Source organism: Sycon ciliatum, chromosome 1 (genome assembly GCF_964019385.1).
Source record: "Sycon ciliatum chromosome 1, ocSycCili1.1, whole genome shotgun sequence".
NCBI classification, from domain to species: domain Eukaryota; kingdom Metazoa; phylum Porifera; class Calcarea; order Leucosolenida; family Sycettidae; genus Sycon; species Sycon ciliatum.
Window position 1 is genome coordinate 75,086,081 of NC_088643.1, and position 143,254 is coordinate 75,229,334.

Consider the following 143,254-nt stretch of genomic DNA (forward strand, 5'->3'; position numbering starts at 1 on the left):
TATGGAAGAACACTCTTCGGCAGGGATGTTACATGTTAGAAATCATGCGTACAAGATGCCTATTTAAGTCTGCTCTTCTTTTATGACAAGCTTTGGCATGCATACAGCTCTTAATAAATCCCAAAGGTGGAGTGCAATGACATGTTTAATAAGTCCCAAAGGTGGAGTGCAATGACATGCATTTGGAACCGTGATCACTAAAATCCTGCGCTTACCGGTAATTCTAAGATTTAGAACTATAAGTGATGTTGCACACCAAAGAACGTCATTCCGAGGGCCTAGGCCGGGGGCGTTCTTGGAAGAACATCATGCTGGATTGTAGATAAACTATATAACCCGCATGTGTGTGATAACAAAAGCTGTGTTACAGTGCGGAGAAACTAGTATAACATACTAATATCACCAGTAGGTTTTCTAAACTTCTTGTTCTATACTGGAGAATATTCCAGCGAGTGAATCCAGAGCAAGTGCTATGGAAATGGACTAGCGAGAGCTCACAATAGCCAGACAGACCCACGAGTCCTTTCTTGAACCGAACAATAATCATCTATGGCATTCAACATGCAGTTTGGGAAGCCATGCAGTCCTGGGACAAATATCCAAATGCATTCTTGTCTCCAGACCAAACAATGATTGTTATCATATTTGACAATTTCCAACTCTACGACCACCATGCCAGCTCAAGCAAAAAGAAGCAAAGGAAGACGGAGATTTCTACTTGTGCAGCCATTCAGGGAGGAGCACGAAGGCTGTTTCAACATTACATGATTCGACCCTGCCACGCACTTTCCAAAAGTGTACTTATCACACACCACGTGAACTCTTAGGCTGTTTGCAGTGCGATATACTTACATGTGCATGCCCTTGCCACACATTCACACTCCAGTACAGAACATAATTATGCAAATATGTAATGCACATAATGTAACATTCTACGCTTGAAAGCAGATCAGCATTCGAACTTTTTCATTGCCTTCAGGCTGCAACAGCATATTGCAAGAGGGCACAATGGTCCAACCCAACATCTTCCAGTGAACACCATCGGCCATGGCAGTACAGACCATCTGACATTCACTCACACCACCCACATAGAAGAGAAGCAATGTTGATATTTCATAGTTAACACGTTGCAAATACTACTGAGGGTGCATATAGGCAGTACACCAGGTTCAGGATGCATTGATCCATTCTTCTGATTCAACTACCTTAGCTGCTCATTTGATCTATGGCTATGCATGCTGTCGTCAGTGAGCCACATCATTGCGAAAGACTGATGACGGAGAGATCATTGCGCGTGTGTAGTCACAATACTAGCAGAGAAATACGTTTGGCAAATATAGGAATACTGTGGATAAAATTGTACACAATAACCTGCCTTGAAGCAAATCTCAGAAAGAAAGCGCTGTGCAGATGCATGTCAGCCGCTTCAAATTCAGTCACTTCGTGAGATCCAATATTCTTCCAACTGTACTGTTCAGCCTTCGGTGATCCACAGAGACAGACAAACAATCTGTTCTGTCCTTCCACATGAGAAACAGAGAGTGAACATGTTCCAGTTCATTCCAGTATGAAGGTGGCGGATACAGGCAATGAAAGTCATCGTTGGGCCAACATGACCAGCCTTCAGACATGAGTTCTCAGAGACCTTCGCTCATGATAATGGTATTCACCCTTGGCTACAATCCTGCAAAACACGTGAAAAGATTGCAGCAAAACAAACTGGATGTTATAAAGAAGCAATTTAGGAAAACTGAGCCTATCGTATTTGTAGTACAGTGAAGCTAAGATACAACACCCAGCAGGCAGGCAAACTTGCTAATATCCGATGAATTAGCATGCCTAGTCATGGCACACCGGGTACAAAATAGGCAACCAGCATAACGTTTCCACCAGTATTGATAATCTATCGTAACGTTATTATCAAACTACATAACTGCTAAGAATGTGCAACTACTAACATAAGGTGCGATCGGCTTCGAAATCCAATGATTATGAGCAAGCGCGCATATATTTCTACATGTGCCATGTAGATAGAGTGTTTCATCAGGTTCAGTAGGCATGGATCCACAGTTCATTGTTCTGCTTCAACTACCGTAGCTGTGATGTACAAGTTTTGATCTCTGGCTACGCATGATGGTATTAATAAGCCCAATGGCCCACAAAAACCGAAGTGATGAAACTTTCTGCCATGGGCAGAGGGATCATCGAGTTGCCCACTCTTGGTTATGTACTCATGCCATTACCAACTATCAGTGCACAAGTACTGCTACGCCCTCACTATGATCAAGAGTACATAACCAAGAGTGTGCAACTGCCTGCACAACCTCTATGCTGTGCTGCGACGGCAGAACTTCACATCACGTGACATGGTTCAAAAGGTTATGCTGGCAAACAGTGCAAAGTGACCACAAGAGAGTTGTACCCAAAGCTGGGCTGCGTACAACCCAGTATCTATCATGCACTAGAGTGCACGGGTTCATCACGTGATGTGAAGTTCTGCCGTCGCAGACCCCATAGCTGGAGTTGCACACTCTTGGGTTATGTACTCTTGCTATGATCCATTGCAACAATATCACCAGGCACATGCATGCTACTGCACCCATTAAACCAAGAGTCGCAAATAGGAAAATCTTTGCTGTGAACCACAGCTAGCTATAAGGTGCTTTGAGTCCATTTTTGCGGGAAAGTTGCACTGCATGATGCACAATACCACATTGAGCGAAATTCTTTTTTTCACATAGCATGAAGTGTCTCTCGAGAAATGCAATGCACAATGCATAGCACATCGCAGAAAAATCTTGTATTGCACCTGTAGTCTAAAACTGCTTGCCAGCCAGAGCTCTTGAGTCACATGCACCAGCATGCAGGAAGTGATGCCCATCACGTGTCACCCAACCTAGAAGTGAAGCTGGACTCAATTTCCCGTGATACGACCTGTGATGGAGCTGCAACAACCAGCGATGCAAGTTTGCAGTCCAATTATTTGAAACTGGCCCGCTATGTTGCTGAGAATGTACTCAAGGCAACATTTGAGAAATTACCTTTCGAAAAAATGTTCGGTACAAACATGGCCGGATATTGTTTAAACTTTACGGTACTGTGTGAAGAAAACAACTATTTTATTGCATAGACTATTAAAAGGAGCTATCCAGCATTATCCATAATTTTCACGAAATGAAAGAAGGACCCTCCTCCACCCCCCCCCCCCCCGATTGATGTCTGTAATATCAATATTTTTTCGAAACGAAACTCCCCTTGACCCACCCACAAACGAAACTTTTTCTCTTCGTGTAAAAGATCGACAATTATGGACCCGGCATTATCGATAATTTTCACGAAATGAAAAGTTTAGTTATGACTAACTTGTGACCGTCCCCCACCCCCACCTACTCACCCCTCAACAAAAAATAGCTGGAATGGACTAATGTTTCAGCTATCAATATTTTTCATTACGAAAGCCTTCTTGACCCACCCGCCCATGAACGATTTTTTTTCTCGTTTCAAAGATACTCAATCTGTTAAAGATAATTATGGACGGCCCCTAACGTACCAGATTAAAAATGAATGGACCGTAGAAGATTGTTTGTGATATCACACGATCAGAACAGGTGACAACCAACACTATACATGGCTGTATACTTGATGTGCTGCATTTACTGGGTGCAACGCAGGGAGTTGTAGCATCTAGGTAGACGGCACAGGCGACTGTAAAGCTAAATGACATGGAGTTCGACCCAGGGGTTCCTGTTTCAGCCACCCTTGGGGCACCATTGGGCAGATCTATACACGCTCGTACATGGTATTGCTAACCTGGGCCGTTCTCAGGGTCAGTAGGTCAAGGCCGTGATCGCGGGTTGCACAGATCACGGAGAACCTCCAAATCCTGACCCAAAGTTCTATAAAGTATTGTGTAGTCTCCCTACAGTGTAGGTGCTATGACTCCCTGGTGCGATGTACCTGCTGGTAAATAGACAAATTGCAACCAGGCCATAATTCGGATAGAGCAGACGATCCTGTCCTGGACTCTGTTCCACATTCAAAGTATCTAGACTCATATAGTGAGGGAGGAATATTGTGGTACTGACTCCGATTTTCATGCGCTAAGAAATTATCAAGTACATTGTATATGTAACTGTAAGTGATAATCACTCAAAGTACGAAGCTAACAGTAATATTCACTGGTTAGAGGGAAAGGCACAAACGGGAAAGGTCTGAAGAAAGAATTGACTGTCACCACCAGGATTCGAACCAGGGACCTTCGCTTGAGGCCAGCGATGCTCTAATCACTGAGCTAAGGTGTAGCCGTCATCCCAGCCGAGATCGTTCAACATTTTCTTCAGACTTCGTAACGCACACTAACAACATCAGCTAATGGTATATGTACTCTTTTTCGATAGTACATGCAAGCTCTACCTTGTGATGTTGAGCTCTCTTCGTTTGGTGGGGGTACTCCGATCGTCTAATGTGAACCACAGTCCACCTACAATTCTACATTTGCAACGTTGTCCAATGTGCATCGGCACGCATTGTACATAACTGTTACAGCAGAGTGTAGATTGTCCGCACCCCTCGGGCGCACGCTTTCTCCAGGGGGTTCGGATGGGGAAAAATTCGGATAACGGAGCAGTCACACATCCATCTAAGACTTGCATATTCCTTCATGTTTCCATCAGTTCTCACATTCTCTTCACAGGAACTAGACACACTCTAGCTCCTCAATCTGAAAACTGGCATTTCGAATAAGTGATTGTTCGGAATATCGGCATTCTACTGTACCGTAAAGTCGCGGATAAAAGCCGGGCTTATAATATACGCACATAAGCCGCTTTCTCCATCAGGTTTTAATGTAAACCATGCTTATTATGCACCACTGATATTTTTGCCAGACTTGTATGCCAGACTTCTACGTGCGACACGCGTAGATCTACCACTGACTACCGGTATGGCGGCAGTTTTACTATGCACCATACATAGCGCATGCACTCTTGACCCACCTGATCCGCGCTTGCATAGAGCAAGGCTTCTACGCGCGACGGGCTTATATGCATTCGACCCGTTTGATTTTCAGGCTTCTATCTGCGATGTGCTTGTATGCAAACCCGGCTTTTATCCGCGACTTTACGGTATTCATATTCACGCTCTGGAACAGGAGATCCTAGTTCGACTCAGACTGCCCTTTCCATAATACGTTTCCCATGTACTCGCAGTTCTTTTATCGGAACATCTTTTCTTCCCAACCTCAAATCCTGTGCAACACCGGTTGGCTTTCCTCAGTTTCCTGAATGGTGTTACCTCTCAATAGAAGCATGAGTGGCCATTTAATATACCGGTATAATAAAACATGTCCATAATTATCGGAGAAAGGATCGGATGTGGCTAAATAATTTGAAACTGTCCACCTCTCCTCAATGCGCTCTTGGCCCACATTTACCACACCATAGCGAGGAAGTTTGTTCTTGGATAGATGCTCTACATCCTCCAGACATCTATCCAAGAACAAACTTCCTCGCTATGGTGTGGTGAATGTGAGCCAAGAGTGCAGTGGTGGACAGTTGCAAATAATTTTACTACAATGTGCTAAGCAGAACAGAGGCACTAGCACCTGGGTGGAAACTATTCTGAATTTTGAATGCCAGGGAAGGCTGAAGGATACCCATGAAACCACTGCCAAAGCAAACACAAATTTGAAAAGCAGTGCATGCATGGTGGCGGTGGGAAAAAGGAGCCAAGGAAAGTGTGTACATATTTTTGTTGAAAGGATGAGAATTCAAAGAAAGCTGGCTGCTTCCTCTATTTCCATGATCGGCCAGTGCCTGCAGCACGAACAGTACATTGTATTACATGTATGTGCATAGACAGACAAATAAACACTAACCTGAGCATGGGTACCGCTTATATTCGTGGTCAGGAAAGTGAAAGTACGAACGAAGGAGAAGAAGATTGTTGACCATGGCGAACAACTGCATATCCAGAGGGCACACGGCTTGCCAGAATGGGTCGGCTACATCTTCGCTAATTTTCTGTCCTAACAACATTCAGCTTCGAGGTCAAGGACGACGGCATTTTTGGAAAGAAATTTCGAATTTTGGAGAAGAAGCTTGCTTTCGGAAAAATGTTCCTTTCACGCAAGGCAGCATGCCAGGTCAGGCGTGTGAACCAGGTGAACTGTGTCGGCAGATCCACGTTTACGTTCCAGGCCGACAGTTTTTTGACCAAGCCGTGAATCGCCCTCGCTCTGACTCTCCCGGCTACGAAGGAGTAATTTTACAACTCTTCAGGCCAGCTACAGGTCTCTGATGCACAGCTGCAAGTGACGGATATCGGTCATTTGCAGCCACTACTAAGGGCATGTTCGATTGGTAGGATCGGGATCCCGATCCACCGGATCCACTGGACTCGCACCCTTTCGATTGGTCGAATCCGGATCCGGATCCTTCGGATTTGGATCCGGTCAACCCACCTCGGGGAGCAGGGTTGACCGGATCCAACGGATCCAAATGTGACCTTTGTGCGTATATGGCGGGTAAAAATCATTTTTGTACACATTGTGGTACGCACACGTGGATGGAGATAGAGCTTGTTGACTTTTTGTAAGACGCACGCGATGAGTACGACGTTCACCCTTTTGGGTGCCTTGTGAGCGCCATTTTCAACATGGCAACAGTCAAGGTCCAAGATAAAGTGTTCAGTTGAATCTGAAGGATCCGAGGGATCTGAGATCTGGATCCCGATCCCGATCCTTACCAATCGAACATGCCCTAAGAGCCTCCTGGTCGTTGCAATCTGATACATAATATACCTCGAGAGCAAGGACCTTGGCTTGGGTCCCTGGTGGACAACCCTGGTCCCTGGCCCATGCAAACCACCTACATGTACCGTAAAGTCCGGAGCAAACGCCCACCCCATTTTTGCAAGATCTGCTGGCCTGTACACACTGACCCCATGCACTGTCACCCCTACTGTACGAAAGTGCATCTCACACCGTAGCGGGAAGAGCACTTTGCTACGGTAAACTATGTCCACTTTCCTGGTTTCAAAACCTCTTTGGGCACTAGCCACGAGCTAGCTCGTAGTGATTTTATAATGATGGTTGTTTTATTTCGCAAATCCGAACGGGTTTTCTTCCGAATAACAAGGTAGCGAAGAACAGAGTATTGAAGGAACCAAATACACTTCTGACGGTGTTTCAAGCCATCATTAGATATCCTTAGCTAAAAAAACGCTAACGTAAACGCAAACCTTTCCGTACTTCAGATCGTTCAAGCTGACTTTTCCCTTAGCACAAAGTACGTTATAGTTGAGACGAAGTAGTCGTGACAACCATGGCGATATGAATTTTCGTGAAGACAGGTGCGGGAAATTCAAAATTTCGAACCAGGGATTAGTTTGCTGTCGTTCCGAAAGAATACCTTGGCGAGGTCTTTTACTCTGGAATAGCAAAAGCACGGGGAAAATGAGTTTTCGCTGTTCCCAAGTCCTTGGAAACCCTTTCCTAAACGCAGCACCGAAGACTGTAAGGGTTCACCAGCTCCAGCACGTCTGGGAGAGGCCGATGAATTTCTTCCTCAGGAGTGCCGTGGAACTGGTCCTTTGTTTTCCAGATGGGATAGAGGGAGAAAGGCACGAAGCAGAAAACGCAGAAATTGTCAACTGAAAGGCAAAACTCGCCAAAAAAGCTAAATGTCACAAGAGGAAGCAATCTCGACTCTCGATCTCATCTCGATCTGCACGACGTGCTTTTTATCTCCCGCCAGTTACAAAACAATGCGAGTTTTTGCACTTTTTGCAGAATTTCCATAACGAACGTCGGCCCGTTATTTTGAGCTCTGTAACGTTTTTCCGTTATCCGATAACGTCTTTTTTTTTTGTCACGGCTGGGAGTGAGTACCATAAAAATTAGCGTTATCGTACTTTTGCTAAGGATGTCTATTTAGAGATCACACAACGCCCAAAGGCAAGTGTTTTTCTTGGGCACTTCGGAGTTTTCAACAAGTTAGCAGCGACTTTGTAGGTGTAGGTTCTGTGACATACCCTGTTCGACTTGCAACTGCCATATTGGGACCAGTCAAGTCGTTGACTGACGCTTCATCAGAACAATTACTGTTCCTGACAGCGCGACATCGTGGCACTGCACAAATTTCTACGGCATTACTCGTACCACATGGAGAACGAACTACCACAAAGAGGACACCTTTATCGAATGAAAGGAAATCTCGACAGAAGTTATTTCTTTGCAAGAAGATGATGACAATCGCTTTTGCACAGAGTCCTGGTAGGACATAGGCAGTTTGTAGGCATTACAGTCGTTCTCGTACGCATTCGACCTTCATGCCAGTTGTTTACAACTATATTGACCTGAAAAAGACGAAAATAGTATGGACCCGCTGGGGTGGGCGTTTGCTGCGAAGTGGGCGTTTGCTCCGGACTTTACGGTAGTACCGGTACATGTATCAAGAGTATTATAACCCCCCCCCCCAGGTTATACTCTTGCATGTATGTAATAAAATAACACGCACACAAGGCTACTCCGGCGAAAAGCATGACCATGTAGTCTACTCAAGACGCAGTGCCCTACCGCGGTACCGGTATACCAACGGTTGAACCAGTCTCTGGCCTGTAGACTAGAAAAGCGTGAGCTCCCACGTAGGGAGCAACATCCCAAGTATCGCCGAAGTCGCACCAACCTCTTCCTCACATGTACAGTGTACATATATATCCTGGGGAGTACAATGATGTACCGGTAGAAGTTGCGAAGCGAAGGTACAGCGTTCATGCACGGGTAGATCTATATGATTGGTCCTTTGTCGCCCGGACAGTGCCAAATACGGCTGACCTGCTGGCATCCGGCCCGTACCCTGGAGGAAACAATCCGTAGCAAATTCATCCTTGCTACCACCAACGGCGTCCCACCAGGAGACTTCGAGCGTACCGGTGTAAACGCGAAAACGGTTCCTCCGCGAAAATGGTTCCAGGCATATACCGGTAACCCCCTGGAACCGTTTTCGCTAGCGAAAACGGTTCCACCCTCGCCGCGAAAACAGTTCCTCCGCGAAAACGGTTCTTCCACACATTTCCTGCATCTATGGCCCTCTTGGAACCGTTTTCGCGGATGGGGCCTCGCCGCGAAAACGGTTCCCCCGCGAAAACGGTTCTTCCATACATTTCCTGCATCTATGGAACCATTTTCGCGGATCGACATGCATCTGCGAAATCAGTTCCCAATCATGAGTTGTGCTTTCGGGGTTTATTTTTTCAAAACGTCCTGAAGATGTCTTCTCTTGGTGGTAATTGGGCGTGTTACAACGAAGTCTTGCAAGCGTTGCTTGCAAACGCCTGCCTCGTTTCCTGCGGACGCTTTGCACTCAACTTCGTCTTGGATCGTGGGGTCCTTTTTCGCCAAACAGATGAAGGCCTACCACAATGGATCACTGACGACGGCCAACAAAAGGAGATCTTGCATCCATGCCACTCGCATGATGTGTCTGGTCACCTTGGCCGTGATAAGAGAGGAGGAAGGTCTGTGAGAGGTGAGTAACTGATATTACTTGGATTTATTTATTTTCAGTCTCAAATCAGTGAAAGTCGAGAGGATGGTAGTGTGTGGTGTTAGTAAGGGAGTTAGTGCACCACATTTATTATTATTACTTTCACCAAGAGTACATAACCCCCCAGTGTGTGCAACGCCTGATCCAGGTCTGCATAGGGTCTTGGTCGAGCGTAATCGGATCTTTGCGTCATAATACCGTACACATCTGAGGCGAACCCGGGGAGTCGCGGGTACTCCAGGATCAAAAACAATGGTGCCCTGCCTCGAGACCGGCCTGGTGCTGGTGTACGTGTGGAGTGTACGCATGACATCAGAAGATCCGATTACGCTCGACCAAGACCCTATGATAATTATAATACCGGTATGCAGAGTTGGATCAGGCGTTGCACACTCTGGGGGGTTATGTACTCTTGCTTTCACCCGTCTTCATGAAGGCCCACACACAAAACTGACTACAACTGACAAGGCTTCTTTGTAGGGCTGTGTTTACATGGGGCGTTTAAACCCGGGTCGACTTTCCACCCGCGATGAATACAGACTGACTGGTAAAATGTACTTCTGTTGGCATATCAGTACAGTAATTGACCAGGATTAACTCACTTCATATAAGCACGCACCTAATTTTCCACCATACATGACTGTACAGACTTTGAACCCGGGTTGAAAACTCTCATGAGCCTAAGGCCCGGGTTCCACTGCGGCTCCGCGGCACTTGGCTGCATGCAGCGGAGCAGCGGTTACTCACCTCTCACAGACCTTCCTCCTCTCTTATCACGGCCAAGGTGACCAGACACATCATGCGAGTGGCATGGATGCAAGATCTCCTTTTGTTGGCCGTCGTCAGTGATCCATTGTGGTAGGCCTTCATCTGTTTGGCGAAAAAGGACCCCACGATCCAAGACGAAGTTGAGTGCAAAGCGTCCGCAGGAAACGAGGCAGGCGTTTGCAAGCAACGCTTGCAAGACTTCGTTGTAACACGCCACACGGCACTTGGCTGCATGCAGCGGAGCAGCGCGGTTCCACTGACACTCGCCATTCGCGGTACCGCGGTCGTGCTCCACACTTTTTGATGATGTTTCACTTGCCTGCGCGCGCGTGCCAAATTAAAAAAATCCTCGTATTCTGGCCTGCACAACGAATTAAAATTTGAATTTTAAATTTCTGGCGTACAAAACAATGCAAAGTACGGGAAACAGGTCGAGCCGCGACCACGGTTCGCAGTTTTTGGTCAAGCCGTATTTCGCCGATTATAAGTCGCAACCCATGTTCAGGTCTGAGCCCATAACACCTTTTTTGCAAAGCTATGGGTGAGCTTTCAACCTAGTCTTTGTAGCATGCCTAAAAGTAGTTTGTTGTTTGTGTTTTCCTTTAGCCAACTTGTCCTTCCTCCGATGTGGATGGCGTGGTAGTTTCGGCAGACTCCGTTCAGCAAGGTGCGGAAGAAGCTGATGTAAGTTGACCTTGCCCAGTGCGTATTTTATGCACTTTTCATGAGTGTTTAAGTAATAGGGGGTACTCATTTATGGATGACTTGCACGTCGTGAGCTTTCAACCTAATCTTTGTAGCATGCCCGAAAAGTAGTTTGTTTGTGTTTTCCTTTAGCCTACTTGTCCTTCCTCCGATGTGGATTGCATGGTAGTTTCGGCGGACTCCGTTCAGCAAGGAGCGGAAGAAGCTGATGTAAGGCGGGTAACTGGCGCCAAAAAATTGGGTACAATTGGTGGGTACCTCCTCGTGGTTGTACCTGGTAACCATTGTAGCACGCCATAGATGTCTTGAATGCATCTATCGTGTGTTACATTGGGCTAAATCCCACCACTTTCTTAGGCTTTCACTTTCAGACAGTGATGTGTATTTAGGACCTAGCATTTGCTTTGTTCATATTGTAGTTATATGATTCTTAGGTATGTGTATGATGTACTTCTGTGTCTTCTGACTGTAACATTATTTTAACTCTGAAAGAACAGATTTGATCCTTTAGGACTCCTTCATTTTCGACACATTCTCTGTACTGGATACATTGATGCAATCATTCTATGTAAAATAGAAGAAAAACGCTAGGGAACGAGTTGTGAAGCAATTATCCACGACTGTAACAAGATAATAGGCAGAAAGTGCGATAACAGGGCACACAACTGACAGGCTACTGAGACATTCAGTGTTGTGCCCTGTTAGCGCACTTTCTGACTGCTTGTTATCTTGTTACAGCCATGGATAGTTGCTTCATCACTCGTTCCGTAGTGTTTTTCTTCTATTTAACATTTGTATCCGAGCAATTATTGTACAATTCCTTTATATTTAAACTCGGATACTGGGCCAGTAATAAATGTAAAAAAGAGAAGAAATACATGAGAACGAGTTTGAATGGCGTTGTGACATGCATAGTCATGTATATCTGGTGTGGATGCATGTACATTTTACAGAAGGGTGTATGCATGTACCGTAATGTCGTGTATTGTATATCAGGCTTATACTTCAACCAGGTATTTATTTGTATGTCAACATGAAAACCAGGCTTCTATTGACTATACAAGACAGGCTTTTTAAATACTAGACACTAAAGTATGCACGTTGTATAGGTGTAATGTGTATATAACCCAGTGGGTGTGAACATCCCCGGTTGGGTGTTCATTGGGTGGTATACATGTACGTTCACATTTGACCAATTTGGCCAATAATCAATAGATGCCTTTCCAGATTCATCACATTGTATAGAGCTAATAACAACTACTACATGTAGTAGCTTTTATTTCTTTCGAAAATTATTTGTCGCATGGTATGCCATAGGAGAGATCAATGTTCTTCTCAATGATTCGGCTTACAAATGATTTCAGGAAGATCGTGCACTCTCAGACACACACGCCTCACATCTTTGGAAAGCCACAGCCCAGTGCGTGTGAACATCCCCGGTTGGGTGGTATGCATGTACGTTCACATTTGACCAATTTAGTCCAATAAATTATAATCAATGGAAGACAATCGCCTTTCCAGATTCATCACATTGTATAGAACTAATGACAACTACTAGTAGCAAGCTGCTATTAGGCGAGGCAGTAATTCTCGCTAATGTGCGCAAGCTCCCACTGCAGCCACTGAAAACCTTACACACACCATCTTCAATCCAAGTGGTCTCTTTGCTGCAAATCACAATAATTCTCAATCAAATTTTCGGCCAGGAGCCATCATCAGAATTGAGGAGAAAAACAAGTGAGGTGGACCTATAACAGGCAACACAAAGTGGAACGAAACTACACCATACGTGATAAAATTGCACCATCCTTTCGGCACAGGTACACACATACCCATGCACATGCCAAAACACTGAGACACACACTAATACTCACACTCGCACCAACACTCGCAATCACACCCACACAAAAATACCATTGTGCCTGAAAACAAGAAATGAATAGTGGTGGAACTATGACAAAAAAAGAAAGGAGATGAGATTCCGTCGCCAAACTGCACTTACGCTACATTGTGCTGAACTACCGGTATAATTATAACAATGGCGTGAACAAGCATACATGACAACAGGACAGGACAGTGGCAACAGAAACAATGATCATCATCCAAATTTTCACATTGTCAATTGTCAAGCAACACCCAACCACGATCATGATTCACCTTAGGATGGCGTCTGGAGATGTGGATTGCCTCCCTTATCCGGCGGTTCACGCATAACACTTCCGTTGCGAGTATGGATGGTGATGTGAAGGGAATGAATGGCGCTGTGGATGGATGTTGTAGTGGTTGGTGCAATGCGCAGTGCTCTCCCCTGGGCTTCTGCGGTGCACAGACTCTCGCTTCTCGGTAATGTTCCTGGACTCGCTCCCTGACACACTCCGTCTCTCCCACATACTTCTCTCCACACAGTAATTCTTGTGTCGGGATAAGTCATACGGACAGCGAAAGTCACAGCCGCAGACACACACCCTCACCCACACACAAAGCAGGTAGCGTGATTACAAAGCTATGCATGTGTGGCCGACAAAGTTACGGAGGTATAACTTGTTCTCATGACGACACTTGGACACCAGCTCTGACCTCTTGTAGAGGGAGCGGGTCCCGGGCAATCTCTAGCTTCCTGGCCAGACACAGACAAGATGTTACAGTATGGTGCAGCTCCACTAAGTTCTTCATGTAGGCGTACAACATGCATGACTTGAGGAGTTCTTCACGTAGGTGTACTGCATGGATGGCTTGATAAGTGCTGACGGTGATTTACACCCAGAAATCAAATCCAGATCTCCATAATCTCCATACTTCAGCTAGCCATGTACTGAAGTACTAGCTGTACAGCACAAATTATGCTAAATGGCTCGGCCATCCGTATTGACTCTCTATTGTATAAGCGATACGAACGCTGTCGATGATTTGCATCTACAAATCAAATCGAGATGTCCATCAATGTTCAAGTAGCCATGTACTGAAGTACCAGCTGTACAGGTTCTCACAAATCCTGCTAAATGTCTCCAAGCCAAGTACCAGCAGTACAGCTATTGAAAAATTGTAAGATCTGAGAGGAAAGCCATAAAATAAGAATTCTCACAAACTCTCATAAACATCTCGGCCATCGCGAGTGATTCTCTACAAAGGCAATGGAAAGCAACAGTCACAAACTCTCATAAATACCTCGGCCATCGCGAGTGATTCTCTACAAAGGCAATGGAAAGCAACAGTCACAAAAGTCTTCGAAAAGTTTCTAAATTCTACTCATGCTACTGGAGCAGTACAGACTGGACTGGAACCGTTTTCGCGGATGATCCCATCAATGCATGGCCCAGTTGCTGCAGTCCGCGAAAACGGTTCCACAGCAGACAGTGGTCGCAGTTGCCTGGAACCGTTTTCGCGGATGGTCCTACACCAGAAAATTAATCCCTGAAACCGTTTTCGCGGCTAGCCCGGCTAGCCATACATCAGAAATTAGTGGGCTGTGGATTCCAGGGGGTTACCGGTGTATGCCTGGAACCATTTTCGCGGAGGAACCATTTTCGCGTTTACACCGGCATGCTGGCCCAGGGATGGAGGGCCGGGAATTGTCAACCCACCCTCCCTTGCCTCGCAGTTCCAGGACTCCATGCACATTGCCAAGTCTCTCAGGCAGAAGATTCTTCACCAAGATCCGTCCGCCGTGAGAAGGCATTCCGGCTGCCACCATCCCAACCAAGGCTGCAGAGATTGTGTCCCAGTCACGGCGTCTGGCGAAGGAAGCTGCTGCCTTGGTCATTGCCGCCGGCCTCCACCAGCACCGCAGAGCGTGTCGCTGCCGAAAAGGGTGCCTCCAGCCGGACCTGTTGGCCCCCTCACCAGTATAGTTTCAAACAGGGAGTAGTATAATCATGACTATCGAGTCCCTGGTTGGCAATCTACACAAACAGGAATTCTGGGACGCTCTAGAGTCTAGTGCTTACGTTATGGTTGGACCCAAGTTGAGCATCTATCCGCTTTTGTTTCGCTCTGTAAAGAGCACTTAGGGCTCCCTGTAACAAGACGACAACGTCTGTAGGGCCTTCCCTATCAAAATAATAAATTCTACTGCCCCTCCAGTCCAGGCCTGGCCGGCAACCGGGAATGATTATGTGTGTGTGGCAAAGTGTTCTCACCCGGAACGCACGCTCACGGTCTTCTGCAACTGGAGGCTACCCCGCCATGCGGCATAACGATCTAAGGTAAGGGACCTCACCGCATCTCTCCTGCATGAAGAAGTGGCCCATGACGTCCAGATCGAGCTGCATCTCCAACCGCCGCCATACTTGAACCGATGCCAGAGACCCGTTCCATCACTAGCTAAGGCTGCTCGGATCGGGGCAGCTCCACCATCTCAGAGGACGGTGCCCGCCTGCATGTGGCTGCATCGGGTGTCGGTCTGGGGTCGACGTTTCGAATCCGGGCACTCCTGGACACCAGGGTCAACCCTCACGCCCGCCGGTTCCAATCGGCAGCAGTCCATAACCGGGTTACCTACAGGAAGCCTTGCATCACGAAGCAAGGCGTGCCTACAAAACTGGACGCATCTGCGAATTGAGCTCATGAGTTGAACATGCTTCATTTTCCCCCATCGTGTTCAGCGCCGCAGTTCCGGTGGCTACGGTAACGGTCCGCCCCGCTTTCTTCAAGCCAAAAGTATTGCCTCCATGCTCCGCGATCCCACAAGCGAAAGAGTCGAGCCCTTCTTTCTGAGTCCGACTCAGACTTCAAGTGCCTTTATAAGGTTTGAAGGTCAAGCGGGGTATGTCTCTTGTTCGTGCCCAGACGGTCCTATGCCAGCTGCTCCGAGGTCACTGTGACAACTAATCACTTGATCATCCCGCCAGAGCTCTCTAGACCGTTTTTTATCGAGAGATAATGGGGTTATGTACTCTTGTTTGTATGAGTAGACGACCGAGTAGAGAGATCATGTGGTCCTCGTTTTCTTATGTGCGTTTTTAGCGCTTTACTTTTTTTTAGCTACTATACATTACATCAAGACAAGAGTACATAACCCACTCTTGATTACATCAAGAGTAGAGGCGACGGTTTCAAATAGGAAATAGGTTGCAAACCGGAACGGACTCAATATTCACTTTCTCTCTTGGTATTTTGATTAGAAAACATATGTCACAGTGAGACTACGATGTGTTATACTCCGAGCCAAAATTTCATGGCTCTGCGATGACCAGAAGCGCCATATCAAGCAGGTGAGTTTTTGACGTGTTGCTTCGCACTGCGACTTGAGTTTTACGACTTTCGAAAAATCAACTTCTTGTCGCAGGTAAACAGCGGCTCGCCTCTCGACAATAAAGCACCGCATACCAATCAAAACTAATGGAAGCACACACAAGGCTTATTGTTACTCTGTACTGGCCGTCGTGGAGCGATAGCAATTACCTAATTTCAGACCCAGAGTGAATTTGACGGGCACTCTAAAACGTGTCCGGTTTGGAGCCACCTCTGATTTGAACTTTTTTGAAGCGAAAAATTGGGCAACTTGGAGGCAATGGGTCAACACAAAGGAGTGGCTCAGTTCGATTGACTCTGGCCCCAGAGCAAACTTCAACATGCCAGTTTCCTTCCACAAACATATTTCGAGTGAAAAATCAACGTTGATGATCGTTTTGGGTCTATACAAATTTGGCTGTCAAAACGTTCCGGTATCGAGCCGTCTCCTCTACATAACCCCCCAGAGTGTGCAACTCCCTCATACCCTGCTGTACCCTGCAGGCTGCTGTCCCGCGACAGAATTTCAAGTTGACGTCATTATTTACGACGCAATGCTCCTTGCACCAGTGATTTAGAACATGTGAACGGGTGTCAACGCATCACACGTTATTCTTTGCAATAATTTGTACAGGATCGATCAGCTTCGGTCAACTACAGCAGGTTCCGGATTCGTCTGATAATCCGTGTACAGTGCGCATTGCATCATCAAAATGACGTCAACTTGAAATTCTGTCGGGACAGCAGTACGTGCACGTCACAGCAGTCACAGCACCCTTACATGCATAGTTGAGTTGCACACTCTGGGTATATAGAGGACTTTCTGATGAGTCATACCAAGAGTAGATAAACAAGAGTGTGCAACTCCGGATCTCTCCTGCACAATCTGCAGATACCCCGCGCCCACGGCGGAATTTTTTGTTTACGTCACCTTTTTTCAGAGAAACGCGGCTTTGCCGCAGCAGAGCAGTGTGAGAGCACGTGCTGGGCACCGACCTTGCAGTGTAAAGCCCAGCCAAGTGCACGAGGGAAAACTCTCCAAAAGGCTCGCAGCGCGTGCGTCGTCGAAAAGATTACGTCAACAAAAAATTCCGCCGTGGGCCAACCCATGCGGAGTTGCACACTCTTGTTTATCTACTCTTGGTCATACCGTGCGGCCTATGAGGATTCGGGCCAAAGATCATCGAGTTCACCACCGATCACCGGACTTGAAACGGCCGCGTACGGAGCTTGGGTGGCAAAAAAAGAAGACTGCACTGGAAAGAAACAGTGTTTTTCGAAAGAAGTTCCATTTTGCATACTGTAGTTTGAGAATACCAAAGGGCTGCTCGCGATCGGATGTTCCCACACCTGGATCGTCTTTGAGTTGTTATCGTTTTCTCTACGATGGAGAACGACGGAACCAGTGGATGACGGACACACGACTCGAGAACTTCGCTCCTTATGCAAATACTTCGAAGTACACGAATATTGTTCCATCACTTCGTTGGCGAAGAGAAAAGTCATGATCATCCCTGTCACCCCAGTACGTATCGAATTAACTAACTAACTTGTTCAGCTCATTTGTGGCAGCACCAGTAAAGGCGGAAACACGAAGATGATTCCGAACACTATCAACTTACTTAGTTTGTTGGGGTCCAAGGTATAGCTGGAGTTTGATGATTGATAGTGCTGATGCTGATGGTAATGACTAATGTACCCAGCTCTATTATGCACGTGCCTCTACATGACTGGTGGTGCTAGCTATAGTCTAGTACTGGCCCTGGGTGCAACTCCGGCATTATCTCTTCCATGCGAGTGTGTATGCTTCATGTTCTGCACAATGTGTATTTCCTTTGTCATGGATAAAATAATACCGGTACTCTGATCGACCTACTTGCGCAATCTTCTTCTGCTTCCCACTTGGTTGCTGCGCTGTGCAGTTCTTCATCTGCTGCGGCACATACTAGTATACCTCATCTTCTGTCTTTCTGGACAATTAGGTACATGTATTCAGCTTCTTGATCTTCTTGTGGTGAGGATCATCTTGATCTTACTTCTTGTGTAACTCTTGCAAAGGCAGTAATGGAGGACACTCTACCGGTAATCAGCAACTGCTTATGGAGAATGCCAGGTCGAGGGACGACCAGGAAAAAACAATTGCTGTATTGGATGTGCATTCAGCAGCGTGTTTTAGGATCAGGAGAACTAAGTTCGCCACTACACCAACTTTTTGGCTACATAGGACCAATGATGATGATGGCCGTGTTTGACTTTGTCAGCTTTCGTGCTACCAGCCACCGCATGTCAACATTGTCATACTCGTACTGATAAGGAAGAAAAACCCACACACGCACGCACACACACGCACACACACACACACATGGATACACTGACAGGCATGCAAAGCAAGAGAGACAGAGAGTCAGGCAGCGAAAGAGAAGTGAGACTACTTGTAGGTTATGGGCACGGTGCTCCAATTTCTGCCCAGCTGAAGTAAAATCCATGTACACTATTTTCGTGTAGTGTTCATTGACGGTGCCAGCCACTGGTGAGTGACCCAGTGGTGTAGGTGTTGACATTCAGCACACATCACATTTCAGTCTCCAACGTAAATTCAGTCAAAACAACACTGCACTGCAGCAACATGGGAGCATGCTTCTCCCAGGCCCACCATGCAAGTGCAGTGTGCGCCAAAAAACAATTCCAGGTAATTCAGCAGCTACCCAAGGATGGACAGGTTCGGCAAAAACACTCTGCGAGTGCCTGACGTTTGCAAACGAATTTTGTTGACAGTTGTTGTTTCTTCCTTCGATTGGGCAAGACACGATAATGTGCCAACCCAGTCAGCAATGAGACACATACATTTGTATCCATCAGGGCTATTGTAAGACTTTAGAGAGTCCTTTGCATATGTGCTGGGGACATTCACTAAATATTTAGAGAGGCCTGGATACCCAACGCAGGGGGATTGGCTGAAAGGTCCTCGTCCATAGGTAAATATGGATCAATGTACTGGGCCCACGGATTCTGTCAATCTTCTCGCGGCAACGCCTCTTCAAGGCTGGAATAAACAGTAGAGTAACTGCGGCTAGTAATCCTCGCGACTTACCGAAACTATTCACCACATCAAAGAAAAGCAAAAGTGCTTCACCACTGCGACGGCCTGCAACATCATTTTCAACCGTACACCGAACAACACATTTGATTCTCTTTTTAATTTTGCCACCCAAGCACATTTTACCGTAGGACACGGACTTGTCTTATGGGTGATCTTTGGGTGGACACCGGGAAGGCGCCAAAAAGGTGATGTAATGGAAAGTCCTCTATAATGTATGCCTAGCTGGGGGGTTATGTACTCTTGTCTTGATTACATCAAGAGTGCATAGCATGCATGCAGGGAGTCGTCAAATACCGTATTTGACGACTCCCGGCCTGGTGCATAGACTCTTGATTACATGCAAATTTTGCGTTTTCAGGTTTTCAGTAAAAAATCAAAAGGACGGTCACGTGAGCTAAAAGTCAGGGCTGTTCAGTTTGAACTGCAGTGCATGCTGTGTGTGAAAAGTGCAGGCAGTGCATGCAGCAGTTGGTGAAGGTTTTATTTGCTGGAGTGAAGGCGTTTTGACAACTTTTGTTGGTGGGTGGCAGGCTGGCAGCTAGCAGGTGACTCGATCAACCCGACCACCACTCTTCCCTCCCTAGCCCTAGTACCTCAATAATTATTTTCCATTTTTGTTTCCTGAGCTGAGTGAATCCTGCAGGCCTGCCTGATAACCAGACTGCTAACGTACTGACTTTGTAGCCATTGATCGGTTTCTCCTAATTTATAGTAATAATATTATTGTGAGGAAGCTTGCCTCCGCGATCCGGAGCTCCAGACTCGTACTCGTACGTCGCGTCCGTTTGTTGATGGGTGCCACGTGGAAGCTCAAGTGCTACAGTGAAGTGCATTTTGCATTTCAAATCTAAAATCTAAGAATGCCATTGGAAGGCAGTGGCGTTAGTGAGAGAAGTGGCCTACTAGACTCCAAAGTCCGTACGCCTGACGCTCTTGAAGATGTTCTAAACAGCAATGACCTGAGTCACAGTGTTACTGTCAATGGGAGCAGCGCCAGCAATGGAAATGATCACACCACCACCACCACCTCCACCGAGTCCTCACAGTACTATCGCACGTACAAATCACGATTTCTGGTGCTATTCATTTTCTCACTGACCGCCATTCAGCAAGATCAGATCTGGATCACGTTCGGAATCATAGCAAAACAAACGGAGGACTACTATGATGTATCTTCTTCTGAAGTGGACTTGTTGGCAGGTAATTTTTGCACTGAACTCATGAAGTAAAGTTTAAGCCTGATATAATGATATCCTATAGTGCTGTTTCGGCTACCAATGAAGCCATTGCAATGAATGGGATAGGGTAGACTCCCGAGTAGCAACGTTTTTGATCAGGAGTAGCGGTATGTTGAACTCCGTTTACAAGTGTGTTATACCCTTCTCAGTGCCGCTGCTTTGTTGCTGTTTTTTTTGTGTCTGATATCAACCCAGCTTGGGGTCCAATCATGTTCATACCCAGCATGTTCTTCTGCTCATGGCTGCTGGAGCGGCGCGGCATACGCGACACCATATTCGTGGCCGTGCTGCTGGAGCTGATCGGCGCGGGCGTGCGCGTCTTTGCACCGCCCGGTCGTCGCATGTTCGGTCTGATTCACCTCGGCCAGATCCTGAACGGCATTGCCGGACCGCTGATCATGGCACCACCGGCCAAGCTCAGCGCTGTCTGGTTTCCACCGCACCAACGCACAACTGCCACGGCCATAGGAACCATGGCACCGTATGTTGGCTCGGCAGTTGCCTTCCTCTTCATCCCGTTTCTTGCAAAGTAAGGCCATAGCCCTGGCTAACCTGGAGCAGTGTCTTTCTGCTTGACGTGTTGCTTTTCTGATGCTGGTCTCAAGGGCGCGCAACACTCTGAATTGAATTGTGTGTGTGTGTGTGGTGTGTGTGTGTGTGTTATCCTGTCCATACAGTACCTATGGCATGCAGACCATGCTGTTGTGGCAGTTCATTCTTACCGGTGTCATTGCATTGTGCGTGGCGGTGTACTTTCCCGAGGCACCACCAACTCCACCGAGTGCATCATCCGAGGTGCAAAGAGTCAGCCTGAAGAAGTGCTGGTCCAAGGTGAAAGGCAACCCCACATTCTGGATCCTGTCTATTTGCGGTGGAGTAACATCGGGCGTGTTCAAGTAAGTTGGAGCCAGAACTGCTTTCCCCTCACATACCTACATGTGCATCAGTAATATTTTCAGCGTACAAATTAATGTGTGACTCAATGGTGTACGAGACTTTGGGAAAAATCTGTGTAAAGTAAATCCGTGCATTTTAACGCGCATACTGCAGCATACACGTAGGTACAGTTGAAGTATCAGATGGAACTTTCTCTACTCCAAATCATCAGGATACTGTAAAAGCAGAAGTTTTCGGTGGTGTTTTATTTTCAGTAACTTCGGTGCAGACAATTTTTACCGAAAATAAAACGCACCGAAAATTTCGGTACTGTATACATGTACATGTAGTACAAGTACGCTTACCTGGAAAACGGGTTTTACCGAAAATCTCCCTCCACCGAACCGCCGATTTTGGAGAATACCGAAAATATTTCACCACCGGAAAATTCTGCTTTTACAATACTCTGCTTGACTGGAGTGTGTACTCAATTTTGTGGACTGCTTTTTTATGCTCTGTGTCAACTGCACATTTTAAAGTAGGTGCTCTCTTTCCTGATCTGTGATTGTTCTTGCAGTGCCTGGGCGTCAATTCTGTCAATCATTCTCAATTCTTCAGACGGCTTTACAGACTCCTCCAGCATTCACGTGTTCTTTCGCAGTACATCATGGATTGGCTTTGCCAGCTCTCTTCTGGGAATCATTGTCGCATGCGTGGCTGGACCGGTGGCCGATTTGTAAGGTTTTCTCACAACTGTTTGTAGCTGTCTTCCTGCCTTTACGTACTGTACTGTATCGTGCATTCTTTGCAGTAGCTACTTAGACACGACCCATGTCTCCACCTTCCAACCCGGCAAATATTTAGATTTTGATAGAAACGATTCAAAGCCTCTCAATTATTTTGTAATACTTCTAAATATTCACTAGTTTGAGGGAAAGAGACAAACGGGACTTCTAAATATAAGAATAATAATAATATAATATACTTTCACACAAAACAAGCTCGGTGCAGCACTAATCACGGGAGGGGAACCCGACCCTCCACCATCGCCAACTCACGAAGCATGTGAACTGGGCGGTGACGGGCCGACCAAGCACCCCGGACGCACAATACAGCGGAACGTAGCGGCGCGAAAGACACCCGACAGCGATGTCTGCTTTCTTTAGACATTTGCTCAAGTTGCAGGACACTTGAAAATTGAATTATTTCTTCAAAACCTCTCCTTGCCAGCATTATTGTGGATTTGTTGTTTGTGTATTATTTGTGCTTACTGCTACATGTATAGCTTCCCTGGTCGTCTCAAGCGTATAATCCTGTTCCTGTTTGGATCGGCTGGCGTGCTATACATCTGGTTCTCGATGGCTGTGGAAGGCTGGCTACACTTTGCCCCAGCCCTGCAGAGCACCAAGACCGTCTTTGTCACAGCAGTTCTTGGCAGTACTTTTCTCAACGCTGCAAACCCCCTTTTCTATGAAGCCTGTGTTGAAGCAACATATCCCGTACCTGAAGGTAAGCTGCGTGCATATCATTATGTGACTAAACACTTTCTTCTTGGAAACGAAACAGCTGAAGTTAGTTAGTCAATTCCACATGAACTCGTTGTGGCATTCCATTCTCCCAACCAAGATATCTGTTCTTTTCCCATCAGGAAAGATCCATGAGATAACCATCTGTGGGATACAATTACTGAAGTACATGTATCACTGTGTGTTTGTGGGTTTACCCATGTATGATCTGATGTATTTAGGTAATGACACGTAGTACTTAGCTGATGGAACCAAATAGTGTACCCCCCCCCCCCCCCCCCAACACACACATGCAGTACACACGCACCACACTTGTGACAATGTTTGATGTAGAACTGTACTTCAAAGTACATGTGCTGAGTATAGCCAGGCACGGGCTAAAAGTATAACTGCTATATGCAAAACACGAGGCTGGCTTCCTTCTGCGCAGTTGGGTTCCTATGACCGATACCGCCGCTTTGTGGGAACCATGGCTGTCTGAGCTCAACGATTTGTGAAAACCTGGTACTCGTGTGTCTGTGTGTCTGTGTGGTGCTGGTAACTGTGTGGTGCTGGTAACCGGAACACATGGTGAGATAAACAATTTTCAGTTGTACACTCCTGTTCCAATGTCTTTCCCCCTTAGTTACTTATGTTTGGCTATGCTTGTGCAGTGTAAGAAGGGACCAGTACTGTGTAAGAAGGGACCAGTACTGTGACCACCTTTGTACCGGATTCAGTGTTTGTGACTCCTTCCTCTGTCCCGTGCTGTTTATGGGAATGTTTGTACAGGTATCAGTGTAATGGTGCTGATCGGCTTGAACAACTTCTCCTGTCTGGTGTTTCAGGTGAGTGGTATCACTCCTCTCTTGAGGGGCCACGTTGTGTACAGCTGTTATCAATGTCACTGCCACAGCTTGCTGATATAGGCAGGTTTTGTTAGGCTGTGTTTACACGGAGACGTAACGAAACGGAACGAAAACGTGCTGGCCAGTGGCGGCCATTACGAAGGCCATCTTCAAAGACCAGTAGCAGCGGGGTTACGTCCTGAAATTGGGGGTAGACCACCACCATAGTCTGCTACAACATGTCCCCAAGCGCCAACAAGTGGTCTTGAATAAAGTTATCCACTAAAAATCATTTGGGGAAATATTCTAATTTCCAACTCTCCAACGGCCATGCACTAGCCGAATCACACAAGACTGTCAACAACAGTCAGAAGTTGAAAGAAACAACGAGCGCGTTGCACACAGAAAATTGCACGCTGCTATTGCCACAGAGAAGATATGCACTGTGATAAGCGCACATAGACAAGAGAGTAAAGAAAATTAAAGTAACCTTCGCACCATGGATCTGTGCATAATGCAACCAATACAGTCATGCAGCTTTACTGTCAATAACAATCTCACGGTACTAGCGGTGAAGTGAGACACATAAGATCTATGACAGAACACTGGAGATGAATGTTATCAAGAGTACATAACATAATGTACTCTTGATGTTATATAGAAGTGACTAGTGACTGAAGTTGTGGAAAATCTTGATTCCTGCATACAATGTACTGCAGAGTTTGTTTAGGAGGAAAGGTCAAAACCACTTTGAAGCAATCATGTTATTTATACTAAAAACTGTTGCATGAAATACGCCACAAAAAAATAACAGGTTCGTAAAGGTTGTGCACGACAGACAGAGAGAGGGAGAGAGAGAGAGAGAGAGAGAGAGAGACCGTCCCCCGTGAATTCCGCGATTCCACGGATTGCAGAATTCCGCAGAATCCCGCAGTGTCCGCGGAATTCAGAAAATCCCGCGGAATATTGCAGAAAAGAACGAAAAACTGCTTTTTCTGGAGACTAGTGATGTATTTTCACAGCCAAAACAACCTGCTCGTGACTTTCAAAATCAACTAAAAAATAAATAAACGAGAGAGCTTGGAAGCTCAGGGCCCTGCGCTATGCTTTGTTGCCTAGCTCATCGTGCATGTTGGTAGAACTGATGGAAATGCTTTTTCCTTTGATTAGCTACATCATTGTATTGCAAAAACGTTTCAATGAGATACTGAAGTAACGTCTTCTGCATAGCTATGGAACCGGCGCTGACTCTGCCGATCACGGGCGTTCTGGAGTCGACGGGATGTCTGTCCTGACGTTTCCTGGGACCGGCGCTGACTCTGCCGATCACGGGCGTTCTTCTTCTTATTATTATTATACTGACGGCAACTAACATCCATTCTGATTGCATTTACTCGTCTCCCTACTTCGTATTAGGCCTTGGCGGATAATGCTCGAAAAGGTGGCAGATTCTGCTCGAAAAGCAGTGAAATTGGCAGAACCATACAAACCTTATGGCGTGCAATTCCTCGAATTCTGCTCCATTTCTTTATCCACATACCAAACATGCATGAAACCTACCAGAAAAAGTACCGAATTCTGCCAATTTTTCTGCCGGCATTATCCGCCAAGGCCTACTTCGTATTTCTTTCCAGAAAATCTCCCCATACAGCAGGGAGTCGTTTACATAATATGACTCCCTGCTATACATCTACATGACTGTATATACGTTATAATTATGATGCTATTGGCCTACATGCGATTTCCGGGCTGGTCGACAGGCGGCCCAGCCAGCCTGCTAGTGGGATCTCGGCCTCGCACACAAATCCACACAAAATGTTACTGCACTGAATGCATTCCCCCATACACTTCGCATATATATTCGTTCTCTTGATGGTACCGTACTCTTGATGGTACAGGACAGGTACGGGATAGCGCCAGGCATGTCGATGGCACAAACAAACAAAAGTATTGTGGCCAGCTGTCTTTGCTGGTACGGTACAGTACGGGACAGATACGGGATAGCGCCAGGCGTGACACAAACAAACAAACAAACAAACAAACAAACACCAAATTAAAGCTGTGTGGACCCTGGCTAGCGCCAGACGTTACTGAAGTAACGTCTTCTGCATAGCTACGGGAATAAAGTAAATTATCGCGTCCGTTCCCAAAGGGAACTCACGACGGCCGCTAACACCCGGTAAACCCTAGCGGCAGATGCAGCGCCTAACGGTCAAATCAACTAACTTGCAGTATATTTTGGAGCTTTCAATTTTTGGACCAGGAATTTGCATAATTTTGGTTCAGAATTTATGGGGACAAGAAATTTCGGTAGGGTTGCGGAAATTCGATCTGTTTTGCGCTCATTTTCCTTGCAGAATTGCCGCAGAATATAGATTAGAAGGATTTGCAGAATTAGCGCAGAATTTACCATTTTCAGCCGCAGAATTCTGCACGGAATTTCTGACATTCTGCCGCGGAATTCACGGGGACAGGCGAGAGAGAGAGAGAGAGAGAGAGAGTGGAAATCAGGGGTCAAAGTACTGGACTAGCACCCGCCTAACCCGTTTTCATCAGAATAGTAGTATGTGTCGGGCGGGTTCTGGAGTAGGCACATGCCCCAGCCCAAAAAGATGGGTTATTATTGATCGTACCCCATTTTGGGGTAAAAACGGGCGCCCGGTTTTTTTGCGTAAAAAATGATTTTTCAGGTGTTGGAGGGGCATGCCCTAATTGATTCTAGAGGATGATGGATTATTGAAAAACACTGAATGAAAACTCATAGATTTGCGTGATTTTGAACGCTATATTCAAATTTTCGACTCACTTTTTTCGTGATATATATACACACGCGCACACACACACACACACACACACACACACACACACACACACACACACACACGCACACACACATATGCACACATACCATCACTTGAGAGACTACATTGTTCACTCTTCAAATACATGCGAGGATGGATTAATCCACGACCTCTTCCGCGACACGCAGTGCGATGAGGAGTTATCAGACACTCTGATATGCACCAACGGTTCCACCCAGTCATCCATCGTATTGTCAGTCGACGACCTCCTTCGCACCTCCATTGTATCGCATGTTGACTCGGGCAATTTTTAGTAGTGCTGAAACGAGTACGCCGAGTACTCGAGTACCCGCTCGTTGAGTACTCGACTCGATATCAAAAAAGGACTCGATACTCGATAAATAAATAAATAAAATAAAAAACTAAAAAAACTTGATAGCGACGTACACGTCCGTCGTCCATGTGGCTTTGCAATGAAAATTTGTGTTTATTGAAGGATATTGAATTGCGTAAATGGTGTGCAAAAAATGGGTATGTGGTACTGACATAATTATATGCGCATGTGTGCTTATAGAGTACTCGATACTCGACTCGATAGTGACAGTACTCGCTCGATAGCTTATAGAGTACTCGTTTCAGCACTAATTTTTAGATGAAGCCATCCTCGCTGATATCAATTGTGCCGACTTGCACACGAATCCGCGTGACTCGTGTGGCTACGGCACGGAGTTGAATGGCCTTGGTACTATGTCGTACACTCATGTTGTCCACCCGATACACTTCATTGTGATTCACCTCCTTGATCAATTGCATGATGTCACTCGAATCCAAATATGACGCATCTGCGAAGATGTCGACTTCATCTTGTGAACATGCTTCATCATGCAATTCATTGAGCTTGTAGAAGGAGTGTCTCCCATCGACCCATCTTCGGAGTATGACGCCATCATCTCCGTCGCTGACAGTGCCGAAGTCCTCGACACCACCGATGATGATTCCCCCCCCCCCCCCCATACTACTCCCCATACTACTCAGAATCATTGGACGTGGTTTGAGCAGACGATGCACAGTGAGGTTGAACGTTGCAACCTTGGCTTATAGCAGCTTGGACATTCTCTTCTGAAAGAGATTCTCCCTTGAGTTCGCAATAGTTGTGTAGAACAAGGCACGCATAGATGACGTTCGCCAAATCCTCCGTGTTAATGTCCATAGCATGCCGCAGTGCACCAAATCTGGCTTTCAGTCTACTGACAGAACACTGGATCACCATCCTAGCTCGGGGGGGGGGGGGGGGGGGGGAGGGGGCTCCCCTGCGAACTCTTTCATAAGGTACGGCATCAGGGATGGGCAGGATCACCCAAAATGAATATGGGAATCGGATCTTCATCCTCCTGTAGTACACTCTCACAAGGAGAGATTTTGCCAGACTTCAGCATGGCGTTCAGCCGCGAATTGGCAAATACGCGGGCGTCATGCACACTCCCAGGCCATTTGACTACGACGTCCATGAAGCAATACTTGTAGTCACCGCAGGCTTGAACATTTAAAGGGAATGTCTAGCCTTTCTGTTGATATAATCTGTTGAATTCTGTTGAGGTTGGCGTATGTCAATGTGTGTGCCGTCAACAGCTCCAATGCACTGGGGCATGCGATGGGCACCCTCAAACTTTCTCGCTGAATCGCACACATCCTCCTCAGTGGTTGGGAGCTTGATGTACTGTGGGCCGAGATGCTCTGTGATGGCATGGCAGACACGGCGAGTTGAAGCGGTACTTCTGGCGAGGCCAAATGCATTGGCGGTCTTCCGAAGTCACCCTTCATCTGACCGATAGTAAAGGGTAACTGCTAATTGCATCTCCACATCCACGCACTTTCTCATGACAGTTCTTTGACGAACTAGGTATGGCCTCAGCTCATCGCACAAACTCATGAAATTCTCCTTGTTGAGCCTGAAGTTGTCTGTCCTTCCATTCACGATCCACGACTTTGTTGTTTGGAAGTTCTCCCACCAAACTGCTGTTCTGCCTGGTCAAACCCAGTATTTGCGTTCTGCAGTCCTTGCACGTTGTCGTTTCCATCGTGCGCCCGAATCACTAATCCTATCCGTGTCCTTCTGGAGAAGACGATCACGGATAATCTCCAACTCCGTAATTGCTAAATTCAGTTGCGCAGCTGCAATAATGCCAGCCAGAAGAGAAATCAGCAGTATCGTCGCCTGCTGTTTGACATGAGCAGCAGCATCCTGAACTACTTCACCAGCGACAACAATGCTACTGTCCAACTACAAGCAACCTCTCAAACAATTTCTTCATTCTCACAATTCTTCGTCCTGACAAGCTCGTTCTCGGGTAGCTTAGCGGTACGTTTAGCTCATGAACGCTGCAGCGCTGTGTCAGTGTTTGTGCACGTGGTTTGAATATTGTTTGAATATTGAACATTTCCCCGCGAAATATTGTCCCGCGCGGAATGGTTTCCATGACTGCGCTCCGTTTCCGATCGTTTTTCACTGTTTTCACCGTTTTCACGAGAACGAAAACGTTTTGAAAACGTTTCAAAACACTTTGAAGTGCGTTTCCATTTCGTTCCGTTTCGGTAGCGTTGTCGTGTAAACGAAAGTAGTGAACGCAACAATTTCGTTCCGTTTCGGTCGTACTTTGTCGCCGTGTAAACGCAGCCTTAGTGTACATGTACTAGGTGCGGTGATGTTGGTATTTGCGGTACTTGCACAACTACAAATTGTGCTCCATTGTGGCTGTGCAGAGAGACACAGGCAGAACTGCCATACTGAAGAATTCCATGTTGCCCTTTGCTGCATTTTGTGTTGGATACTGCTGTTCTTCAGGCGGCCGGCATGGCAGGTTTCTTTGACAAGTCTCACCCTGGCCGTGCCAAGGCGATGAACTGGCTGATGACAGGCATGGTGGTTGGTTGCTGGTAAGGCTGTGTGGATGTGGGTGGGTGTGTAGTGTGTAGTAGCAGCTACTCCGTGATGTGCTCATTGCTGTCTAGGAATGAGGATCAGGGCGCTGCTGGAATTGGGCACTGCACCAGCATGTCACACAGCGGTTGAATTCTGTAAACCGCAGTTTCAATTACATGTACCCCGGTTCTTGTATCTGTCTGTAATAACTATTGAAGTATTGGAAGTCAACTTGTCATGCTGCTGCTCATGCTGCTGCTCATGCTGCTGCCAACAGTCATAAGTACTGATGGGTAGTCAGACGTGGAAGATACTACATGTAGTACCCTATGGATGTCTCATACAAAGACGTGCGCACTTGCATACACACACGCTTACACAAGTACCGCTCTCATGCCAGCAGGTGTGTTATGATCATCCTCCTGCTGTCTCTCCTTTCTTTCTCCCTTCCTCAATTGTGAATCAATTGCACACTTTTGAAGGAATGGCCCTATCCTTATCATCAGTTCTAAGCCTTCCTTTGTACATAAGCGGTGACACACGGATATGCTCATAGTAATAATAATTTTTCAATTGTTCTCCACTTTGTCCCACCAGGTTTCTGTCTCTGTTCTACAAAGAAGAGTATCGTAGGATGAAGGTGGATGATGCCAACGATGACCCTTCAACTTGCAGCTTTTCAGAAATCGACACCGATGGCGGCGATAGTGAACATGCCATTACCTCCTCCTCTTCTCCCTCCATACAGTGATATGTTTTCAATTGTGCTAACCCACGGGCCTGCACGTTCTACTCACTAAATAACTCCATGATCCCTCTTGGCCATGCACTCCATGATCCCTCTTGGTCATGCAGCCCTTGCTATAAGATAGGTAGTGTTCTGTTTCTACACACGATTCCTCGTGGTTGTCCAAGCTCACTTGCTAGTTTTTTTTCAATTGAATTATATTACCGTCTGTATCCTGGATAACGACACGACTGGCCTGTAGGCGATCTTGTGCATTGACTCTATTCAATGACCTTTCTGTGACGTCAAACTCCCGGGACCTGCTGGCAGACCCGGCGGTGTTGTATTGTGTACTGGAAGTACTTTGGTTTGAATCATCGAAATAATATGTTTCTATTTTTAGAGAATCTTCTTCATGGTTTTTTTAATTTATTCCTATTTTGAACTGGTTTTGCTCTGCTCAACGTTGCAACCTGAGTTTTCTCCTTTCGAGGTGCTTGAATCTTCTTCGTGCTCCCGCATTATCTCATCCGAGTACTGGTAAACTAGACATTGACGAATTTGATGAAGTTGGATGGTGTGCTGTCTGCTACAAGTACACTTGTGTGTCAATTATCCAAACTTCACTCATCCAATGAACCAGGCCCGGTTCAGATTGTTTGGATATTCAACACACAACTATACATGAACAATTAAGGCTCCCGTGCAAAGCAAGCAACCTGCATTCTGTGTCGCTGGGCTAGAGCCAGAGCAAGGTCGTAGCAGTAGCACCGGGATTCCACGTGCTCCGGCCAAGGGGGATACTAGTACTTGACCGGAAATGAACATCATTGGCAAAAGCCCGTTTTGCACGAATTGGATGGGTCAGCTTTTTCGAAAATTATTTAAGTCCGGCAATGATCGAACAGGGTCAGGGTACTAGTACTACAGCCCCACAGATTCCGAAGTTCTTACTAACGGGCCTTCCGGGGGCTTGTACTCGTAGTGAGAGTAGATTTTCTCCCTTGCCTTGGCCCAGTCATGACCCTACTTGAAGTCTTGTAACCATTAGCAACTTACTGGCCCTACATCACTCGCTAGCACTGCTTGTACTCTAGTAAGGCCTGTAGGGATGCAGCAAACGGCCAACAATAACATGGCACTTGAAGACAGCTGCAACTACTTGTCTTCAGCAAGACTCGTCCATGGGGGGGGGGGGGGGGGGGGGAGTAGCCTACTCTCTGCTATGAATGGCATGAGTTTCACTGTCATGTCCAGCCTTCCTCCCAAACCTCCAAGCAAGGCAGACGCCAGTTCATCTGGGCTCAGCCGGCTGGCTAACGGATCTCCTGGCCTGGCACCCCCTCATCCCCAATCAGGCCCCAGCACAACTTACTGACGCCGGTGACAATGATTGTCATGTTCACAGCCTCAAGCCGGCAACTGAAGTAGCAGCAGAACTGATCACGGTTCTTGCGTTTCATTGAGCTCCACCTACTCCTCCTCGCTCGTCATCTGGTCAATGGGGGGGGGGGGGGGGGGGGGGGAGCTGGGGCGCACTGTCACGGTACTTGTGCCAGTTGTGGACATGTTGATGTTGTTTGTCCAGTCGACGTGATCATGATATGATCACGATAATTGTGTTAGAACCAGTCCGCCGCAGATTGAGTAGGAGGCAGTCCATTGAGAAGTGAAAGCAGCTACAGTGGCTGTTGTAGTGTCTACCATTCCATCCGTCTGCTGCCACCTGGTCGGGGTCAGGCAGTTTGGCCATTCGCTCCTCGTCGCTGCTGGAGCTGATTCTCACTGATTTAGCGGCTGTAGCAGGGCGAAGAAGCATAAAACTAACTTGCTTTCCGGATCGACATAACTCGATAAGTCATTGACCTGCCGGAGCTACACCTGACCAGCTGCTGATGCATTCAGCATCTATGAGTACTGACGCATAGAATACAATCATAGTGATTTGCAAATCCTTGGAAGCCATCATAATTATGTCACTGGAAGACAGCAGTGTAACTGTGAACGAGAGAAGTAGTTTACTGGACTCGAATGCCCGGCATAGATCTACCTCCCCTGATGGCGATGCGCTGCAGGATGTCCTAAGGAGCAATGATCTAGAGCACAGTGCCAGTGACAGTGTGGGTACTGTGAAGGCTGGGAACACTGGCCTCAACCACAGTGTTACAGTCGATGGGAGCAGCACCAGCAATGATCACACTACCACCTCCACCGAGTCCTCACAGCACTATCGCACGTACAAATCACGATTTCTGGTGCTATTCATTTTCTCACTGGCCGTTATGCAACAAGTGCAGATCTGGGTCACGTTCGGAATCATAGCAAAACAAACCGAGGCCTACTATGATACATCGTCTTCTGAAGTGGATTTGCTGGCAGGTGAGTCGGGTGATGTTTGGATATACATTGCATTCCTGATAGGGCTCAAACGGTAAAGGTGCTACGCTATAACGGTCGGTATATCGGTTAAGTGGCATATGAACTGTGCAGGCCAGTGGTAGCTGGTGCCTGGACCCATTCAAGTTTAGACTTACAGACTACTAGTAATTCTTGTAAACAGCAGGATCTCTTTATGCCACAAGCCGCTTGAAACCGATCTCTGATCTCTGATGTTGATAACGTTATCGAACAACGACACATACCACAGAATCATGCTAGGCTTGGCAAGACCACCGCATAAATGTGGTAACTGTCTCACCAAGGTTTGGTGCGGAACTCTGTTTCCACCGAGTGACCTGTAACGGCCTGGTGCGTTTTCATGAACGGCTTCGGTGAGACTTGGCGGCACTCTCAGACACTCACTGTCTCGCTCAGTGTCAGCGCTTCAGTGCTTCAGCTCCGTGAAAGGCCTTTCCCCAACCTTTGTTGAGGCGACACGGAGTCCGGGCAGTCAAAAGCCTGAAAAGGGCGTCCGACTGAGTCGCTAACTTAATCACCGGCTGCCGTCAGAAACATGGCTTTCTGCCTACGCACAGAAGTATTTTCGTTTTGTGTGAATTGTGCGAGTGCATGTGGTGCCCTGTAGAAATAGTCCCATTACGGTGTTTTATGTGCGCTGAAGTACTGCCACCGTCACCCGGTCCGAATGGCCTAACCAAAGGTATGACCTGCCTGGCTGGTATAGTGGCACTGCGCCAGCGTGTGTAGTACATGTACGGTGATGTCTGGGGTAGTTACCGTAATGGGCATGGGCACACAGTAGATCTACCTGGGCATTAGGGAGGTTTAGTCCCACGTAATCCGTGGGTACTTTACGTGTGTGTACCACGTGATACTCAGTGACCCATGTACAGACGTTTTCTGATTCACGACATACCGTGTATGGAGGTTCACCCACGTTCCGCCAAAACGTGGGTGAAAATCAGAATGGAGCGCATTGTGCGAGCTGTGAGGTAGCTCAGTTGAAGAAGTTTCCGAAGCACGAAATCAAAATATTGGATGAGCTTCTTAGGCCCGGGTAGCTTCGTCTTTGACAGGGAGTTGTAAAATAGGCATTTTACGACTCCCTGGTCTTTGACCAGGTTTGGGCTTTTCGCTTCATGCTTTTGTTTGTTCCGTGTGACTAAACACAACATTGCAACGTGGGTGCCCTTCATCCACTTTACGTGGATCACCCACGTACGCGTTTCCGTTACGTGGGAACTAAACCTCCCTATTATTGACTGATAATGCCCGGGTCACGATGCTGCTCTGATTGGCCAAATGCTAGCAACGGCCTGACGGCAGGCATGTGACATGTATGAACAGGGAACCGCCTGTTGACATGACAGATTCCAACTGATTCCAACCGACTCCAACCAGTGAGTAGTAAAATGATACTGTTTTCCCACTCCCTGGTCCCAACCCTGAGACGGTGAGAGCCTTTCGGTTTCTCTCGTGTTGGACCTTCCACAGTCTGCGACGAACGCCGCTGCTGGTTGCATATCAATTTTGCGTTCTCCATTATAGAGCTCTGGGTTCGGATCGGCAGACTTCAAGCAAGGCAACCGACTAATGACTTTCCCCTTTTGACTGTTTAATAATAATATTAATAATCAGTTATCACACGAAACAATCATGGTTATGCCACTACCATTATGTACTCTTGGCACAACCAAGAGGCAAGAGTACATAACCCCATTATTTGTACTCTTGCCTTCTTGGCAACTAACTACATGACTGTACTTCAATCTTGGTACAGTGCTGGCAACTGAAATCTGACCCCCTGGGCGGCGCGCTGCGCCGCCCAGGGGGTCGGATTTCAGTTGCCAGCACTGTAGACTACAAAGTAGTAGTGTAGTACTAGTAGGCACTTCAGGCGGTTTTTTCAAAACCAGAAATACTCGTATTTCTTTCTTGTATCCGATTCAGATAGGTTTAGGAAGACTCCACAGAAAATTTGAAGCAAAAAGAATAACTTGGCACAGAGATATAGCCATCCAAAGTCGGAGAATTGAATAACGGCAATTTCAGTATTTCGACGGCACCAGCAGCATATCAGAATTGGCAGGACTTGCTTCAGTGTCTATAGTGGCAAAATACCAGGCTTGCCGGAAGCAGGTCAAAATAACCAGATGAATGCAGAAACAGCATGGTTTGGAAAAACTTCGCATTTTTCATCCGTCCGGCAGCTCAGACGAAGATATCGGGTGTGGTCACCATGGCAACTCCATAGCAACAGCATAGCAACTCCATCGCAACAGCATGAAAACAGTGCAGAGAAGCCTTTGGAAAAGCATAATGAGACTTTGAGGTAAGATAAAGTAACTACAATAATTCAGTGCCAGAACACATTGTTGCTACATGTACAGTACTGACTTGGTGACGAGTACGGAAGAACAATGAGCGGCAGACTGAATTTTACTGGGTGTTTGACGGAAAGAAATGACAAACTATCACATGTAGAACATCGTCTGCAAATTTTTGGGACTACTGAAACTTCAGCAACTCCAGCATGAGAGATTTTGTGCATAGAGTGTGTGCTGGATTCATGTTATAATTATTATCACCGTCAATGCTTTTCTTGGTCGCTGGAAGCCACCTGCTGATCAGCTGACGATTTGTTCCAAGCAGGCCGTTTTGATGTCAGCTCTCTTGGTCCAGTCGCCGAAGTATATACTGTCCTACTCGTCGCCTGCAGGAGAGGACGACTGCTCCGATGCGACTCCAATAACACCTGGCAATATTTCTTCTTGCGCAGCCATGCGCATGGGCTCCGACGAACAAGGACTACTGCCGGGAGGACGCCTGCCGCGGCTCGCTTTCAATATCAACTCGCATTATTTCTTCTTGCGCAGCAATGCGCAAAGTGTCGGACGAACGAGGACAACTGATTCCGAAAGGAAATACGACGCTGAAGACGATGAGCTACATGGCAAATGCGTGCAATCAAGTGAAATGCCCAAAAAATCCTTGCCGATTTTACTCGAACTGTACGTGAGTTCAAAAAATTGCCGCATCGTGACGTATGTGGGCTCAAACGAAAGCTGAGAGCCTCAGCTACACGCTGCGCCACACGAGAAGGCCCTGCGCAGCTTCCGTGCAGCTACAGATCGATCTATGCATGCGCCTTTCCGTGGTGCCACGCATGTACGCGATTCAGCGTTAGCACTTTTTGACAGGTTATGTCACGTGACTGAAGTGCCTAGTACTAGTCCCTGCTTGACAGCATCAAGCATCTCTTGACCACTGTCATGCAGATCGCAGAGCATAGCAGGCAACATTTTGCATGTGGTGAAGCACCCGACCCAAGTCAGTGACAACTATTTCCTTTTCCAGATTTCCCCAGGGGTAGCCCACCCACTGCTGTCTCCAGTTTACTGACAGTAGCCTTGCCTCCACTCCAACTAGACTCGACTGCCGTAGCCAGATTCAAAGTGCTCGTATTATGTACTCGGCCTTCCGGGGAATTCCACCTGTTGATAGATACCACGTGGACAGCAGATCTACGGTATTGTTTGCATTTTGAACCAATTTTTCGAAGAATGCCGTTGGAAGGTAGTGGTGCAAATGAGAGAAGCAGTTTACTGGACTCGAAGGCCCGTAGATCTACGCCTCTTGAGGATGTTCGAAGGAGCGATGACCTGAGCCACAGTGTTACTGTCGATGGGAGCAGCGCCAGCAATGGAAATGATGACACCACCACCTCCACCGACTCCTCACAGCACTATCGCACGTACAAATCACGATTTCTGGTGCTCTTCATTTTCTTACTGACGGGTATTCAGCAAGAGCAGATCTGGGTCACGTTCGGGACCATAGCAAAGCAAACTGAGGACTACTATGATGTATCATCTTCTGAAGTGGATATGCTGGCAGGTGACTTTGCACTGGTTGATGTTTGGATATATTCCTGATGCATACCGTAGTGACGTGCATTTAAGCACAGTCATGTGCCTATACCCGGGCATAAGCGCACCCTCACAAATATGCGCATGGGCTTACAAGTGAACCTAAATGCAGTCCATCCGCGACCCACGGACACCACGAAAACACCATGTTCACATAGTTCAATGTGCATTGCGGTATCACACTATTTGCATAATTATGCGAGGTACCGGTACACTAGCAGCTCAAGCGCATGCGCCTATGTGTGACACGAAACGACCCGCAAATAACGCAATAACTCACTCATAAGCGCATGGGCCTTTATGTGCGTCACTATGATAAAATATTATTAATGTAATCCCCACGAAGAGTGAGTCCATAACCCCAAGAGTGTACACCTCTGATCTCCGAGCTATGGGTGCTATGCGCGGCGCGCTGCCTTTATTACGTAGTGAAATGACGAACAAGCTGCCTGAATTTGAATTTCCCTAAGGTCTAGCCACAACGATTTCATGAGTATACGGTAGGTTCAAAGGCACTGCCTAGCCTGTGCGCGACACATCACGTACAAAACCATCCAAAGTCCCCGAGAAAAGCGCACTTTGGTGCAGCAGGAAACCGTACCAGATCAATAATGACCCAATGGCCCAGCTACATGTAGTTGCAAAGTCCGTGGCTACTAGTACATTATGCGGGCGGCGCCGCGCAGAGCACCCGTAACTCAGAGATCAGACCCCCATGTGCAGAGTTGCATGTACTCTATGAATTCTTGGTAATCCGGATGTAGTTCTGGACACGACTAATCGAATAACGTTATATACTGTGAACCCCAAAACTTTGCGAGGAGTAATTTCGAGGCATCTTGCAGCTTCATTTGTAGAAAGTAGTTAGGTGGACACACCCAACTACTTTCCCTAAACTTTGGCGACCAATATACATGTATTTAGCGATTTTATGTTGTAGACGTTTTAACAACCATTTACTAGTATTTTAGCGATAGAAGGATTCAGGTGGCAGCCACTTTTTGGGTAATGCGAGCAAACGGAGTAGATACTCTAGTGTATGGTATCAGAAGATACGCTCTTACCCCTCAAGGAAAACACATTGCATGAAAATTTGTAGGGGTCAAACGGGTGTACCTTTAACTAACGAACGGGTAATTTTCTTAAAGGGCGGGTTAACGGGTACCCTTTAGCAGCCATGTATAATTTTTTGTGCAATTTTCACATAAATCGAGAGTTTAATTCATCTGTTCTCGGGTTGCATTTTGATATCACATTGTGATTCGCGAATCGATTGGGGTCTGATAGTCGCAGGAGTAGATCTACTAGGTGCGAAAATGCAACAACAATGCAGACATCAAGCATGGAGTTGTAAATAATTGACTCCCGCCTGGAATACACGAACCCAGCAGTGCTGCTCCGTACTGACTGGTTCATGAAAATCCAAACGGGTACCGTTTTACTAACGGTACCTGAGATTAACGGTCGGGTACCCGGTACACCCCTTTGACCCCTAAAAATTTGCCATTCCATGGCATGTAAGGAAGCAGGTTCTGAGTGCTGTTTTTTTTGTTGCATTTGTTCTACGATGTGCACGCATGCCAGCATGGGGCCCGATCACGTTCATCGTCGGCATGCTCTTCTGTCCGTACCTACTGGAGCGGCGTGGCATACGTGACACCATGTTCATTGCCGTGCTGCTGGAGGTGGTTGGCGCGGGTGTGCGTGTCTTTGCACCGCCGGGCCGTAGCATGTTCGCCCTGGTCCACCTCGGCCAGATCCTGAACGGCCTCGCTGGCCCGCTGATTGCGGCACCCCCTGCCAAGCTTAGTGCCGTCTGGTTTCCGCCACATCAACGCACCACCGCCACCACGATCGGGGCCATGGCGCCGTTTGCCGGCCTGGCAGTTGCGTTCCTCTTCATCCCGTTCCTTGCAAAGTAAGAGCGCTGGTTTGGGGACGAGGCAGGTGAAACTGCCTGTTGTTGCTTGTGCACTGCATGTGTGTGTCACTGTGTGAGTGTGTGTGTCACTGTGTGTGTGTGTGTGTGTTCATACATGTATGTATTACTGCACGCGTGTGTGTGTATGTATGTGTGGGTGTGTGTGTGTGTGTGTGTATGTATGTGTGGGTGGGTGGGTGGATGCGTGCGTGCGTGTGTGTGCACATGTTTGTCTAACGCACTCGTGTGAAGTTTGCATGTCTGCAAAAGCGTGTGGAAGTTGTCAGTGTGGCTTCCATGGCTGAGGTTGTCGATATTTTCTATTTGCTCTAATGTTCACATTGCCATTGCTCCTTTCTATTATAAGCCAGTCTGTGCCTTCTTGACATCAATGAATCAGTCTGTGCCTTCTTGACATCAATGAATCATTCTTTCTGAAGAACACCAGTGTTGTTGAACGATTTAAAATATAAAATCGTGATTAGTTCTGTCTCCCTGTGGACTGACCTAATCACTCTTCTCTATGCATGTGTGTGTGTGTGTGTGTGTGTGTGTGTGTGTGTGTGTGTGTGTGTGTGCGCGTGCGTGCGTGTGTGTTGGTGTTGGTGTGCGCCGCGCGCGTGTGTGTGTGTGTGTGTGTGTGTGTGTACGTGTGTATGTGTGTGTTCTCCTGTTCATGCAGTAACTATGGCATGCAGACGATGCTGTTGTGGCAGTTCATTCTTACCGGTATCATAACGTTGGCCGTGGCAGTGTACTTTCCCGAGGCACCACCAACTCCACCGAGTGCATCATCCGAGGTACAAAGAGTCAGCCTGAAGAATTGCTGGTCAAAGGTGAAGGGCAACCGCACGTTCTGGATCCTGTCTATTTGCGGTGGTGTGACATCGGGCGTGTTCAGGTAAGGCTAGTCAGGGGCCAGCGCTGTCACCCGTTTGTCTCACGGATACTGAGATGAGCTTTTCCAGGCACTCGCAGAATCCACTGTTGCCATTTACACATTAGAGGGTATCTCAACTCAAACACTGAAAATACGGCCTCTTTGCTGCACACGTCATTTGAACTGTTCATGCAGCAAAGAGACCGTAGTTTGAGCGTTTGAGTTGAGATACTGAGATATGCCAAATTGATTCTCTCTGCACCCGTTTTTTAAATTTTTTAAATTTTTTTTACTGCATTACAATGTACCATTTTCGGGCAATTCTGATTTCTGTATTCCGGGCCAACTGCCTGTTTTGACGATGAAGGAACTCTGACTAAGAGTTAATTTGACAAGCAAGGTAGATTGTGTTTCCAATGTGTTGCTCTCTCTCTCTCTCTCTCTCAAGGTAGATTGTGTAGATTGTGTTTCCAATGTGTTGCTCTCTCTCTCTCTCTCTCTCAAGGTAGATTGTGTTTCCATTGTGTTGCTCTCTCTCTCTCTCTCAAGGTAGATTGTGTTTCCAATGTGTTGCTCTCTCTCTCTCCTGTTTTCTCACAGTGCCTGGGCGTCGATTCTGTCAATCATTCTCAATTCTTCGGACAACTTTACAGACTCTGCTAACATTCACATGTTCTTCCGCAGCACGTCCTGGATTGGCTTTGCCAGCACTATTCTGGGAGTCATTGTCGCATGTGTGGCTGGACCGTTTGCCGATTTGTAAGCCACTCAAATTCAATGTCATGTTCCCAATGTCTGACTGTCGTTGTGCCCTTCTGCTGTTCCACAAGTTGTGGCTTATGAAATCCAGACCGATGTACACGTCCAGCACTGTAAACTGGTTTTGACGACTTTAGAGAGGTTCTGCTATGTGGACCATAGAGAAATCACATGCATGTAGTGAACAGGTGTCTGGGTGAGTAGAGAGTCTACGGCTTCGCGCGTTTGGAGTCCAGATTTCCATGCGAATACGAGTATCTCTACGCTGTGGCACACGCAAAGAAAATATTCGTACGGATCTGCTGCGTGTCAAATTAGGGAGCAGGTCATCAGAAAACTGCCAAATTTGGGCCGGGTAATTTCCAATTCACATTCCGCGTGGTTTTCTGCATGAACGTAGAGCAGAACATCTTCTTTGCGATACGTGAAGACTAAGAACACGAAATGTCTGGGGGTGCCGGGTTGCCGTATGTGAAAATCCGTGTGGATTTTACTTGCCACAACTGAACATGTGCATGTGTATGTGCATGTCAATCGTGAATAGTTGTAAACCAATGGCATATCTTTGGTGCGATCTAGAACCACTACACGCTTGGTATTATTCATGATCTACCTTCATTGTTGTGACTTCATTGTTTGTGTATTGTTTGTGCTTACTACTATAGCTTCCCTGGTCATCTCAAGCGTATAATCCTGATAATGTTTGGGTCGGCTGGTGTGCTGTACATCTGGTTCTCGATGGCTTTGGAAGGCTGGCTACACTTTGCCCCAGCCCTGCAGAGCACCAGGGCCATCTTTGTCACAGCGGTTCTTGGCAGTACCTTTCTCAACGCGTCTGCTCCTCTTTTCTACGAGGCCTGCGTGGAAGCAACCTATCCCGTACCGGAGAGTAAGCTACAGTGTGTATTACACGATTGCTTAGTGCATGTTGCATGTGTACTGTATTTGATATTAGGCAGGTTTCACGCCATCAAGTACCCATTCGTCGGATGTCTATTTTGGAGAGGTATGTGTGCGGGGAATTCCCAATCAGCTTGAAAACATCCCATGGTACTGTACGTTGTGATAGGTTCATTGGCCCTAGTTGTAGCCTGATGTTGTTCTCCTTCCCCAATTTCCCCTCTAGGCAGTTGCGTTTGACGACGGACCTGTTGCGAAATGTGGAAAAGGAGACAAACTATGTAGAAAGAAACGCCTCGAGTAGTTCATGAACGAGCTTTGTAGTGTGAAAACTCCCCGATCGGTTCATGCATGTACTTGTACATGTACTTGGCAGTGTTAACGCTCCCTACTGCTACACAGCAGTGTTGGGATCAGGATCTGTAGAACAGGGACCGTAGTGTGGAGAGGGCGCTTGTCACCAATGCTACCTTTGTACCGGATTCAGTGTTTGTGACTCCTTCCTCTGTCCCGTGCTGTTTATGGGAATGTTTGTACAGGTATCAGTGTAATGGTGCTGATCGGCTTGAACAACTTCTCCTGTCTGGTGTTTCAGGTGAGTGGTTTCATTCCTCCCTTGAGCGGTGGTCAAGTGATGTACAGCTGTTTTAACGTGCTCCTTACGTGTTGTGGACGGTATTCGTGAGTCAGTGAGGTGTCAGTCAAGTCGGCAGGAAGTGTGAGCTCCACGTTTGGAGCAACCAACTTCTCTAGTGTCCTGTTGTTGTTTTTACGATCTAAGGAAAACTGTGCATGTACACTGGGTATCATAGTTGATATAATAATAATTATGTACGTGTATATTGATAATCATCCTGAATGCTGTTGTGCTTGTTCATGCTGCAGGCGGCCGGCATGGCAGGTTTCTTTGACAAGTCTCACCCCGGCCGTGCCAAGGCAATGAACTGGCTGATGACGGGCATGGTGGTTATTTGCTGGTAAGACTCTGCGTTTGCGTTCTTCGAGGCACACTAGTGGTGGTGGTGGTGGTGGTGGTGGTGGTGGTGGTGGTGGTGGTGGCGACGGTGGCATGGTGTATGTAGGTGTGAGAGGAATGAATTACTAGTTGAGGCACTGTTCAGATGGCAACCTACAAGACTTAGCATGTTGCCACCGTATTAGCTGAAAGAACTGGTGAGCGGCAATATACCATGATGTTGGCATGGGTTCTATGTCGCCTTAACAAAGTCTCATCACTTGTCTCTCTCTCAGTTGCAGGCGCAGCCACCACTCCATCACTGCCACATATCCGTACCTAATTCTTTTTTTCTGGCAGAGGTGACTTCCTTGGAACGTGCTTAAAAAATATTTTCTTTCTTGTGCATCATATGCTGGCTAGTACTGGCTGCATACGTGTATATGCGGAGGTGACTTTAGTTCCCTCTGCGTATTGAATTGTCATCATGCTGTCTTCGACCTGCCCAGCACCTTACCTGTCCTTATCAATGGCTCAGTCTTTCTCTATAAATTATGTACATGCACTGTGTCCCACCAGGTTTCTCTCTCTGTTCTACAAAGAAGAGTACCGAAGGATGAAAGTAGACGCTAAGCATGATGATGATGACGCAACACCTCGCAGCAGACTGTCAGAGAACGACGGTACTGATAACGACACAGAACACCGTGCTGTTGCTGCCTCCTCCTCTGATCACTCTATACAGTGACGTTTTGCCATTTCAGGCCCTAATCTTAGGGACTTCCCCGCTTTGCATGGCATGGTGATGTATATGATTATAGCGAGGTACTCATTATAATTATTATGTTGATGTTGAGAATCCAGGACCTGCAGGCGGGCCTGGTTCTGGTCATTTATTTTGATTCTACCAATTATTTACTTGCCGCTCGCGAGTTTATCTTATGTTTCCTTCATTGATTCTTCATCTGGAGTGCTGGCACGTGTTGACGGTTTCTGAAGCGTACACACACACACCGTTTGATGAGAGAATGACACTGGTCACTGGTGTGGTGCTGCCGTTCACTGATGTCTTGTGTAATTGCGTCAGTACCGGTATACGGGTGCCAGGGTCGCTTCTGCTACTGCACTACAGCCATGCACATCCAGCGTGTCTGCATTCAAGACACCACTCTGTGAACACCCCCATGACGTCCATGAAGGGCATGCGCAGTAGATCAGTACAATAAATGTGGGATGTCATGAAAACGTCGTTGCCGAGCAGTCATGTGCGTATTCCAACATATTCTCCTTCACGTGTCAAGGGACATGCCTGCACTCCGCAAGAAGCAGCTTTTTTTGGCCAGAAATTAGTAAAATCACCAAGTACATGTATGCAGAAAGGGGTTTTGCTATCTATTTGAGAACCTTGCTGTAGCCAGTGTAGATGAGTGCTGCTGCAGGTAATGCTGCCCAGTTTGTGGTGGCAAAGAATAGTGTGAAATGTACTCCAACAGGCGTTCCTACTTGGCTGTCGCCTCAATGACCAATATTACCACAATGCGTATACGACACAGTGGTGTTAACCTCACACTAGAGGGGGGGGGGGGGGGGCATGCATGTTTTGTAGTATGACTGCAAGCCCAGACGCAAGGACAATACCAAGAGCAAGCTGTATGCAGACGATAATTATCGAGTTGAGAGCAGATCTGCGTAGTGGCAGCGAGCATACCAAGAGAACACGGCAATTCGTTAGAAGCACTGGTCTTTATCGTACTGTACGGGTGCATGGAGATAGAGCACACTCGGATACATGGACAGGTGAGAAGGAAAGAAGATAAGTACCAGAAAGTGATGGACTGCAAGTGAGAGATGGCTTATCACAAAAAGCTGAAGGGTTGAAATAAAAAGGCTGGATTTTGACGGAGACTTGGCATCACCAGAAGCAGGAGCAGTGGATCTACAGTGTATAATGCATTTAATAAAAACAGACTACAGCAGCAGGTGTGCATGCCAGAAGTAGCTAGTCCTCCAAACCCGGACAACTGGTGGAATAATGGAATATGATGATCATTAATAAAACGGAATCACGGAAACGAATATGCTGCACGCCGAGTATTCTCTAAAAGCAACAGAAAAGAGTTTCGTACCTCAAATAAAAACAGAAAAGGGACCAAGCACGCCAAGGGAAGACATGAAAACAAGCAAATATGCAAGACATATCATGCACTGGAGTTAGAATCAGCAGAAGCCTAGCCTGAACGACTCCTTGCCTGCTTGTGCTGCCAAGGCAAACATGTATTTTCAACTGCGCAGAGGACATGTCATGTTCAGTAAAACAAAAGAGTGGCGGTGGGGCATCGGTAGCAGAGCATGATGAAAACCATGGCAAAGGAAAGAAAACATAATAATTATGTACATTAGTTTTTTTGGAGATTATGTATGCACGCCTGCAACTAGCTGGCTAGATACGGCATAGGAGAGGACATCTAGTCCTGCACATGAAACAAAGGGACCATCTATGACAACCACCGAGCCTAAAACGTGATTTATTTGGTGCGACTAAGTATGAGCGGAACTGGTTATGACACCAGGGGATTATTCTACAGTAAAACGCGAAACAAAGTAAAGAACCTACTGACACAAGTTGGGAGATCTAAGAGTCAAGATGATGCTGAATGCAAGTAAATCCAAGAGCACATGTACCGATGTTGACTGATGACTGGCAAGTCACAGTCTAAAGTCTACATCATCTGCAATGAGATAGTGCAGTGCCTCGTCCACAGTCGTTCCCGCTACTAAACAAAGAGAAGGCACTGGCCTTGCTATCAGCTCTATTTCTTGGGCGCTACAGGAAACGAGCCATTGGGTGCGCTGGCAATGGTGAGGCGACCCTCGCCTTTGCCAAGTGCTTCCAAGCACTTCACGGCAACAGCATCATTGACTGAGGCTGACGGCAGTGCAAACTGCGGTCCGTTCTCGCTATGATACAGCCAGCCACTGACGTGACCATGCTGAGTAGTGAGTAGTGCCGGAACAACACTGGGCGCCGTGATCAGCCCCGCTGTCGCCGGTGCTGTAGCTGCTGGTGCCGGTGATGGGTGTGTTGTGGCGGCTGCAGGTGATGGTGCACTGCGAGCAGGTACACGTGGAGCTGCTACACCACCGGGCTGCAATGCACCGCTGTACAGCTGCCCAACGGTCATCTGCGAATGGCCTGTGACAGAGGCGGCGAGGGACGCAGCAGCCGCAAGAGCAGACTCATTGCTGGAGCGAATGGCGATGGCCTGTGACAGAGCAGATATACTTGAGTGCTGTGTACCTACAGGCAGGGAAGACGACGACGCACTGGCAGCAACTTTGCTCGCGGCACTTGTTGCAGCTGTGTGAGAAGAATGTATTCGCGATGTACTGACTGAGCCTGAAGCCAATCCACCGCTGGCTACAGGTGCTGCTTGACTTCTACTTCCCGTTGACACTGAAGAAGTGCTCGAGGACACTGAGCTACGGTGATTGCTAACATTAGCAGACAGTGAGCGAGGCGTAGCTGCACTAGCAGACAGTGAGCGAGGTGTAGCTGCATTAGCAGGCAGTGAGCTACGGTGGTTGCTAACACTAGCAGGCAGTGAGCGAGGTGTAGCTGCATTAGCGGCTGTACTGCGAGCAGGCGTAGCGACACCATTCGATGCTTTCTGACCGACCACAGTAGAGGCAGCTGTGCTGCTGGTTGCTGGGGTAGCAGCCTTCGTAGCTGACCGCGTTGCTATACTGGATCTGGCTGCAGCAGTGGACGATGCGATGGAAGATGAGGCTGCAGACACCAGGGAAGCTGACGCTGTTGTTTTCTTTGCAGTGGGTGTAGATTTGGCCATTGCTGCTGCTGCTGCCGCTGCTATAGACCTACGTGCTGCAGCAGGTGTGGTTGGTGTACTACAGTCAACCCAACGCATGGTCCGGCTTGATGGCTTCGTCTTCGCCACGGCAGTGGGTGTCTTCTTAGCAGCTGGTGTGAGAACGGCAGTGGCAACACTTGCCTTCTTGTTTGCGCTACTAACGGGAGTAGAAGCAGCAGCAGCAGCCACCATTGGCTTCTTGCTCACATTTTCAAGAGGTGTGGTCGCAGGTCGCTTGTAATTCGCAGTAGCAGTGGACGGCTTGGAGCCAGTAAGTGGCACAGAGCTGATGCGTGCCTGTGTTGCCGAGCAAGCACCACCAGCCTTCGGTGTAGCGCTTAGTGTCCTAGCAGTTGTAGGTGTGCTGCTGTTGCTGGTGGCAGGGACGGCGGCCCTAGATTGCTTGAGCGGTGACGCGCTACTGGCACTAGTATCCATGGGGCACGGGGTACTCGCTGCCGTTAATGCCGCTTCTGCTTCCTTCTCTAATCTGCACTGCACAGCAGAAGGGGCAGAATATTGGTTAAGAGGCCGCCGGGGCAGCCGACTGTCGAGGAGCAGCAGGATCGGCACCTGAGGTGAACTTTTCTGGAGAAAATGCACGTGCTCTGTACTTGTCCTATCCAAGGACAGCTTCTCCACAATAGCCTTCTGGTTTTTCGACTGTGCTTTCGAATAGGAAGCTGCTGCCGCCGTTGTTGTTGGTTGTTGGGCAACGCTTGGCTTCTTTAGGACTTCCTTCAACAAGGCACACGATGCAACAGGTTTTGGAAGGTCAGCACTGACGTCCTTGGAACGATTGACCTCTCTGCCACCACAAAAAGGAAAAGAAACCATCACGACCAGTGAACAAGTAAGCGACATCGAGAACACACGCAATCAGACAAAACACACATGCACGTGTCCACTGTACACTGTGCACTATACAGGTAATGCATGCAATGCATATGCCAGGGCTACACTATACAGGTAACGCATGCAATGCATATGCCACGGCTACACTGTACAGTACTCGTAGCAGGATGGGTTTGTTCAGCCTTTCACTGACACAACGCACACCCATACTACAGATCTGTGCGACAGTTGCGCACGCACACGCACACACACGCGCGCGCACACACACACACACACACACATACACACACACAGTGACAACATAGCCCCCCCGTGTGCCTCCTCTCCACAAGGCATAACATTCTCCCCCACGGCACGGGTCAAGGTAAAAGTAGCCAATAGTCAATTCTAAGCATAGGGGCAGGAGGTGTTAGACACCTTGTTTCATGGAGCTGCACATAGTGATGGCGGTGCCCATCTCCTCTTTTGCCCCCCACCCCCCCCCCCCCCACCCCCTCCCCGCAACCAAAGCCACATACTGTAAACTGCCTAATGTTTGCGACGTACTTTAATGTTTGCTAAGTTTGCGAGAAGAGCATAACACGAATATTAACCATCGTGAAATCAAACGTCAACAGTGGGTGTACGTGTGCGGCCACAGCCCACAGTGCTCCGCAAACATTTGCCATCATAACCTCGCTGGTTCTGAGAGATCGCAACAGTTTAGTGACGCGAATATTGGGTGGTTTACAGGACCCAATCCCAGAAGGTCTCCAGGAGTGGTACCGTAACTTACTGGTTATAAGTCGTCTTTTCATACAATGTATGTAAAATGGAACCAAAAATGGGGGGGGGGGGGGGGGGAGGGCTACAGCCTGGATTTGACTTTCATCCAGGATTTTGTACGAAAAGCCTAGAAGTACATGAGTTCGCATGCACGCATCTCGTACCATAACCATGTTTCCGCCCACGCACCCACAGAACAAACACTTACTGAATTAGCTGGATCTTCTTGCGCAGCCTGCTGCGGAGAAGCTCCTGCAGGCGATGAGCAAAGAAGCCCAGATGGCCAGCAGAGTCGAAAACGACTCGGACGTACGCTAGAACGATCGCGAAGAACTTGCGCTCGTTCTCATTCACCCGGTCTTCATAGTACAACTTCCAACGACAAGGCAAACACACACACACACACACACACACACACACACACAAACACACACACACACACACACACAATACAGGATTCATATGTATGGAGGAGCATCTTTTAGAGATAGAGGTTCACATGCCGTAGTCATGTTACTCATGCAGGACCAGAGGAAGCAGTTTTTGTTTGGTCCATACAATTTTGCCACCATGCGCATGTGTGTCATATGAAACCATCCAACGTGTTGGAAGAAAAGTATCTCAATCCTTCTCAGGCTACTTCTGGTCTACTTGAGCGATATTGACACAAGCAACACAAGGAAGAAAGGAAAGAATGAAATGTTCAACTGTACGTCTACACAAAATCAGATGCTAGCGGGGGAGGGAGGGAGAGAGAGAGAGAGGGAGAGAGAGAGAGAGAGAGAGAGAGAGAGAGAGAGAGAGAGAGAGAGAGAGAGGGAGAGAGAGACCACTAACCGTCTCCAATTCAGACAGCTTCTTATCAGCAGCTTGCACAAGCAAGGCCGGATTGATTGGCGTTAAGAGTTTTAGCACATCGACGATCACCAGTTTTGGTTTCTGCATGTAGAAAGCAGCAGCACCAACAACACATTCATGTGGACATTGGGATTATGTGGAACTACAGCAAGCAAGCAACAAGGGTGCATGTGCGGAAGGGGGGCAGCACACTACGGAGTCAGTAACAAAACAAGAGACATGCCGCGGAATAACACAACCGCGCTATTCCAGCAACGGTGGTAACGGGTAGTAGTAGTAGTAGTACTAGTAGCAAGAGTACATAAACCAGAGTGTGCAACTGTGCATATCAGATCTGAAACAGCGCAGTTCGTGCACTACGTCACCCTGATGAGGTCAGCCAAGCCGCGACGGCGTACAGCTCAAATTTTCATGTTTCATAGTCCGGAAATCAGCCAAGTTTGCTTGATTTTATACGTCCAGTTTCAGGATTTCGGAGTTTTGTGTAACTGTGTACGCTGCGTACATCCACCGACAAGTAAAGTCACCAGGCTATCCGCATCAAAAAACCGAAATCAGGACAAACTCAGTGACCTGCACCACCGCGACTGGTTACGCAACTTTTCACCGTACCTGTGGCTTACCATGCCGTCAGAAATGACGTACTGCATGAATTACGCTCCCACAGGAACCATCCCGAGTTGCACACTCTGGTTTATGTACTCTTGGTAGTAGTAGTAGTAGTAGTAGTTGCAGTAGTATTTATTATTTTAATAGGGGAACCCTACAGACGGTGTCGTCTTATTACAGGGAACCCTATGAGTACGAGAGGGTGCATATGGCATGAGAGTACTAGTAGTCACTCGACACAGCCAGGGCACCACAGTAGTCACTCGACATAGCCAGGGCACCAGAGTAGTCACTCGACACAGTCAGGGCATCAGAGTAGTCACTCGACACAGTCAGGGCACCAGAGTAGTCACTCGACACAGTCAGGGCACCAGAGTAGTCACTCGACACAGTCAGGGCACCAGAGTAGTCACTCGACACAGTCAGGGCACCAGAGTAGTCACTCGACACAGTCAGGGCATCAGAGTAGTCACTCGACACAGTCAGGGCACCAGAGTAGTCACTCGACACAGTCAGGGCATCAGAGTAGTCACTCGACACAGTCAGGGCACCAGAGTAGTCACTCGACACAGTCAGGGCATCAGAGTAGTCACTCGACACAGTCAGGGCACCAGAGTAGTCACTCGACACAGTCAGGGCATCAGAGTAGTCACTCGACACAGCCAGGGCATCAGAGTAGTCACTCGACACAGCCAGGGCATCAGAGTAGTCACTCCACACAGTCAGGGCATCAGAGTAGTCACTCGACACAGCCAGGGCATCAGAGTAGTCACTCGACACAGTCAGGGCATCAGAGTAGTCACTCGACACAGCCAGGGCATCAGAGTAGTCACTCCACACAGTCAGGGCATCAGAGTAGTCACTCGACACAGTCGGAGCATCAGAGTAGTCACTCGACACAGCCAGGGCATCAGAGTAGTCACTCGACACAGCCAGGGCATCAGAGTAGTCACTCGACACAGCCAGGGCATCAGAGTAGTCACTCGACACAGCCAGGGCATCAGAGTAGTCACTCGACACAGTCAGGGCATCAGAGTAGTCACTCGACACAGTCAGGGCACCAGAGTAGTCACTCGACACAGCCGGGGCATGACACTCGGCACAGCTAGGCTTGACAGCTTGGCGAGTATCCGATAGCATTTCGGCACATGCAGCATATCGTAGTCTCAGACGGTACACTCGGCACACAAGCGTGGTGAGAAATCAAGGTATCACGTGGACTAGACTACATGTTATGTATATGTATAAAGCTATAAGCAACCTATGCTAACTGATAGTACACGTCCGGATAGGTCTTTGACCAAGCAATTATGAGAAGGAGATGAAGATGACGCGCCACCATTGGTAACAATGAAGGGTAACTGCTGAGCAACAGCTATTGTAGGCCACACTGATATGGCTGTGAGCCAACAACACACCATGGCCACCAGTATTGGCAAGCAGTAGCAGTAACGAAATCCAGAGGTTGGCACCGGGTTAGACCGGTCGAGGAATTCTGCGACGTGTTTGGAGAAAATACCGGGTTCTCGCGACCCGTTTGAGTGATGCAGTCTGTTGTACAGTCACCACTGCACAATGTATCATTCTGGGCATGCGGGCGTGCGTTTGCATGTGTGTGTGTGTGTGTGTGTGTGTGTGTGTGTGTGTGTGTGTGTGTGTGTGTGTGTGTGTGTGTGTGTGTGTGTGTGTGTGTGTGCACTGTACTGCATGGAGGATACATCTTTAGTCCCATTTGCGCTGAGCAAGCATGGCCCACACTGTGACAACATGAGTGACGCGTAGGTTAACCTCTGGCAAGTCAATAACCTAGGATGCATTTTTTTGGCTTTTCATTCATTCATTCATTCATTCATTCATTCATTCATTCTCTCTCTCTCTCTCTCTCTCTCTCTCTCTCTCTCTCTCTCTCTCTCTCTCTCTCTCTCTCTCTCTCTCTCTCTCTCTCTCTCTCTCTCCCCCCTCTCCCCCTCTTCCTTACTGCGTCATAGACGTGCCGTGTAGCGAAACTGTTCCGTGTTACCATCTTGGTGGAAGGAGCCTTCTCATCAAAGCGAGAGCCAAACACTTGCATACACAGCCAGTCACGAACCGCCCAAACCATGGCCTTAGCCTGGGAGGGATTGTCGGTAACGAGCGCCTTCAGCCCCTCCGTTATCTGTATTGCAGTAGCAGAGCGCACAAAGGAGAGGATAGCAACACAAAGGACACATCGAGCCAACCAGACAACAGAGGAACACATCCCCAGCATCTGCGCAGGCAACTGACATAAACACAACAGCAGATCATATCTTATAGTAACAGCACACCAGTGTCTTCCGGCAGCCACATACCGGTAAGAAACAAAATCACAGTACAGTAAAGCCTGTGACTACCGACCACCCCTTGGTGCCAGCAAAAGCTGTCTTTAGTAGCAGGTGGTCTTTAGTTAGAGGTTTGCACCGTGCGACCATATATGGATCCCATCATATGATTATGTATATCAAAATGCAGCTAATACAATTCCCCAGGACTTGCGCAATGCCATTCTTATTTCAAGTCAAACAACACTTGGAGAGAAAGACGGAGAGATGGAGAGAGACAAAGAGAGAGAGAGAAGATTAATTTTTCTGCTGACATAAAATTCAGCTGCTACTTCTGCAGCCAGGAGTCAAATGTTCCCTGTGGAAGTTTCGTTTTGCGCTGGGCTTCAAATTTGTTCATGCGATCAATCGTACCGACTATCCTTGTTGTGACTTCTCGATTGTTTGAACGCGATCCTTCAGCATCAGGACCTTGCGGTGCTGCTTTGTTTCTGGATTCCTTGACGCCATCGTCGATTCATTTGTATGATTGGGGTGACAGAGCCGCTCAGTCTTCGTTTCTCCTCCGAGTAGTAACATCGAGCAGAGAGCGCTTTCGATGCGCTCTCCAAGACGTTCCTATCATGTTTATTATTGACAGCGCTTTAAATTCTGACAGGTGTAGTGCAGTCCACACCGACTCCACAGTCAAAATGGCCTGCGTTCATTTGTTCAGCTGTAGTACCGAAAGATTCCTTTCAGGACCATGGAAAATCAGCAAAATTTCAAGAAGGAGCTTCGAGCACCATTTGGTTTCCTACATCGCGGTCGCTAGTTACGGGTCAAAAATCGTCTTTGGGACAAGAAAAGGCGGTCGCTGGTCGCGTTCAGCAAGTAGTCGCTAGTCACAGTGCATTTCGAATGTGAGACCGTCCGTGCCTGGCCAAGTGGTCGGTAGTACCAGGCTGGTCGCTAGTCACGGTGGTCGGTAGTACCAGGCTGGTCGCTAGTCACGGTGGTCGGTAGTACCAGGCTGGTCGCTAGTCACGGTGGTCTGTAGTACCAGGCTGGTCGCTAGTCACGGTGGTCTGTAGTACCAGGCTGGTCGCTAGTCACGGTGGTCTTTACTTACAGGTTTTGCACTGTTCATTGGTTTGAGGGAGAGATGCAAACGGGAAAAGTCTGAAGAAAAATTGACTGTCACCGCCAGGTCTCGAACTAGGGTCCGAGTACTAGGGACCTCCACTTGAGGCCCGCGATGCTCTAACCACTGAGCTATGGTGTAGCTGTCATCCCAGCAGGGACCATTCAACATTTTCTTTACTGTACAACTACTATATATGCACACATCCCCTTCACACTCGCTCCTCCACTCCACCGTCAATAGCCTGCTCCACCACTCCACACACCAATCTTCCATCTCCACCACGCCACTGCTACCTTTGAGCTGCACGTAATCACTAGTAAAATAGCAAATCGTGTCTTTCCCTCAAACCAGTGAAAATAGTAAATACTTCAAAGTATAGCACTCGAGGGACAGCTAGCCGAGTGCGAGTGGTGGACCACAGCTGACGAGTGCGAGTGGTGGACCACAGCTGACGAGTGCGAGTGGTGGACCACAGCTGACGAGTGCGAGTGGTGGACCACAGCTGACGCAACAGTGACAACATCAAAGTACAGTGTTGCCAACCGCCCGTATTTGTCCGTATTTTTACGGAAAAAAGAAGTTTTGTCCGCAGTACGGATTTCAATCGGATATCCCGCAAACGATCATTTATATGATCAATTGCTAAAACCTTCGTAACTCCATCGTTTCTTGTGCCAATTCAACAATCGAAGGATCTACGTGGCAGCCAAAACTCCAAGCTGTCCAACGCAACACTCACGGAAGCGTTACGATATCGGATTCCAGAAATATAGACCAAAGTTATGACCTGGTGAAGTTGAAAATTGTACTGAATTCGTAGGCTTCGCAAGTGAACTCTGTGGCTGGAAAAGTTGTACAGTATCGTTTTTTCTTCCAAATTACACTAAATCAGTCAAATTGTTGACCTGAAAAACGAGTACGGAAAACTCTGAAAAATTCTGCAAAATGGCACTGGGCAGTACGCATGGGGGTAGAGGGCACTTGGTAACACTGAAAGTATAATTCGTCCTGGAAGGAACATCGCAATCCTGCATTCCAATGGATCACTGCTGGCTAGGCAGTGTACAAAGATGCTCCAGGTCTACTCTGCCAATGCCAGGGTCGCCCATGACAAGCAGAGAACTTTATACAAGGCCAGAAAACGGAGCTCAGAGAATGAAACTACTCCCAAGGAGCACAAGAGAAGAACACAAACAGACACAAACACACAGACACACAGACACACACACAGACACACACAGACAAATACACAGATCAGTACTCACCGAGCTGATACTGCCATCTGCGCTGATGCTCTTCTTGTGCAGAATGGTCTCCACCTGTGCCGGAGAGGAGAGATAGATAGCCAGGCCGACTTGACCAAACATTGTATCTCCTCCACTAGCAAGGGATCTGAAGCACACACACACACACATACATAAACATACATACATACATAAACACACACACACACACACACACACACACACACGCACACACACACACACACACACACACACACACACACACACACACACACACACACACACCACCACCACCACCACCACCAACAACAACAACAACAACATCTCTTATTGGCCACTGGCTATCGTGAGAATAAAGATTTGAAACAACAACAAAAAACGGGAAAACCAAGATCAAAAGCCTATTTGAAAATAAACTACCGCGGATACTATACCGTAAAAGGCCGTATTAACGCCCAACCAGTATGCCCAACCAGTATAACGCCCGCTGCCCGTGTATTGTAAAAGCCATATACATATAACGAAATGCTAACTCTAACGAGTTAACGAGGAGAAGTCTGTCGTTAAAATAGAAATCGTTATACAGAATACTGTACTATTGAGCGTTGAGAATGAGTGAGAATCGTTACCTTTGGTACACGTAAACTAGTCAATTTTGGGAAATGGTTATATATGCGCCAGAGTTAGAATAATGGCTTTTACAGTACATGTCCAGGTGCCCAGCAGCCGGGTGTCAAAACTCTTGTCCCATTTTCTAGCCCACCTCCGTGTAAACGCCCGCCGGCGACATCACAGGCCCAGCACACACAGTGCAGTGCATGCACAGCTCCACGTGTATGTACGGTACCGCAGTAAAACTTAGTGTACAGTACACCGTGCTAACCGTATAACTGTTATGTACATACGGCAGTACGGCATGATGTGAAAATAATCTTACTTCACTTACTGTAGTGTCTTGTATAAAAGCCTGTCTCGTATAGAAGCCTGTTTTGAATACAAGCCTGTATCGTATACAAGCCTGATTTTTAAGATACATGTACACTGTCAGCACATAATCCTGGCTTTAGTATTGACACACATAGAGATATGTGCTTGATTAGAACCCTAGCACTGACACCGGCTTCTACCGGAATAAGAACGGCTTTTTATACGCGGCATTACGGTATCCGAAATGATACTCTGGGCCCAAATTGACGGCCACGTTCTGGACCTTCACTAACGTTTCTGCCCAGGGCCTTGTTACGGGCTTTTACGGTATCTGCGAGAGAGTACTTGCTACGCATGCTAGGCTCTAGGAGACTATTCACTAGATTCCACATCAAAACTAAACCAGGGACCAGCGGACCTGTTGTTGCTGGCCATACCTGTCTTCACTAGCAGTTGGCAGCCGAGAAAAGACTTACCCATAATGATTCCGCACGGAGGAAACAAACTCAGCGGCTGTGCCCGGGCTGCACAGAAAACAAAGACAGCGATACCACCAAGACAGTGTTTTTTAAATACAGTTTCACATCCTGGAAGGAGTTGAACTCAGTTCTGCCACATGTGTACAAAGTGACTACAAACATTTACCTAATGTACACAAGGGTTTTCATTCTGCACCAGGCTGGACACTCAACTCGGTCTGCGAGGTCGAGTTGAAACTCATCCCCAGCTGGAAGTGCATACCATTGTAAACTCTTCACCATGTAAACCCGGGAAGGGTGCTGACCCCATATAAACTCTACGGCAGATTCGTGCCGGGATGAAAGTCGTTGACGTTTGTCAGCAGGAAATCAACTCATCACTGCATGAAATCATCTTGTGAATGTTTCACAGTTCCATTCCGGATTGAAAATTCCATGCAAACTTTAGGGTCATTGAATGCTTTCCTTATAATTTTTTTTGTATACACATCACGCCACACACTAGCTGTTCATCACCACCCAGGAGACCGGGACGGTGAAGATGCGTGTGACCATAATCATCGACAAGCAAACCCGCCATCTCTCGTTTGGAAATTGACTACACCATATGGGCTACACACATACACACGTGTACACATTCGCACCTACACCCATACCCGGTACCCACACACATATCCCCCACCCCCACCTGCCAGGGGCTGGCAGCATGGAGTTCAGCATACAACAGGAGTCTCTCGGCAACACCACTTCTGGGTATTCTCTGTTCCTGACAAGAAAATTTCGCAACCAAAGAGTGGACATTCCAAGTTCCAGTGCTGAATAGTCCATGCTGTTGTATTTCTTTCTGCGGTGAATAACACCACGCGCGGACACACGCACACATTTTTTGTAGTGGCGTGCACGGGTAGTCGGGTACCCGTGCTACCCGTGAGGACCTCGGGTAGACGGGTACAGGATAGTACCAGAAAAACCCGAAGTCGCAGATGACATCTTGTGCAGTGCACGTGTACAAATTCATGTAATACTCCGCGTGTCTACCCAGAGTGTAAGGGAAGGGGTGAATTGTGGTGTTACCATGGAAACATTACCCGATAGGGTACCCGTGCTGCCCGTGGAAAACTACCCAACCCGATACCCGGAGAAAATGCTACCCGACTCAGCACTAACTATTTGTTTGTAAATCCCCAAGTTTAGCTCCAAGTACGAATCTATGACGGTTGAGAGATGTTCAAGTACATGTAATGGTATGATTCTAATGAAGGAGAAAGGCTAGTTAGCAGTGTCCTCAAGAGAAATGTGAGCTTGCATTAAATCCTGACACCACTGGTTATGTAGCCAACAGGTAGTTATTACAAGCAGTTGCTGTACCGTCTACAATAAAATTTTGTACACCATTGACAGGTCATACAAAATATGCTTGAGAGACGGAGGCCATCGTAACAGAACATTCGTAGTGCGTGCATCCATTACCATGAGAATCTTACTTAACTGCTTCGGGCTCAGTCGCAAACACGTCAGCACACACACACACACACACACACACACACACACACACACACACACACACACACACACACACACACACACACACACACACACCACTGCATGTACAAACCTGCAAGCCTTTAGAGTTTCAGTCAGCTTCAGATAGGATTGGAGATCCAAACAAGATGACTTGAGGCAAGTGAAAATCCAGTGCTTCACCCACGCTGTTTGCTTCAAGTGACAGGCAAGAGTCAAAACCTGGAAAGTGGCAGTCAAATACACCACACACATCCACACATGTAGCATCCAGTGCTTCTCCTTCCGCAACCTCCTCTTACACACACATCCACACATGTAGCATCCAGTGCTTCCCCTTCCGCAACCTCCTCTTACACACACATCCACACATGTAGCATCCAGTGCTTCCCCTTCCGCAACCTCCTCTTCGTCCTACCTGTTAGATGCCACAATGAATTTCTTCTTGGAAACATCACGTATTCAGGAACAAAATCACAGTCATAAGATTATCGTATGATTATACAGGAGGCCGAGGGGGTAAGGAAGCCCTGTGTAACATTTTGTAAATGTCAAGCGGATTTTTAGGAGGCTTCTCCTACTTGTAGAGGCCATTTCAGAAATGCAAGCAAACAAGTTTGTCAAGAAAAAAGGCATAAAGATACAGCACATTCAAAATCAAAATATTATTACGTAGAAGGGCTTGTTTGGGCACTGAAAAATGTTCCGTGAAGGTCTCAGAACAATTAGCACAGATATAACAAAGACTCCAGGTTCGATCAGGTTTTAGGCCCTTTCCTATTATTTTACCCAGGAAACCAGTTGCGATTTTTAACAAAATCCGCAATTTCACGGTGACCTTTCTAGCTGGCCAGCAGTACTTCTGCACAACAACTCTACTGAGCTGGGTCAGCTTGATCAGCAGTGTGATTCCTGAGCTATCCAGGCAATGGTTAGGAGGAGCGTGACATGCTGACACACTCAATCACCTGAAACCTACAGAATTAGTAGTCTACACAGTGTGAGAGAAGGCAGAGTAAAAGTCAGCGTAGACCTACGGCCACATGCTCAGTACACAAAGCGATTGATCAACTTGCTGCTGAAAATTCGACCATTATTTTCATGATCGCTAATATATTCGAATTTTGGAGACATCATCTCCTACCAGCTTTCAAGAGCGTCTTTCTCTCTCAAAAAGTTGTCGAAACCACACAGACGGCTTTGCCAATTCATGGCCGCAAGAATGAGCTTGTGGCCACGCCGTTTTCGTCACACCGTGAGAGTACATTAGCACACTGTCCTCTGCGACTCCACAGGCAACGAGGGAGATATTAAATTTTGCTCATTGTACGCTAGACATGAACAGAGTAGGACGCAGGCGTATTCAAACATTTTCATACTATACTTTCGTGCAGAATAGTTCCGCGAGTTGACAAGAGTTTTTCAAAGCAGTCCACAAGATAACAACTGTAAGGCGTGATGTGCAATCTGCGGGATTACTTCTTCTTCTTTGCTGTTGTTGTTTCGAATTCTTTATTCTCACGATGGCACCATCGCCAATAAGAGTTGTTGTTGTTGTTGTAAAATGGACTATAGTAAAAGAAGATTCACGTTTTCCCATTCAAGCAGTTGGAGCAAACTCCAAAGGTAAAAATTTAAATTTAAAATAAACCCGGTAGTGATCCATATGATTGTAACAAGCCAGTGCAGTAATTTACCTTGGCAACACGATTGACTACGAACAAGCGGCTATCAGTGGTGCAGTAGCGAGAATGTCTATAAATGTAAAACACAGGTGCATGTCCGTACACACACACACACACACACACACACACACGCACACACACACACACACACACACACACACACACACACACACACACACACACACCACCACCACCACCACCACCACCAATCAAAATCATCATCACATGATTACTGTAAATAGAACAAAGCCGAACAAAGCCGTCGCCGGGCAACTCATCTAGCAACCATGCCACTCGCAGGCATGTTAGATGGCAGCACTTAATCAAATTCAACAATCGAAGGGTCTATGTGGTCGCGGAAACTCCAAGCTTTCCAATGCTACAATCGCCGAAGAGCTACGACGTCCGAATCCAGAGATATCGCGCGTCGTATTCTTATCTCGGCAAATTCAAATTTTTGATCGATCTATTCGCCATTCTAGGGGAAAATCCCTTTTCGTGTGCTCTTTGACCAACTGAGCACATGATAATGACGTAGTTGGCTGAAGTTTGAATCGCCTCGAAAAGATTTGAGCGTTCTGCGATAGAGGAGAGTGGAATGGCGTAGATGGGGGAATTTGCTCGCATATCGGGCTTGGAGACGACTTTGCTGTGCTCCCGCGCCTGATTTGTGGCAGCTAGTTGATAGAGCCTGGTATCATGGGGTTGCTCTTGCCAAGAGCTCTCCAACGAGCCCAAGATTGTGGAAATGGAGCGAAGGAGGCTAAAGTTATAGCCTGTTGAGTGTGAAAATTGTGCTGAAAATTTAAATTCTGTGCTTCATTCTGTGCTGGAAATCAGTACATAAAGGGTTAAAATGCCAATTGTTGTGACTGTAGATGGGTGAGAAAGGTGACCGGTAGATGGACGTGCCCGGATGACTAGGGACGTCCGGATCTGGGGAGTTTTGCTTCATGTCTCGTGGCTACCTGCCCGACAGGTATTTGCTTCATGCCTCGTGGCTACATGCCTGATAGGTATTTGCTTCATGCCTCATGGCTACCTGCCCGACAGGTATTTGCTTCATGCCTTGTGGCTACATGCCCGACAGGTATTTGCTTCATGCCTCGTGGCTACATGCCCGACAGGTATTTGCTTCATGCCTCTTGGCTACATGCCCGACAGGTATTTGCTTCATGCCTCGTGGCTACATGCCCGACAGGTATTTGCTTCATGCCGCATGGCTACCTGCCCGACAGGTATTTGCGTCATGCCTCGTGGCTACATGCCTGATAGGTATTTGCTTCATGCCTCATGGCTACCTGCCCGACAGGTATTTGCTTCATGCCTCGTGGCTACATGCCCGACAGGTATTTGCTTCATGCCTCGTGGCTACATGCCCGACAGGTATTTGCTTCATGCCGCATGGCTACCTGCCCGACAGGTATTTGCGTCATGCCTCGTGGCTACATGCCTGATAGGTATTTGCTTCATCACGTGAAACCGGACAGCTTCTCAAGCAAAGGCCAGAGTGTGAAAACTACAGTATACATGTGACAGCAGTAATAGAGGGAATCATTCTGATCAGATCTGAAAGGACTGATTCGAGTTTCGTCATACATAGATGTCAGAAATGAGCCCCCCCCCCAACCACCACACACACACGCGCAAAAAGACATGCTCGAGCGAAGAGGGAATGGATTTACCGTATTCCATCCAAGGTATTGATAGTCATCCGGTGGAACCAAGCCAGAACAAGTAACTGCTGGGCACGGCCACGGTCAGTCGTAGAAAGTTCAATTTTGTCTGCACAGATATAACGACAACAACAACAACAACAACAACAACAACAATCTAAAACAAATTCTCTTATTGGCCACTGGCTATCATGAGAATAAAGATTGGAAACAACGTGAGAATAAAGATTTAAAACCACAACAATGTAATACATATGTCAACGGGCGCACTTTCTGGCAGCTGGCAGCAAATGATTAGATCTTGCCTGACTGGCAGTCGTACTTTCACGATTTCTGTAAATTGAGTGCGACCTCTACGTTTCCAGCGCTTGTGAGTCAACTCTCCTCAGCCACACATGCACCACTAAACCCAAGACAGAAGTGGATACTGCTAGATCTTCTTCCAACGCTGCCATTTGTTTCCCCTGGGGTCATCAACAATGACGGCCAGTGCATGAACATCCGGTGAAAACATGAAATAAAATCACACGTTCCTCATTGGGAACGCTGCATTGAAGGCCATGAACATTACCGTGAAGAGCTACAGCCTTTAAATAGGGATGTCAGCGCGGACACTGCGCAGGGCTTTGCGCATTCAATGATGTAATCGATTTTTCAACGCGGCGATGGCAGACTGAAAAAAATGGCGATCGCCAAAAACCGGCTCAGTGAGTCGGTATTTGACGACTCCCCGATGCAGCTCGACCTAGATTTTGAAGTTTGGAACATTTTTAGAGAGAAAGAGAGGGACAGAGAGAGAGAGAGAGAAAGAGAGGGCTAGAAAGAAAGATTACTCAAGCTAATGCTTTAGTAGAGTCACTAGAAGTTCTGGGCACACTGATAGGCTAATATCATCTGACGATTTCCACAGCTTGTGCCGCTTGTTGCAGAGCATAAGTGAAAATGCGCCGCCACAAGATCGGCGATCGTGAAGTCGGCTTTGGGTAGATTTGGCTTTCGCCATCCCGAGGAGCCGCTCCTGTTGCCTGTGAGAACCAAACCACGTCTCCACACGACTACTCGAACAAAACCCTGTCCACACCTGACAATCGATGTCTCTGGAACAACGGCCCATATGCACGGCGATATGTCAGAAATGCAGAAATTCACAAGAACGAACACCGTCACGTGGAGCATGAACGCTTCGGTCAAATTTCCTGCAAGCTCTCAACATCCAACATCAAGTATTTCTGCCGGGTTTACCATTGAATCCAGAGCTTTTCCCCGGTTAAATCCAGAGATTTTCAACTCGGAGATCGTGGCAACGATCGGCATGGTCGCCATTTTACGCTCTGAAAGAACCCTGTCGTTTGGAACGAAAACGGCTTCACGCCTTCCAACGAAAGCTACAAATCGATTCCAGAACACATGGGCGGCCAACATACCAAACAAGATCCCATTCTGGTAAGCAGGTAGCCTGTAACCACCATCTCCTTGCAAGGAAATTTCAGCCATTTCTCCTTCGTTCAAGATCTCAATTTTCTGCAAAAAATAGCCAGTGTTTGGCAAAACTTCTGCATGCCACTTCTGATGCGCGTTAGGCTGCATGCGCGAACTGCATGCGCGAACTGCATGCGCGAACTGCATGCGCAGTGCACGCGCTGAGATCCCTACTTTAAAGCAGCTCGGCGAATACGGCTACTACAGTCCATTCAGAAAAAGATGGACTTCTAGCTTTTGGCCATAAATGGGTCAAACTTTGAGTTTTTTTAGAATTTTTTTCTGCAATCCCCTATGGAATCCTCTTCCAATTATGTTTCTGAAGTTTTTTTGTCCAGAAAGCAAGCCATAACAAGAATAGAATTTCGGCCAGGTTTTGCCCCAACAGCACTGAATTGGGAAAAACCATAAAAATCCAGGCCGTTTGACCCCGCCTGCAAACGTGCATTGTGCGGTTCGAACCCCAGTTCAGGTACCCTTTTTGGACCCTTTTTCAAATTTCAAATTTCGCAGCACTGCACTGTGTACGATGAAATCACGAAAAATCGCCAAATACGGGAGCTCGCCAGAGCCAGAGCCCATCTTTTTATGAATGGACTGTAGTAACATATCCTGAACGCTCAAAAGTGCTCACCCTGACACTCTTGTGGGAGCACATACACATGGAACAGCATCACATGATTTCCATGATCATCCGATACACCAAACCAGCACTTACCAGGCATCACAGCGGATTTATAGCCGCTTCCAACGAAGCCGTGCGGGGTTGTGATCTTTTGCTCTGCCAGCAGCAAGAGTTGAATGAGAAGCCAGCGGATACGGTCCAGTCTTATAGCGAGCAGCAACCTACAGCCGGCCACACGTATACCACACACGCGCAGACATAGTGCACACACATGCACACAACCCGCAAATGCATGCACACACACACACACATACACACACACACACACACACATACACACACATACACTCACCACACACATACATTCACCACACACATACACGCATACAGACACATACACACATACTTGTATACACACATATACACACATATACACACATATACACACACACACACACACACACACACACATTATTAATTTTGTTTGTGAATCCCCAAGTTTAGCTCCAAGTATGAATCTATGACGGTTGAGAGATGTTCAAGTACATGTAATGGTATGATTCTAATGAAGGAGAAAGGCTGGTTAGCAGTGTCCTCAAGAGAAATGTGAGCTTGCATTAAATCCTGACACCACTGGTTATGTAGCCAACAGGTAGTTATTACAAGCAGTTGCTGTACCGTCTACAATAAAATTTTGTACACCATTGACAGGTCATACAAAATATGCTTGAGAGACGGAGGCCATCGTAACAGAGCATTCGTAGTGCGTGAATCCAATACCATGAGAATCTTCCCTAACTGCTTCGGGCTCAGTCGCAAACACGTCAGCACACCCACCCACACCCCACACACAGGCTTGTTTGCAGGGCGACACCTTCTTACATTGGAAGCCATTGACGCAGTAAAGCGCGGGTACAAAGAACCACTTTATCCGAGATAGTACAACCCCAAGGATCTGCCAGAACCGGACACTAAGGGGGTTGTTATACGTGCAACTCCACCCCGGGCTGGAACGAGCAGGAAAACCGCCCAGAGTGTTAACATGTGCACAGCTTGGCTGGTCGTCAGCCCGTTGTGACTTTATACGTGCTCGGGCTGAAAAGCTTGGTTCTCTTTCTCAAGCACTTCTTTTTATTTTCATTTCAAGTTAACGACCTCCAACATCAGTGGCCTACTTTCCTACTTCTCTAAATATGGTCTGTTTGTTATGTGCGTTTTCTGGCCCGCCCACCTGGGATTCGGGCGAGGCGGGCCAGCCCGCTTGACATGTAAACGCACAACACGATTTTCATTGATTCATGTACAAGCCCGAGCTCCTGGCTGGAGTTGCGCATACATGTATAATCAATCACATATTGATTATTGTACTAACTCCATCACTGCATTACAGCCACGAGTAACTGTATGTACGCTGCACTACGACTTACGAGCCCCAGCTAGCGATGGACATCAGTGACAACGGGCTGCCAGTCTTGAACGTTTCTACGGCAGCCACGACGAGGTTATGGAACGCGTCACTAGTGTCCTTCTTGATGTCCTCAACAAAGTTAGGCAGCGGTGACTTCTTGGTGCTGGAGCTGGCAACGGTTCCAGTCGCACGTCTGCAGTCCATGTAAAAGCCAAGCCGCTCAATGAAACAGTGAGATACCCAAGGATTGTCCTGCATCGAAGCAGCCACCATAAGAAAGAAAAGGACATGCATTTTCATGAGTGGTGACAGGTCAGTCTGCATGAGGGCCAGGTCAACATTTCAACTGTTAAAAAGGAGACAAAACCCAAGTAGTAAAGAATAGGGCTTGAAAGTGCTATGTCACAGCATAGCAACAATTTCAAAAATTCAAAAACTGGATCCACTTGGATCCAGTTTTTGTATGGATCCAAGCACATTTCAAGCGGTCTTACCCACAGCATGGTGATGTAGCCAGTGAAACTGACTGATTTGGCTACTGGGGGCGGGGTTACAACTGGTGGCGAAATAAAAGTCACACCTGCATGCGACATGAGTGGGTTGCTATGCACCCACATACTTAGGCAATAGCAAAGTCACACCTTAGTGGATCCAAAAATAGAAATCTGATGCCAAATTACTACTCCCTGGCCGTTTTGACGTCATCACTTTCAAGCCCTATTAGAAAGTCGAATTTATGGCAGGTCACGTGAGCCCAGATAGTCAAATCTCATCAGAAAGCGGTTGGAAAAAACGTCCGTCTGTTTGGATGGCTCATCATTCACGTTCAGTTTCTGCGCATGTACTGTAACCAGCGACTACTACAACCGTGAATCTTCTGCTCTGTGGTGCTGTAGTGTGCATTTCCTCACGCTCTTCACGCGCCGTAACAAGATTTCCAGTGCACATGTACAATTTCTCTCCCGCTTCACCTCGCTGAAAAGGAAACCGTTGATGCCAGTCCTGATCAAGATGACGACGCACGGTGGTCCGATCGGCAATGTCCCGGGGCAGCCTCCACTTGTGTCAATCTCTACATTGATGAGAAGAAGCAACAATGCCGTCCTGTGCGGGTGTCCTGCAGTCACGAGTGACCTCAGTCCGCTACATGACAACATCGTAACTGATACTCGCTCCACAAGAAACACCTAAAAATTATCGTACTTCAGAAGTAGTACATGCATGTCACTTTCACCGGATGATGCACCCAGTGTGCGGACAGTGCTCAACACCGTGCGGAGGCAGAGTGTAATACACAGAACAACAAGGACAATCAAGGCTTGTTTGTTGCTACTTAAAGTTTCATGCTTTCGCAATCATCAGGCAACATGAGGATGGTACTGGCCATGCCGGCATATATGCCAGGAGAGGGTGGGTCTTGTAGCGCTGTGTGGAAAGCTGTGGGTGAATGTGGGGACTGTATAGGTTTCAGGGCTAGCGGTGTTATTTTAGGCAGGAGGCTGTGACCAGTACTATCCTCATGTTGCCTGATGATTGCGAAAGCATGAAACTCTGAGTGAGTAGCGACTAACAAGCCATGATCGCCCTTGGGGTGGTCGTTTAAACCCGGTTTTACTGTACATCACTTTCATAATTATCATACCCGTATCTGTACTGCACAATATCACTAATCAGCCGAAAATTTCTGAAAGCAGAAATAACAGCTAGCTAAACCTCCTTTTCATTCGAAGATTCGGGTGCATTTCGCGGCTAGTCACGCGTGCACTAGAAAACCGAAAAATTGAATTTGCTAACGCGCTCTAGTATCACAACGCAAACACGAGGGAAACGTGAAATTAAGCAATAGTACAGAGTGCGGACGTGCCAGTCTAGCACCAGAATGCCATTGGCCAGTACTGCAATACAATGCAGCAGCAGCAGCACGTTTCTTCACAATCCGCTGAACTCTCAAACTCCATTGCAGCGTAGTCTGTGCACTTGAAAGTACATGCACCTCAAGCTCACGCTCCAGCAGACGTCTCAAGTACGAGATGTACTCGTACGCTGCAGCAGCAAATTACCAATGCGTACCTTGAGGTGATCCGGCGAAATGAGACATCTCGAGCCTATCATTCTCACGGACAGCTCAATGTACAGATAAATCATGAACAGCTGAAGTGAACACGCAAACAGAAAGCGACACGTACACACAGAACAACCCAGTGATTAGCAGTACAACACACACAACGTACACGTATGCGGGGACAAGGTGTACTGTGGTATTCAACTTATCTCCAACAACCACTACACGGAATCTGGATAATTCAAATATGGCTTAATTCGAACATACCGCTTATAGTTAGATGTTTCTTCCAGGACCGATATCCATCAATACGACTCCCACATAACAATGTCTGATAATTCGAACCTCGGACTGGGGATATCCGGTTAATTCGAAGTTCCACGGAATCCACTTACATAGAAAATGTGTGGGATTTGTGCTGATAAAAGTTGGCAAAGCATAATTCGAAGTTCACTGTATATTATCCAAGTCAGCTCAGCGTGCATGAGCAGGCTGTACTGGCCAGTTCAGCGTGTATGAGCAGGCTGTACTGGCCAGTTCAGCGTGCATGAGCAGGCTGTACTGGCCAGTTCAGCGTGCATAAGCAGGCTGTACTGGTCAGTGCAGTTTGCATGAGCAGGCTGTACTGGCCAGTTCAGCGTGCATGAGCAGGCTGTACTGGCCAGTTCAGCGGGCATGAGCAGGCTGTACTGGCCAGTTCAGCGTCCACGAAATCTGTGTCTCTGGTGCACAGCGAAACACTGCGTGACAATGCGAGTTTTTTTTACATACATAATGTGTTGTGGGTTCATGTTTGGATAATTGGAACGTCCGGATAATTAGAAGTTTTTCCCTGGCATTTGGGGGGGGGGGGGGGTGCAAATTATCAGGATTCCACCTGTATTGTCTGAGATTCAACTGGCAAACATACCTTGTACGACTGCCAGGGTAGCAACGTAGGGAAGTCCAGCAGCTGGCTTTGAGACGCCTTGACAAACTCACTGGCCTGATCCATGTAAATCTACACACGGATATGAAAGATCAACGCCCCACAATTAAGCACCTAGGGAGATGCCCACAAACTGCCAGGTTTAAGTGCATCTAGGGAGATGCCCACAAACTGCCAGGTTTAAGTACATCTAGGGAGATGCCCGCAAACTGCCAGGTTTAAGCACAGTATCTAGGGAGATGCCCACAAACTGCCAGGTTTAAGTGCATCTAGGGAGATGCCCGCAAACTGCCAGGTTCAAGCACAGTATCTAGGGAGATGACATAAGATCATAGCACAGTGAAATCTGTCCAAGACGACCACTAGCACTCAAGGGACCTTCAAAGTGTGATCTCTGTCACCAGGTGGGCTCCTTATCCAGGGTCATTTGACTGTCAATAGCACCCCTTCGTCCTGATCGCAGTGTGGTCTTCAGGGACAGGTGGTCGCCTTATCCAAGTGGTCGCCATGACAGGTTTTACTGTACCCGACAGGATGTCTGTTTCGACCCCGGATTCGGAAGTTGTACGTGACCTGTGGTCTACATTAGTCACACACCAATGATACAACTAAGTCTCTATTGGATGTACCTCCAAGTTTCGTATTGAACAGCCCTCATCAGACAGCATTGTTTCACATTCCAGTCACCGCTGTCGTATCCCTAGACGCAACGACTCTCTGGCCTACACAAATGACCACCACAATGTGCTACCGTAAGCAATGTTCCACAAGGTGGTCATTGAGCAACCACTACAGGTTTTCTCTGCAAGCATGTTTCTCAAGCATGAGCACCAACTGTAGCTAAACGAGCATTGCTTGTGCACACATACACAAGTTTTCCGCTCTATCTTCCTGAACGAATGGTTAACCCACAAATTGCAGGGCTTGAACATCTCGCCACAGTTGACGTCACACAGCCAGCAGCAGCAACAGCAGCTGCAGCAACAACAAATAACTCTGGAAAGGGCAGGTTACGTTTTCCGTGATGTCATCCGGTCGCTCAATTGCACCACGGACAAAATACTTCATCTGGTGTGTAAAGAATGGGCCCTGCAGAAACACACACAGATGCACATAATCATGACAAACTTGAAGTCATATCCCGGCCACCAGACCACACTTCTTCCGCAACAAACACAAACACACACACACACACACACACACACACACACATGCAGTGTGCTGTGCACAATTTGGAGAAAGGCACTCACAATAGCATCAAAGGTAGACGAGGTGCGAGCGAACAGCGGCACAAAGAAGCTGATCAGGCACGCAGTGATAGAACGAGACTTCATGCGCTTCAAACGCTCTGGTGACAAACTCTGCACATGAAGAAAACATGCACACAAAGCTCAGCACCAGCCTTTACACTTCAACCACATCATGAACACACCATTGACCATTGGACGCCCATCGCCAGAGGCGATGATAGCGATGCTACAGCAGAAGCCATAGCAACTTGTGCTGGGATTGCACCATTCAACAGCTTGCAAGGCTGAAGAATTGACCACCACTATTCAGCCTGGTCTACACCACACAGCTTTGAAGTGGCTTTTTTCTGGCCAGTGAATCCCTACTTTTTGGTCTTTTTTTCTTCTTTTTTCCCGCACACACATCACACCACATACTCCGGCATGCACTGGCTGTTGGTAACCACCCAGGAGAATGAAAGAAAAGTCAGGAAGAGTCTGAGAAAGAGAAGAAAGACGTGTGTGACCATAATCGTCGGGAATCGAACCCGCAACCTATCGATTGGAAATCGCTGCACATACCACTGCACCATATGGGACACACACACACACACATACACACACACACACACACACACACACACACACACACACACACACACACACACACACACACACACACACACACACACACACACACACATGCAGTCACAAGACTGTTTCGACGGATGTACGGTGTCTCCTTCGCTAAAGGAATCAGGCAGAAGCAAGTCCAAGGCAACCCAATCACAATGACTGCGAGCATGAACACACACACACACACATACACACACATACACATACACATACACAGACACACACACACAGACACACACAAACACACACACATACATACACAAACACACACACACACACACACACACAGACACACACACCAGGCGCGTACGCAGGGTCACCTCTAGGGGGGTTTCCCACCGAATCGCAAACAGTGACTCGTGTTATCCCTTTCTAAAGAGCCCTAGGAAATTTTCAAAATTATGTATTTTTTCGTGTTCTTTGGATCATAACGTCAGTTCTACTCACTTAATCTTCATTATCTTAGGCTTCCTGGAAGTGGAAAGGTACCAGGGCCAGGGAGAGAATGAGGTCGACCATGATAGCCAGGACACAGTACAGTCATGTACATATCAAGCGCTATATGCTATAGCGGTAGAGTGCAGCGACAGTGCGAAAAAATGGTCTAAACTGGGCCAAAGGCTCAAACGCGTCCTGCTCCAGCGATTCCGTTTTTCTTGATCGCAGAGTTTCGATTTTTTGCTGTGTACTCTTGAAAATATCACAAGTGAAGCCCCTGCAAATTTGAGCAAGTCAGCGTGATTGAAAGTCTCAAATTCTCGATACTCGAGTCGCGCTGTGTGCTTTTGAGATCGCGGCTCAACTTATGAACGATTTATCTCAAGATACATTGCTCGCAGCGCGTCGCAAATTGTTTCAACCGACAGCTGAGAATTTTCTATTCGACCTGGATATTTGGATTGTTGGATTTGAGCAAGATTTGACTGAGTTACGATCTGCTGAAGTTTTGCATTCTTCCCAGATCGATCGTGCGCCATACCAAAATATGCCCAAAAACGTTGCTCGTTCGGAACATTTGGGGGGGGGGGGGGTTCCGGGCAACGGGAAACCCCCCTGCGTACGCGCCTGCACACACACACACACACACACACACACACACACACACACACACACACACACACACACACACACACACACACACACTTGCACAGACAGACACGCACACAGACTGCATATCACACAATGCAAGTCCTCTCTCTTCCCTATCTTGAATTTAACTTCGGCGAGCAGTTAGATGCAGCGGTAAGCATGGAGATGCAGCTATTTCTATTTAAAATCTTCTGACTGCAAAATTATGAGACACAACTTACTGCAAACCAGTCTGCACCAGCCAACGCAGTGGAGGTGGCCGCAGGCTGCAACACAGGTGCTGATGTTGAGCCCATACGCACTGCGAGGCTATTGGAGCGTGTGCGGCGATGATTGCCAGAAGGCGACTGACTCGTTGAGCTGGAGTTGGCAGTGGACTGATTCTTCTTGTTCTTGTCGTTCTTTCCGTAGTCTTCCTCATCACTGTCACAATACTTGGTTTTGTTCCAGTGCGAGTATGAATGCATATAGTAACTTGTGCTTGATGCGGACTCGGATTTGCATTCTGAAGCGATACACTGTAGCTTCTCAAACACGAGCAGAACCGTTGACAATGGCGCAGTCTCTATCAACAAGCACGTCTCCTTGTTCCTAGTTGGGTCGTCACGGAAACACATTATCCGCGGACGGTCCTTCATGCGCTTGCGGAACTGCTCCATCACGCCGTCAACACCGTACTCGCACAGCAAGTACTCACACAGCAAGTCCCGGATTTGCCTGCCAGAACAACAAGGGAACAAGGGAACAATGCACACGGACCAGTCAGTATGGACTTTAGTGTGTGCTGCTGCTGCTGCTGCTTTACCTAGCACTGTTCCTGTCCTCTTGCCCTGATCATAATTAAGTCATTTAAAATGCTACAGCACTTCTCATCTTACACAAAACAACTTGACTAGCTACGAGCATGAGGCAGAGCAATAGCTCAATGCTGTACCAGGATCATTTTAAAAGTACCACCAGTTTTACTTCGTTTCCCACAACTGTTACAAAGCACTTGTACAGTCAACTAAAATCCAGACCTAACTATTCCACAACACACGACCTAAACTAGATGTGTACTAAATACTAAAGCTACAGCCTGTCAACACTACCTGTCAACACTACCTGTCAACACTACCTGTCAACACGACCTGTCAACACGACCTGTCAACACTACATGGCATCCTTGGCCGTACGTGTAACACTACCTGTCAACACTACATGGCATCCTTGGCCGTATGTGGCATAACACTATACTTGAGGAGGCGTGATCTGTTTGGCCGAGGCGGCTCTGGCAAGATATTTCAGGCAAGACCAGGGGAAATTTTCATCAGCCACCACACCACAATCGCGCTCTCCAGCCGACCTCGACACCTGTACAGGGCCAACTGCTGCTGCTTACTCCTTATTTAAAAGACCAGGGAAAGAAACAGGAAATTCCTGCACACTGGACCTGTACAGTACTGCCAGGCACCGGAGAACGGCCAGGCTAGAATTTCACCAATTTTTAAGAACGGTCCAGGCTGGATTTTTTTGCAGATAAGAACGGAAACTGTAACGTACACTATAGTGTCAACTTAGAAGCATAACTCTGCATAAATACAGGTGGGTTTGGATGACACATTTCCGTAGTTTCACGGTACAATGTAAGTCAAAACGTGTGAGCTGGCAGGTGTGAATATACGTCACCATGCAACAGTCATGTACATGGCTGTACTGGTACAGTAAAACCTGTAACTAAAGACCAGCACCGTGACTAGCGACCAGCCTGGTACTACCGACCACTTGGCCAGGCACGGACAGTCTCATATTCAAAATGCACTGTGACTAGCGACTACCTGCTGAACGCGACCAGCGACCGCCTTTTCTTGTCCCAAAGACGATTTTTGACCCGTAACTAGCGACCGCGATGTAGGAAATCAAATGTTGCTAAAAGCTCCTTCTTGAAATTTTGCTGATTTTCCAGGGTCCTGAAAGGAATCGTTCAGTACTACAGCTCAACAAATGAACGCAGGCCATTTTGACTGTGGAGTCGGTTGGACTCCACTACACTTGTCAGAATTTCAAGCACTGTCAAGATTAAACATGATAGGAAACGTTTAGGAGAGCGCATCGAAAGCGCTCTCTGCTCGATGTTACTACTCTGAGGAGAAACGAAGACTGAGCGGCTCTGTCACCCCAGTCATACAAACGGATCGACGATGGCGTCAAGGAATCCAGAAACAAAGCAGCACCGCATGGTCCTGATGCTGAAGGATCGTGTTCAAACAATCGCGAAGTCACAACAAGGATAGTCGGTACGATTGATCGCATGAACAAATTTGAAGCCCAGCGCAAAACGAAACTTCCACAGGGAATGTTTGACTCCTGGCTTCAGAAGTAGCAGCTGAATTTGATGTCTTCAAAAAAATTGATCTTATTTCTCTCTTTTTGTCTCTCTCCATCTCTCCATCTTTCTCTCCAAGTGTTGTTTGACCTGAAATAAGAATGGTATTGCGCAAGTCCTCGGGAATTGTATTAGCTGCATTTTGATATACATATCATATAATGGGATTCATATATGGTCGCACGGTGCAAACCTCTAACTAAAGACCACCTGCTACTAAAGACCGCTTTTGCTGGCACCAAGGGGTGGTCGGTAGTCACAGGTTTTACTGTATTTGCATGTACGGTCCACATGTGTTCCAACAGTTGCGCTCACTGAAATCAGACCCAATGTGCAAAGCTGGCGCCCTCAACTTGCACGGCCCTTGACGCCCTGGAAGTGGAACGAATGCAGCTGGACGTACACATGTACACATACAATGTCAATGGTGTAATCGGAACTTGTCCAGGGTGCCGGCTTTGCACTTCGGGTCGGATTTCAGTGAGCGCAACTGTACATACCATGACATGTACATGTGTGGCTGTACCATTGAATAAGAACGAAACGCCTGTGTTCGCGAAAAGTAAGAACGGGCTAGGCTAGAAACCTGCCCCGTTCCTCGGCACCCGGCAGTACTGCAGTTGTAAACATGCATTCATGTATAGTTGCCTACGCACGTGTACCGAACATTCTACCAGTGTGGTCCCAGCCTATGGACGCTCAAATCCCATTGCTCTCATAGCTCTCTTACGAATCAGACGACTGGCTTCCCTTGACCTCGACATAGCGAGCATACCGCACGCATGCATCATACCTGCAGAGAGAAACATTACAACAACAAAATACAAAAACAGAACAGAATTTACAAATCAGCTGCGGCAGAGAATCAGCACAAATGTACAAGGGTAATAATATACAGCATTGCACTAGATCTGTAGACCTACTGAACACCATGCATCCATACCCCAAGCAAATTGTAGTGGTGAAATGAACGCCTAAACTACTATTTGAATGTCCCACTTGTTATCGAACAAAAAACCAAACAAAGGCTCAATACAACATACAATATGGCTGAAAACAGGGTTTGAAGCCATTGCAGGAGTCGTCAGATCAAACAAAAACAGAACTGTGCTGCTACGGAAGCAGTTGAAAAGTATTTCTTTTACAAAACAGAATGCTCGACACCATCACTGAAAAAAAACTGGAACTCAAACTCCACATGGTCTGCAACAGGTGGATATTCATTCCAAAGATCACATTTGATATATTACGCACGCATGAAATTCACGGTCACCCCACCACCCAGTATTCATCCTATCGTTCTTATTGAATGAACGAACAAATGTTTTGATACAATGTCATGTGCATGTTTCAAAGGATCAGTCGGGGAAGTGACATGTACCGGCAAATAGACACAACATTTCTCAAACTCAATCTGACCTCTTCTCCCCTTTGAACTTCTCTATCCGCGCCTTTGCAAGGGAGTAAGACTCGGACATAAAGTTCTGCTTCAGGCGCTTCTCCGGCAAAGTCAGAAGTGACTTGAGTGGCTCGTCATTCTCTCCGACTAAAGAGAACAAGCTAGAGTTAGTGGAAGAAATGAACAACAAAAAGAATAGGAAGGTTTAGAGCAGTTGGCATGCCATACAGACGCAGGTTTGCAATGCAACAGACCACCTAACCCCAGTACTACAAACACTGGGCTGCGCACTTGAAAGAAGCGCTGGCCACAATCCAGAGCCCGTTTTCTTACAGCCCTGCTGAGGTTACATAATAACAGGTCAGCCTAGGCTTAGGGCATAACTATAGCACAATACAATGCACAAGAACACAGGAGATATCCATTGACTGGCGATGGACAATACACAGCTCACAGACAACAGGAGAGGGTAGCACATGGTCCAAAACACCTGAAACACGGCGCCGGTATCAGACTCAAACCTACTCATTCAGCAGTTGCTTGTGCGTGCAATTCGCAGGGCTTTTCTCCGTCGCAGCATCGCTCGACTTCTTTAACCGCTGCCACAGGTCCTTGTAGCGACCAGTCCTGGGCGGTAATGCCATTGCCATGCTATAGCCCAGTTTGGCATGAAGCCTAGATAAAGACAAGTGGAGAAAAAGAGCACGCCCAGCAATGAGATCAGTCAGACTACACACTACAGACTACACGACACAGCACGGCTTGTATTCTGTGGGCCACAAGTAACGCTATGACAATGGCAGGAACCCAAACTGCAAGGTGTGCCACGCACAGAACAGAATGCAAGCAGCCACGCAACGGTTACTGCTTCCAAATAGAATGAAAGAACAGGCTAGCTTAGTGGGAAATCAGCTGAAAATCAGCCATAGTAACGCCATCAGCAAACATGCTTAACTGTACACCAGTCCGGAGGGCCATTTGTACACATCGGGATGAAAGCAGACAAAAGCATTGCCGGCCAAGAAATTATATTGCTGTACATACAAAGACAAAGGTAATCCCAAAAAAATGGATGCCACTCTGCTTGGATGGGGAAGCAGTAGAGAATCCTCAACAAGCACCATTACAAACCTAACCTGGACAAAAGGCTTGGCAGCACTGATCGAGGAGGATCCCAAAACTCATTCCTACAGGACACGGGAGCAGAAAGAGGCGATGAGTAAAGAAACACAGGCGTAAACGACATTACGCGTTCTACCTTGTAGTACTATGTACGGGTGTCTTCAGATCAGCGCAGAGTCCCTTTAGACGCATGCATAACAGAAAGTGCTAACTACAATTGTAAGTCCCTCTACCCATCCCAGTGCAGCATCAATGTGTCTAATAGTAGCAGCAGGGCATACACAGACAGGCACAGCACTCTCTATTGACACATCAAGGTTGTATACTGCGGAGCAGGATCATCAGGAATGTTGTAGCACGGCACAACATCATATAGCAACTACATGGTATAGCATAGCAGACAGTTGCATTCCCAGCAGAAACATGGACACACTGGCACCCAATCAAACTCTGCACAACGTACTTGTCTCTTTCAAGGCTCCACAGGGACGGATGGAAGAAACAGGCCATAAAGACGGTCAGCAGATACAGTGCCTTCTTGAACTGCTTGGTCTCCAGAGCTACGACAATAGTGCTGTTGGTGTCTTGGGCAACCTTCATCACGTACTTCAAGCTTCAGAACAGAGAGAATGGACAAAACCAACACATGCATTGGGCCGGCCATTGGCCCAGTGACACATACACAAGCGAAGGCAGCGGGGCAAGAACCACAAGCACAGGTCAGCGGCCGAGCATTTGAGTGACACTAGGGAGGTTTAGTCCCACGTAACAAATACGGGAACGTGGATGATACACGTAAAGTTCATGCAATGAACCCACGTTCGCAATGTTGTCTTTAGTCACACGGAACAAACAAAAGCATGAAGCAAAAGGCCCAAACTTGGTCAAAGATGAAGCTTCGAAGCTCATCGAATATTTTGATTTCGTGCTTCGAAAACTTCTTCAGCTGAGCACCCTCACAGCTTGCACAATGCGCTGAATTCTGATTTTCACCCCCGTTCCGGCGGAACGTGGGGGAGCCTCCATACACGGTATGTCGTGAATCAAAAAACGTCTGTACGTGGGTCACTGAATATCACGTGGTACACACACGTAAAGTACACACGGATTACATGGGACTAAACCTCCCTACTACCGCCAACGAATAGAATACACGGAGTAGCAACGTAATCATCACCTACCTATGATGTGGTCGACAGAGATGGTCGTCGCGGCAGTCCTCACATCCGTCCGGCGCGTGCTCATCTTCAAACTCGCACTCGCCGGGCCAGTAGTTGTAGCGACAGAACTCGCACGAGTCGTGGCAATCGCAGCAGCATTTTTGGCGGTTGCCAGTACCATAGTCGGCAAACATGTCCCATGGCTCGACCCCGTGAATATAATGACGAGATCGACTGCGGCGGACCTCATCCGACGACCTGTAGTACTTCTGCACGCCGCTTCTGATTTTCTCAACAAGTTCCTTAGCGGCATTGACTGAAAAAGACAACATTGGACAAGGCACAATAAACAGACACATACCAACAAGCAGACAAGTATCAACGTGTGGTACTTTGTTGAGTCAGAATGTAAGCATGCATCACCAGTGGTCACAATTCAACCATGAAAACCATATACACAGGGCGTTTGATCGTTTAGAAACGCTAGCTGTGCACACTGAGAACTGAGTTAACGATGCTAGGCCACTATCAATACATTGCACAGGCAGCAAAGAACGAGACACACAAGGCACCAGAGCAGCACGGAAACAACGATAGAGGCGAGGCCATGCATGCGTATGCGAGGGAGGTACCAGAACACACATATAGCATACCCACAGCACACCCACAGCACACCCACAGCACAGCACACCCACAGCACAGCATACCCACAGCACAGCACACCCACAGCACAGCACGCCCACAGCACAGCACACCCACAGCACAGCACACCCACAGCACAGCACACCCACAGCACAGCATACCCACAGCACACCCACAGCACAGCACACCCACAGCACAGCACACCCACAGCACACCCACAGCACACCCACAGCACAGCATACCCACAGCACAGCACACCCACAGCACAGCACACCCACAGCACAGCACACCCACAGCACAGCACACCCACAGCACAGCACACCCACAGCACAGCACACCCACAGCACAGCACACCCACAGCACATCCACAGCACAGCACACCCACAGCACAGCACAGCACACCCACAGCACAGCACACCCACAGCACAGCATACCCACAGCACATCCACAGCACGCCCACTACACAGCACAGCACACCCACAGCACAGCACACCCACAGCACAGCACACCCACAGCACAGCACACCCACAGCACATCCACAGCACGCCCACTACACAGCACAGCCCAGCCCAGCACACATACAGGTGTCACGCAAAGCCGGGTGGTCGTCTTTGGGCAGGAGGGCGTTGATTTCGTCCAGGTCGATTGGTGTCTTGATTACCACTGATGCCAGCTCGTCCAGGCCAGCTCTCCGGCGTGTTTTCTTCCACTCTTGTGACTGGCTGTGCGCGTTGCAGTGAGCTGACGATGCAGCCTTCCACCATGCACACTGTTGTGCAAACACACACAAAGAAAAACACATTTTAAATACAAAAAAGTTTTCCCGTTTGCATCTTTCCCTGAAACCAATGAATATTTTAAACACAAAGAGGAAGGCAAATAGTACTGACACCGTCCGATCCCCCCCCCCTATATTTGCTATATCACGAGATTCGCTGTAAGCGAGTTCGTTATTATAGTAGTGGAGTCGACTGTATAAGGACTTCGAAGTAAATCCTGGCGTTCTAGGAAGGCATTAGTACCCGTACTTCTGTGCTGAGGTGATGATGGTGCAATATTGTTGTGAGTATGAGTGTGCTAATGTTGGCATCGCAATAGGTGAATAATCTCAAGCCAGACACCGCCATCCATTTGCTAAAGTCCCAAGCCAACAATTCCATGCAACAATCTCAAGCTGGTAATGGCAAACCAGAGCTAATAGGCAATACCATGGCTGGCTACAATCGTCCACATCGCGTGCTTATTGCCATATGCCTTCGTGATTTCGTCATCTCCCTCCAACTAGGATTGCACTCTTTGGACATTGGAATAGGAAGACTACGAAATTCCAAAGAAATATTTTAACTACATGTAGGAACATTCACTGGTTTGAGGGAAAGACACAAACATGTAGGAACATGTGTATTATGTAGAACCAGAGACAAACTTCATTTTTCTGAAGGTGTGAGTACGCTGCACCGGCATTTGGTGCAGCCAGCACACACGCATAGATGATAAACTGATCATCTGAGAGCACAAAAAGCTGTCCATGTCACACACACGCAGCATAACAATACAGTGCACAGTGGACTCAGCAACAACCTACTGGGGGGGGTATACAGTATTCCTACCTGTGCAGCTGGCTTGCCACAAGCATAGCACTCGCAGTACGCACAGTGGTTAGCATTGCTCGATACTGGTCCCAGAGAACTGCTTTGCATCTTCCTGTCAGCAAGAAAAGATAAGAATACGCGTGACTCAGCATTCGTGGCATTCACCTGCATCTTTCGCAAGCCCAGATATTGCTCTGGTCCCTGCCATAAATGACATGTATGTGACTGTATACAGTGTATAATAGTGGACAATACACAGCAATTCTCCTCTTCAAATTTAGCTCCTGGTCTTGGGGATGATTTCTTTACTGTATACTGCAGTGCGGTACTCGGGTTGTGGGTAATCTAATCTAGCATGACCAATGATTTGACACCGGGTAAGTATTGACAGGACTACCGTAGGCCAACCTCAGACAATAGAGAGTTTCTGCCACACGGTAAAACGTACCGAAGTACGCATGGAAACCTCGTCGCGGTACGGAATCAAGTTTCACACGGACTGGTCTCCGTGTGAAAACTGAGCGCGCAGATCTGCAGAGTACATGTGGCGGGAAGTTTGAGCATGCTACAAGCATGTTACGTACAGCAGAACCGGTGCAACGTACGAAAAATCCGTGTCAAACTTCACTGCAGTTGACACGAAGTTTGGTACGTAGGTCCGTGTAGCAGAAACTCACTAATACCTTGACGTTTACAAGAGAAGTTAGGAACAAATCTCTGCAGCGATTTCCATCTATGGTTGCCACTGCAATAGATTCGAAGCTTGAACGTTTACACATTTGCTGTGCCCATAACAGCAGCAGCAGCAGCAGCTACAGCTGGATACAGACTACAGCAGTAACGCAGGTCAAAACCTCACCTAAAATGGTACGTGGAACACTTCTCACGAGGATGGGGTGCAGGCGAAGGCGGAGCTGCTGCAACTGCTGCAACGCTGACTGGGGGACTGTCATCATCGCACACAATCACAACATCACTATCTGTGCTACTTCTTGCAGACGTTACTGCTGCTGCTGAGACTGGTGGAGCCTTCTCGATGATCATCAAATCATCGTCGATGACAATAACCTTGTCGGCTGGCTGAGTGGCTACACTATGACGACGGTTAGCTGCGGTGGCGGCAGTGGTGGTAGACGCACTGCCAGCCGCTGTTGATGAAGCGCTAGATGCTGGTGCTGGCGCCAGCGCCTGCTGTGCGGCCACATCCTTACCCTCGCGCATCAACACAAGCGACTGGCATTGCTCAGAGCTCAGCAGCAGCTTGGCCTGGTTGACCTGGAATGCTAGCTTGTTGCGGGAGCTAGACAGGCTACGGTACTAGATATCACAACATGATACAAGCAGACCAAGGCAGAAAAAAGAGGGGCGAACAATAAGAAGAAAGGAACACAATACATACAAGGTTTTCTTAGAGACAAAAATGCAAGCATACTTAGAGAAAAAATCAAACTGTAGCCTCCTCAGAAGCAACATTTTCAAGACGAAAGCGCCTCACTGCCTTGTAATTTCACATGGCCTGTAGTTTTCGACGCTGAAGACGATGGAATAGTCCGTGACGCTGCGACCCGACCAGCACAAGTTGATATTCATACCCTGAAAAAGCGCTGAGCGCAGAGCTCCTAAATATTGTCGTATGAAAACAAACTGGACTTCGGGTCTCAAGGGCACATCTCCTCTCTCAGATAAAGCAATACACTCGATGTGATACAGTCCGTATCGCCTATAAGGTTGGCGGCTATAGTAATATACCGGATATAGTGATCAATTTCTCAAATTCATTTTCATTTGCCATAACTAAGTATACACAGTTATCGCGTATAGTAATAATCGTCTATAGTGATCAAATTCATATTTCAAAAGACGTCTATTACACTATTTTTGCATCGGTTATAGTGATTGATGTAAAATGAAGCGATGTCAGAGGAGAACAGGGTGTTACTTCTTCGTGAAGAACTTGTCCAGTGAGTGTTGTTTGGTGAGTTTTGCTTGTACAGGTTGCCAAAATATGCCTCCATCATGAGGAAATCCTGATTTTGTGTGTCAGGCGCTACAGCCAGCTACATGACATTGTACATGTATGTAGTGAGTATGTGCACGGCGCGCTGAGTCATTTGACACCCCACTCGCATACAGTGCATGCAGTATCGGTCATAGTAATATATCGCTTATAGTGATAAAATGCTCAAAATCAAACACCAACGCTATAGGCGATACTGACTGTATTCTACAAGTTGACCTGGCCACGCTGAAAAGCAGTGCGATGTCGGATACTCCCATTGGAAGTATAGAAACTTGTTTCCAAGAAATCAGCGTCTTGATGCGAGGGAGAAAAGTCACTAATGTAACCCAACCTATCAACCCAATAGGCAGGGCCGGCGCCACTGGTACGGCCGGCATGGCCATGGCCGTACCAACTTCCCAAAAAGTCGGTCCACGTGGAACGTCCAAAACCGGGGAGAAAAAGTTTCGATGTATGATTTTGTACAGGGAGTCGCCCAGAGTGCAGGATTCGCCGTCTAAATTCCAAAAATTTCTGGAGGACCCCCAGACCCCCTTAAAGATGGCCCTTCGGCCGCACCGCTCCGCGGAAGCCGCCTCCGGCCCTGATAGGTACAAATCATTCAAGATATCAGATACGTGTCATCAAGAGTTCATAACCCCCAAGAGTGTGCAACGGGCATAGACCTAGCGCTCGGCGAAATTCCTACATTACGTCATGCGCAGCTTGTCATCCGAGGTAAATTTGGGTTCTTTGCGATTTCTGGAAACTATACCCTGAACCGCTCCTAACTCAAGGCTGTAGCCTCGACTTTTCGAAGCTTTTTTCAAGACAGTTCGGACGTACAAGTCGTACTTTCTCAAAAACAAACTCTTTCTCCAAGAATCCATGGACATCGCGACAGGAAGAAGTGAGGACGCTGTTAAAGGGGAAGTTAAGGCAAAAATTAAAATTTCACCAGTTGTAGTCTTCGGGGTGCTGAGTCGAATGGTCTTGGTCCGAGGAAGCTGAGACGCTCCCTTCCTACTTGAATCCCAATCGAACTCGCGCACTTCCACCGAAACTGGGTGACTGCGCCCTACTAGATGGGGATTTGTATGCAAAATGTCACTAAAAGTGCCTTAACTTCCCCTTTAAAAATATTGCATTGCCGTCGAGGACAATCATTCTGATAGCTGTGCAACTCAGCCGAAAAATGCTCCTTCGAAGACGATTTCAAATGGTTGACTCCCGGGAACTTGAGAGAATACGTCGAGGAAAGACCCGGAAATATTATGCCGATGGCCTGGGGAAGAAATTGTTCTTGAAGAGACTGCCTGCACTGGTGAAAGAAGAAGGCGATGAAGAGTCACCATTGCATCGAAAAAATAAATAGTTTTGTCTTTAGGATCGTGTGCTTCGTTTCACTTTTGCTTCTTGAGGCTCAGACTCAGACTAGAATCGCAGATTAGGCAGTTTACCCTGGGGAAGCATCCTGGTTTGACTGTAAATTTTAGAAGAATTCATCGGTGTGACTCATCGCACTGCACCAAAAATGACGCAATGAAGGAATTCCGCCGAGCGGGCTTCCACACAGGGACTGATCAGGAGTTGCACACTCTTGGGGGTTATGAACTCTTGGTGTCATCCCCATTACCGGTATTTAGTTAATTTAGTTATTTTTCATCAAAAATCATTAAAAAAATGCTTACCCTATTCATCAATTGCTTTAGTTCATCCTGTCCAGCACGCTCCTCATCGTTACTACCACCACAGTCAGAGCTCTTGCTGTCGCAAGACGCATGACTGACAGACCCTACTGACTTTTCCAGAGAGGAATTCGACATAGACTCATTGGCTGGCTCAGCCAGACCACCAGGGAGACAGATGCGCTTAGCGGGAGGCTCACTCTTCATGCACAAACAAGAGAGACCGAGAACATAAACATCACCATTCGCCATACGGGTGTACAGCTAAGCTAGTGTAGTAGGATAGACTAACCTCCTTTTCTTCAGCTGGCAGCGATCCAGCCATGTTCTGGAGTCAATTGGCACCTCCCAAAAACAGGAATCAGTAAAATCAGTATTCAACTAAGAACGTGAGCCTGAACATTTCGGAATGATTATTGTAAAGAGCCAATTGCAGAAACGGAGTGTAGTCTAGACTGTCAGTGAAAAAAAAACAAGTACTTCAGGAACCTTGAGAAGGAGTCTCTACTTTCCTGCTGTCGTGTTTCTCCTGCTCCATCAGTCCATGCATCGACGGTCATGAAGGCAAAATCATTTCATTGCTTCTCGATCTTGCTCAGCGAAAGCAAAGCTCCTGCCTGCATGCTACATCCACATGATCAGATGACCCGATTTGCATGCGGCGGGAAAATTCGTCTTGTGGGGAATCCCCTAGCCAACAAAGGGAGTCGGTATTTGACGACTCCCTCCCTGCGCCGGCCTGGTTTGGTTTGTGAAGCTCAGGGATCCCGGGAGTCGAATCCCGGTCCTGCCTGCCTGGTACAAACCCGGGCAGTACAGTAGATCTACGGGTACCGGGTACACAGTACAATCACATCAGTCATGTACGTGAGTAGCGTACGAAATAATCATGTCCAGTTTGTCTTGAGTTGAGATTGAATACAGCTCCTACAGACTAGATCTTGAGAAGATGAGATGAGATTTTGGGCCTATAGTTTGCTATAGCCTCCCATCCTATTAGTTATCGTCACTTGGTAGATTGCTTCATCATGGCTGAGGGTGAAGAGCCACCGAAGCGGAAGCGCCGCAACCTGCTGAAATTGTATTATGGCGTTTCTGAAAACCAATCAGAAGCCAACATTGATCCAACTGACATCAACAGTCCACATTTTCAGTCGGCAGCGTACATGGAGCAGCTGTTGCAGAGCAAGTCCTTGGCTGAACTAATGGACAAAGAGGATGAGATGCATCAGCGTAAGAGCAGTGCCAGCATGATGAACTTACCTCTGTTCTGGATGTGTCATTTCTGTATGAAAAACACCACCATGTACTCCCAGATGAAGCCTCAACATCAAACTATTTGACAAAGAAAAGAGTTTAATTATTATAGTGACGCACCGTCTGAGACTGTGGTGGTAGTGGTGACGGTATTTCAATGTCGGAGATGATTGTGAATTAGTTGCGCATATGCCTCTATACCAGTACACCTTCGAGTTTCGCCACGAAAAGATCTCAGTGTTTAGGGTTGGTTCACATATCGCCGGTACGCGCCAGGAGTCACCGGCAGTGGGCCTCTTGCAACCACTCCCGGCGCATTGCAATTTTGTGAACCAGTGCAGTCGTAACAAAATCATACGGTAAATAATTGCAAGGGACCGCCGGCAAAGTTGGGCGGTGCCCTACTCTTGCGATCTGCCCCGGCACAGATCCCGTAGAATTTTGACCAAAAGTGGTTTTGTGAACCGTTCGTGCCGGTGATCACCGGTGACGGGAGCCAGACTTTGTCAAACCAAGACTCGGCCTAAATTTTCCTAAGTTGAAGCTAGAGATGAGGTCCGTTCGCCATTCTTGTAGTCGCTTCAAGGTGGCAAATTAAGTCAGCATACCAACCCGTCCTTCTCGGATGATCTGCTTGACTGTTGCGCAACTTATGAGACAAATACAATTGAAACAAATAAAAATACGATGGATACATTGGCAAGTTCTTGTGACTTCATCAACGTTTGCATGCTAAATTTCGACACCATCGCTTGCTAGACTGCAATAAAATGTGTAGAAGTAGTTTCATGATCTCCAGTAAAAGGTAGCACTGAGTGGCCATCACCGAAAAACCTTGAACTACTGAAGAAACTAAGAATTCAAGCTTCAATTGGCAAACCTGTCGTAGCATTTGGGCACATTCTGTACTACGTTGTAGATTTGGTACTCGAACCTTATGCGGGACGGATCGGGAGCTGGACCTCACATTCAAGCTACAGCATGACGCAAAAGCGCGATGAACATACACGTTTTCAAAATGCCAAGGACATATTTATTCAATAATATGTTTGTTTTCCAAGTCAAGCTCAGTGAATTTTGCAGGCATTGAGCATTGTTTGAAATGAGCTCAGTGAAATAGATGATGTACCATAATTCCCTGAAATTAAAGCCACGCTAAAAAGGAATGCTGCCCATTGAGTAATGAACTCCAGGGTTGACATCTGTTCGAGATGTTCAATCCTGGTTCGAAAATAACTCCCACGAGTATTTTGACACATGCATTGGTGCGATGGTTAACATGCCAACTACTATCATGTCCTGTGCATTATACAGTACGTCGCTCCAATGGTGAAACAAAACAACCTACTGGTAATGCTAGCTAACAATGATATCATGATGAAAAGAACTGGATGGCCTTTAAAAATCCCGCTGAATAAAAAGTTAAAAACATCTCTCAAGCACTTTAGTTTTTGGAAGATGCCGTTCGTTTCACTGTGATAGCTGGCATCACCATCAAGCATCAGCAGTGTTTATTTCAAGAAATACGACAGAACAGCACTCTGCAACTAAAATGTCATGCCACATGATCCATACCGCTTGCATTCCGGCTCTGTGCGACGGAAAATAGGTTTTGCATCCTTGCGACTCCATGGCCATAATCGTGCTACCCCACTGCAGGCAGTGACCACGATTGAGAGCATTGTCCGGTCACGTGCAAAGTGTTGCCATGTAACTTGCTCACTTGAGCTCGCAGCGTGAGCGCACGCGGACTGGCCCTCTACACACACAGAGTAACGCGTGCAATGTTGATTGCACCATTGTTAATTATTTGACCTGAACTGCCACGCCATGCCTGTGAATGCATTAGAACCCGTCTTCGTTGAGATCTCATGTCAGTACCCTGTTGTTGTTGTGATATAGGCTAGTTTTTAAAATAGTGACTACTGCTCTGGCGGTGACTGAACACCCAACTAGTGCTCAAGCAAATAATCAATAGATAGATACTATAACAGATTTACTAGTCTACTGTAGGGTGTGTTGCAGAATTAGGGACGTGTGCTCACACCCCAATCTATCCCATGATGGGTGCATGCAGTCTTGTACCTGTACTGGCTGACAGTGGGGGGGGGGGGGGTATAGTCGCAGTACACTGCAGCGCTAGGAATGCATATAAATGAACAGTAGCGGATTTAATCAGCTTAACGCTATTTGATCTATTGAAGTGAGGCTGAGGTTTCATTTCTGCTGTTTTGCTAAAGACTGTCACTGCCACTATTGTATGCGTGTGTGGGGGGTGGGGGTATGTGTGTGTGCATTATCTGTTTCCGCTTGCAGGTGCAAGCATGATGCATCTCTGTATATACAGTAGCTGTTATTATAACTGTTGTTAACATGCCTTGGCCCTTGCTGGCTTCTTCATGGTTTTCTTTTCTGATGCAGAAATCAAGGTTCTCGACCGTGACATGCAGACCCTCGTGTACGACAATTACAACAAGTTTATTAGTGCAACAGACATGATACGAAAGGTATGCTGTGGTGTTACATCACCTAGCTATGGACCATGTGTCTCTCATTCTCTTTCTCACTTTCTCCTCCGTCTTTCATCAGTGCAAAAGTGGAAATCTCTTTCAAGTTGGCCACCGTATGACTTTGTTTCCTGTAGGTGTGTGCACTTTTTACGTAAGTTGTTGCGTGTAGCCATAGCTTGGATAGACATTGTATGTATGTATGTATGTATGTATGTATGTATGTATGTATGTATGTATGACTATGTATGTATGGAGGAGGTGTGTGTGTGTGTGGGGGGGGGGGGGGGGGGGGTGCTGGCCAGAAATGGTATTTCTACATGCGTTGTGATTCCATTGCAGAGCAGAACAAGTCGTGGCCCATTAGATAGCCTTGTAAGCTTTTGAGTGATGCGATTCCACCACAAGTATGTGCCTTTGCATGGCATAGGTTGCGATCTCTGCCTCCAATGATGGACTGTTTAGGAGAAGTGTCTATCGTGTGTAAATGTATGTTTGTATGTATGTCTGCTTCAGATGAAAAGCGATTTTAAGAAGATGGAAGATGAGATGGACAGATTGTCCTCCAACATGCAGCAAATCCAGGTGGTTAGCGACACCATCAACAAGTCGCTGGATGGCCAGCGTCAGGAACTTGGCAAGTTGGCGGGTGTGCATAGCTTGTTAAAGAAGGTGAGTACGGAGGGATCCACCCAGCAGCGCGCGCGTGTGTGTGTGTGTGTGTGTGTGTGTGTGTGTGTGTGTGTGTGTGGATACCAGGCTAAAAATAGTGGCGGTCAATTCATCAGCCTTGCAAGCTGTTGAATGGTGTAATCCCAGCACAAGTTACTATGTCTAACATAGCTGTTCGCTATCATCGCTCCCGCGATGGGCATGTCTGAGGTGTCTGAGAGGTGAGGTGTGTGTGTGCACAAGTTGCTATGTCTAACATAGCTGTTCGCTATCATCTCTTCCGCGATGGGCATGTGTGTGTGTGTGTGTGTGTGTGTGTGTGTGTGTGTGTGTGTGTGTGTGTGTGTGTGTGTGTGTGTGTGTGTGTGTGTGTGTGTGTGTGTGTATGTGCGTATGTGTGTGTGTGTGTGTTTGTGTGTGTGTACACAGTCCTTCCATGCTGCCTGTGGGCATGATCATTGCATTGACTGACTTCCATGCACAAGATTTCTGTCTTAGCTGGAATGCCATCAAATGAACGGGGAGCTGAAGAACGAACAGGCTAGGATTTCACCAAGCGCACCATTCCAATGTACACCGTATTCGCGCGATTAGTGCCCCTGGGGCACTATTGTTTCATTGTTCACCACAGATGGGACAGTATTCAAGAGAGGGCACTATTTTTTCAATGCTGGTACATTTGGATAATCCAGCATAAAAACAAAGAAAAACGGAGCCAAAGTTTACCTTAAACTATCACGACTCAACAGAAACGGCAACAAGAACTGCGATTTTGATCCTGAAACCATCAGTGCAATGGCATGGACAAGACTCTTACTAGCAAAACAACACCAAACTTGCACACGCGCTTGGTTACAAGCGGGGGGGGGGGGGGCACTATTCAAGAGAGGGTTTTAATTTTTGTACTGGCTCTTAGAGACTGGAGCACTATTCGAGATAGGGCACTATTCAAGAGAGGGCTCTAATCGCGCGAGTACGATACACGGTGACTCAACTCTGCATAGAGTCATATCAAGAGTACATAACCCCCCAGAGTGTGCAACTCCGATCCAGCTCTGCATAGGGTCTTGGTCGAGCGGAATCGGATCTTCTGATGTCATGCGTACACTCCACACCAGCGCAAGGCCGGTCTCGAGGCAGGGCACCATTGTTTTTGATCCGAGAGTACACGCAACTCCCCGGGTTCCCCTCAGATGTGTACGGTATTATGACGCAAAGATCCGATTCCGCTCGACCAAGACCCTATGCAGAGCTGGATCACACTCTGGGGGGGGGGGGGGGGATATGTACTCTTGGTCATATATATTAGACTGTAGTCCATGAAAACAAGAACGGCCTGGGCTAGGAGGCTGACCCCCCAGTTCTTCGGCGCCTGACAGTATTGTACTATTGGTTTGTTACTAAGTAACATTAAGTCTTAATGACATTATGTTGGTGATGCAGTGCATTTGGTACAATGCCTTGTCTAGCAGTAGCATCCACATCTGCATTGCACTCAGCCACTTGGAATGTTGCTTCCTATCTGAGGGGTTGACATGTCTGTGGAGTGTGCACCGTCCAGGAGTGTTCTATGCTAGTGCTGTGTTGTCTGAAGTGAACCTTTGATCCAGTTGTCTGCAGTGTGTTTTGTGAGTGGGCCATTGGTGTCCTACTTTGTGAAGCTGTTGAAAACTTGCCTTTTATTACCGCAGTGTACAATGTGGCTCCTGGGTATTGCTAATAGTTCAGTGCTCAGGGCAATGCCACAACCTGCCATGTCACTTACGTTCACTACATCTTTTCCTTGCTGCAGCTACAATTCCTGTTTGAGCTTCCATCTCGCCTGAAGAAGTGCATGACAATGGATGCTGATGGGCAGGCAGTCCGGTGAGTCGTTAACCCATGAAGTTGTCTCTGCAAGTGAACAACACTGCTGGAAATAGATGGACGCCACAGTCATCGTACATATGTATGCGCTGGGAGAGGGGTAAGGGGAGAATGGAGAGTAAACGTGGCCAGCTCTCTGTCTAGCTCGCTTTTCCGGATTCTAGACTGTATCACTTCGGGCTCAACTCGCACTGCAAACATCCTTGTGTTTCCAACTTACTTACGAAAAGAAGCCTCGATCGAAAGGAAAAGCACCATGTTATGTAACACGGCAGGGCAACATAAAAGCGCGTGTGAAACCAGAGACCCGGACCTATGCGAATGAGGGCCGATGTATCGCCTGACATGAATGCGTACAAAGAGAGCGTAAGCGGCAGACAGCTTTGTCGTGCACCAAGATGCCAACGCGCGTGACCACACAGCATGACAATGAACATGACAGCTAGACTACTCCAAGCATGAATGCAGGAAACCAGTACACATGCACATGCGTGCACATCTCCCCCTTCACTCACGAAATGGCATCTGAGTAGGTACATGAGCAAGGCAGTGCAGCAGCAAGAATGAACGCACCGGAAGGCAGCACATGGAAAATGCAGGCAGACAGCCACAAGAGAAAACAAACAACCGGAATAAACTAGAGACAGTACACCAGTGTCAGAGTACCGGCGCTCTCACTAACTGAACAGTGCAGCTAATTGTCCGGCTCGACGGGACGCCTTGTCAACTTGGTGAACTCTGGTCGCTTGAAATGGAAGCTGAAGACGTCTTTACCCGCTGACTGTTATGTTCACAGCCACCCGAAGACAGGTCGAGCAGGAGAACAATATTATTACATTATACTATCAGAGATGGAAAGGGAAAGTTCGACTGACCAGGAAAACAGCATGGTCAAAACCACGGCTACTCCCAGCCCTGGCAAGTGAAGAGGTCAGCACTGACATGCTCAAACGGAAGAGCAGGAGGCGGGTCACGCATCAGCGTCTCCTTGGGCTGTGAGCTCTGCATCTCACGACAGGACGGGCGGTTATGGACGACATTGGCAATGTCATTGTTAATGTGAGGCCAGTACACAATTTGGCGAGCTCTGCGTTTCGTGCGTTCCAAACCTTGATGTGATGCGTGGAGGTCAATCAGCAAACGACGTCGCAAACTCTGGGGAATGACGAGGCGTGGACCACTGTACATCTCATCGTTGATTGATCGCCCGTCCCACTTGGAACGGAACTCCGATGTTGAGCCGTCAGCTGTGTCAACCGCGATGGTGACGTGTTCATACGCACCGGTCACTTGCGCTGCCCAAGACTGACGATGTTAGCTGCTTGCGTGGGCCACCCACGCCAATGGCAGAGGCGGTCTGCTGCCAGAGGTAACTGGTCGACGACGTAGGATCCAACAGCGCTGTGCCTTGTACCCTCCTGCCGTTGTGACTGAGGACGACAGGCACCGTCATGAATGATAGCGGCAATGCTTCGGGTGACTTGTCCTCCTCACGCTGCTCAGCTGGTGCCATGGCGGTGCCGAGGGTGGACATCACGTGAGTGGTATGTGTTTCAGTGTACAACTCGGCTGAAGCGTCAACTGTGACGTGAGCCGTGTGACCACCGTGTCTCTCCGCTGACACTGGCTTGGTCGGCTTGGTGCCACCGGACGCATCTCGCTTTGGTGTGTCGGAGTGCAGCAGTACGTGGTGTCGCCGTTGACAGGCACCACAGCTCATCTTGCACGTAGTGGACCAACGGCCACCCGGCAGGCAGCAACTGCAGATGACCTTGCAGGCGCGCACAAACTCCCATCGTTGCTGAATCGTGAGAGATTTGAACTTCGGGCACACGCTCAGGTGATGTGTGCCCTTGCAGCTCGCGCACTGGTCTGGACTGACCGCAAAGGTGAAGTTTCCTGATCGTGACGGACACTTGGGCGCGACGCTGGGTGGACATGGCTTCTGGGACTGCCAGACTACTCCAAACATGAATGCATGAACCAGTACACGTGCACATGCATGCACAGATCGGCTACATGTGCCTTTCATTGCGGCCAGGACCTTCTTTTGAAAATGAAAAGCCCAGCCTTTTATTACCACTATTAGGCCACACCGTTTTTATCTATGTTCCGCGTCCCCCGCGTGCTTGTATTTCACAGCCGGATTTATAGATTTTTTTGTTTTTGAAAATACAATACAAAATTTAATGCAAACCCAGAAAACCAGAAAAGGAAAATATGTAACCCAAAAGAAGAAGAAAAACGGAACGTGATTGTTACATGGTAACTATTATGTTTGCATCATTTGTTCCACACATGTACATGTCATGTACATGTGTGTGTAATAAGCTGGGCCGCTAGTCACACAATCATCATGCCGCCTGTGTTTGGACCACAAGCATGGCAGAGGCGTGGCTTCCCATCCAGCTGATAATGCTGACACAATTTGGCCAGTTGTTACCAATCAGTAGCGTTAGCATGTGCTATAAACTTACTTGGCGACATTCATTGTATTGAAATGAATACATAACCCAATGCTGTACACAGCAAACTGTTTCGGGGGATACACTCATGTATTCATGTATATGTATGCATGTGTGAATTAATAATGTTCAATGTACATGAACAGTGCCAGGTCTAAGCTTCACTGTACACAAATGCAATGCACGTACACTGGGTTTTTTTTGGTGGTTTTTTCCCGCCCTCCCTCATTGATTTCATCGAATAAGGTGACACGAAACATAGAAAAAACGGCGTGGCCTTATAAAGTATTATTAAACTCAATGAGAAATTTGAGGATGGCAATAAACAGAATCAGCTGAAGCGTAATGAGAAATTTGAGCAGATATGCTTCTCTCAGCACTGCAAATTCACCACTCAGTATCAGTGGAAGCTTGAAAGTTTACTTGAAACTGATACTGAGTTGTGAGTTTGAAAGTGCTGAGGGAAGGAGCATGTCTGCTCGAAGGTTCTCATTGCGTTATGAAGCTGCAGGACACCTCACTCCTATTCCATGTACATGTACATACAAACTATTGTGCTACTGTAGTGTGCTACTGTTGTTTGCACTGAGCAAACATGAAGTTATTTACACCTGTCTGCCACACTGCTTGCTATCATTCTGGCTTCCTGGCCACTTTTCTTGTGTTGCTATAGGTATTATGTAAAGGCGAGGCACGTTCTCAAGGAGTATGAGCACATGCCATCCTTTCAGATCATCCAGCGCGACTGCCTGCAGATCGTCGACCAGCTGCGGGAAAAGCTGAGAGGAATGCTGCGGAGCACTTCGGTAGGTCCTTCGACTGCACGTACGCCAGTGGTAGTCTGCTGTGGACAGTGTGCGGCACATGTGTGTGTGGGGGGGGGGGGGGGGGTGAGTGTGTGGGTGTGGGTGCCTGTGCCTGTGCGTGTGTGGGTGTGGTGCATTGGACTTGTAAACTGTGTAGATACTGATCCCGTTATATATATAAGTTGGAAAGACGAGCTTGCTTTCTTGCTAATTTGACTGGCACTCATGCATTGTTACATGACTGTGTTGTTAAAAGTTGAAACAATCACCCAGGGGCGGACACCGCTTGAGGCGTGATGTGTATCGCATTTGCCCATAGTCTGCCCCTGCTATAAAACTGTGTAGATGTTGTGCTCATGATCATTCCATTCTCATTCCTGACCTGTACCGCGCTTTGCCCGTGTGCTACCACCCCTTTACTGACAGTCACAACCGCAGAAGCTGGCCGAGTGCGTTGAGTTGCTGCTGGAGCTGGACGAGCCGGCCGAGGAACTGTGCGACGAGTACATCAAGCAAGCCAGCCACCAGATCAGCCTGGACCTGAAGAAGCTGTCGCAGCTCGGAGGCGACGGCGACTCTGGTGCGGGGGAAGCGGAGGAACGTGTACGCCTGGCCTCTGACGTCCTAGAGTTCGCCGACCTGGGCTGCAACAGTGTGCTGAGCGACGTAGCTCTGCTTATTGCCAACTTTACCGATCTCTTCTTGCGGCGATCTACTGATGAACAGTAAGTGCTTTTCACAATCATCCAAACCTAGGAATATAACCCCATTCCCCCCCCCCCCCCCCCCCCAGCATGTGACACGAACGCTTGCCTGATTTCCCAGTGACTGTGTGTGTGTGTGTTAGGAAGGTACGCGTTGGGTCGACTCAGGTTGCTTCACTCACCAGTCGCTGATTTCACGATCTTGAGCTGTGTAGAAACTAGAAAGCTGATATTCTCCTTTTTCGATCCAAAGTGTCCAGAGCGAAACAATCACATGACCCTAGCACCATGTATTCTGATACATGTATTCCTGTGCTTTCCAATGTGTGCCCACTCCTACCTCCAGCTTAGCGCCATGTATTCTGATATTCATGTACTTTCCGATGTGTGTCCACCCGTACCTCCAGCTTCAGCTACGCCTCATTTTTTTTTTTATACAGGTTTTTAAAAACTTGTTATTGCCTATAAAAACTCAGCCTTGGCATTTATTGTATGTTGTAATACCATCATCATGCTAGTGCATGTACTGCTGTGTTTTACACACTTAGGAATTCTGCTGGTGGATTGGAGGGGGAAAGAGATCGAATTTGTTTCATTTGCATCTTTCCCTCAAACCAATGAATTTGTTTCATGTTCCTCTTGTATTTCAGGGGAGTTGCCCACAGAATCAAGCGCGTTGCGCAGCCAAGACTGATTGGCTTCATCAAGGCCACCCTGAAGGAGTTCTTTCAGATTGTCAAACGTCGGTTTGAAAGTGAGGTAAGTCTCATTGCAAGCTGCCCCATGTGTTAAAGGATGATTCACAATACCACTTTCTGCGATGCAATGCGATGCACTGATTACGATGTGTACGAACCCTGGAGTGACTTTTCGACCGTCATTTTTCTACCTCAACAAGGTCACGGTAGTGGTGCAAACAAAATGTGATCGATTGATTCTGAAGTACCCTGTGGATCTGGGATATGGATCTGGATTCGGATCCGATGAAACAATCACCTAAATACCTAAATTTCGGCACAAAAAAATACAACAAAACTCTAGCAGCAGCCTACTTTTCTGACTAGTCGTCTTACTTCACAGAGCTAAGCAAGATGTGCGTCATCACCTGTGGTCGCTATTGAAACGAAAATCAGAAAATTGCGGATTTGGAAAGTTTGGTGTAGCGTATGCAAGTGAGAGATATCTCCTTCGAACCAATATCAAAATTTGTTTTCCTTTTGGACCCTACTTTTTGATGGGGTTTCTATATGTCTGAGTATTACATGCAATAGCACATGCCTTTGAATTCTCTGCTCGTTCTCTTGTTACTACTGCAGGTGCCCGAGGGCAGTGACCAGTTTCTTGTGAGAGCGCTGGACCGCTTTCATCGCAAGTTGCTGAGCGTACACAAGCTGATGCCTGTTGCACAGATTGACGAGTATGTACCTTGTACACGTAGTGCATGCTAGCGTTGCTGTACCACCTTGCTGCTCTGTTTTGTGGACTCTTTACTTAGTAATGGAGGACAGTACACTCAAACGCCTCTTATCCGGACGCCTCAGATACGGGCACGTCTCTCTACCGGGCACCTTCACCTTGAGTTCCTATGGCAAAAATGTGTTGAATTTGGGGGGGGTTGAACTTTTTTCATATGTGCAAGTGCTTCTTTGTCACGGCCGACCTGTGAAATCCACACATTTTTTTATCAATAGATTCTTTCTGTAACCTGAACATGTACAATACGTGCCAAATACACTTCTTCAAAAATTGATTATGGCACATGGTAGATGAGTTTTCCTGAGATACGGCCAAATCTGAGATACGGGCAGTACGCGGTCCCAAGGTGCCCGGATAAGAGACGTCCGAGTGTAGTACCATTACTCAGCGTGCCTGCTCTAGAGTAGTTTTGTCGGCTACGAATGTAGCTGTGGTAAAGATTGGTGTTGTAGCTGAATCTTGCATGATATTTTCTTGCGGCCGTCTCCTTGAGTCCGCATATCCTCCATGTAAAACCGGTTTGTTTGTGCTGTAGCACAAAGTCATGTTGTCTTACTTGTAAGGTACAGGGTACATGACTGTATATGTGTTGTGCTCTGTTGTGTTTTCCTTGTTATAATGCTTTGGGTCAGAACTTGTGCACAGATGAAAAGGGAAATCTGAAACTCGCCATGTGCTCCGTTTAACTTTGTTTCTCAGGTTGGCAGCGGAAATGGTTTCATCGACTACAGTACTGCGTGTGACGTTCTTCTCTGACAAGCTACGGGATCAATTTGCAGGTACACGCATACCTCCCTTATCCGGGCGGTCCGGGACCGGGTGCTGCCCAGAACTTCGAGATGTCCGTAACTCGGGTTCTTTTGTGACTGTGAAGTCCATGCGAAATTGTGTTGCTGCTGCCTGGTGCATTTCAGCTCTTTCACCGTGCATGCCTGGTGTGCACCGTGCGTTGCATGTTCTTCTTTTTCTCATCTCTCTCGTTCTTATTGTTCTCTCTTGGTATTCGTCTTCCTCCTCTCTGTGTCCTCTCTTGTGCTGGCACTGCCACTCACCACCAATATAGCATACCTAGCTGATGCTCGCCAAGCCATTGCCACACAGTCAATGGTACCATCTGGAGCTGGCGCGCAAGCTGGTGAGAACACAAGCCAGTCAGCTCCACTCACTGCTCTCTTCCAGGAAGTGTCTGGAAAGATCACGGAGGAGTTCAAGGCGACTATCAACAGCCTAAAGGTATGAGTAGTGCCGCTATCTGCACGATTTTAGTGACTTAGGGTCTTGAAGCTGTGGCTCTGCAGGAAGATGCAATGTTCTACCGCAGCGTACTAGGGGCATGTTGTATGACAGAAAGGTGAGCAACTGGCAACAATTGGACTTTTGGTTCTGTAGTGTAACGACGTCGAGAACTCACTCGGTTTTCACGAAGAAAGGTATTTGTCACCTTAGTGCATTGGTTCTCTTTCACCCCACTCCTCCATCTTGTGTGTACTTGAAGTACTAGTATGGACAGCTTGACTGGAGTCTCTGTTGAGTGTAGTTCGAAGTATGAGCTTTGAAGTCGCCTACCGCCAGAGTGTTTGGTGAATGCTCCCCTCTTATTCGCATCTCGCTTGGGACTTGGTGCTACTGTTGTTTCTGCTTCGTTGTGATGGTTTTCCTTGCCAGGTGTACGTGTCTCCTGAGGTGGTGTTTGCGTCACAGCCCAGGTTCCGCGTGCCATTCTGTCGCCAGCAGATACGCCAGGGTCTCGTTGTCAAGCATCTGTATCACATAGTGGACACAGCAGCAGTAAGTCAATGCATAGCACACAGCGACTGACTTTATGTCCATGAGCAGTGCTAATACTCAGTTTAATATCTACACATTCTGCTGTCACGACATTACTTGTACATACGTTTTATTCTTGTCTGATGATCCGCTTAAAATTATGGGTGTTAGCGGCCGTCCTCCAAACGCACAACAAGGCAAGGTGGGTCCATAGGTTTCCAAGAAACATAGCTTCAATTTTCCATCTTGTTCACAGTTTTACTACTACCCGTCTACAGGTGTGTAGACATGAGTTCAATGTGCATGCAATCTCACTTGTGTCCTCTTCTTCTTTCCACCGGCGGGGCTGGCTACAGGACATGTGCAAGGTGACCACATCTCGGTCAACACCTCCGCCTCCGGTGCTGTTGCTGCTCCTCTCTCGCCTTTGCCTGGAGATGAAGGACTCGGTCATTGGCTATCTGGTGAGTATGGGGGAGGTGTTTGTACTCGTGTCCACCTCTATCATATGTATGTAACAGCATCACACAGCTCCTGTGTGATTGACTGTCCTTGCAGTAATCCCAATTACTACACCGATGTAAGCCCAGAATACCATCATCTTAGTGAACTTCAGGTTATCAGCTATCGCTTTACAGCAGGGCCTTTGCCGGGGTGATCGATGTGAATTTTCCTTGAGAACACTGCTTGATGTGTGTGTGTGTGTGTGTGTGTGTGTGTGTGTGTGTGTGTGTGTGTGTGTAATGTTGCGTGGACTTCAGGTCAGCCTGGCGGACGAGGCGTTTCCTGCGAGCGAACGATCATCTGGTGCAACGCCCATCGCCGACCTGTGCAAGTATGCTGGTACCACAGCTCAGGTGAGGTGTTAGACTCGACCACATACATGACTGTATGCTACTACTATGCCATACAGTATAGCCTATAGGACAAGCGGCCTGTTATCTCTGTACTACTTAAGCATGCTACGCTGATATGGAAACCATTTCGCCTGGGTCTCTGAGCAGATGAGAAGCGTTCCGGATCACGTATTTCAGAATCACCCTTTTTTTTAAGTGGTCTGATGTATTTCGTGAACCCTCAAAACCCTTGGCAATCTACTGACTGGCGCGTGCTTTCAAGATGCTATTGGTTTTGTGAGGGAAGGGTGTAAATAAAAAATGTGGAAGAAGGAGCTGATTTTGCAGTGCTGATTGGAGAGCTGATTTTTGTGACCTTTTTCACTTGTTCTCCCTGTTGCATTCTTCTCTGTTTAGGAGTTGTTGGATCACTTTGTGAGCGTACAAGGCTTATCAATTTCACAGGTACATGGCGTGTCTGCGCATGCGTGTGTATGCCTACATATCACTGTGTGTATGGGTGTGAGCATGCATGACTGCACGCATGTCTGATCCGTGCTCTGACTATTTCATCCTTGCACAATTATTGGACTGAAATGGATTTGGAAAGGAGACGACGACAAGAGGTGCATCGACTGCTCTTGCTGAAAACCCTTTTTTCAATATGACAATGTGTTTCAGCATCATTTTTCTTGCATGGAACTCCCCACTGTGTATCCTCACTCATGTTGTGGTGTGGTCTTTTTGGCAACCACTTGATGTGCAGATGATCCGCAAGAGTGTGGAGACACGCGACTGGCTAAGCACCTTGGAGCCGAGGACGGTCAGACCAGTCATGAAGCGCGTCGTTGAGGACGTTTCCATCCTCGACCACCATGTCGGGCAGCTTTTCGAGGAGGGAACGAGACGCGGCGATCACAGTTCGGGTAGGTTGCAATGTGTGTATCACTTTGACGCAGTTCTAGTGGATGACTGCTATTGTGTGCATTCACCCTACTCACCTTTCCTCAACGGGTATTCTTGTATTTAATGATGATGCTTTGCGTAGTTGATAACACGTCAAGAAGTGCATGCTTGTGGTGTCCGGCTAAATATTCTACTGTTGCTCTGTGCGTGTGCATGTGTGTGTCTGTGTATACATGCGTTGATGTGATTGGTCTTAGATGACAGTCGTGCCAGCCGCCGTAGGAATATACCAACTGGCACTCGGGCGTGGAACTATGCACCAAAGTAGGTTCATCGTCACTCTCCCCTCCTTTTCGTCTGCATCACTATGCATGATGACTACTTGATGCAGCGCTGCCTAGTACATACCGAATAATGTGAACTGATTGGTCTCAATGGGTGTGCGCATGTACCAGATGAATACCAGGGCTCAAGGAAAGGCAGGGTGGGAGTGCACAGCGCTCTCCTACCCTGCTGACATGCCATTTTGGGGAAAGGGCTAGCCTCTTACGGGAGACATAGTGTAGTGAATTTCCACTGCAACGTATCTCAAACATAAAAGTTGATGGACTCCACGCAACCAGCCACCCTTTCCTAACATAATCCCAAAGGGGCATACTAGTCGGCGATTATTAGCCCAGGCACTGTATGTCCGAGGTTGAAGGGCTTGTCAGTGGCTTATGCCGAGTTGACATGTCCGGGAACCAGGTAATTCAGACGACTTTGTTCAGTGTAAACTGCTGTGGGAGTGTACCAGACATACAGAGTCCAGATAGCTGGGAACTACTTCGAATACCTACAGCGCTCCTCCTTGTATAGCGCATGTAGAGTACTCCAAATAGTGCATGTACCGGTCCTTTGCTTACCAGAATACGCTGATGCTCTTCCACTCTGTCTTGACGCCTTCACCCCCCCCCCCCCCCTACAAATTATCCCTGTACACTGTTTAAAATGCTTTCCTCATCAAGGTGTTTATAGTTGATTTTTGACTGACCTCGGATATGGCGAGTTGGGCTTGAGCATCATTTTGTAGTTGTGTGTCCAACCATATGGTTTCTCTCTTCTTGTTGTGACTCACATGACAGTGCGTTCGACACCAACTTGATGAGCAACATCCAGAAGCTGTTTTCTGAGCGCATCGAGATCTTCGGCTCCGTGGAGTTCAACAAAGTGTCTGTTGTGACGGGCATCGTCAAGATTGCACTCAAGGTGTGTAGGGTGGGGTAGGGTGCAAGTGCATGGTCGCATCTTCGCGTGCAGATGTGTGTGCGTGCATCGAGTATGTATCCAGTTTAGGAGAGGGCGTCAATAAATATACTTCGAAGTAGTATTGACGGCCTCTCCTAACCGGATACTTACTCACATTATGTGGACGGAGATGCCTGCAGATTGGGATGAACTACATACTTGGCTTGCGTACACTCTCTTTGAGCGTGGGTATCTTGCTGACTAGTGCTTAGTTATGCTTCTGTCCATGGCATGGCTTATGATTGTGTGAAGACCCCAGTGCTCTTATGAAGTACATGATGTTGTTTCCTGCAAGGAAATCAGCTGCCTTGTACCAGTACATGTACACAGTCGTGTTTAGCGTTATGTTTTTTCTTATCTCACGTGCTGTGTCTTTTCGTCTTGTGTGCTACTTTATTGTATCTGGTGCAGACTTTCCTAGAATGTGTGCGCCTGCGCACTTTTGGCAAGTATGGCCTGCAGCAGGTACAGGTGGATACGCACTACCTGCAGATCTATCTCTGGCGCTTTGTCTCTGATGAAAAGTAAGCCACACGTGTACTCGTATTGGTGATACTGCTGGCATAGTCCCTGACGGGTTATGGTGTGTAGCAAGTGAAATCAAAACCTGATTCGATGTATAAACTATAAACCAATAATGATCTGTATGCTGATTGATGAATATCCTAACCGCTTCTCTACTATAGGTCTCCAGCAGTGTGTGGTGATGCTGTTATCATTGGTTTGAGGAATGAGATCTACAGTAGAGCCGGGGGGGGGGGGGGGGCTGCATGTCGCTACATAGCACACTTGGGTGTGAACTACTGTGCGTACACTGGCATCCTTCTGCACAGGCCATGGAATTATTATGACTTTCCGCCCCTTGATCGCTTACTGGAGGTGATCAATATCAGCCCTTCTTTCTCGCTAAACTGTTGCCCAATACTCGTATGGGATTGCAGCCTCCCCTCCCCTCCCCTTCCCTCCCATGCAGCATTATAATTATAATGAGGCGTCCATGTAATGTGTTGATTTCATCTAGAAACGTGATGGTGTGCTTGTTTTTCTCCTCCGCTTGCTGTAATAGCCTTGTGAAAGTCCTGGTGGACGAAATCGTCAGTAGTACAGTTCAGCGCTGCACAGACCCTGTCGTCATGGAACCAAGTGTAAGAACAACATTTAATGTAGGATTTATATGTATTCATAAGGCTGAGGGAGTTGAAGTATGATTATGATACATGTACGTACATTGTATAGAACTATAGAATAGTATAGATTGTATAGGTTTTGTAGTTGGAGGAAAGCAAACTAATGCACGCAGCGCAGAATTCACTGGACATTTTGACAAGGCCTATCCGTACCACCACTCTTCAAAGTCATTACAATGGTGATATGAGCTGCAGCAAACAAGACTTGGCGCTTATATCTAGCTTTTGGATGGTGAGTATAGGTACCTAAAAGAGCGTGAGTAAATGATGAAGATGTAAGTTTGCTTCTTCCAACATGAAGCTCATACTTTTTGCTGGCTTGGCTGACACTTGACTGACTTGCAACTGCGATCGAGACCACTTCGAGCCTTCCTCTCAGCAAACCTGCAAGAAAGCATCAGCTGTTCGATCCTGTTCTAGATTGTACCAACCAAACGTGCCTGAAACCTCCAGACTCTTTTTCTCTAAACAAAATTTCGCACAATCTCACCGTCGATACAAAAATGGGAAAAGTTGAGTTGCCTAATGTCCCTCTTTAGAAGTAAAAACCCGGCGGTTTTCTCTTACTCTTCCCCCGTTATCTTTGTTTGCCTGTTCTCTTGTCCTGTGTGCGGCTTTGCGTGTCCAACAACGTAGGTGATAGATGTCATCTGCTCGCAGAACTAACCTACTCAGTGTGGCGAAGCTGCCAGTCAACAAATGTTTGTACATACGTCCAGTCTGTAGATAGCGTCGTTGTCCTTTATACCATCACCCAGCATTAATGCATTGTCTTACCAGTATTGTCTTACCAGCATAGCATGCTGGTACAAGTTTCGTCATACGTTGCTTTCTGGTTTAGAAAACGTGGAGTGGCCTTTATTTGTGCTGAATATTGTATCATTTCATGTTTCCATTTAGGGAAAGTCTGTAAATATTTTTTTTAAATATATAAATCTAGTTTCTGCTTGTTTCACAATAAGCTTACAGACGCTGCCTAGTTGTGTGCGCTCTTCCGGTGTGAACTGGCGCATGGTTGTGCTGACTGACGATAGGCATTGCTGGTTCAGCAGCCTTTTCCTTGCTCTTGCTGTATTTTCAAAACCATTCATACTTGTTCTTGCATATGCATTTATTTCAAAAAATCATTATTTTTTACCATGATTATGGATCACCACTCCGACCACACGTTTTTTCGTTAAATACCGGCAATAGAATTTACAATGTAGAAGAATTTCACATGAATAGATTATTCAAATATGTACGGTTGTGCTTGAACAATGACTGTGTGACTGTGCACCTCCCCAGACTCGACCGCAGGGACTGAACCGTGTCTTATCTACGTGCTACAACATGTACAAGTAAAGAGAATGAAGACGCGTTTATCCCGTAATTACCGTATGCTCTTTGTCAGTCATGATGTCTGATGTAGAGATTATTCAAATACATCATCAGCTGAGATGCTTTGTATGGAACAGCAGCTTTTTTCATGGCACAGTGATGCATTAGCAATGTATATAGGGTACTTTATAGCTCCCAAAAGCGAATCAGCTGACTCACGCCGCTGATAGTTCGAGGCAAGAATCCATAGCCCCTACTATAGGTTATGGACTATTGTTGGCGCTCATAAACAACTCCGCTGGCTCGCCACCATAACATCACGTGGACAACATCAATTGCCCGTGAACGCATCCCTGGCCTTGCAATGGGGTCTGCCTAATCACATAGACAAGAAGGGACCATGACTGTGGACTACATGTCATGGCCGGACATACATGTATCCTCAGGTACAGTCAGACCTCGCTTATCCGGTCCTCGTTTATCCGGATCCCTCGCCATCCGGTAGAAAATCGTTGGTTACCGATTTACAGCATATGCCGTGCACACCTACAGTATGTGTGTTCGATTATCCGCTTCCCTCGCCGATCCGGATATTTTTTGTGGAAAACGGATGTGTGCGGTTATGCGAGTCCTGACTGTATACGGTGTACATGTACATGCCAAGTGGTGGAACACTTGCCGCATTGTCAAATAATTGCCGTTATGAAGAGTGACAAGACAAGAGGCAGAGCCATGCCACAAAGGTAGCAGAACGACAGATTACAGCCATGTACTTCTAAAGTGAAGTGGAAGTATTCGCGTCACATTGTGAAAGCTCAATCTGTATTACTAGTACTACACAGACAGGGTACACGTCATGGGAAAATCCTACTAACTTGTTAGCATAAACAATACAATATACAATGTACTGTAGTTATCATAAGTACATCTGCAATGAAACAATGTTGTGTGTTTCATGGCGTGTTTTGTGAAAAGAAAGCAGCATGATTTTCATGGCAGTATTGCAAATTTCCAAGCAAATTAGATCGATAGCCTAGAAAATGATTTTTCAAGAGTTCATGATAAGGATACTGATCAATAATGATGATGTACATGTAGTGTATGTAGTGCATGCATATATGCAACACCTAAAGTCATTGTGCCTGCACAAGGAAGCAACAATAAGATACCACGGCTACTACCGGTAGGTACTTGCAACGAACGAGTATACACGTAAATAGGAGCTAGTTGCAAGAAGAAGACGAGACAACACAAAGCATTGTAAGCACGCCGCCAGCACACGGCAGCGCGTGGCATTCAAGTCGCTAAGACAGAGCCAACAGCGGAGGCAAGTATCCTGGGCTGATTGCCCGCAGTGGTCAGCACGGAGCGCCGATGGTACAGCTCTAGACTCGGCCGCAGGTACGCGCCATCACCGGGAATAGCTGACGCCGTCTGGCTCAGGATCACCTGCAACACAGAGTGACAATGCAAAGTGCAGAGCAACATAGCACAATGTACTTCTGAAGGGTGGAAAGGAGTCACGCCAACAGACTCAGCAGTACCGGTTTAGAATTAAAAAGTAAAAACTTACTAAAAATAAGTAGTGTTACGGCTAACGAACGAATATTTGACTTATCGAACGAATATCGAATATTCTTTAGGAAAAATAGCTTTGAGCGACTGCTCCTTCATGTGCACATCCATGCACATACCACCACACAATTCAAGGTCACGACATCGGTACTAGCACCACTACCACAGATTGACATGTTAAGAGCGCATACACATGTACATATCACTACATGTACATCCGTTCTAGAACTACGATAGAGCGACACTTGAACAGAGTGCCCATATGTGTCACAGCGTCTGTACAACCGCAGATCGACACATTAACATACTTAACTGTACACTTCCTTGAAACGAATATTCCAAAGGGGAAACTATTCCTTCTATCGCGTTTCTAAACGAATACCAATCGAATATTCGAATACTCCTTGCAGCCACCGTAAAAAAAAAAGTATCAAAGTATGAGCTGGAAACACACAAGAGCATGTCGCTGAAGTAGGCGGAAGTCAAAGTGTAACAATCCAATGGCACATTGGCATTTTTGACATCAAGGTACAGTGTGCGGCAAAAACCGCACAAGTCATACAATCATATTGGTGCAGATCAGAACTTCCACAACTCGTGAGAGAGAAAGGCAGAATCCATTTGGGCGCTTCATGCAGTTTCATATCAGAGCCAACTGTGTTTTGGGCAAACCGCCACAACTCAAATTAGCGCTGCTAATGTGTGATAGCAGCATGAATTTGAGTTGTGACGGTTTGCCCAAACACAGTCATTTAGTCATGAAGAAAACATGATAGGACATGAAGATTTTAAATGGCATATCATTATCACGAGATAGATGGAGAGGAGAAGACAATTTCGAAATAGGACACATACACGTCATAAATTTTTAAAAGTACAAACACGCGGATGAAGACACGGACACAGAGAGCAACCGGTACTCACTCACCTTGCAATCATCGTCGGCATTTTTCAGCTGCTGTCGGATTGCCAGGTCTTTTCTAGCCGTCAGCGCGTGGCCCTTCATGCACTTCAGGATGCTGTCAAAACTCCGGTCAGCTGCACGCTGAAAGTGACTCTGCACCAAAGCGCCACAGCTGGGAGTTTGGGACATCTGCTGAACGTCCAGCTGACTGGCATCGGGGAGTAATGTTCTCACACTGCTCAACAACTCCTCACCAACGAGCTGTAAAGACAAGCCACAGCTCTCAAAAATACTCTTGGCCGTAAACTTCTCCAGGCACTGTTCAGGTGAAACATCCGGGGCTTCTGTCTCTGCTGCCGCAGCTGCCATGGTGGCAAGAGCAGCAGCCTGTTTCTGCTGTTCTTGAGCCAAGACGGACCAGTCAATGTCCTCCACCGAGGCGCCGGTTGTGGGGATGTCATTCTCCGTTGATGCATCTTCGTCCGCCTTCGCAGTATCGTCACCGGCGCAGCTCTCAGCACGAAGGATTTCATTCAAGTCGTCATCATCGCTCATAGCATCCATATCTTCATACAGAGCAGCAGCAGCGCGAACACCAGCATCCTTCCCAACAGTAGCAGCAGCAGCTGCAGCACCGCCGGGCATTGCACCACTATCCAAACCGGTAACTGCAGCTGCCGACGGCAAGATGAGCAGAGATTGAACCCCTGGTGCAGCAGATTTGGGCTGCTCGTCGACAGGACCTGCAGCATGCAATAGCGCAAGGAATTCCTCATCTTCGTCCTCACTGCACCATGATTGGTACAAGGAGTACACGGGATGCTCACCATCATCATCGTTATCACTTCCTTCGCCCATACTTTCTTCACCTTCATGGTCATCGTCGCGAGTCATCTCTGATTCAGCTTGCTGCATGGGGGACCAGGAGCCCTCTGAGAAGTCGTCACCTAGCTCTCTATCAGCGGCCATGCGATCACCTGATGTACCGGCCCTGCTGGACACCAGTTGTCGAACCTCGGTCTGCGTCAACTTCTTCACAAGTACAGCCTTGAGCATGCGCTTGCGGCCAAACGATTCTGAAGAGCTGCTCGGTGCTACACCCATAGGTGCCTCGTTACCTGGTAGGTCATCGTCGCTACCCCCGTCACTGTCGTTATCATCGCTGTCACTGGCGTCATGGTCATCATTGTCACCATCAGTGCCATCGTCTACCTCATCCATCACTTCAAGATCACCTTCTATGCCCTCTGCATCCTCACTGTGCAAGGAATATACACCACCAGCAGCAGCAAGACGCAGGTAGACGAATATGATACATGGTGTGCACGGAAAATATTTCAAACGATAGAGTCCACTATACCTATGACAATAGAGCACTACTCAATCACGATCACAATCGCAGCAGATCTGACAGCACAACAACATACTGATGTAGGAACTTTCCCTTCCCCGGCTGTATATCAAGGATCAACATTGGACATTCTCGCCAGACAAGGCGCTCTGATCGTATGCTACGGTAAAAGGACCGGGGCTCACCAGATAGCAAAGATGCTGCTTCCCCCTCCCCCTCACGCGCGCGCGCGCACACACACACACACACACACACACACACACACGTATAAACACCGGCGGGATGGGCTGGAGCAAACAAATACCACAAAGCAGGCAAGAAATAAAACTTACGTTTCAAAGCCCTCCAGCGGTTGAGCAAATCCCTCACCATCATCACTTTCGCTTTCGCTCAAATCGTAGCCAATATCCTCCATTTCACTGCGCTGTCGGGAACCGCCCTCCTCCTCCTGGCCATCACCATAATTGCTATCTCCTGCTTCTGCTGAACCTGCTAGCTGCCCCGGACCAAAGCCAAGCCTCCGCTCCCTGTCAACATCACTCTCGGCCCCGGATACAGAAACGCCGGCGGTAGCACTGGTTGCAGCAACAGATTCGGCTTGGCTGGGCAAGTCTCTATCCGCACCATCTGCATCCAAATTGATTGGCTCATGACGGTCACCGGTCCTGCTTCGATTACTGCTGCTAGCTGGCGGTAGCAGACGCTCTCCTCTGCCTGCAATCGAACGAGATTCAAGATCAGTGTCTAAGGGCTCATGATGATGCTTGTCCTTGCCAGCTCTACTGCCACCACCGCTGCTGCTGCCACTTCTGCTGTGCTGTTGGTGATGAGACCTTGCTCCTGCAGAATCCGAGCGTGGCGGTCGCGTGGCAGAGGAGCGAGATGAAGACGACTCCCTTGAGTGGCGATCCGGCCGCTTGTCTACCCTACTGCGTTCCTTACCGTGAGCCTGCTGCTGCTGTTGGTGTGGCTGCTGACTTCCAGCTGTTCTGATGCGAGGTGAGGGTGTATCGTGGTGCATGGCACCACTGCCGTGTACAAGCTGATGCCGATCATGCGCCAAGTCAGCATGCGTCTTGCCGTGATGCCTGCTGCTGCTGCTACTGCCAGCAGCAGTGTGGCCGTGATCGTGCAAACGCCGATCACTCCGATCGCCGCCTGACCGGCTCCTGTGGTGCCCTTCTGGTGACCTGGCGTGCTTGGATGACAACTGCTGGCGGTCACGGTCGGAGATCTCGGACACATTGCGGCCTCGATCACGATCGCCATGTTCATGGTGATGTGTGCCCCTGCTCGAGGATGACCGATGTGAAGAAGCTGACTTGTCCGAAGCAGCGGCATGGTGAGAAGAAAGGTCAACGTGGCTGTCATGGCGGCTGCTAGATGATGATGCATGGTGTCGAGAATGCACACCGACACCACCACCACCACCACCACCACTGCTGCCACTACTAGTTGTTGCAGAGCCCGGTGCAGCGTGTGTGTGGCGAGAAGAGTGGGACGAGGATGTGCGCGACGAATGACCCGTGGCAAAGTTAGCGTCGTGAGGGTCAGCAGCGTCACTCGTGCGCGACACACGGCGACCACTGGCATGAGAATGATGGGCTGAGCTGGTACTTGTGCTGCTGCTGCCAGTGTGATGGCTGGAAGACGAACGTACCCGGCTGCTGCTGCTGCTGCCTGCAGACTCTTCAGAATGGTGCGATTTGGTCGAGATTGTCCGCTCAAAGCGCTCGGCTTTATACTGATGGTCAGAGTGTTCTTGATGCTCTCGTTTAGATGGCTTGGCACTGTCCGTACTAAGTCGCTTGCTCGCCGTATCTGCACTGGCACCGCGACCAACATCGGCACCAGCATCACCACGGTCATCATAGCTCGTATGCCGCCTGCGCTTGGCAGCCGGGTACTCATCATGACTTGGCCTGCTGCTGCTGCCGCCGCCGCCCTTGGCCTCCGCAGGGTTTCTCCTGCTGCTGGACTCGGAGCGCTCCAGGGCCTCGTCGCCACCAGGTGCATAGCGCTTACGTTTGTGCGAGGCGGCAGGAGAGTGTCCCCTGGACGATAGCGACCGATGGTGTGTTGCCTCGTCGTTGGATATAGTCCTGGTGGTGGGCTTTTTGTGCCAGGGCGTGTCAACTGCAAAGGCAGACCAGGAAAGCAAAGAAAGCACAGCTATTGTACACGGTCGATGGCGCTTCGCAAAGGAAAGCCACTACGGTAATGATGGCTGCTCCAGCAGCAGAAATAAAGCTACTTTCCTCTGCATACTAGTACATACTAGTACATACTAGTACATACTAGTACATACTAGTACATACTAGTACATACTAGTACATACTAGTACATACTGTGCAAAAAGGTACATGTACATGAACATCGAAGCAGCTTCCAGCTACTGCACAGCTACTGCACAGCTACTGCACAGCTACTGCAAGAGTTGAATCTCAAACGCGTGCTTTGTTGTACGACGTGCGTCATCCGCTCTAAAAAAAAGGGTGACGTCAGCAACAAATTCCGCTGTGAACCAGACCAGCTACAGAAGTGCATACTCTTGTTTATGTACTCTTGGACACACCACTGTGTTTAGGCACAACAACCAGCAATCACTCACCAGACGACGACGAAGGAGCATCGATGTTGATCATTCGATCCTTGCTACCATGGGCATCAGAGGAGGACGAGGAAGAGTAGGTTCCCTTCTTCTCGGGGTGAGCATTCTTGCAGTTGCTGCCATATGGACAGTCGCCGGTCTTTTCCCACATGCGACATGGCTCTAGATCTGGCACAGACACAACCGATGGCTTCCGACGAGTCGGGGATGCATGGCGCACCTTGCGCTGCACGTGACAAAAAAAACATTTAGCAAAGGACCAAGATTGGTTTATCTCCAGAGGTCAGTTATTGCAGGGCTTGAAGAAAACAAGATACAGACATACAAGTCAATAGAATCAGCTTCAACAAAGCCGCAAGCAAAACAAGTGGGCTTTAAATAGAACAGTCATGGTCGATGCATTGCTGTCTCTGCGGATGAAGAGCTACACAGCATACACACATTTTTTTAGGAGCACTGTGGGAAAACTACGAACCCAACTACAATGTATGATCAAGTCTCAGCAAGTCGATCAGGCAAGATGCAGCACATGCTAACTAGTATCTGAGACGTACATACCGCCCATATAAATGGCAATAATACAACCCCTTATGCACGCCACCAGTCCTCTAAATCTACTATTTGTACGCAGAATACATTATGAACAAGCACAATGAATTACTTGGTTTAAACAGCAGAGATGCGATAGAAACGGCGAGAAGAAGAGTTGCCAGAAACAACACCGGTCAAATGCATAACATTATACACATAGAAGGCATGACAAAAGGCACGAGCTTTATCCGTTGGTTGTCCATTATTGACAACCAACGGATAAAGGGATTGTAGGCTTTGTAACAATAGATTGCACGCTAGTTTGGTGTCTTCATGCTTGCACCTTTAGGGGTCGTCGCAAAAGTGTTGTGTCATCTCTGAAACGAACATCAATCATTGGGGAGGGGGGGGGGGGGGGGGGGGGGAGGGCGAGCCAAAATCACAAGTGGACCGATACTGTACATATGTACAATGCATGCGATTTTCGTCGTCCGGCATAGGGGTCCGAGTACGAAATGAACGACGTTCCTTTCAGGGACAAAAAAACTTTTGCGACGACCCCTTAGTCATTCCTTCTAAGTAACGTGTATGACGTTATGCCTTTTACCGTGTTGTTTCTGGCTACTCTTCTTAACGCTGTTTCTCTCACAATACATGACGTGAAATTTTGCCATAAGCCACCTAGGTGAACACAGCATCATTTACTTATTCCAAACAAGACATGGCTTGGAACGGCTAATGACATCTTCATATGGCAATTGTGCATTTTTATAGATCACTACGGCTAGGAAAAAGTGGGAATATCTCCCGGCATTTTTTTTAAGAAAAGAAAGACGGGGAGAGGTCATGTTTACACTTTGCATGCTATAGCACTTCTAGGACGTGTACATCATAGCTGTTGATAATGATTATGTGTAGGGTTCTCCTTTGATCAGGAGTAAGTGCATTTCTCCAAATGATAAGCGGCATACACGTTGTGTGCGTGTGTGTGACCAATACAGCACTGCATGCACCAAAGCCATATTGGCAACATTAATCTTAGACCCAGTGTAGTAGGTGATGACCATATTTCCCACGTGACGTATATTATAACTAAGAATGTGCAACTCAAGCCCCTGCTGCCCCGACAGAATTTCAAGTTGACGCCATTTTTATGATACAATGCGCATCGTACAAGTATTATCACAAGTATCCTGGGCCTGTGGTGGACGAATCCCCATTTGATCCTGTACAAACTAGTGCAAGGAAACATGTGTGATGCGCTGACACCCAGTACAAACGTCGTAAATCACTCGTGCGAGGAGCATTGCATCATAAAAATGAAATCAACTTGAAACTCTGTCAGGACTGCATGGCATGCTTGAGTTGCACATTTGTCTGTCCGCAGATTGAGTATTGGGGCTATGTACTCTTGATACTACAGCATGCTCAACAGCAGTTCGTGGAACTAGTTACCTCGCATGCAAACACATGCAGTGGCTCCAATTTGTACAATGCTATGCAATCAGGTAAACATAAAACCCATCAAAATTTCAATATTGCTTGAACTCGCCATGAGCTGCATCAAGGAAATACCTTCCAGCTTTAACACTGATATAACAATTTCGTCTCGGTGTGTAATTTGAAGCCCATATCATGAAAGGAGGTAATCGAACAAAATAACTAAAAATTAATATGTGCGAGTGACAACAAAAATTCTGCGAAGATTTCCCAGTAAAAACATACCGATGAGTCACCACTGCGCTCTGATCCTAGTCTGGAAAATACCGTTCCCTTAGGGGGCTTATTCGCCTCGATGATAGTATTCCCACCATGGAGAGTTACTTTTCTTCTGCCAGACATGGAAAATTCGTTCAATCTCAAGTTCAAATCACTCTCATGAAGCTAGTTGTTCAGTACCACTGAGCACAAGCAAACCTACAGGCTAAGAGAAGCATTATTGAAATTCAACAGAAGACATTGGATGATGAAGAGCTTTCTCTGGCTGTAGCTCTAAAGACAAGCAACTTTGCAGTTGGATTGGCTTTGAAATTGATTGTCGAAATGATCGCTAGCTCAGCAGCAGGAGTAAAAAGTTTCAAAAAAAAACTTTCCCAGATCCCGGGACCGGGATATGACGGGCTTTCACGACTCCCGCGATCGATCCCCGGTTGTACTAGTATTTTGATACAGTACGAGTACAGTCGACTACAATTGTAGTCATGTACTCAGTACTATTGTACATAGACTTGCAATAATCAGATAATTGGTGTTGTGAATAAACCCGTTCTCACTCAGTAGACTTGTAGTGTCAGTACAATGTGCGAGCTTGGGGATAATATGCTGTATGTACTGTGTTGAATTTTTAGAGTCGTACAAACAAAATATAACAGGCGAAGCTGCCTTCTGAGTCCTGACATCTACCTGTGCCTGCGGTACTATACTACTCCACACTCCCGTCTTGGTTGTAGTACCAATGCAGTTTGGGGTGCCGATCATTACATCCTTGTTTGCCTTTCAAAGATTTATTTTAAAGTAAGTATCATCCAGATATCCCAAAGCAAGAGTTCATAACTCTTGCCAAAAGTAAGATATTAAATGCAGTTTAGTAGTTGAGTTACCTTTTATTGTATTGCCATAGCGACCAAACATAAATCTTCAATTGATGACTTGGGTCTTGCTGAATGAGCTGAGCCTGAGGGCAAGAGTACATGAAACCTGGGTTTCGATGTACAGTCAGACCTCGCTTAACCGCACACATCTGTTTTCCACAAAAACATCCGGATAGGCGAGGTAACCGGATACCGTATATTCTCTATTATAAGCACAGGTCTCCATTACTAGCACGGTCTCTAATACTAGCACACTGTGAGCACCTTTCGAAACATTATAAGCACAGTCTCTATTATTAGCACGGTCCTGTTGGAAATCAATGCGGCATGCATGATATCTAGCATGCATTTCTTCTTGCTCTGTATGGATGTATTGGTTGAAAAAATATAAGCACAGTCTCCAATATAAGCGCGGTCTCCAATATAAGCACGGGGTAGAGGGGTGTTGAAAAAATATAAGCACGGCGCTTATAATAGAGAATATACGGTAACTGAACACACATACTGTATATGCATGTGGTATGTCAAAAGCAGTGACATCATACATACATGTAGACAGGTCCTATGCAGTACAACTAGCGTGCCCAGTATGTAAAACAAGCGAGAAAAATGACAAGTGCATGCAACTGAGTGCTGTCCGCGCACACCCAGCAGGTCAAGGACCTCATTTGCTTGTACAACTCCTTGATACTAGCTTCTGCAAGCGCTAGCCAGCCACATGCAACCGGATACGACGAAGCATTTTGTACACATTTTAACCAGTTTGTACACAAAATCATGCACCGGTATGTGGATCGCGAGGTCCGGTTATGTTGTATGCATAACATATGCTGCACATCGGTAACCAGCGATTTTCTTCCGGATGGCGAGGGATCCGGATAAATGAAGACCGGATAAACGAGGTCTGACTGTACTCTTGGCTGAGGGCGTACAACTGTTACAATATATATACCGTATTGTCTCTAATATAAGCACAGTCTCCAATAATAGAACACCTTGGGACGGCATTCAAAAAATAAAGTGCTCAGTCTCCATTATAAGCACACTGTGTAAATTCATTATCTGTACCGGCGAAAAAACCCTGAAATGTGTGTGTCTGACATGAATTTGGCATGACAATATGCCTCTGAAATGAGGTTGAAATAATAATGGAACAGTCTCCAATCTCCATTAATAGCACGGGGCGGAGGTACATTGAAAAAATAAAGGACCATGCTTATATTAGAGATAATACGGTAGTGTTACCAAGAGTACATAACCCCCGGGGGTTATGTACTCTTGCTGTTACCAAGAGTACATATCCTCCCATTGGGGTTATGTACTCTACTCTTGCTGTTACAAGTACTTTATACTTCTCTCTGAGCTAGCTGGTGGTTATTTCAACCCAGAACTAACCAGGGATATCTGTTGTGGTTCTGCTCCGAGCTACAGATGCTTTCATATACATGTACCGCATATAGCATTTAGTTTTACCGTCACGGAAACCTCGCACTAGCGGCCATGTTTGATACTAAGTCTTATCAAAGTAGCTCTCAGCATTACCAAACAGCTATGTGTCTTCAGGTAGAGATCCGGCAAGGTTGCCGTGACAAAGAGTTTAAACATTGTATGGCAGGTTTTTTTACATCCAGACTGGGGAATGGCTTATTTGTTCATAAGCTAATGGCACCGAAATCTAATATCCGCCCGGTCAACGGTTTTTAACTTTTATGTGCCGGTGGTAGTACATGCACACACTGCAAGTCCGGCCTGTGAACATCTCCGCGATCCACTTAATGGCCGCACTGCTGGGTCCTTCACATGTACACTGCTGCTCAATGAAATCCGATAGCGTGAACCAAGTGTGCGCCCTGAGCCAGTTCACAATCCAGCATTTACAAGTCTAGTGGTACACAGCGCCTGGTGTGGCATTGGCTCGTTTGGTCGGATTTCATTCAAGCGGAGCATGACTGTGCCATGCCCACAACATAGGCACATTGTTGTGTATGCAAGTTAGTCATAATATATCTACTACACCGTTTGCTACTGTATTGCGCATGCTCGCATATTGTTGCTTTACCTGACCAAGAGTAATGTCTTCCAAATGCTAGTGTTTGTGAGTGCCAGTGAGAATGCATGAATGTAATGGTGTGTTAGTCCGCAAGGGGACATAACACACATGCTCACAGATACCCCCCTCTCTCTCTCTCTCCGTTGGCCTCAATTCCTTGGGTGTTCGTAATTGCCAGGTTCAATGTAGTAATGCCCACTAATGGTAGCTGCTTCACTCAATAAAATGACTCCCGGTATGTAGATCTACAAAGTTCTGGGCCTGCACATACATGCACTTACATGACATTGTACATGTAGCACCGGCCGCTAGCACTAGTGACATGCACACACACCGTGATACACACACACACACACACACACACACACACACACACACACACACACACACACACACACACACACACACACACACACACACACACACACACACACCGGCATTCACGGCTTCTAAAGCAACAGCGATGGTCCACTGAGGAACTGAGGAGAGTTTTAATTAACTGTAGTGAATAATAAATACTACGCATGAGGCTAAAATGAGTACCGTGAACGGTGCAGCGCTAGCCTGCGACTCTGGTATTGATACTAGTTCATTTGATTATATAATTATGACCGATAAATGATGGACTAAAACGATCCAGGTAGGGAATAGTGTGCTTTGATACGGACATTTATGCTTTGATGTGTTCTGCATGAGCTTGTGTGCATCGCCAAGGTGGATGGGCTATCAGGCAAAACATTCCAGAGTATATCTAATTACAGCTCAACTTCATCAAGCAGCGTCATGTCAGCCTGACAAGACTGAAATAATGCTGAGGAGAGTTTAAACAGGGATTACAAAAAAAACTCAAGTCATGCCTGGTCATAAAAACGGAAAAAATCTTCAAAACTGATACAAGTACAAGACCAGTGCCACTCAATGAAGTCTGTCTTCGTGAGCGAGTTACGGGTGCGGGCCAAGCTGTATAGCCTTTAGACAAGCGAGCATTGGGTAAGGTGCCGCTGCTGATTGCCGATTTGTTCTTCAGTCCAGATTTCATTGGCTGTCACTTTAGGCAAGCATCACTGAAACAGATATAGTACTGAGGTACGCATCACTGGGCTGGTCTCTTCGAGACTGGGCTGGCCCCTTGGCTGCAGTGACTGCGCTGCAGGTAGCAGCATTATGGCGACACGTACTGGATATGGATTTCAATGCAGAGCTATTGGATAGAGACCGGCACGGTGGAATACCAGTCAACTGCACTGGCTACAGCGCTATTCGTGTAGTCTGCAGGTAACACTATACCAGTACAGTGTCAGCTCACACGCAAACACACATACGCGCACATTCAAACATGCATGCACACACTGCATCAACTGCAGTGCAAGACCCGGAGCAGCTACATAACAGTGACATGGGACACCATCCTAGCATGAACACATGTGATGTGTTTCGGTGGACATGGATTCACGCGACTCTTTGAGTTGACAGCGGACCTGGTTTGCAAATGCATAGCATAGCACATCTACTGGAGGTCACTGACCGTAGGCTTTTAGGGGACATTTAGGCAGTCAACCATCGCTCTCACCGCCCTCGTCGTCACCATCATCGTCGTCGTCGTCGTCGTCGTCATCCTCCTCCTCATCATCATCATCCTCCTCAACATCAACATCGCTACCTTCGCTCTTGATCGTGCGGCGTGAAGTACTGGTGCCGGTTACATTCCTATGAGGTGAACAGTGTGATACGGCCACTGTTGAAGAAGCCCTATTCAGCTGTAGCTCCGGAACATGGCACACCTCCATCATACTTGCATCCATCGGGATACCCTTGGCTTGCAGCTGAGAACTCATCGCATGGATCTGACCAACTGGAGGGAAGCAGCCAAACGAGAACACGAACAATGTAAGACTCAACGTTTGAACTACAACCGCACACACACCTGTGCACCCTACATGTACTTGATTGGTTGGGGTGAATATTTACCAGTACCCGGCAGTGACATAATCATACAGGACCAGGCTGTAAAGGTTGGCTTCATTGCTTTCTTCACTTCAATGATGGGCAATCACATAACGCTGCAAACTGTAGCGGGTGACTAGTGGAGTGGGTGCCTTCGCTACACATTGTACAAATAGCGACTCAGCTTACCAATTGCTTCATGAGCATTCCTCAAGCTTGCATTTTCCTGCCGTAAGGTGTCGTTTTCATCATCAACTGCCTTTAGCCGCTCTAGCGTGAGCTGGAGCACGCCGGACTTCTGGATCTGAGCAGCAAGACAATAACACAACAATTCAGCGGGCTCAGTGCTGGCCCCTGGCAAGTGAGCAGAATGCTACGGTCTTGATACAACCGGTTCCTAGTCAGGGAAACAGGAAAATGTATGTAGTGCATGTATCCGGCTGGGACACTTTGTACTCAGGGTTTGCTTCACGAACCGAGCTCATCCGCATTGTACAGTATGTCAGACGGCTCAAAATCATTGCTTGAGTAGTTAGCATGCAGGGGATAATTAATTATGATTGGGGGGGGGGGGGGGGGAGGGGGGGGGGGATACACGGGGATCACCTGTATCTGGGGCATAACTTGCAGACAGGGATCACCTGTATACGGGGATCACATGTACCCAGGGGATCACCTGTACACGGGTACTTCCAGGGTCTCTTGAGCAGTCGGCTTGAAGTAGACCGACAGGCTTACTGTACCTTTGTGTCTTTTCCTGCCACACGTTTTCTCAGCTCCTTGATTTTGTCATTGATACTCAAACGATAGCGTGCTTCTATCACATTGTGAGACGGGTTCCTTTTTGTCTTGCCTTTGCGCTGCATGTCCAGACAGAAAAAGGGTGTGCATATACATTACAACCATACACCACTATGATTTGACCACTTGACGCCCATCGCCGGAGGCGATGATAGCGATGCTACAGCAGAAGCCGTAGCAACTTGTGCTGGGATTGCACCACTGAACAGCTTGCAAGGCTGAAGAATTGACCGCCACTATTCCGCCTGGTCTACACCACACAGCTAGCTATGAAGTGGCTCAGTTTTTTGGCCAGTGAATCCCTACCGTCTTTCACTGGCCAACCATGCACACATACACACACAGCGATCGTATTTAGTAGAGTGAAACTGCAACACAACATTCCTCCCTGGGACAAATAATGTTACAACCCGGCAATACTGTGTAGCCAAGCAACTGCTGCATCCATCCAAGAATCAAATGCCGAAAAATGACTGCAACAGGATAGGCCCCAGGGACCTAAAAAAATGTACTTTTAACACATAAATGCAAATAGAAAAATATGTCAGTATATCCAGGTTACTTTATACTCGACTGTTTCGCTGTACTCTGAATCACAGTGGTCACGGGTAAAGTACAGGACAGTGTACACCTGACATGGGGCCCGGTAACAATGGAGTTTATTATCTCTGTTGTCGGTGCGCGATTCCCCCCCCCCCCCCCGTTCCAATTTGCTGCTCTCATTTACCCTTTAATGATAGCTTGCATAGACCTCGGTCCTACCGGTAGGACCATCATACACAGACATGCTGCATGGCCTCTGTTCTAACATTGACCTAAAACTTGACCCTAAACTGTTGCTCAGGGGCTAATGAAGAAGTCCACACATTTTAGACGTGATCGCACAAGGCATACTACGAAATTCCATGGTAACAGCCCATGGTAACCATGGAAACGGTGTATGGAATTATGCATTCCACTGCCTTGGCAGACTAATAAAAACATTAGTACCTCACCACGATTGATGTGCCATGGTCAATATTCACTTTGGACAGAGTTGCTAGCGCTCCGACAGGAGTATGTGCGGCCATTTTGACAATTGATAAAATTGCGCGTATGCAATGCACTGGACATAGCCTTGCATTTTGCGCCATTACTTTGCCTGACAAAGACCTCATCTAAACAATTGTTTCAAGAAATTTCTCAACCGAAAGCACTTTTGCAGCGAGATTTCTTGGGTCCTACCGGTAGGACCCGTGGTCCTACCGGTAGGACGGCATGCAAGCTATCATTAATAATACTGCCAGCTTCGATGCTTTAGCACAGCTCACTACTGGTTTGCTGTTGCTGCTGTCCTAGCCTCTACTCTTACCCTTACTCTTTTCACTACTGTAAAACCGGAAAGTCTAACGAGTCACAAACGTTTTAACGACCAATTTTTTCGTTATTTGAAGAAACGTTATCGCGAACCTGGTTTGAGATGCATGTGTAAAGATGTGCATACATGATTGTACACACGAAGTCATGACAGATGGGTGGCCAGGTAGCCATCGTTAAACTTTCTGCACGTTATCATACCAAAATTACAAAAACGTTAAACTTTTTGGTCGTTAAGCTTTCCGGTTTTACAGTATACTAGAGCTTGCTTTTCTTTGGCTCTTCAGAGAGAGGCTGAATTGAGACGAGTGAGTGACTGTTACATCTTTTCCACACTGCTGTTATCCGACTTGATCCGACCTGAAGGTTCCGCAAGTCTTGACTTCTTGGTACCCTGGGTTGGCATTTACGCTTGGGTTTCCAGGCGAGCACATATACTTCGTGCAAACGAGTTTCGGGGTAACTAACACGCCAGGGCGATCAGCCAGACACAACACTAGGTGCTGTGACCAGGATTATTCTTGGTCTCAAAAGTCAGTAGTTATGCTCGCAGTATTCTCTCTCTCTCTCTCTCTCTCTCTCTCTCTCTCTCTCTCTCTCTCTCTCTCTCTCTCTCTCTCTCTCTCTCTCTCTCTCTCTCTCTCTCTCTCTCCCTCGCTCAATACAGCAATGACACAATTTATTACACAGCCGCACACACACACTCACTCTTTTAGAGATCTTCTCCGCAGCCGTCAAGGAACTGGCACACGCAGCCGCTGACCGACTCAGCTTGGCAGGTCCTGGCTTGCTGCGTGACGGTAGTCGGGCGGGTTCCACCTCCTGCTGGGCACTCGCAGCGGTCGGCTCCTGCTCCGTGGCTTCCGCCACCGAAGCCATGGATACAGGCGTTGACGGGCGACGTGCTGGTGGCTGGGTCAACGCACTTTTCACCGTAGATGCAGAAGGTGTTAATTGCGGGATTTGCAGTGGTTGCAGCGGCGGTGGGTTACTGGCTATAGCGACTGGCGCCACGGTCTCCGTGTTGCTGGCCGGCTGACTGGCAAGTTTCTCTAGCTTGATGATCAGGTCGTTTCCTAGTGGCTGTGCTGCCTGTATGAAGGGTTGCATGGCAGTGGCTGGCTGTGCTATGGGCTGTACGCAGCAAAGCAAAGCACAATCACACACACACACACACACACACACACACACACACACACACACACACACACACACACACACACAGACGCACACACCATTCCAATTGCACTCCCAGTAGGCTTATTGACGTTATTGTAAACAACTGCTGTACAAAATCGGTGAGGCCAGTACATGTTGGAGTATGTACTAGCATAAGTCGAGTTTGCTGATAACATTATCGCCTTACTGCTCGCTATGTAAGCACACTGTGTCACTCTCCTCAGGGCATGTACTGAGTCCGTAGGCGTAGTTCACTGAGTTCAACAAGTTCTGCAACTTTGAGTTCGTGGAACTATGAGACTTGCTTATACAGTCTTCAAACGGATCTAAACCGCTGCGTTGCTAGACGAGGATTGAATTAGCGCACTGGCTGGACTTCGAAGTAAAACCTGTGTTCGCAACCCTTACGAGACAAGTCGTTTTAGGACCGGCCCAACCCTGTGTTTCTACATACAAGCTCATACATTTGAAACTAAGCAAAGCTTGCTGTGTTTTCTCGCAGTTAGAGTGTGCAACATCTGATGCTTTGAGCTGATTTAGCCTTGCAGACTCATGCTTTTTTCACTGTCCACTAGACGTCATTGTGATCAGTTCGGCCAATCATTCCGAGCTCCACCTATGCAAAGCTTGCTGCGCTTCTTGCAGTTAGAGCACTCTCACGTGTGATGCCCTGAGCTGAGCCGGAGGTGATCTATAAATGCATGTATTTCGTTATTCACTAGACTTAGTGATTGCGATCATTTTGGCCAGTCACTACAAGCTCCGTTGATGAGACCTAACAAGGTCAGAATAGCTAGGCTGTCCGTTGATTACGGTAGATCTAAACCTGCACGTGTGTAGAATGGACCAGCCGTATGGTGTGCACCCAGTGATTAGGCGGTCAACTGTACCGATATGAGAGCAACCCTGTAGACGGCTGGGGCCCCAAGAAATCCTACAGAGAGTAAGACTGCACGTTGGGCCTGCCCCCAGATACCGTAAAAGCACTACTGACCTGGAGCAGAGCCATGTTTGGCGGGAAGGCTGCACCAAGCGGATGGCCGGCGTACGGATTGAGCGACAGCGGTGCGCCACCGGATGCCACCGACACGAGGGGTGCCAGAATAGCAGGAGGCACGCTCGTAGCACTGGACGCAGCGACGGGCGGTGCGGCCATATGCAGCAGCGGGAACGGCAGCTGGTTAGTTGCAACACGTGGCATAGCCGCCGGCGCCGCCTGCAGGGTCAGGGGACGGTGCTGGTGTATCTGCTGCGCGAGCTGCTGCAGCTGCTGCTGAGGCTGCAGTTGTTGCTGCTGCTGCTGCTGTTGCAGTTGCTGCAGTTGCTGCTGCTGTTGTATCTGTTGTGATTGGTGTTGCTGGCTGCTTTGCTCCATTGTTTGGCGGTGCTGCAGCTGCGAAAGAAGACTCTGTAATGTATTGTACGCAGCTGGGTCCTGCACTGACAGCTGATTACTAGAGCCAGTAGACGACGCCATAGCCATTGTTGATTGACCACCGCCCGCCTGGCTGCAACTAGCAGTTCCTTGAATTAGCGGAGACGACTGGCCTTCATTGCTGAGAATGCCAGAGCTGGAGAGGGTGCCTAGGTCAACACCGTGGGCATACGTGCTTGAATCCGATGACTGCACATGCCCACCGTGGCCGCCACTGCTTGCTCCAGAGCTGCTCGCAGCATCTTGACTGCCCTGGGCCAGTAACGTCGCCACCGTAACCAGCTTGTCGAGCTCCGACGGCTGAGGCTGTGTAACTCGTGCTACATTTCAACACACATACACACACACACACACACACATGCATGCAAGTACATAGTCATGCACAGGTATGCACGGCACACACACACGTACGTACGCATGCACACACACACACACATTATAAATATTTCATTATAGTACTACAGTATCTACAGCGCAATGTACTTCTAAGCAACGTCACCGAAATGCTTCTAATGAAGCTAAATCCCTCTCTAACAAAGCATTGGACAAACAAAGCCAGGTACAAACAAATGGCAAACGTTTCTGGCAAGGACAAGTCCTCACTTATATCTTAGAATAGAATGCTGCGGCCACGGCACGAACGCTGATCTACATGTACTCATTAGCAGCTATCACTCTGCTTCAAGTTCATGCAAACTCAGCTCCAAACCAGAGCATCATCCCTGCATGCCGCATACACCCTGGCCAACGGCTGTTGCACTAGCCGCCAAGGAAATCCACCCTCTGTGGGCTGAAATTCCAGACATTCATTACAGTACAAACAAGTGATCACTAGGACGTGATTGACGGTTTGCCTCCAAGGGAGGGGGGGGGGGGGGGGTTATGCAGCAGCATGGTTTATACAACAGGGAAAATGCGTACAACAAAGTTACAGTTCTGAAAGTGCATGTGCGAGGATGTCTCCACCAAATCAAGGAACTCGTATTCGACTAGCTTGCTATAAGTACATGGCTTGATTGTAGCAAGAGTCCATAACCACAAGATGAAGTCATCTCTGTACATGACACTGTCATCTGGTGTGATGCGCACCGACATCACGGAACCACGAACCGGGGAATCGGCTACATGGACCCGCGTTACATCATTACCGATCTCCTAAGGCGTCCAGTTTACAAACATATACATGTACGTCTTTCTCGGAGACTTCGGGAGATTTTAAATGCGTGCGTATGTGTGTGTGTGGGGGGGGGGGGGGGGTGTGCGCGCACACGTGCATGCGTGTGCGTGTTGTCTTCGAATTTGTATTTACCGCATTGTGCGTTGCAATCACTGTGCCTAAGCAGTAGCAAAGTTCTTAGTACACACTGTACAGTCAGCTTGGGCATCATTTCACCAGGATGTATTCGAGATTTCGAGGTAATGTGGAGTCAGTGGCCCCATACGGCATACCTCACAGAGATCAGAGTCACATGTGGGGTACAGGCCTGGGGCCATGCATGTAAATCACAGTGAGTAGTAACAGGTTGCTCCTGATCCACTCATCTCATTCAGCAGATCTACCAGGTGTTCAGCATGCACCGCTAGCGCTGGAGTACCTGTTCTGGGGCCATCGTGTCCGGATTACGATTCATTTTTTAATCATCATGATGCAATTACAGCGTATGTACGTCTGCAAAGTGGTTATGCGTGCAACAACGTTCTCCTAAGCCCTTTGCAAAAGAAGGAATGAGTAGAAAACTATGCTAGCACTAGGGTATTTACTTTGATCTGCTCTGCCGAGCGCCAGAGTCAGGAGATCCAATAGAGATTTCGTCGTCATTTTAGTCGGCCTCGAGTTCGGAATCGCAGCGTTCAACGATCGCGTCGCTCCACCACTTACTGCCGTTCTAGTAGCGAATGTGGGGGATACGAGCGGCTACTTATCGTGCGCGGTGCGTGCACAGAACGCAGCCTTGCTCTTGCATCGTTGCGTCTCTCGAGATTGAGCCTCTACTGCTCTAGATCTAGTCTACCAGCACACGCCTCCACTGGGCCAGGACTGTTAGGAGGTAGATTCACGACTTCTTCATTTCAGTCCGCGAGAACAACGCCATTCTTGATCTCGATGCCTCACTATGAAGATGTGCACGGGCACCTCGCATGAACACTAATACTTCTTATGTTGCTTTCGTGCCAGTTCACATAGCTAGCCTAGCCCCACCTTCTATCTCTCGCGGTTTTACGTAGCTCGCTTGACCTTCGGGGGCTCGAGCTTACTGCACAAATAATTATACTGCAATGCAATCGAGTTGGCAAGTCACACTACACTCTACGCTACAACACACAAGCACGCTAGCAGGTGATGAAAGATTTGGTCAGGGAGTATCAAAACGACATGACATTACGGACAGTTTTGTCAGAAAACTACAGAAACAGCATACTGGTATAATTATGAAGTCTAGTCGACATGAAAATCTTCATTGAAAGCGCCCCACCAGAAGGCATCGCGCCATATGCACCCGCCAGATATATGGCGCATGGCGGGTGCACGGTGCAGATGAATATGGCCTCACCATTTCTTGGCTGCTGCTCCATGATTGCAACACAAGTGCGAGCCGCATGGGTACACTGCCTGCACTGATGTGTGCACTGAATACACGCCGACGATACGCAACTCTGGCTGCGCAGCTCACTCTCGACTCCAGCGGAGCTATAAATCTAGGCGGCGCAAGCACCTGGTTGGCAAACGGTTCACTCGGAGAGAGCTCTACCCACGAACGAGACGTCCCGTCGTTCCCTTCTTCCTTCGTTCTAACATTGTGGCTGCAAGCACAGCGGACTGCTTGCGAGCTCCGTCCATTCACCATCACTCGCTGGCTGATGCCATGGTCGAGTGAAACATTTTTTTCTGCCGCGTGGGCTTGCGTTGGCCATCATTTCAACACCCTGACTCAGCTAGCGCTATCTAGCAATACTATAGCATGCAGCCAGTTGGCACCATACCAAGCTACATCCATGATCCAGGCTAAGCTCTGAGTGCTGACAGTGCTGTGTGCATGTGGTGCAGTGGGCAGCTGTAGTGTAGTGTAGTGTAGAGTGTATGTAGATGCTGTCCTAGTGCATGGCGCGCGTGCGCTGTGGCACAAAAACAGTCAGCGCCAAATTGCAAACCAGGCATGGCAGAGCACTACTGTACCAGGTGACTGACGCTCGTACTGGCTGTCGTAGTGCTGCGATGAGTCAGGGAGTGCGAATGAAAGACTCAAAAGAGTCTAGTTGTCTGTTGACTGCCATTGCCAAGTGCCACTGCCATGTGCAGAGTCAGTCCTGATCACGGCTGATGTCAATTATTCCACTGCACATACATGTAACAAGTAACAATAGTAACACAGTAATAACATGCATGCCAAGGCGCGAGAGTGGTCGATCGACGGACGTCGGTCGCTAGTTGCGCACTGGTTACAGGTATCTTGCAGGGATAAGCATAGCCATACTTCTATTATTAGTAGACACAACGACGGTTACGTGTCGTGACAACTAAAAAGTAAAAGACCATACACGCATACTCCACAGCCATAATGATAGGCATACGCATAGGACAAAGACTATTTTAATAAAAGTCATTGAGTAATGAGTGTGACCCCTACCCTTAGTTACCATGCTTACTGGTACCATGGTCCTAGCTAGGTGCTACTATTAATAATTTTAATATTAGTAATAATTATTTTGTCATGTAGTCTACTCTTTATTTTCCACTTCTTTGTACTAGCACAGCCAGTGTCAGTAGAAGTACCCTGAGTACGAGTACTGCCAGTAGCACCTGCTGCATAACTTATACCGTACTGGCAATATGGTCGCAGTGAGGCCATGAAGCGTTACATTGGCACATGTTTACCGCACGCAGGGCGTTACATGCAAAGTCGCACAGGAGCCGTTACACAGGTTTCTATATTGCCGCAGTCCTTTTTTTGCTATTGCCGCATCACTTTTTTGCTATTGCCGCATCATTTTTTGCAAACTGCAATGAAAAGATCGCCGCACCCCGCCGGACGCGCGTTACGAACGCAACGAAAATTTGTCGCACTAGCCTGGTCGCGCGTTACGCCGCACCCCCCTGCGTTACGCGTTACGCGGCAACATCCTTGCTACCAGCACCAATACAATGGTATTACCATTACTGGCATTAGTATTACCATTGGTACCTACATGACTAAGAAGAAGCCTTGCTTCAAGTAAGTTGCTTGGTATTATGCATGCCACCTGCAGTCCTGCACCTGCGGCAGTGTGACGACACGTGACCCCACGTGATCGGAAGTGTCGTCGGGTTGAAAGAGAGATGAGAGAGAGACTCAGACTGAGAGAGCTAGAGTTGAGGTCAGAAAGAAACGGAGTTGGTCTTTCGGTGACAACGAATGCTAATCATGGGATGTCCGCTTTCTTATTTCAGTCAAACTGTTTTTTCTATATTGGACATTCGACGAAGATGTTGTAGCGCCTTCGGCAATACTTGTTGCTTCCTACTTGGGAGCTCGCGATTTTCCTACCGACTGGATCTCACTTTACTGACTCACGACTGCCATCCGGAGAATTCCAGATAACACGAGAAGTCCATCGAACCTTCCTCTCCGCAAACTTGCAAGAATCGCCATAAGTCGCTTCCTCTTTTTCGCACTGTTGTCCCCAGCGTGGGCTTGCGACTACTACTAGACTACTAAGTAACTACAAGAAGCCTTGCTTGGTAGTTTATCATGTTTTTCGATTTTGACAGCATGTTACAAGGCGAGGACGCGTAGTGCTCCTGACTACAATTGTTGGCAGAGGCAGCAACGCGACAACGTGAGCAATACTGCGGCGGCAACACGACGAGATCTACAACACAAAAAAAGAAAATTTTCTGAATCCCACCAACCCCTAGAGTAACGAGGGTCCGAACCTGGGTTTTCCCAATACGGTTCAAATGGTCGCAAAACCGGGACTCTGCCAACCGGGTTATGGTAGTTGGCGCTTTTGATGCTCTTGCTGATGCGGAAGCTTGGACGGTTTTCAGGAGGATTGTTCATGGTACGTTGCTTTTTATTCTTCGCTGTGTTGAGTTGTGTTGTGTTGTGCGCTTCAGACCCTATTGCAGTGCTCTTGGAACTTGCCAGGCTTGTGTTTGTGTAAAGAACAACAGAAAATGTACTAACTGTGTGCCAAGTGCAGGAATCTCTCCACTGCAATTGCAGTCTGTCATTCGGTTTCCTCCAGCCAGCCAGTCACTCATCCGGGTATCTCACAGACGCCAGTAGGTGATGTGCAGCTGCCATCGAGTTGTCCTCCACTGCAAGGGACTGCAGCTGGGTCAACGCCAGGAAGCAGACCGCTGGATGGATCCTACAACAGTGATGTCAATTTGTTGGCAACATTGGACCAGTCCCAGCCACCATCATCGGATAGCCGACCGCAAGGACATCGATCAGTCGTTACATCTCAAGCACAGGATGCGGAATCACCCCCCACAACAAACACACCGCTGGTTGAGGATGTAACCTCTGAAGTTATTCGCCAGATTAACACCGCGTACGAAGTCGTCGTGAAGTGGAGGCGGAACCTTTTCATGATCCCATTTGGCTCGGCAGGGCAGAAGTTCACTGAATTGTTGGCGAAATACATTCAGAACTTTGCGGATGGCTCTCCACTTCGGTGCATAGCGTGGAAGGCAGTCTGCGTCGCTTCTGCAGAAGACGCGCAACTCCAAGATCATGACGGATCAGTCAGCTCATCTTCTTCGGCGGTTAGAGCTCTGGAAGGACAGCAAGATCGTGGATCTTGTGTCGGAGGGTGCATGCATTCAGAATCATTTACCGCCGATGCATACGTCTCGTTCCAATGAGGAGTCCGACAAGAGTGATGTGTTCTCTTATCTAGTGTTTGGCGGTAAAATCCATTCAGCAATTTGGTATCTATCTCCAGAGTCAGCCGATGGTGTCTTGCACTTAGATGACCCGGTGGACGAATCTTCTACAAGAACAGTTAGAGATGTGTTGATATCAAAGCACCCCACACCCGTTGACCCTCCGGAATCCATCCTACTGGAGGGCGATGCAGCAATAGTCAACCCTATCTTATTCCAGAGGATATCGCCCGAGCTGATTCGCAAGATGTCTTGACAGATGAAGGGTTCGTCTGGCCCATCCGGTGTTGATGCAGATGGGTGGTGCAGAATGCTCACCAGTTACAAAGCTGCATCTGATCACCTCTGTCGCGGCGCTCGCAGCGCAGTGCTTGTGTACAGAGGCAATACCGGCTTCCGATGTGAGTGCATTTACCACATCTAGACTCATCCCGTTGGCCAAGAAGCCGTCTGGTGTTCGCCCTATTGCTGTCGGCGAAGTGCTCCGTCGTGTCTGATCGGTCGGGCAGTGATGTCTGTGATCAAGCCCGACGTTCTAGGTGCTGTCGCTCCCATGCAGCTCTGTGTGGGTGTGCCATCTGCCTGCGAAGCTGCTGTACACGCTATGCGGAAGATTTTCAACCGTGATGATACAGAGGCGGTTCTCTTCGTGGATGCGACAAACGCATTTAACTCCCTGAACCGCAATGCAGCACTTCACAATATTCCTAGGATCTGCCCGGCTCTGGGAAGGGTATTTCAGAATACCTACAGTACTCAGATAAGACTAGACTGTTTGTGGCTGGTGGCGGCGAGGTTCTCTCCCAAGAAGGAACATGTCAGGGCGATCCCCTGTCCATGGCCTATTACTGTATCAAGAGTTCATAACCCCCAGGGCCCAGGGGGTTATGAACTCTTGCTATTATGCTGTAGCAACCGTACCGCTAGTTCAGAGGTTGCAGGAGGTTGTTGGTTGGTTGGTTTTTATTTCACTTCGCACATTCAAACGGGATGACGACCCAATAAAATGACGGCGAAGGCTTAGCCTAGAAGTGGCTATGGAAGAACATAGTAAAAGCTATGGAAGCACATAGAAAGAGAATAGGATACTAATAACTGCGAGTAAACGGGGGGGGGGGGGGAGAGAGAGAGAGAGAGAATACGATGTATCTGTGATACTACGTGAGGATTACTGAACTGCACGGGGAGGGAGAGCAGAGCGATCAGCAGCAACCCGAACTACTCCCTACAGGCGTATGGTACACATGCATGCTTAAACTCAGGTAGCCGGGTAATTGTGCGGACCTCACCAGGAAGAGCGTTCCACAGCAGAGCACCAGCAACAGAAAATCTCCGCTGACCGCGGCGGCTACGGTTTGCCTGGCTTAGTAGGCCATTTGACTGCTGATGGCGGGTAGGAGTGCCTTGTGCCGGGGTCAAGAGCTGGGCGAGCACAGGGCTGGTGCGGGCGTGGATGCACCGCCAGATGGTGATCAATATTTTCTGCCTGTAGAGCTCGCTGACACGGTACGAGTACAGGGAGTGAGCAGTGAGCAGCGGCTGCATGGCTGTCCGGTGCGGGTTGCCATCGATACAGCGGATGGCTCTGTTTTGCGCGGTTTGCAGTCGTTTCAGTTGACCCTCTCGCATTGCGGCTGAAAAGCAGCAGGAGCCATAAAGCAGGTCGGGCATTATGACCGCCTTCACATACACTTGACGAGAGCGCCTTCATAGGCTTCGGCGTGCCCGCCACAAGGCGCCAATTTTCTTGGCAACCTTGGTGACCACATAGTTTACATGGGTGTCCCAATCTAGGCGATTGTCAAGGTGAACGCCGAGGTAGCGCGCCGCAGAAGACGCTGAGGGGAGGAGACAGGCGCCGCTTTTGACTGTTACTTCCTGTACGTGCTGCTGGGGACTGGGGAGAGATAGTCAGAACCTGGCTCTTGGTGGCGTTCAAGATGAGGCCTCGGGACTTCAGCCAACCGGCCAGAGCAGTTGCCGCTGTGGTGAGGGTTCTGGACGCTTCCGCCGCTGAGGCCTGGGAGTCGTACAGGGCTATGTCATCTGCAAATTGTACACTTGGCACAGGCGAAGAAACCCAAGGGGACATCTCGTGTGTATATGCTGAAGAGGACAGGGCCGAGAACAGAGCCTTGGGGCACTCCGCAGGTGCAAGCCAGAGCAGGGCTGGTTGAAGGCGAGATGAGGATCTGCTGCTTGCGGCCGGACAAGTAGTCGACGAACCAACTAAGGGCTTTTCCAGAAATTCCAACCGCAAGGAGGTCTTGAATTACAGCCCTGTGGTCTTACCACTGTCTCTCGCCTTCTGCAGATTATCAGTCAGCACGCAGAGGGCGTCTTCCGTGGAACATTTCTCACGGAAGACAAATTGTGTTTCGGGTAATGCCTTGGTCAAGTCCAAAATAATGACGAACTAACTGGTGTTGCACTACCCTCTCCAGTAACTTGGACACTATTGGGAGAAGGGATACAGGTCTATAGTTGGTGGGGACTGATGGGTCACCGGCCTTGTACAGTGGCACGACAGACGCCAATTTAAATGCGGATGGAATGGTTCCAGTCCTCAGCGAGGTGCAGAACAGCACAGCAAGAGAATATGCAAGCAAGTCAGCGCACTGCTGTAGCAGAGAGCCCGGTATGCCGTCACTACCTGTGACTTTCCGCGCATCCAACTTCTCAAGGAGACGTCGGACGTCAGCAGGAGTCACAGGATCAAGTTCGGTCAAGGAGACGGGTCCAGCGGGACCGTGCGGGGTACAGAGTTGCTCAGGACGGTTGGGATCGGTGACAATGGAGTGGAACGTGTCGGCCATCTCACTGATGCTACAACTAGGATCTTGGCGGCAAACCCCGATGTCGACCAGGAGTGGTATGCCGACGACGATGCAGCTGGCGGTGATATTTATTTTATTTTATTTTATTCCAAGCAATACATGGCTGGGGTAGCCAATGACCACTTTGCGTGGCGATTGCAGGGTTTTTATAGCCAACCATGGCTAACATGGAAAAGAATAAGAAGTCAAAAAGAAAAGGAAAAGAAGAAAGGAGCAAATATGGACTAAAATTGTGGTCTACTGGTAAAGCAAGGCGTTCTTGAATGCTGTTAAAGTAGAAAGGCCCTTTGTCTCCTGGTGCAGCTTAAGCCAATGCAAATAGCCATTGAAAAGGGGGGAGTGTTGCGATGCAGAAGAGCGGGCTAGAGGAAGGTAGAGTTGGTTCCTAGTGGAGTTATCCCGTCGGAACCAGTCAAATGGTTTAAGATGCGGGGTATTTTGGAAAGTCGAATACGATGGATAAGACAGCACGTCATGATTCGTCGTCTTTCAAGGAGAGGTCTGGTCGAGGATAACATATAGAGAGCAACACTAGAAAGGGACTTGGGCATATGATAAAGAATCTTTTAACTTAAGGAGGGAACGATTGTAAGTTCCCTCCTTTTAAAAGATTCTTTATCATATGCCCAAGTCCCTTTCTAGTGTCGCTCTCTATATGTTATCCTCGACCAGACCTCTCCTAACTCCCTCGCCAGCTACTGGAAAGATGTTAACATTATCGGACCTGAGTATGGATACAATCCCAATCCCACGAAGACCACTCTCCTGGTGAAGCCTCGGTACCTGGACCGGGCTGAGGAGGTGTTCCAGGGGACGGGAGTCTGCGTCACGGCGGCGGGTCACCAATATCTCAGCGGGATCATTGGCTGTGAAGAGTAGTCCCATCGTGCCGGAGATAGGTACGTCAACAACTGGCGACGGGAGCTGATGACTTTCGCTGAAATGGCCGAAATGCAACCCCAGGCCGCCTACGCTGTGCTCACAAAGGGCTTATGGTCCAAATGGTCCTACCACTTGAGAGCATCATGGATAAACTCCGTCACCCTGGCCCCTCTAGATGAGGCATTGGATTATCATTTTCTTCCTGCCCTTTTGGGCCAGGGAATGGCAGCTGACAGCTCACTGAGACAGCTTCTGTCCCTCCCGACACGATTCGGGGACTTGGCTATCCCTGTGGTAGCAAAGTCTGCAGAGGCAGACCATCAGGCATCACTTGCCATCACGGCGTCAATGGTGAACTTGATCGGCGCCTACCGTAACGAGAGCGTCCGAGACTCTCCAACCATCAGTCCGGACCAAAACACGCAGAGCATCTTGAGCATCGCAGAGGGCGTGGCCAATCCTCAGTTCTGGCAATCCATTCCATGCAACATTAGTCTTTTAAAGAGAAAGGATATAGGCATGTAAGGACCGGAGTGTAGGAGGATGATATAACATGGATGACGACTACCGGTACTGCAGGATCTAGAAAAATCATACCGGGTTAATTAAAACTGAGGGGAAGTGGTAGAACACATGATGGAAATACACTAAAGCTAAAATCTGCAAGAGAATTGAGGTCCTCCTTTGAAGGCAGGCGCATCAAACCCACTACTGATGACTGGCTTCATCTATCGCACAAAAAGTAGCCATAATAAGTATTATTGTTTCTTGAAAAATCCCTCTGCGCATGAAAAAGTTCCCACTATGCTACAACTACATTAAATTTTGTACTACATTGTACTGTACATGCGCAAGCAGTTGCACGGTACGAGTACCGTTTTGAAATGCTGGAACAATCCCAGTTGCTAGTTTCATGCCCATGCACATTTATCTACATGTCTGTACATGTGAGTTCCCTTCGGGAACGGACACGATAATAATTTACTTATTTTACTTACAGTCAACTTCGCTTATAACGACACTCGGCGCGGCATCAAAAAGGTGTCCTGATTCCCGAAGTGTCGTTATACCCGAAGTCTCATTATTATGTATTGCAGTGGGATGGGACTTTGCGCTGAGACTGGGCATGGAAATTCTGTCGTTGTTCGCGAATTGTCGTTATATCCGCAGTCGTTATTAGCGAAGTTGACTGTATGTACATGTATTGTATGATTGCGAACAAATTTCAGCAAACAGGATTTTGCAGATGTACATGGCCCCTGTGCGGTGCCGTGTGAAATATCCAAAGGACAAATGAAAACTGTATCACATGCACAGTACACCCCTAGTATAGTACTGTCATGGATGCAAAAAAATAGCACTGTCTGACAAATTGCAAAGTCAATAAGGGAACAGATTTGGAGAGCCTGAGCAAAATCTTCCGGGAAAGAGAGGAAGAAGAATGGGAGTGTGGTGATGTCACGTGTAGGGAGGGTGTAGGTGTAGTTTGCTAGTTCTTCTCTCCCAGCTACAGTACAGTAGAATGCCGATTACTTGTATCCGAATGACTACTATCCGAACAGCCAGTTAATCATCCGAAATGCCTGTTTGCACTGAATTCAAGGGACAACAAAATGAGCAAGTTAGTTTGTATCGAAGTTTCCCCCACCCAATGCACCATTGAACATGGTGCACAGGATGTACATGTATGGCAACAGGTTGGCATCAGATTTTGCCCCCATGTCATTTTGAGGCACTGGAGTGTGTCTAATTCCTGTGGTACTGCCGAAGAGAATGAGAAATGATGAAAATATGAGGGACTGTGTATGGTTTAGATTGGTGTGTGCCCACCCCCTTATCCGATCATACTCCTCATCCGAACACCCCGGAGACAGCCCCGTGCCCCGAGGGGGGGGGGGGGGGGGGCAGCGGATAAGCGGCACAGTCTACTGTATTATTAATTATTATAGTTGCCTCTCAGTGTCAGCAGCGCTGTGGGCAGCACAACATTGGAATCAAGTACAACTCAGCGAAGGTATATGCATGTGTCCATTAGCTGCATAACAGGTACACGTAGAATGAATTCGGACCATGGGGGTAGGAGGTGAAAGAACTTGACAGTCATGTTATATATAATGCTTTTACAGTACTCAAGTCGAACTCCGCGCTTTGAAATTGCCGAGATTGCAGCTCAACTTACGAATGATTTATCTCAAGAACCATTCGTGAATTGTTTCTACCGACAGCTGAGATTTTTCTATTCGACCTGGATATTTGGATTGTTGGATTTGAGCGAGATTTGACTGAGTTACGATCTGTTGAAGTTTTGCATTCTTGTCAGATCGAACGCGCACCCGACCAAACTTGAATGTCCAAAATCGTTGCTCGTTTGGAACATTTGGGAGGTTTCCGGGCAACGGGAAACCCCCCTGCGTACGCGCCTGAATTGTGCAAGTAGGAGCCAAGCATCTCCGCGGATTTCAGCAGCAATCCTTAGACTCCACTGATTATGACTATAGATGTAGTATGAGCAGAGCATCATGATAATCAGTGTATGTGCGGAGTACTCCATCATGATAATCAGTGTATTTGCGGAGTACTCCATCATGATAATCAGTGTATGTGTGGAGTACTCCATACCTGGGCAGTACTGTTGTGCATCGGACCACACGCACTAAACTGCCATGGTCCCGTTGTCGTGACAAACACCATCCGTGCCGCACGTCTGGGAGGCCACACAGCACGTGTAGTGATCCTGGTAGTCGCAGCATTGCTCGTTCGGTGGACACGGATCGTTGCTGCAGGTCAGTTTATGCGGCGGCTGAACCGGATAGGGCGGATCGTAGCCGCAAGCCTTGCCCTGGCATCGGGTGTGCGGCAGTATGGCCGCGGTGAACAGCTCCCACGTGGCCATATGCTGCTCTGGTGCTGCGTAGTCAAACGGTCCCCTCCAATACCGGCCAAACAGTGGACCCGATATGTTGTGGTACGGTGTTCCATCTAAGTACTGTATTCTACAGTGATCTACGGACGGCTCACAATGGGTATTGTTCAGTACTGCAGCCATGTTGCCCATTAGGAAATTGTGATAGCGTTGTCGATGTGGCTCGTCCGACACGTCCATGAGGTAGCGCAGGTAGCGCATGAACAGGCCCTTGAAGATGCGCTGGTCCAGATCGCAGAAGTTGGCCGTCGCGTTTGTTGTGATGTTCGGCTCGCAGTACTCCACAAACACGCCCTGCTCATTGGTGTAGGTAACGATGGTTGCATTGGCAATCTTATGTGCTAGCTCAATATAGTCACTGTCGTTCAGCATGTGCGAGAGCTCTATGAGTCCACCGATCATGACACCCATGTTGTAGCTGGGCCCATACTCGTTCATTGGCGTGCAGTTCTGCGGATGCATGTTCATGCCATCGGACACCAGGAAGGTTTCATTGTTGACCATGTTTTGCCTCTCCAGATAGCGCCACGTCCTCAGCGTCAGGTTCTTCAGAGTCTCGTTCGTCGAGCCAGTCAGACGAAACAGCCGTCCGGACAGGTGCATGAGCTGCAGGTCGGTGATGCACTGCTTCTTCTGGTTATAACTATCAAACCAGTAGCCACCGCCGCAGGTCTCGTTCGTGTCCCAGCCGCGCACATAGCACAGGTCCAACAGCTGCTGGGAGACTTGCAGGAAGTCGGGAAAGCCGAAAACCTGCACGGCGAGAATGCGATGCACACCGGGCGCGTGAAAGGAATCAACTGGCGGTTGAAGAGCGGTATAGACACAGGTAGTCTACTAGAGCATGCCGCAATGCAGTAACAACATAACCTGGTACCGGGAATACAGCCCTCTGTCATGTCTGCTACGATGAAGTTGACGGTCCCATCCCTTTATACCCAGGACCTGCCCCATCTACTACATGTACTATGATATAATGACATCCAGGAGCGATCAAAGAATACACGACGGACGTCAGGAGTAGTCTCCTACCACCCTAGCATAATCTGTCCCTGCTGGAAATTGCGGCAAAAATCCTCGAAAACTTGGCAGGAAACAACAAAAAATGCGGCAAAAAGTGCGGAACTTGCCAGGAACTCGCGGAATTATTGGCAGATAATTGCGGATTTGGGCCAAATCACAACATTTGTTGCATCCTTAGAATCGCTATTTGCGTACTGTGCAAATAACCTACGTACAGAATCATGGAAAACACTATAATACTGCGTGAAAAGTGCATAGAAATGTAAAAAGAAGTGCAGAAAACAACAAAAAACGCGGGGAAATCGCGGATTTTTCAGAAAATCGCGGGTTTTGGCCAAAATCGCGAAATTTGTTGCATCCGTGGAATCGCGATTTCCTGGAGGGACAGCATAATGAGGGTCAGAACCGGGTGCGACACCCATATGGTTCAGACGGTCCGCGGACCGGGGCTCTGCCAACCGCGGAAGGTTGTAGTAAGGTCACTGTTTCCGAACACAGTGTCCTCCACCTTGTTTCATGCTGTCAATCTAACAATATGTACTATGATCTAGCCTAGGACTTGCCTCATCCAAGATTACTCGGGCTGTCCCGAATCATGCATAGTGAGCAAGATGCTCAGTTAGGCCCCAGCGGCAAATGCTAGCACCCAAAGTAGCATAAAAGGGCCTTTTTGTGACTCCACACGATGCTAGCATAAACAGCAGTTTTTACCGGCATCCGATACATTTTTGCCAATTTTGGCATTCTGGATGTGGAATTCGGTCTAGATTACACTATGAAACTAGTATTACGGTACTACCACATTGATAATTGCATGCACTACATTCAATTTGTTTGCATTACCTAGTTGTGACCAAGACCCACATTGCCATTGGTACTTCTTGGTATTTGCTCTTTTGTATTGCAAATATTTCCATAGCAACATGATGCCAACATCGCACCTTTAAAAACTCTTTTTACATACCTGCTTTGTGAGAATTCATAAATAGCACGGAACACCGTTTTCAACCCAAATGTTTCACCATTACCATTAATAGGTAGCATAATTCGTGTTGTCTAGCATCCAAACTAGCATCTTTCTGAGTTGTCAGCTAGCATCCCAAAAAGCATCTTGGCAACATTTAGGCCAAGTAAAAAAAATCCTAGTTTATCGTCCCCGCCCGCCCCATTTTTCGAGGCCGCCCGGAATTTATTTTTATTTTTTAAATCTAGAATTTTGCCAAAAAGCTTGATTTTTTACGTCGGCTAAGGCTTGAAAACACAGCTTCGTCAACATGTTCCCTTTATGACTGACTATTGGTTACTGTCCTGACTGGTTCTTTCCCTTCTGCAGCTTTCTATCATTTATCTGGTGGTCTGTGTGAACCAAACAGTATTGGGGTTTGTGTCTTATGAGTGGAGTGACAATCTGTCGATCCAAAGATTTTGCATGTAATTGTTTATGTACATATAACTGTTATAGCATTGTGTATTCCATACACTACCACTATTCTGTTGCAGATTGTTGCACATGATGTGTCATTGTTTACCAAGAACTATACTAGTCTGTAGCACATCAAAAAATATAAAATAAAAATAAAATCCGCCCTCCCTCCCCGATTTTTGTGAAAAAAGGACGATAAACTGGGATTTTATTTTACTTGGCCTTAGCTAGCATCTGCCGCTGGGGCCTATAGGCTATGCTCAGTCAAGTCAGCTCCTGTTAGCCTTACATGGCAAGGACTACTCCCGACTGTAGCGCGTCCGTGCGATTCTTTGCCACTTTGATATCCATCAATCACAGCGACATACTGATAACGAGATCTCAGTGGCATGCAGAGTAGATCTACATGACCAAGTATTAGTTGGGCATGAAAACAAGGTCTCACCTCGTATATCCTCGCGTAACTCAAGCCGTACCACGCGAGGTCATCATAAGACGGTATTGGCCCGTAAGCAAGCTTCAGGTCCCAAAGTTCCCGATAAGAATTTTTCACCACAGAGAGGTAGCGCGTGTGATTGGCATAGTAGGCGAAGTTTGCAAATGCTTCAAGCACGGCCCCATTCTGCCAAAAGCCGTCGAAACCATTCCATGTCTCGTACGAGTAGAAGCCGTTCAGCGGGTCGGGAAACCAGTTCTGCTGCATGGAAAACTGTGCTTTGCAGGACCAGTATGCCGCCGTGTCGTTCGGAAACATGTCATGCGAGCAGTGAGAGTTTGCTGGGATCGGCGCGGTGCCTGTCCGCCATGGACGACTTGTGCCGAGACGCTCCCGACCTTGCAGCATCCTCTCCCTCCAAGTGCCGGACAAAGCCTCTCCGCGATCATCGGCCGCATGGTGTGTGATCATGCTATGGACGCCATGTGGAGCGGCAAACCACAGCGAGACGGCGGCCAGGAGCAAGGAGCCCATGACGACTCCAATCACCGAAGCGTCGCACCTCCGGTGCGGACGACTGGGTGCGGGAAGAATCATCAATACTTCACACAAGTAAGGAGGCTTTCATGCGCTGTGTCCGACTATTCAATACTAGTGATCTTGTCCAACTATTCACACTCACAGGACCGAGGAATGGCTGTGATTAGTTTACGCGGCTATGAATCAATTTCCATCAGGGGGCTGAGCTGAGGTCCAGCGAGGATCAAGGAGCCGGAGAGTGAAGTATTTTTTTACACTGACTTTCGTCTCCGTTTCCTTGACGTTGCTGAAGTGAATTAGGAACTTGCCACGTGCACAGCGCGCGGCTCCCACCCGGAATCTAGCGGCACAGCGCGATGGTAGATCTACATGGTGGGCATGGGGAGAAGAAAAAATGCCATTCAATCAAGAGTGGCGAGTGACCATGGTGACGGGTTATGAACTCCCAAGAACAGGGATTGAATGTGGATTGGTGCACCCCAATAATACACATACATTTTCAGTCATCATCTGATTCGTGACCGGCATTCCAGACAGGTATGTCAGTACAGTACTCACTACTACTAGTAGTAGTACTAGTAGTACATTCTTTGTCATTCACCACTGCACCTCTTGTTGACCGGCTAAGTCAATCAACAAAGCTACTTACTTACCTTGGCCTGGGTACATGTGATTCAAGAACGACCAGTGCTACTGCTAGTGATGACACCTGTCCTTGGCATGACTACTGACATGATCATTGTCCTCATGAGTCATGGCCCCATGGGACATGGGCCCAGTAACCAGGGCACTGAGGGCTAGGCTAGGGTGTGTCAAAATAATTACTACTGTATGTGTCACAGCTGGACTCCATACTAGGCAAGTGTAGGCATACAACTACCATATTTGCCTTTGCTGGACTACATGTATAACGCCCAACTGAGCACATGTACTAGAATGCGCAACCCGGTTAACCCCTTTTCTGAGCAACGTGTTGGCAAAGTACATGTAAAGACAAAGGACCAATAATAATTCTGGACTCGGATGGAGAGCCAAGGATAGATTTATAGGAACTACAGTACCGTCGGTCAGTGTGCAATGTTATAGCATGCGCTGATTGTTTAGTAACTGGTGGTGTTAGTGGACATTATAGCGTAACTTGTAGTTCCTTGGTCCTTATTCTTTTCTATCCCAATAGTATCCCGGGTCTGGGGTATTTTTGGTGAAGAAAAGTCGCTCTGGAATGCATAAACTGTATGGGTGCTACCAAGAGTACATGAAAACCAGAGTGTGCAGCTTGGGGCCTTTTCTGCTATGGGTGTCTGTCACGGCGAAATTCCGTGATTACATCATATTTGGCCCAGATCTGAGGCGGGAAATGGTGTAGTGCGTACAACTGAGCTGCAGTTGTGCAGAATTAGACCTGCTTGAATCCTGCTTGTACGCACTACATCACTAAAATGATGTAATCACGGAATTTCGCTGTGACAGCAACCCATCCGAGCTGCACACTCTGGTTTTCATGTACTCTTGGTGCTACGGGGTTGTGATAATTATTATATATATGCACTGTGTGCTTGGGAAGACCGGTTTGGACTCCAGTCACGGGGTTGGTACAACTGCCAGGACCCCAGAAATGTCCTGCTCGTGACCATGGTGACCAGGATGTGCCCGGAATCAGATCTGTACGGTATTATGACGCAAAGATCCAATCACGCTCCACCAAGACCCTATGCAGAGCTGGATCGGACGTTGCACACACGGTAATTTGGTCTACATGACTGTATGCACTGGGATAGTACAGTGTAGTTAGAGGTTCATTGTACTCTTGACAGGGATTACTGTAACATACATGTACAAGTAGATTGAAAAGCTGAAAGGATTGCACGATTTTCGAAAACTGCAGACAAAGCTGTATGTCGGGTGAAATGAGGGCATGTGTACAAGCAAGAGTCCATAAGTTACAAGTTATAACCTCCTCATGCAGGGGGGGGGGGGGGAGGGCTCTTGGTTGCAAAAGTCGCATCAAGAGTACAGTGGATATCGGTTATAAAGTCATCGGACATAGTGATATATATATTGATACAAAATGAAAATATCAAAAGCAAAACCAGAAAAAGCCAGTCAAATTATCATTATAACCAATATATCGTATATAGCGATAAATCGGCTATAAGGATACAGAATCACCATTCAAAACACCTCTTTGCACAGAAAAATTATCGTCTATAGTGATAGCAACACACAAGTGTGAGGCATTGATGTCTCGACTTGGAGCCACATGTGTGTTGTCATAGGGTATTCTGGTCTGGTGCTTCCTGGATGATGCCTTTGGGCCAAGAAGTTCTTCACTCTATACTGGAGAAGGTGCAGTAGCATCCATCACGTATCAGTACGCTACATTAGCACGATCGAGTACCCACACGTGTATAATGTGTATGTGTGACGCGCGCAGTTGAAAATCGCCGGTAGTGATATACCGGTTATAGTGATAAAATGTGAAAAATCAGAAGGGCACGTTATAACCAATATCTACTGTACTAGAACACTAATAATAATGTGATGTATCTACTCTTAAAAAATTTCACGGTTCGCGTGAGACTCGGCTGGAAGCCGGGTTTTCCGCATCCGTAGGAACGCCACCACCCTTCAAGGATCAAGGCGCAGATGCAGCTCCTAAAGCGGTGGGAGGTGAGTAGATCAGCTCACCAGCAAGTGGTCAAAGACCGAAAATCCCATTCACTGCATCCATGTTTTCCTCGTGCCAGGCCACGAGTTCCCAATTAACTGTGGGTCGCAGCACGGCTGGAAAAAATCCTTCCGCTTCCAAGCAGGACTTGAACCTGGTACCCTCTGTTTCTCAATCATGGTCTTAGACCATCCCACTATGCCTGCCTGCTCTTGGTCAACAAGTAATTGGTAGGAATAATGGCATGAAACGATTTGGGCCATTTCAGCCAATCAGCGACCGTTCTGAGCGGGGGTATATAGAGCGATATACCCCGCCGGGGTCAATAATATACCCCGCTGGGGTCACGAATATTCCCCGGGTCACGCCAATAACTTTTTGAATAAGGGAGATTTTAGTGCTGGTCACGCTCTATTTGGGACAGTATATGGGATAAATGGATCATACCATTCGTACTCTGTGTATACCGTGTCCCTTATATTTTCCCTCGTGCTAACGCACTCGTGAAAATATTCGGCGGTATACCCCTCGTACTCATGGGATAATCCATACGTGTTTTAGTTATTACATTTTTATGTGACAGCATTCCACTGATGACAGTCACAAGAAACGTTATGGAACTTGGACTTTCTTCATTTTTTGCTGTTGTTATGAGGGCACAATTTATCTTATTTATTGCCATTTTACGACTATTGTCTCCTCGTCGATTGTCCAAATAATAATAATCATAATAATAATACATTGTGGAAGGCGTTGCGCATTACAACGAAAAGTTGTTGTGAATTCCGCATGGAATTTGCTGTTACGATATAATTGGAGGTGGTGAAGACAGTCCGATCTGAATAAAAGCAAGGGTTTGAAAGACCAGCGGGCAAACGCAGAACAGTACATGTGACACACACACCCCTGACTGGAAGCTTGTTGTCTTTTATATGCACTACAGTACATGTGTGGCCAGCAGCACACTAATGAGTTTGGCATGCATAGCTTGCAGAGCCAAGCAGGGCCAGGTCCCGGCGTGGAGCTTGCATCCACTCAAAGGCAAGCAGCTGGTACACTGAGAACGGATTGACTGCACAACAATCCAATGCATGTTCAAGGTACATATAGGTGTTGTTTAACCTACAGAAAGGAAACCACCTCTAAAGCACGACCACAAAAGGATGGTGGCGGTGGGGCGCTCTCACGCTCTTGTACTTTACGGTACGTGTATATGGCATATGGGCACGGGACTATTAATGGAGCTCACAGTCACCTCCCCCCCCCCCCCCCCCCCACACACACACGCAAGACTACATCCTGACTTAACTACGTACATTATGAAGTCCTAAAAACAAACAAGTTTGAAACAACATTCATATGAAGGAAAGGAAGAACAAAAACACATGCGCCAGCGCACGAGTACATGTGGAACAAATGTTGCAGGACAGGGAAAAAGGGCTGCCCTAAGGCACAGCCACAACACGCAAATACCAAAGAAGCAGCGTGTAATTAGTGGAGGTGCAGCGCTAGAGTGGCTATGACAAATTACTAACGTGAAATCCAAGACAGTGCCCACCGAGAAGTCTGAGTGCAAGACAGGACAGGAGTCTGTAACACCACAACAGCACAAGGACACGTGTTGCATGTAAATACATAGCACTGGCACCCAGCAGCAGCAGCATACAGCAGCACTAATCTATGCACGATACCTGCGTGGTACAGCAGAGCACACTTCTTTTCGTCGTGGAAGTAGAACATACCGGGGTTGCGGACTGGTGCGTCCAGGGCAGGAGCAAACACAAGTGACACCAGAGGCTCCAGAGCACATGCACCGCATCTACAGAGCAGAACAGAAACTAAGAACAAGCGACAACAGGACAGACTGCGATAGGACGTGAGTCTAGAGATAAGCCGGAACTACAATAAAAACAGAATACTAGCATGTATAAAACCCTGGTGGGAACACCACGTCACCCAGTACAATGTCAAGATATAGCTGAGTAAGACTACTGAACAGCAAGCGCCGTCGTCACACTAGGGAACAAACGGACCAGCAGCGAGCAAAAGATTCCGGTATGTGAAGTGCACACTGTGAACTGATGTGGTTTTGGTGGGATAGCAGGCTACCTGTCGCTGTGCAGTTGATGAGCCGACATTGGCGCTGGTGTTGAAGCTGAAGTCCGGCTCCTTAGCATCTTCTAACAGCGAACGCGAGTCCCATAGTCTCACTGTGCAGTCAAGAGACCCACTGGAGAGAAGGCCAGAATCGTGACTGAACGCCAGAGACGTCACACTGTCCGTGTGACCCAGCAGTGTGGTTACAATAGAGCCGTTCGACAGGTCCCACAGCCGCACCGATCCGTTCAATGCGCCGCTCGCCAGAAATCGGCCGTCCGGCGAGAAGGCCAGCGACGTTATGGCACCATGCTGACCCGTCAGTAGTCGTACACATGTGCCTGTTAAAACATCCCACAAGCGAATGGTACGATCGTACGAGCCTGTTGCAATATAATTTCCGTTCGGATGAAAGCGCACACAGGAAACGTCACTCACGTGCTCCGCAAATATGCGCAATGGCAAAGGCTGATCAGTTGCCCACAATCGTGCTGTGCGATCCTGAGATGCAGACGCAAAGTAGTACCCTGTCGGCCCAAAGTCAACGTCCCACACTGGCAACACATGGCCATGGAAGCTCACTGCAGTTGTGTACGTGTTCAAGTCCCACAGCCGTATCGTTCCATCTTGTGCCGAGGAAAGTAGCATGCTGTTGAACGGACTAAAAGACGTCGAGTATACTGGTCCGCTATGTCCGAGTAACAAGCGCGAATCGGTGCCAGACTGCTCATCTGCAATGCGGTCCAGAACACCAATTTCCGTACTGTCCAGGTGCTTTAAGTCATTATAGGATTTCATTGTACGGAGCTTCCTGCCATTTAGACTGTGCAAGCGCACTGTTGAGTCTGACATGCCTGCAGCCATCAACGTTGAGTCGGCAGAGACGGAAAGACTGGCGAGAGCAGAGTGGGTATTGAGCAATGTGAAAAAGCAAAGGGAAGGCAGCCGATTGGCATCCAGTGGTACAGCACGCACCAGCTCTCGTGCCGCTGCCCTCTTCTTTTCCAACTCACGCTCCTTTAGGAGTGGAACTGGTATGCGGGTTGGCGGTGGGGCATGAGGGTTAGCTGCTAGCTTTCCTTTCTTAGCATTACTGAAGGCAGACTCCTTTTTCTTTTTCTTTTTCGGCCGGCCGTCTTCACCAGTGGCATCCTCATCATCTGCTTCATTTAATGCAGCAATAAACTCTGTATCTTTTGGCATTCCATACAGCAAAGATGTTTGGTTAGCACTCGAACGCGCTTCCCCTAGTTGAGATCCAATGGTACTTGCGATCTTGGGTTGATCACGCGGCAAGTCATCATTCAGATCCACATAGAAGAACTGATTTATCAGGTTTAGTACAAGCTTGCTTTGACTGTCCTGCAAATGGCGTACCAGGCACTGAAACGAATCTCTCGCCATGCCAATGACGTACTTCTCACTCCGTAGAGTAATTGCCAGGTCGTGGCTAGACAACTGAGAGCGCTCCTTAAGAGTTGATAAGCGTCGCAAGTCCTCATCATGATAGGACTCAAAGCTCCGCCTGTGCTTTTCGAAGAATGCTCGGGCGGCTTTCTCCTCGCCAATTTTGATCAAATCCAAATACATGTACACAAATGTGGGATACAGTACCAAGGAGAGTTCACTTCGATACATATCCAGAGACTTTGCAACGAATGATTGGAGCCCCGAGAGGCTTTGCTCGTAGAGCAGAACATCGGGGTTGGTGGACTGCGTAGACTGCAAGATGTCCACGCCACCAACCCCATCCCCTGTGTTAGCCATTTCAAATGAAAATTGTTTTGAATTTGATCGTATTCGCATTTTTATTTTCACCTGAAGGAGAACGCCATATTTTTACCGTTTCCTCCCCACCACACGACATACATTTTTGTACTCCTACCCATGGTGCACCGGTACCGGTATACCGGTACCCGTGCAGTGCATGCATGCAGAGTCCTTTTTTGTTTTTTTGTTTCCCAGATCATGCAGATCGCAGAGTCTACGTTGTAGTCGAGTCCAGTTTGTGAAGGTTTATTCGTATGCACCGGTACGCGGTACGGTACGCAGTGTGTACAGCAGGGAGTCGTACGCAAACTAGTTTGGGTACGACTCCCTGGTGTACGGCATGCAGGGGACCCTAGCCGTGCATGCTGGCCATGTGCATGCCCGCATGTGTCTGTGTGTACACCATGGTACACGCATGGGCCATAAATGTAAAGCTAGCAGACCGGTTGGGTACGTTGACCATCGTCTTTCACGATTTTCACACCACATTTTCTATTCGGCCTAGGCGACCTCCACGCATATCGGATCGGACTCTTCGGATTTGGCGTTTTTGGCTTGCCTTGGCTGCATGCTCGTGCTCGCTCATTTCATAGGCGTTCGTATCGGGTTCAGAGCACTCTACATTTGAGCTTTTTTTTGGATGAGCTCGTTTGCCTTTCTTCTTCTGTAGGTGTGTGTCCCGTAGTGTCCCGTAGTTACCTGGCCTATGCCTTGTTCTTGTAGCTGAGCCATTACTCAGGTCTTGCTGTGTTTCTGCTGGTCTCCGCATTGGTGGCTTGCTACTCGACGGACACTTGGCCGGTGTTCCGCCACCGGAATAAAACGTAACCAGTGCTCTTGCAGCTCAGTTCAGTTGGAAACTCGCTATTTCTTCATTCTGGTACTAAGAAGAACGTGCCCGACCGACGAGTATCGTCTTCGAACGCCATTCTGAGGGGTAAAGTGGGAGAAGCAAGCCTGGGTAGCTTTCCAACCCCTAGATTTGAGTACTAGTATTTGAAGGCCCAACGGTCGGCAGTGGAATGGGCAGTTTGCTTGCAATTTTGTCCGACAAGTCCCATCGGCCGAAGCCTGACTTCTACTTGGATTTTGAAGGTATGTCATGTTGCTTCTGTGTGTCTCCGGCTCAGAGCAGTACTGCAACAACCTGTGATAACAATAATAATTCTGCTCCACTGGCCAGTGCAATGCAATGGTGTACTAGTATGTACCAGCGTGTACCGTCATGTACTATGTTTTATAACGGGAAAGGAACTGTTGCGTCAGGCACGCTCAAGGCTCACGCCATTGGCGATTTTATTTGGTGGCTGATAGCAGTAAAACAGATGTCAGTGGCCGTGGCGTTGTTTTTGCTTTTGTAAAGAATTTGTAGGATACTGAAATGTCAAATCCTGTCGAGTGTGTCAGCGAAAGGCTTGCTTTTTTGCGTAGTACGGTGCAATTGAAGCTTGAAACATGTTAGTTGAGTGCTCACTTGTTAGAAAACTTGCAGACCTTGACTTTGTTGAGACTGGATAGTTTAGGATTTGAACCTGCTAGCATAGAATTAAATGAGAGTAGAAAATAGTAGGAGTCTGCTAAACTAGGGGCCCCGTTTTAAATAATTACTACTGCCTGGGTGCCTGGTGATGAGGGATGGATATAGCACACCTATTGAATCATCTGAATTACCGTAAACATCCGCAAATAAGTACATGTACGTACTTACTTTCGAATTTAGTGGTCACACCCGTGCTAGCTTTCGGGCGAGTATTGACTTTCTGACCTGACTCGTGTGTAGTGGAGAAGTCATTTTTCATGTCGATGTACATGCTACGCGCTGCTTGTGCGAACCGCACCAGTACTTATTTCGGGCAGTATGTTTGTCGGGCTGAACTTGACTTCAACAGACGGAGTCAAAAAGATGAGGGGAGTATTTATTTAGGGCAGGTAATTATTTACAGACTTTTACGGTAACTATGTTCACCTTGCTATCCTCATGTTCCGAAATGTGGCTGCTGCCAGCCGATTACTGTACTAGTACAGCCTTCTCCACTTATAACGAACTCGTGTGGAA

At 47.7% G+C, this 143,254-nt stretch overlaps 9 protein-coding genes across 12 annotated transcripts in view; 4 read left to right on the forward strand and 5 right to left on the reverse strand.

The window, feature by feature from the left end:
• Positions 1-19,830: 19,830 nt before the first annotated feature.
• LOC135805450 (solute carrier family 49 member 4 homolog) lies at positions 19,831-30,827 on the forward strand. Its single transcript, XM_065319482.1, has 8 exons — positions 19,831-20,547; positions 20,781-21,114; positions 21,263-21,481; positions 22,039-22,197; positions 22,747-22,970; positions 23,759-23,814; positions 29,458-29,549; positions 30,133-30,827. Exons 1-8 carry the CDS (start codon positions 20,208-20,210, stop codon positions 30,284-30,286), a joined length of 1,578 nt encoding a protein of 525 aa, XP_065175554.1. The 5' UTR covers positions 19,831-20,207; the 3' UTR covers positions 30,287-30,827.
• Positions 30,828-31,878: 1,051 nt separating this feature from the next.
• Positions 31,879-43,068, forward strand: LOC135805451 (solute carrier family 49 member 4-like). 2 transcript variants are annotated; one of them, XM_065319483.1, is made up of 8 exons: positions 31,879-32,641; positions 38,176-38,509; positions 39,195-39,413; positions 39,993-40,151; positions 40,817-41,040; positions 41,591-41,646; positions 41,937-42,028; positions 42,586-43,068. In XM_065319483.1, exons 1-8 carry the CDS (start codon positions 32,236-32,238, stop codon positions 42,752-42,754), a joined length of 1,659 nt encoding a protein of 552 aa, XP_065175555.1. In that variant the 5' UTR covers positions 31,879-32,235; the 3' UTR covers positions 42,755-43,068. The 2 variants fall into 2 exon arrangements, with proteins under 2 accessions (XP_065175555.1, XP_065175556.1); XM_065319484.1 differs by lacking the exon at positions 31,879-32,641 and adding an exon at positions 35,964-36,559.
• A 586-nt stretch (positions 43,069-43,654) lies between these two features.
• Positions 43,655-81,934, reverse strand: LOC135805453 (uncharacterized). Its single transcript, XM_065319485.1, has 27 exons — positions 81,636-81,934; positions 81,347-81,544; positions 78,516-78,973; positions 77,675-77,768; positions 76,647-76,833; positions 75,444-75,738; positions 74,726-74,875; positions 74,277-74,327; positions 73,666-73,815; positions 73,161-73,301; positions 72,472-72,534; positions 69,598-70,093; positions 67,673-67,783; positions 67,437-67,511; positions 66,405-66,494; positions 65,503-65,583; positions 63,452-63,684; positions 62,118-62,245; positions 59,930-60,029; positions 58,257-58,314; positions 56,654-56,781; positions 55,036-55,083; positions 53,654-53,780; positions 50,941-51,117; positions 48,333-48,434; positions 47,704-47,867; positions 43,655-46,683 (listed from the first exon to the last, which is right to left on the reverse strand). Exons 1-27 carry the CDS (start codon positions 81,666-81,668, stop codon positions 44,817-44,819), a joined length of 5,805 nt encoding a protein of 1,934 aa, XP_065175557.1. The 5' UTR covers positions 81,669-81,934; the 3' UTR covers positions 43,655-44,816.
• A 274-nt stretch (positions 81,935-82,208) lies between these two features.
• LOC135805455 (vacuolar protein sorting-associated protein 51 homolog) lies at positions 82,209-100,320 on the forward strand. Its single transcript, XM_065319487.1, has 20 exons — positions 82,209-82,576; positions 85,022-85,107; positions 85,624-85,779; positions 87,572-87,645; positions 90,784-90,916; positions 91,343-91,641; positions 92,271-92,379; positions 92,937-93,037; positions 93,796-93,875; positions 94,160-94,329; positions 94,762-94,884; positions 95,220-95,327; positions 95,625-95,720; positions 96,117-96,164; positions 96,466-96,625; positions 96,863-96,929; positions 97,730-97,853; positions 98,304-98,416; positions 98,959-99,037; positions 99,716-100,320. The coding sequence occupies exons 1-20, from the start codon at positions 82,372-82,374 to the stop codon at positions 99,743-99,745; spliced, it is 2,361 nt and encodes a 786-aa protein (XP_065175559.1). The 5' UTR covers positions 82,209-82,371; the 3' UTR covers positions 99,746-100,320.
• A 732-nt stretch (positions 100,321-101,052) lies between these two features.
• On the reverse strand, positions 101,053-109,421 carry LOC135805454 (filaggrin-like). Its single transcript, XM_065319486.1, has 5 exons — positions 109,097-109,421; positions 106,841-107,066; positions 104,562-106,365; positions 102,903-104,136; positions 101,053-101,848 (listed from the first exon to the last, which is right to left on the reverse strand). Exons 1-5 carry the CDS (start codon positions 109,211-109,213, stop codon positions 101,696-101,698), a joined length of 3,534 nt encoding a protein of 1,177 aa, XP_065175558.1. The 5' UTR covers positions 109,214-109,421; the 3' UTR covers positions 101,053-101,695.
• A 3,063-nt stretch (positions 109,422-112,484) lies between these two features.
• Positions 112,485-121,655, reverse strand: LOC135805456 (sterol regulatory element-binding protein 2-like). 2 transcript variants are annotated; one of them, XM_065319490.1, is made up of 6 exons: positions 121,280-121,655; positions 118,287-119,047; positions 116,822-117,247; positions 114,700-114,816; positions 114,146-114,260; positions 112,485-113,864 (listed from the first exon to the last, which is right to left on the reverse strand). In XM_065319490.1, exons 1-6 carry the CDS (start codon positions 121,299-121,301, stop codon positions 113,566-113,568), a joined length of 1,740 nt encoding a protein of 579 aa, XP_065175562.1. In that variant the 5' UTR covers positions 121,302-121,655; the 3' UTR covers positions 112,485-113,565. The 2 variants fall into 2 exon arrangements, with proteins under 2 accessions (XP_065175562.1, XP_065175561.1); XM_065319489.1 differs by lacking the exon at positions 121,280-121,655 and adding an exon at positions 120,489-121,264.
• A 7,767-nt stretch (positions 121,656-129,422) lies between these two features.
• Positions 129,423-134,991, reverse strand: LOC135805457 (uncharacterized). Its single transcript, XM_065319491.1, has 2 exons — positions 134,133-134,991; positions 129,423-131,994 (listed from the first exon to the last, which is right to left on the reverse strand). Exons 1-2 carry the CDS (start codon positions 134,718-134,720, stop codon positions 130,972-130,974), a joined length of 1,611 nt encoding a protein of 536 aa, XP_065175563.1. The 5' UTR covers positions 134,721-134,991; the 3' UTR covers positions 129,423-130,971.
• Positions 134,992-138,630: 3,639 nt separating this feature from the next.
• LOC135805458 (transcription initiation factor TFIID subunit 5-like) lies at positions 138,631-141,232 on the reverse strand. Its single transcript, XM_065319492.1, has one exon. The coding sequence runs from the start codon at positions 141,193-141,195 to the stop codon at positions 139,348-139,350; it is 1,848 nt and encodes a 615-aa protein (XP_065175564.1). The 5' UTR covers positions 141,196-141,232; the 3' UTR covers positions 138,631-139,347.
• A 540-nt stretch (positions 141,233-141,772) lies between these two features.
• The window catches only part of LOC135805459 (CYFIP-related Rac1 interactor B-like), an 11,905-nt gene continuing 10,423 nt past the window's right edge, over positions 141,773-143,254 (forward strand). Inside the window, exon 1 of one of the 2 annotated variants that reach the window (XM_065319493.1) lies at positions 141,773-142,293. In XM_065319493.1, the coding sequence (XP_065175565.1) occupies positions 142,221-142,293 (73 nt within the window). In that variant the 5' untranslated portion in view covers positions 141,773-142,220. The remainder of the gene's footprint in view (positions 142,294-143,254) is intronic. The other variant, XM_065319494.1, reaches the window with a different exon arrangement.

Excerpts from the sequence above, each read along its gene's own strand:
- LOC135805456 (XM_065319489.1), bottom strand. The coding sequence starts at position 120,546 with ATGACGACGAAATCTCTATTGGATCTCCTGACTCTGGCGCTCGGCAGA. Across the intron at positions 117,248-118,286 it reads CAAACATGGCTCTGCTCCAG|CCCATAGCACAGCCAGCCAC; the intron begins GTCAGTAGTGCT and ends TGCTGCGTACAG. Across the intron at positions 113,865-114,145 it reads GAATGCTCATGAAGCAATTG|TTGGTCAGATCCATGCGATG; the intron begins GTAAGCTGAGTC and ends GCTTCCCTCCAG.
- LOC135805450 (XM_065319482.1), top strand. The coding sequence starts at position 20,208 with ATGCCATTGGAAGGCAGTGGCGTTAGTGAGAGAAGTGGCCTACTAGAC. Across the intron at positions 21,115-21,262 it reads TTCATCCCGTTTCTTGCAAA|TACCTATGGCATGCAGACCA; the intron begins GTAAGGCCATAG and ends CTGTCCATACAG. Across the intron at positions 22,198-22,746 it reads GCTGGACCGGTGGCCGATTT|CTTCCCTGGTCGTCTCAAGC; the intron begins GTAAGGTTTTCT and ends CTACATGTATAG.
- LOC135805454 (XM_065319486.1), bottom strand. The coding sequence starts at position 109,213 with ATGTCTGGCAGAAGAAAAGTAACTCTCCATGGTGGGAATACTATCATC. Across the intron at positions 107,067-109,096 it reads AGCGCAGTGGTGACTCATCG|CGCAAGGTGCGCCATGCATC; the intron begins GTATGTTTTTAC and ends TGTCACGTGCAG. Across the intron at positions 106,366-106,840 it reads TGCTCCTTCGTCGTCGTCTG|TTGACACGCCCTGGCACAAA; the intron begins GTGAGTGATTGC and ends CTGCCTTTGCAG.
- LOC135805453 (XM_065319485.1), bottom strand. The coding sequence starts at position 81,668 with ATGGCTGGATCGCTGCCAGCTGAAGAAAAGGAG. Across the intron at positions 58,315-59,929 it reads AATACCTTGGATGGAATACG|ACATTCTCGCTACTGCACCA; the intron begins GTAAATCCATTC and ends TTACATTTATAG. Across the intron at positions 48,435-50,940 it reads CACGGCACGTCTATGACGCA|AAACCAAAACTGGTGATCGT; the intron begins GTAAGGAAGAGG and ends TTCTACATGCAG.
- LOC135805457 (XM_065319491.1), bottom strand. The coding sequence starts at position 134,720 with ATGATTCTTCCCGCACCCAGTCGTCCGCACCGGAGGTGCGACGCTTCG. Across the intron at positions 131,995-134,132 it reads GTTACGCGAGGATATACGAG|GTTTTCGGCTTTCCCGACTT; the intron begins GTGAGACCTTGT and ends CTCGCCGTGCAG.
- LOC135805458 (XM_065319492.1), bottom strand. The coding sequence starts at position 141,195 with ATGGCTAACACAGGGGATGGGGTTGGTGGCGTGGACATCTTGCAGTCT.
- LOC135805455 (XM_065319487.1), top strand. The coding sequence starts at position 82,372 with ATGGCTGAGGGTGAAGAGCCACCGAAGCGGAAGCGCCGCAACCTGCTG. Across the intron at positions 85,780-87,571 it reads TGCATAGCTTGTTAAAGAAG|CTACAATTCCTGTTTGAGCT; the intron begins GTGAGTACGGAG and ends TCCTTGCTGCAG. Across the intron at positions 96,930-97,729 it reads GCGTGGAACTATGCACCAAA|TGCGTTCGACACCAACTTGA; the intron begins GTAGGTTCATCG and ends CTCACATGACAG.
- LOC135805451 (XM_065319483.1), top strand. The coding sequence starts at position 32,236 with ATGTCACTGGAAGACAGCAGTGTAACTGTGAACGAGAGAAGTAGTTTA. Across the intron at positions 38,510-39,194 it reads TTCATCCCGTTCCTTGCAAA|TAACTATGGCATGCAGACGA; the intron begins GTAAGAGCGCTG and ends CTGTTCATGCAG. Across the intron at positions 41,041-41,590 it reads AACCTATCCCGTACCGGAGA|GTATCAGTGTAATGGTGCTG; the intron begins GTAAGCTACAGT and ends ATGTTTGTACAG.